The sequence below is a fragment of the Panicum virgatum genome, chromosome 9K (assembly GCF_016808335.1).
Source record: "Panicum virgatum strain AP13 chromosome 9K, P.virgatum_v5, whole genome shotgun sequence".
NCBI classification, from domain to species: domain Eukaryota; kingdom Viridiplantae; phylum Streptophyta; class Magnoliopsida; order Poales; family Poaceae; genus Panicum; species Panicum virgatum.
In genome coordinates, this window is record NC_053144.1 from 11862550 (window position 1) to 11981995 (window position 119446).

General features: G+C 51.1%; 5 protein-coding genes and 2 pseudogenes across 13 annotated transcripts; 5 read left to right on the top strand and 2 right to left on the bottom strand.

The window, feature by feature from the left end:
- Positions 1-34805: 34805 nt before the first annotated feature.
- Positions 34806-35571, bottom strand: LOC120648328 (annotated as a pseudogene).
- A 5313-nt stretch (positions 35572-40884) lies between these two features.
- Positions 40885-66704, top strand: LOC120648329 (protein argonaute 12-like). Of its 3 annotated transcripts, XR_005664902.1 has the most exons (24): positions 40891-41619; positions 42016-42060; positions 42397-42551; positions 42635-42781; positions 42913-43046; positions 44009-44118; positions 44202-44308; positions 44400-44532; positions 44648-44764; positions 44873-44980; positions 45072-45143; positions 62207-62329; positions 62410-62587; positions 62700-62821; positions 62906-63043; positions 63130-63272; positions 63355-63420; positions 65153-65216; positions 65316-65451; positions 65540-65613; positions 65696-65790; positions 65888-65919; positions 66026-66272; positions 66453-66704. XR_005664902.1 is itself a non-coding variant. In XM_039925065.1 (23 exons), exons 1-23 carry the CDS (start codon positions 40984-40986, stop codon positions 66202-66204), a joined length of 3114 nt encoding a protein of 1037 aa, XP_039780999.1. In that variant the 5' UTR covers positions 40891-40983; the 3' UTR covers positions 66205-66552. The 3 variants fall into 3 exon arrangements, 2 of the variants coding, with proteins under 2 accessions (XP_039781001.1, XP_039780999.1); XM_039925065.1 differs by having other exon boundaries at positions 66026-66552; XM_039925067.1 differs by lacking the exons at positions 65696-65790; positions 66453-66704 and having other exon boundaries at positions 40885-41619; positions 65837-65919; positions 66026-66374.
- Positions 66705-70986: 4282 nt separating this feature from the next.
- On the top strand, positions 70987-73065 carry LOC120648330 (protein NUCLEAR FUSION DEFECTIVE 4-like). The gene has a single exon (XM_039925068.1). The coding sequence runs from the start codon at positions 71105-71107 to the stop codon at positions 72950-72952; it is 1848 nt and encodes a 615-aa protein (XP_039781002.1). The 5' UTR covers positions 70987-71104; the 3' UTR covers positions 72953-73065.
- Positions 73066-74543: 1478 nt separating this feature from the next.
- Positions 74544-75807, top strand: LOC120648331 (annotated as a pseudogene).
- A 6348-nt stretch (positions 75808-82155) lies between these two features.
- LOC120648332 (glycine-rich RNA-binding protein RZ1C-like) lies at positions 82156-86690 on the top strand. Of its 5 annotated transcripts, XM_039925071.1 has the most exons (4): positions 82156-82391; positions 84995-85416; positions 85456-85643; positions 85677-86690. In XM_039925071.1, exons 1-4 carry the CDS (start codon positions 82281-82283, stop codon positions 85835-85837), a joined length of 882 nt encoding a protein of 293 aa, XP_039781005.1. In that variant the 5' UTR covers positions 82156-82280; the 3' UTR covers positions 85838-86690. The 5 variants fall into 5 exon arrangements, with proteins under 5 accessions (XP_039781005.1, XP_039781004.1, XP_039781003.1 ...); XM_039925070.1 differs by having other exon boundaries at positions 82158-82391; positions 84995-85643; XM_039925072.1 differs by lacking the exon at positions 82156-82391 and adding exons at positions 84153-84360; positions 84432-84497 and having other exon boundaries at positions 84995-86690.
- An 800-nt stretch (positions 86691-87490) lies between these two features.
- LOC120648333 (serine/threonine protein phosphatase 2A 57 kDa regulatory subunit B' alpha isoform-like) lies at positions 87491-91009 on the top strand. Its single transcript, XM_039925075.1, has 3 exons — positions 87491-88998; positions 89882-90208; positions 90537-91009. The coding sequence occupies exons 1-2, from the start codon at positions 87757-87759 to the stop codon at positions 90206-90208; spliced, it is 1569 nt and encodes a 522-aa protein (XP_039781009.1). The 5' UTR covers positions 87491-87756; the 3' UTR covers positions 90537-91009.
- A 587-nt stretch (positions 91010-91596) lies between these two features.
- On the bottom strand, positions 91597-116911 carry LOC120648334 (target of rapamycin complex subunit LST8-like). 3 transcript variants are annotated; one of them, XR_005664905.1, is made up of 13 exons: positions 116646-116911; positions 116504-116548; positions 116292-116413; positions 115463-115564; positions 115273-115385; positions 114748-114817; positions 108911-108988; positions 108709-108825; positions 108531-108625; positions 108306-108385; positions 108153-108212; positions 107800-108075; positions 91597-91624 (listed from the first exon to the last, which is right to left on the bottom strand). XR_005664905.1 is itself a non-coding variant. In XM_039925076.1 (11 exons), the coding sequence occupies exons 2-11, from the start codon at positions 116397-116399 to the stop codon at positions 107948-107950; spliced, it is 951 nt and encodes a 316-aa protein (XP_039781010.1). In that variant the 5' UTR covers positions 116400-116413; positions 116646-116911; the 3' UTR covers positions 107796-107947. The 3 variants fall into 3 exon arrangements, 1 of the variants encoding a protein (XP_039781010.1); XR_005664904.1 differs by lacking the exon at positions 116504-116548; XM_039925076.1 differs by lacking the exons at positions 91597-91624; positions 116504-116548 and having other exon boundaries at positions 107796-108075.
- Positions 116912-119446: the final 2535 nt, after the last annotated feature.

Here is a 119446-nt window from a genome sequence, read left to right on the forward strand (position 1 = left end):
TTTAGTTTACTGTAAAAATTTCAGAACCAGAAGATATGTGCATGTTTGTAAATCTATTTTTGTTCTGTTTGTCTTGCTAGGGCTAAATTAAATATTTTCTGTTGTCAATAAATGTTGGCAAAATATTGTTGCATGCTTTATCAATAACTCATCATGCTGGTAAATTTTGGTTACAAGTTTAAGGCTGCAATTCATGTATCTGCTTTTGTTTAGTTGCTAGCCATAGCTTTTCTGTTATAATGGTTGCTAGGCAATTCTTTTCTGCAGGTTTAATTTCAGTAACTCTTGTTTATCTGGTATAAGTTTTGTGAACTCTTTTACATACTAGAATGTAGGTTACTTTTATATCGTTTGGTTTCATATATCTTGCTAGTTAAATAAATCATTCTAATTGCTCCTGATTGCCTTATATCTTTGCTTAATCTTTTCCTAAGTAAGTTTAACGCTTATGTTGGAAACACTTCAGGCTAAATTTAAGTTGAATTATCTATCATATGGCAACACTGAACCATTTCCCTTTTAAACCTATTGTGGTGTTGTTCAGTAAATGGTTGCCAGTTCTGTCTCTCTTTTTAATCGCATTGCATTGCATCATGCTCGTACCCATGCAATTGTGACATTGTGCCTACCTTGCTTGTTCTTTTTGCTGTATCGTCTACTGCACTTTCATGCATTCAGACATCTGCATTGGTGCATCTCATTTAGGTACTGTCGGGTGCCACAATTAGGGACACCCTAATTGAGGTACTAAAACCACTTTCAAAAACACAAACATATGTTAAGGCAACTGGGCCCACGAAGGCCCACGGCCTATTTCTCCCTCAGAGGAAAGGAAAGGACTCAAAGAAGTTCAGCATGTGGCCCAGCCACATCCCCCTCGGGCAGGTGGCCAATCTCCGCCTCGCTCGAGGGCCCCTCTCAGGCCCACCGAACAAACTCCGCCCCGCTCGAGGGTAGCGGATCTACCCTCAGGCGGGTCACTCATCTCCGCCTCGCTCGAGGGCTCCCCTCGGGACCCTCGACCGCGCAATCGCATTTCCGCCTCGCTCGAGGGCAGCGGACCTGCCCTCGAGCGGGTGGCCAATCTCCGCCTCGCTCGAGGACAGCGGACCTGCCCTCGAGCAGGTGGCCAATCTCCGCCTCGCTCGAGGACAGCGGACCTGCCCTCGAGCAGGTGGCCAATCTCCGCCTCGCTCGAGGACAGCGGACCTGCCCTCGAGCGGGTGGCCAATCTCCGCCTCGCTCGAGGCCATCTCTCGGTACAAGAGACAAATGGCCCCGCCGCCCAACCGACCGTCGTACGAAGGCATTAAAAGCCAGCCACTCCACCACGGCTCAAAGGGCAGGCGGCGTCAGACTGCCACTCCCGCAGTGGATGTGACCGGCGTCCCGTCCACCGACCCCGGTCACCGCTCTGCCACCCCAGTCGCTGTAGCAGTACTGTGGGCATTCAATGCGGCACAAGGCAAGTTGGCGCCGCCCCCGTTACTGTTCTGCCGACATCCATCGCCGGACCCATCTCCCGCTGGGGAAGGGGTCCGACGATGTCACGTGTCCTGCCGAGAGGGGCACTCAGCACGCACGGGCGCGACCCCGGACCTCCCCCTCGTGGGGTCCGGGACTTCCACGCGCCCCCGGACCTTCTAGTGCGCACGCTCGCACCCCGACCAGGGGTCCGGGACCGTCCCACGCCATTACTACCACTGGTACACTGCAGGACGGCCGCCGCCATCTCCACGGGACCAAGGACGAAAATCCAGGACGACAGCGACACGCGCCGCCTTCCCACAGTACACTTTCTACAGTGTTCAACCACTGTACCCCACGATTCAAGGAAGAACGACGACTTCCGCGCCCCTACACTCATGTACACCGCCTCTCCTTACAACTATAAAAGGAGAGGGTGGGCTTCCTTTTGGAGGGGCTGATCGACTCTCTCCAATCAAAGGGTGGAAGCAGGCTCCCTGAACTTCCCCTTTCAGAACTTTCAGCACGATTGAATACTCCTCTCAACTAACTCCACTTCTAGCAGAGACTTGGGAGCTTTCCTCCCACTCTCGCCCCGCTTGTATCCCCTACTGCAAGCACCTCGGGTGCAAGATAATACAGTGCCCTCGCACACCCCCTCTGCTGGACGTACGACCCCACGGCCGGAACCAGGATAAACTGTGCGTTATTGTGATTGCCTCTTGCACCATCATCTGGGACGAGGAAACACGCAGCATTTACTAGTTGGGATCCAGGCCCCCGGGTCGGGACACCGACAGTTGGCGCGCTAGGTAGGGGGGCTGCGTGACATTTTCTCTCTTTCTCCCATTTGATCTCCCGGAATGGCGAGCAGATCCAACCCATACCCTATGGGCGTTTCGGATCCGTTTCCAGCGGGACGCGCGGTCTCGTTCGGGAGTCTTGAGTTCAGAGCAACCGGCAACGGTTACCTCATGCAGCTCCTCTCCTCCGAACGCAACCTCATCGCTCCGACTCCGCCAGCCCGACGCAACAGGCGCTCGGGTCAGCGTTCACGACAAGCACGCACGGAGCGGCGTCGTGCGGCCCGCCACAGCTCCCCCACGTGGGTCGAGGCTGGCGTGTCGCAACTCAACATCGCGGCCAGTGGGGCAACCGTCTCATCATCGCGTGCCTCGGCGTCATCCGCGCCGGCACCATCGCCTGCGGCAGCACTAGTGCCTCCCAGGGGGGACCCGACTTCGGTGTCTTCTTTCCCCTTCGGGATGCGCAACGCCGCCACCCGTGCCTTGTCAACCGTCGCTGACCTCATCGAGCATGAGGATACGCCGGGTCATCATCTTCTGCCGATCCGCAGCCTCAGCGCGTCGTCCCCTGACGAACCCTACCCCGAGACGGCGAGCTCGATCGCCGACGACGTCGACTTCTTCATGAACAACTTCACGGCCGAGGAGGCCGAGGACTACTCCGGGGTCCGCGACCCCGACGCTCTCCGCGCGTTCCAGCTGGCGACGGCCTACTGCCTCACCTGCTCCGAAGACTCCAGCGAGGGGGATTTCGATCCTTCCAGGGAATGCTTCATGGCGGACCTCACGAACGAGCAAGACGACAATACTCCAGCCAACGACGAGGACGGCGGGGCGGACGTACGGGCAAAGCAACTGGTGGTCCCGCCCGCAGCCCCTTCCTCGTCAAGTTCAGCGGCGCGTCAAGCCCAGCTGGCGCAGCTCAACGAGCTTCAAGCCAAGCTCGACGAGCAGCGTCGGCAAACCCAGGAGCTACGCGTCGCACTCGAGCAGCAGCGTACCGTGCCTGGTGCGCACGCCCGGACGGCGGGACGTGTGGCCCGGGAGCGCATCCTGGCTGACGACAACGTCGACAAATCTCCGGAACTGCAAACGGCCGGCGAGAAACTCGTCGCTGCGGCTTATCTACTTCAAGCTATGCCTGAGCCATCGACACCTTCGGGCCGCAACCTGCGCCGCGAGGCACAGGAACTCATCGAGCAAGCTGCCGTGCAGCAGGCCGAGAGTTCTGCGTCTCGCATGCGCTCGAAGGCCCCGGAGCAGTGCGCTGGGACTGCGCACCAGGACCGTGAGGTTTCTGTGCACACACCCCCAGCAGGGAAGGGCAAGGCAGCCATAGCACCCGGTGCGAGGGCACCCCCGGTACACGAGCGCATCGGAAGAGTTCCCGTAAGGGAGCGAATCCGCGACACTCGCGGGCACGCTGGCGACGGCGACGCCCGCAACGTCATCAACGGCAGGAGGTACACCCCTCGACGGGGTGGACGCTTCGACCCTGAGCACGACAGGGATGAGTCACCGGAGCCTCCGGGCACCCGGGTGTTCAGTCGGGAGATCCGGACCGCGCCTTTTCCCCCGCGCTTCCGACAACCCAACACCCTCGTCAAGTACTCGGGCGAGACTGATCCTGCAGTCTGGCTCAACGACTACCGCCTAGCGTGCCAGCTAGGCGGCGCGACGGAAGACGCGGTCATCATCCGCAACCTCCCCCTTCATCTTGCTGACGCCACACGAACGTGGCTCGAGCACTTGCCTGCGGATCAGATCTACTCCTGGGCCGACTTGGTCCATGTCTTCGTAGGCAATTTCCAGGGCACGTACGTGCGCCCTGGGAACTCCTGGGACCTCAAAGGGTGTCGCCAGAAGCCCCGCGAATCCTTGCGTGACTACGTGCGGCGCTTCTCCAAGCAGTGCACCGAGCTCCCCAGCGTCACCCACGTCGAGGTCATTAACGCTTTCCTCGAGGGTACGACGTGCAGGAATCTGGTGCATGAGCTCGCGAGAAGCCGACCCGTTAATACCAACGAGTTGTTCGACGCTGCCACCAACTTCGCCGCCGGCGAGGAGGCTGTTGGTGCCATCTTCGACGACAAATCAAGCAAGCGCAAGGACGATGCGCCCGCGGAGGGCAGCAACGTCAAGCCCAACGCCCCCGCCAAGAAACAAAAGCGGGGGAGGAAGGGAAGGAAGCCGGTCCCGCCAAACCAGCGCGAGACGGGGCAGGCAGAAGACTCCGAGGAGGCCTTCGCAGCCGCCCCGGACCGCAAAGGGCCTCGAGGGCCCCCTCGAGGCGGTGGTGGCCAGTTCGACGACATGCTTAAGAAGCCGTGCCCTTACCACAAGGGCCCGGTCAACCATACTCTCGAGCAGTGCGAGATGCTCAAGAAATACTACAACCGCGTCGCGCATCGCGATGAGGACAAGAAGAAGGATGCTGGCGACAAAGGTGGAGATGACGAGTTCCCCCCAGTGGAGAACGCCTTCTTCATCTTTGGAGGAACGACGACGAATATGACTTCTCGGCAGCGCAAGCGTGAGCGCCGCGAAGTCTTTTCCGTCACCAAGGCCACGCCATCCTACCTCGACTGGTCGAAGGACACCATTGCCTTTGGCCGCGAGGACCACCCCGACTACGTCCCTAATCCGGGACGTTACCCGCTCGTTGTCGACCCCATCATCGGCAACACTCGCTTCTCCAAGGTGCTCATGGACGGAGGCAGCAGCCTCAACATCATGTACGCCCCCACCTTGGAGCTCATGGGGATCGGATTGGACAAGCTACGCCCCAGCAAGTCGCCATTCCACGGCGTCGCGCCGGGGAAGCGGGTCCAACCCCTCGGCCAGATCGATCTGCCGGTCTGCTTCGGCACGGCAGCCAACTTCCGCAAGGAGGTACTCACCTTCGAGGTGGTGGGGTTTCGAGGATCCTACCATGCCATCCTCGGTCGTCCTTGCTACGCCAAGTTCATGGCCGTCCCCAACTACACCTACCTCAAGCTCAAAATGCCGGGACCAAAGGGCGTCATCACCATCGGCTCTTCGTTCGAGCACGCCTACGAGTGCGACGTCGAGTGCGTTGAGCGCGCGGAAGCTCAAGCGGAAGACGAGGCCCTCGCAGCCACCCTCGACAAAATGGCAAGCGAGGCCTTGGATTCCACACACCGACATGCCGGGAGCTTCGAACCCACCGAGGGTATCAAGAAGGTGCCCCTCGACCCGAGCCACTCCGACAACAAGGCGTTGCAGATCAGCGCCACCCTCGACGACAAATAGGAAGTGGTGCTCGTCGATTTCCTCCGCGCCAACGCTGATATCTTTGCGTGGAGCCCCTCGGACATGCCTGGCATACCGAGGGAGGTCGCCGAGCACTCTCTTGATGTCCGACCCAACTCCAAGCCGGTGAAGCAACGCCTGCGACGCTTCGACGAGCTCAAGCGCCGGGCGATCGGCGAGGAGTTGCAGAAACTTCTGGCGGCCGGGTTCATCAAAGAGGTATTCCATCCCGAGTGGCTCGCTAATCCAGTATTAGTAAAGAAAAAGAGTGGAAATTGGAGGATGTGCGTAGATTACACTAGTCTAAATAAGGCATGTCCGAAGGTTCCCTTTCCTTTGCCACGAATCGATCAGATTGTAGATACTACTGCGGGATGTGAGCTCTTATCCTTTCTTGATGCTTACTCCGGTTACCATCAAATCAAGATGAAAGAGTCCGACCAGCTCGCGACTTCTTTTATCACACCTTTCGGCATGTACTGCTACGTTACGATGCCCTTTGGCCTCAGAAACGCCGGAGCCACCTATCAACGGTGTATGCTCCACGTTTTCGGAGACCAGCTCGGGCGGAGCGTAGAGGCATATGTCGACGACATCGTTGTCAAAACCAGGAAGGCGGACGACCTGGTTGCTGATCTCAGGATCGCATTCGATTGCCTACGAGCCAAAGGGGTAAAACTTAACCCCGAGAAGTGCGTGTTCGGGGTCCCTCGAGGCATGTTCTTGGGCTTCATTGTCTCCCAGCGGGGCATCGAACCCAACCCTGACAAAGTCTCGGCCATCACTCGGATGGGACCGATCCGAGACCTAAAGGGGGTACAGAGGGTCATGGGATGCCTAGCGTCCCTTAGCCGTTTTATCTCGCGTCTCGGCGAGAAAGGCTTGCCCCTGTATCGACTCTTGAGGAAAACCGAGCGCTTCACGTGGACCCCCGAAGCTCAAGAGGCCCTCGAAAGGCTGAAGGCATCGCTCACCCGTGCTCCCATTCTTACACCACCTACGGACGGCGAGCCCCTCTATCTATACGTGGCCGCGACGACCCAAGTGGTCAGCGCGGTGATCGTTGTGGAAAGACAAGAGGAGGGTCAAGCTCTGCCCGTCCAGCGGCCGGTGTACTATATCAGCGAGGTGTTGTCTGAGATCAAGACGCGCTATCCTCAGATTCAGAAGCTGCTCTACGCAGTAGTGCTAGCTCGACGCAAGCTGCGCCACTACTTCGAGGCTCACCCCGTCACCGTGGTCTCGTCTTTCCCCTTGGGAGAGATAGCCCGCAACCGGGAAGCCGAGGGCAGAATCGCCAAATGGTCTGTGGAGCTAATGGGAGAGACACTCACTTACGCCCCCCGCAAGGCAATTAAGTCCCAAATCTTGGCTGACTTCGTGGCTGAATGGACGGACATTCAGCTACCCCCATCACAAATCCGGGGCGAATGCTGGACTATGTACTTCGACGGGTCGGTGATGAAAACTGGAGCCGGAGCCGGCCTCCTCTTCATCTCACCTCTCGGAGAACACATGCGGTATGTAATCCGCTTGCATTTCCCTGCTTCGAACAATATGGCGGAGTATGAGGCCCTCCTCGGTGGCCTCCGCATCGCCATCGAGCTCGGCGTCAAACGCCTCGATGCGCGCGGTGACTCTCAGCTCGTCGTCGACCAAGTAATGAAGGAGTCCAGCTGTCACGACCCAAAGATGGAGGCGTATTGCAACGCAGTACGCCGCCTCGAGGACAAATTCGACGGCCTCGAGCTCAATCACGTCCCACGCAAGTACAATGAGGACGCGGACGAACTGGCCAAGATAGCTTCGGGGCGAACCACCGTCCCCCCGAACATCTTCGCTCACGACATCTCCAGGCCCACCGTCGAGTTCAAGCAACCGACGGAGGCAGGCCCCTCGTCCGCCGGACCCTCCGACGGGAACCCCCCGGCGGACGGGGTCGGGCCCATGGATACTAACTTCGGGACAACCTCCGCGGACGAGGCCGAAGCAATGGAAGTTGACGAGGCCCCCGCTTCGCGAGACTGGCGCGTTCAGTACCTCGAATGGATGGTTCGAGGGCTCCTACCCTCAGACCGCGCTCAGGCCCGACGCCTTGCCAGGCGGGCCAAGTCCTTCATTCTAATCGACAACGGGCTATACAAGCGTAGCCCCTCGGGTGTCCTGCAACGTTGCATCCCCATCCCCGAGGGCAAGGAGCTGATCCGCGACATCCATGCTGGCGTCTGCGGCCACCACGCCGCGCCACGCACCCTCGTGGGTAACGCGTTTCGGCAAGGCTTTTACTGGCCCACCGCGGTCGCTGACGCCACTGACGTCGTGCGGACTTGCGAGGGATGCCAGTTCTATGCCCGAAAAACACACCTCCCGGCCCATGCCCTGCAGACCATCCCCGTCACGTGGTCGTTCGCCGTGTGGGGACTGGACCTCGTTGGTCCGTTGAAGAGGGCGCCCGGGGGCTTCACCCACTTGCTGGTGGCGGTCGACAAGTTCTCCAAATGGATCGAGGCTCGACCCATCGGCAAGATCAAATCCGAGCAAGCAGTCCAATTCTTCACCGACATCGTCTTCAGGTTCGGGGTCCCGAACTCGATTATCACCGAGAACGGCACCCAGTTCACAGGCAAGAAATTCTTGGCGTTCTGCGACAGCTTCCACATACGTGTGGACTGGTCAGCTGTGGCTCACCCACAGACGAACGGGCAAGTGGAGCGTGCCAATGGCATGATCCTCCAAGGACTAAAGCCGAGGATCTTCATCAAGCTGAACAAGTTCGGCCGAAGGTGGCTCACAGAGCTACCCTCGGTCATCTGGAGTCTGAGGACGACCCCGAGCAGAGCTACGGGTTTCTCTCCGTTCTTCCTCGTCTATGGCGCCGAGGCCATCCTCCCCACCGACTTGGAATACGGATCGCCAAGGCTCATGGCATATCAAGAGCAACGAAACCAGCGAGCTCGCGAAGACTCGCTGGACCAAGTGGACGAGGTTCGAGACATGGCACTCCTGCATTCCGCGCGCTACCAACAGTCCCTACGAAGGTACCAAGCGCAGAAGGTCCGGCGCCGAGACCTCAACAAAGGGGACTTGGTGCTAAGGCTTCGGCAGGACAACAAGGGCCGCCACAAGCTCTCACCTCCATGGGAAGGACCGTACATAATCGCCGAGGTACTCAAGCCCGGCACGTACAAGCTGGCCAACGAAAAAGGCGAAGTCCTCACCAACGCTTGGAATATACAACAGCTACGTCGTTTCTATCCTTAAGCATTTCAAGCAATTTCTATATTGTTCGTAATCGCATTTTCGACTTCCCGAAATAATAAGGAAGCACCCTTCACTTATCGCTTTTTGGGAACCTTCCCGACCCTCGAGGGCTCGGGCGCACACGAACATAGAGGTACGCTCGGCTTTACCCTCGGCAAAGCCGAGCCTCCCTCGGGGGCTACTACGGGGGGAACCCCCGAACGTCCCCAAAAAGTCGCCAGTGTTTTTTCGAAATATTTCCGTCTCCATCCTGAGCTTCTCGTATCCTTGGAAAAAACGGACGTGAGGCGTAAGCAACCACGGTACGGGGCTGGCCGAGTCGCGGGGCCGCCTACGCCTCCGGGATACGGCACCCCCCTCACCACCCTACGCCTACGTTGCTTATGAACGCGAACTTCCTCGCAGATGTTTATCTAAGTCGCGTACGAAGAACACGGAAATAAAGTAAAGGAACACAGGCTCGATCACACAAGGCCTCGACGGGCCACACATTCAAATTACGAAACAAAATCCTTTATATTCATAAAGTGAGATTACAAGGCGCGACTATGATAAACACTAATCTATTTACATGGGCATCGAGGCCCAATTGTCCTACAGGCATCCATCCCCCCCTGCGGGTCTTCAGGGGCGTCGAATTCAGCGATGGGAGGGATGTCTGCCTCGAGCTTCTCGGCGAGGACGGTGGCGAATTCCTCTGCGGCTGCGTCAGCTTCATCCATGATGACCGACGCGGCGTCCGCATCCGCATCATCGGGAACGACGTACCCCGACGACACCCTCTGGAGATCCATGAGGTAATGCGTCGAGGCCACGGCGAGAGCCCGCAGGACACCGAGGCGGAAGGTACTCTTGGCGTGTTCGGCAATCCGGCCGCCTAGCGCGCGCAGGCGGCTGATCACCGAACTGCCCGAGACGGCACCCTCCCCCTCGAGCTCTTGACACACGCTCACGGCGGTCTGCTCCAGTTCAGCAAACTCCATTTGTGCCGCCGTGAGCGCGGTATGGACCGCTTCCTTCGCCGAGGTCTCGTCCGCCACCTTCTGCCTCAGCTCTGAGCAAAGGAAATCAACGTCAGTTACGAAAAGTAACAAATCAACGGAAAATCAAAGGTACTCACCCGCTATGTTCTTCTGCGCCTCCTCCCTCTGGGTACGGGCGGCCTCCTCGAGCGAGGAAATGGAGGCTTCCTTTTCCTTAAGGCTAGCCCCCATGTTCTGGAGGGCCACCTCCCTCTCTTCGAGGGCCACACCCTGTTCCTGGAGGGTCCCGGCGAGCGCAACCATGGCCACCTCTTTGTGGAGGAGCTCGGCCTTCTGTTGCTCGAGCGTGGCACCGAGGTGCTGCAGCTCAGCGCTCTGCCCCTCCGCCTCACGAGCCCTATCCTCGAGCGCCGTCCGAAGGCGCTGCAGCTCGGCAGCTTGTGCCTCGGCCTCTTGGGCCTTCTCCTCCGCTGCCGCCCTCTGGACGTCCCGCTCACCAGCAACCCGCGCCAGCTCCTCCTCCAGCGCCCGCTGACGCGCTCCCAGATCGGCCATTTTGGTGTTGGCGTCGATGTTTTTGAGCACCAGCTCGGCGTTGTGTTGCCCGAGCTGGCTCATCTGGGAGTACAGCCGGTTCATCTCGGCGCTCTTCTCGCGCGAGAATTCCCTCAGCTGCTGCAAAGGGGGACGGCGTGGGTGAAGACGCGCGAAAATTTAAAACCAATCCGAAGCAATTTCCAGGGGAAATACTTACCTGGCTGACCTGGTAATCTGCATCCTGATGAAGCTGATAGGCGCGGCCGAGGGCCTGCAAGATCTCGCGCCCAACGCCCATCTGCTTGTTCCAGGCCCCCTCCTCCCTGCGGAAGGGCGACGAGGGTCGTAACTAAAAGTCGAGGGTTCCCCCGAACGCCTTCACACGGGCCCGGGCTCGGGGGGCTCCTCGCACACCATGGTTCAAAACCACACCCTCGAATAAATCGACAACCATCACTTATGAAGCTCCACGCGTAAACCGAACCCACCGCTATTAGCGTACGTCCCCCTAACAGCTAAAGCTGAACGCCAGATCGCCGTGCCAGCACTAAGAGTGCCGGGGCCGGCTGAAAAAGTGCCGATGCCGGCTGAAAAAGACGCTGGACGGCCATCCCAGTAGAGCTACCCAACGGGACAACGTTTATAGCCCTTGGACGAGCACAAACTCTCCTCCAAGGCCTCGGGGGCTACACCCGCGGGTGCGCTGATGCGCCCCCGCGAAGGAGACTTCACATATATTCGAGGGTCGTAACTCTATGTACACCCCTATACCCTCGGTAATCCTCCCCGCAGAGGAGAAAGGGGACTTTATTGCTCAATGCAAGTAAAGATTACAAAGGGTCACCGGCGCGAAGCCATCGAAAGATACAAACACCTTGCCACCTATGTGGCAATTTTCCCTGTCTTGGGGAGGAGCGAGCGACGAAGAAAGGCACCAAGCCCCTAGTTGACGCAGCGGCGAGGCTGCTAGGGATGCGAGAAGCGGCCCCCAGACCTCACGGGTCCAGCGGGACGCTCTCCTCGCAAGCCTTCTTCTAGCGTCTCCTCCACCGAAGACCACGCGGGGGGTCAAGCTGGCGGACAGCGCCCTCCGCACCGTCTCCCCGAGAGCAACCTTGTCGCCGGGGGGGACGATGCGAAAAACGGCCGCCGGACCTAGCGCTGTCTCCATCCCCCTTCAGGCTAGGGGACATCGCAGGAGCAGGACCCCACGGGCCCAATGCTCTTCCGCTGATCCCACTGAAGCTGAGGGATGGTGCGCACGCCCACTCCGGTCTTCCCCAACCGCTCGCAAGCATTCTTCTAGCACCAAAAGCCTAAAAAAGCCATGCCACCCCATCTGGGGGGCGGTCACAAAAAGGCAAAGGAAACATTACAAGAATTGGGCAATGCTGGAAGAAAGAGCTGGGAGGTTGGAGAGGAAAGGGAACCCCACGATCCCTATTTATAGCTGCGCCGGGCGTAAAGCTTCAAGCCTGTCGAAGAGCGGTGGCTTGTATCGCCCGTGACGACACAGCGCACCACGAGCAAAAGATATCCTCGGTCCCTGCACCGAGACACGACCGAACGAAATAAAGCAGAGCTGAGCCCCCGGATGCTAAGCGGTGCAGCATCGGCCCTGGCCGGATGCCCTCGAACGGCGCGCCGTAAAGCAACCAGGAACGCTGGGGCCAAGGCCCTACGTACGGGACAGCACGACGGAAGCACCAGCTGCCAAGCAGCGGGTGCCACCGTCGCCCTGGCCCCCCTCAGTGCGTGGACACGTCTTGTCCTTCAAACAAACAAACAAAGAGGCGCGCGCCTCGAAGCACACCCCCACGGGTGTACTATCCCGACCGACGTGTTGTCACACCTGCCGGGCCCGCGCTCAGGCACGCCCAGTGGGTGCACGACTTTGACTAGACACGTCAAGGGAGAAACTGCCGAATTACCCTTTGGACGAATCCCATGACTCGACCAAAGCCTCGGGGGCTACTGTCGGGTGCCACAATTAGGGACACCCTAATTGAGGTACTAAAACCACTTTCAAAAACACAAACATATGTTAAGGCAACTGGGCCCACGAAGGCCCACGGCCTATTTCTCCCTCAGAGGAAAGGAAATGACTCAAAGAAGTTCAGCATGTGGCCCAGCCACATCCCCCTCAGGCAGGTGGCCAATCTCCGCCTCGCTCGAGGGCCCCTCTCAGGCCCACCGAACAAACTCCGCCCCGCTCGAGGGTAGCGGATCTACCCTCAGGCGGGTCACTCATCTCCGCCTCGCTTGAGGGCTCCCCTCGGGACCCTCGACCGCGCAATCGCATTTCCGCCTCGCTCGAGGGCAGCGGACCTGCCCTCGAGCGGGTGGCCAATCTCCGCCTCGCTCGAGGACAGCGGACCTGCCCTCGAGCAGGTGGCCAATCTCCGCCTCGCTCGAGGACAGCGGACCTGCCCTCGAGCAGGTGGCCAATCTCCGCCTCGCTTGAGGACAGCGGACCTGCCCTCGAGCGGGTGGCCAATCTCCGCCTCGCTCGAGGCCATCTCTCGGCACAAGAGACAAATGGCCCCGCCGCCCAACCGACCGCCGTACGAAGGCATTAAAAGCCAGCCACTCCACCACGGCTCAAAGGGCAGGCGGCGTCAGACTGCCACTCCCGCAGTGGATGTGACCGGCGTCCCGTCCACCGACCCCGGTCACCGCTCTGCCACCCCAGTCGCTGTAGCAGTACTGTGGGCATTCAATGCGGCACAAGGCAAGTTGGCGCCGCCCCCGTTACTGTTCTGCCGACATCCATCGCCGGACCCATCTCCCGCTGGGGAAGGGGTCCGACGATGTCACGTGTCCTGCCGAGAGGGGCACTCAGCACGCACGGGCGCGACCCTGGACCTCCCCCTCGTGGGGTCCGGGACTTCCACGCGCCCCCGGACCTTCTAGTGCGCACGCTCGCACCCCGACCAGGGGTCCGGGACCGTCCCACGCCATTACTACCACTGGTACACTGCAGGACGGCCGCCGCCATCTCCACGGGACCAAGGACGAAAATCCAGGACGACAGCGACACGCGCCGCCTTCCCACAGTACACTTTCTACAGTGTTCAACCACTGTACCCCGCGATTCAAGGAAGAACGACGACTTCCGCGCCCCTACACTCATGTACACCGCCTCTCCTTACAACTATAAAAGGAGAGGGTGGGCTTCCTTTTGGAGGGGCTGATCGACTCTCTCCAATCAAAGGGTGGAAGCAGGCTCCCTGAACTTCCCCTTTCAGAACTTTCAGCACGATTGAATACTCCTCTCAACTAACTCCACTTCTAGCAGAGACTTGGGAGCTTTCCTCCCACTCTCGCCCCGCTTGTATCCCCTACTGCAAGCACCTCGGGTGCAAGATAATACAGTGCCCTCGCACACCCCCTCTGCTGGACGTACGGCCCCACGGCCGGAACCAGGATAAACTGTGCGTTATTGTGATTGCCTCTTGCACCATCATCTGGGACGAGGAAACACGCAGCATTTACTAGTTGGGATCCAGGCCCCCGGGTCGGGACACCGACAGGTACGCTAGAAGGACAACACATGGACATGAAACACATGATTTTGGAGCCGAACTAGAAGACGGTGAATGGTGGATACATCTAGAAGATGGATGGATGGATCCCGATGTGCATGACCGAAGGCAGATACTCGCCAAACGAGTATCATCTAACTAACACTGACTTAGTGTTAATCCCAGGCAAGCCCCGGAGCATAACCCATAATTTCAGTATTCAATGTTTATTATATAATTATTGTGCACTTACGTTTCTAGGAGTTGATTGGAACCGTAGATGCATGATCCCTAGGTTTCCTCAGTTACTCTACGAGTGTGCAGGTTGTTAGTATTGCAATGCTTAATTAGGGCTCGGTAGAAGTCGAGTGATTCCTGTCACTCGCGAGTTATAGGTCCTTGTTACTTCTGGCAAAGTACTTGAGAATGAATCATTGAGGAAAGAGAAATGGAGACCAGACGGAGATGATTTTGGTTATGGATATGGAATGGATGGAAAGTAAGGCTCCGCCTGTGTCGATTGAGGACCGTACCGTTGTTGGCAGTGTTGATCGAGTTTGAACAGTACTAACCACATGCCGGAAGTAGGAGGTAGTCGAAACCAGTAAGCTAATTACCTGATTTGCAACGATACTTTGAACTGCGATCTGCTACTCTGGGAGTGGTGTAGGATCAAGAACACCGACTAAAGGGGGGGTGAATAGGCAGTTTAAAATCTAAAACCAACAATACTAGAGAAATTTAATTAGTAACAAAGGAAAGCCCTATGTCATGCAACAATTTTTTCTAGATGGGTTTGCAACCTAGGGTGACAAGATACAAATCAAACTTGTCGGTACCCCAGGACTGGGGTACCCCCTCTTGCTGTGTCTAGGCAAGGGCCTTGTAGTTATCCTTGACTACATCCAAACAGCCGGACCCCTGTGGTCCGGAGTCCTGTTCTCTCGACAACGGTCCCGGACCTGTCTCACGGCTGGGAAAGGTCCAGGGACGCCGTGTGTCCCGGAAGAGGCAGGCGCTCAGCCCGAACAGCCGGGGCTCCGGACCTCCTGAGGAGTCCGGACCCCCGCGGAAGTCCCGGACCCCTCGTGGGGTCCCGGACCACCTGTATAGTAACCGGACCCCTCACCAAGGGAGGGAATCGACACCCCGCCTCGGGGTGGTACGGAGCCGCCACGTGTCTGCAAGCACAGACACGCATATAAGGCCGCTTGGTCTCCATATTAAAGCTCACCTACCACTGCATTCATTAGGGAGGACGTCCGCATTGGGGTAGCAAAAGCCGAGGCGATTCTTTGACCAGGGGGCACTGTTGAGCGCGTATTACCAAGATGCATAGTGGAGCTGCTGGCGCCGCCCACGCCGCGCCTGCCAGTCTGCCATAACAGATGGATACGACGGCTCGGCTTCACCCATTATGACGCCTACATAATAGCCTCAGCAGGTCACGCCGCAAGCTACGCTCCCCCAACGGGCACCTTGCTGATGAGACAAGAGAAGACCTCCCTTCGTCAGAGGGTCAGCAGGGCATGGAAGCATATCGGAAGAAAGATTCGTAACCACTGTAGCTATTCAAGTACTCTGCGCAGAGTGCTGCACAGTCACGTTGGGCCCACCTGTCGGGGCATCAACATCCTATGTATCTGCACCCCTTGGTCTATAAAAGGGGGGCGTCCGCTAGAAGAGAGCTCGGGCTGGGAAAAAGCCAAGAGCCGGCAGAGGATAGGTTCATACACAACCGAGAACAATACTACTCCCAGTGGATGTAGGGTATTACGTTCCGGCGGCCCGAACCACTCTAAATCGTGTGTTCTTGTGTGCTTGTCTCAGAGCTAGATCAGCCCAATCGCCTAGTACCTTCCCGAGTACTCCCTCTCTGGGAATAGGCGGGTGCGATCCGCCACCCGGCTGTGGGTACCCCAGAAGCCCCGCGACATTTGGCGCCGTCCGTGGGGAGGAGCTCAGGCGCGGGCTGGATCTTCAGGCTTCTGCGGGCTGTGTTCATCCTCTGCAACGGCGAACGAGAAGATGAAGGAAGGTAGGGCGTCACCCACGCCACATGCCGTGGCACTGGGGCGCCAACGCCCACAGTCCGGCGGTGCACGGTAGCGGCGTTTGTTGTGCGTCGCCACTGCGACACCTCAGAGCCGGCGCGGCAACGCACAGCGGAGGCGCCGCTGGGCGCTGCCGCCCCTACGTCGGCTCAAGGTTTTCTCTCAAGCATTGGCCACGCTTCCTCTGCAGCGGCATGACGTCGGCTCAAGGCTTTCTCTCAACATGGAGCCTGGAGCCGACGGCCATCCCAGAGGAAGTTGGCCGAGTCGTCGTATCGTCCCCGGCGCCACCCGAGGTGCTTGGTGCTGCTACAGACAGGACCCCGCCGCTAGGCGCGGGGGCCTCTGGCGCGAGCACCAAGGACAAGCCGGCGAACGACCGCCCTTCTCCACACTCCGTGCTCGTCCATACGAGCACACATTCTCCCGCTGCGTCAGGGCGGAAAGCCAGCTCCTGCCGCAGCAAGTGGCGGGCGGCTGGTTCCCGGTGGCGGACGGCGGCGGCAGGGGGCCTCTTCCATTCAAAGCCAAAGAATTTGTCTCATGCTACCTAAGCATATGACAGCTCTTAGGCAAGGAGAGGCTCCCCGAGCACCCGAGGTGATGCTAGATGATGCAATTCAGGCACATCTAGGGCGCCTTCGCCTCCGACGACTATGAAGAATTCAGGAGTGACCGTACCACTTCCAACCGGAGAAGAACACGCTGTATAGCATGCAGCCGTAGGTTACTCCTAAGAAAAGATTAAGAGAGTTACTCCTTTGTAATAACGTGGCACCTACGTGTGTGTCCAGAGCGGTCAAGGTCTGACCTTGTAAACCCGACCTCTGGCCCTATCACACAAACAGGCAAAAAGTGGTCCGGAGCGGTGGAGGTCCGACCTCTTAATCCCGACCTCTGATGTATACTATGATAACCACAATAATAAAGGAGATTTATTTTCTTAGTCTTATCTTGACTCCACCCTGATTACATTCATTCATTTTGGTTGGCTATTTCTTGGTTAACCATCTCCTTCCTCCAACAGAGTTTTTTCTTTTGTTGCTAGCAATCCAAGTTAAGTTGCTGGCTTGCAGTCAGGTGAGGACACCCCTTCTAGCTAGAATGCAGTCTGGACCCCTAAGGACCTGCTCAGGAGAAGTGGTACTCGTATCCTGGGGTAGAGAAGCTCCGCGTAGCTTAGCCTGGTAATGTACCCTAAGTTTACGTACTTCACTACCCTGTTACAAGTACTCTAGTATCCGAAGCAGCTGTCTTTAAGTGGTCCCGGGCCCCCTTCTAGTATAAGGCTTGGTTTCTTGCGCCTTACTGAGAGGTCCGGTGACATTTCTTTAAGTTCGTCAGCAATAACCAAAGTCCACTCCGGTGGCCCGCTCCGGCGGAGACCGCTCGCCACGGTCGATTCAAGTCCACTCCGGTGGCCCGCTCCGGCGGAGACCGCTCGCCACGGTCGACTCAAGTCCACTCCGGTGGCCCGCTCCGGCGGAGACCGCTCGCCACAGTCGACTCAAGTCCACTCCGGTGGCCCGCTCTGGCGGAGACCGCTCGCCACGGTCGAGTCAAGTCCACTCCGGTAGCCCGCTCCGGCGGAGACCGCTCGCCACGGTCGACTCAAGTCCACTCTGGTGGCCCGCTCCGGCAGTGACCGCTCGCCACGGTCGACTCAAGTCCACTCCCGAGGCCCGATCCGGCGGAGACCGCTCGCCACGGTCGACTCAAGTCCACTCCGGTGGCCTGCTCCGGCGGAGACCGCTCGCCACAGTCGACTCAAGTCCACTCAGGTGGCCCGCTCCGACGGAGACCGCTCGCTACGATCGATTCAAGTCCACTCCGGTGGCCCGCTCCGGCGGAGACCGCTCGCCACGGTCGACTCAAGTCCACTCCGGTGGCCCGCTCCGGTGGAGACCGCTCGCCACGGTCGGCAAGAGCCAGGTCCGGGAAGTAGTGCTTGCTCCCTGAGCGATCTGAAGTCTGTGTAGCCGCTTAGCTTGGTTCCGTATCCTAAGCCTACACCTTCGTCGCCCTGTGGAGAGCACTCTAGTGCCTAAACCTGGCAACAGGTGTACCGGCTTCAGGGGTCCGGGACGCCCGCTCTCTCTATGAGCACACCAACGCAATCAAGTTGCGTAGAAACACATCACGGTAGTGGCCCCACCCGCGGGTTCGTACCTCTTCCGAGGTGGACCCGGGGGCCACTGTCGGTACCCCAGGACTGGGGTACCCCCTTTTGCTGTGTCTAGGCAAGGGCCTTGTAGTTATCCTTGACTACGTCCAAACAGCCGGACCCCTGTGGTCCGGAGTCCTGTTCTCTCGACAACGGTCTCGGACCTGTCTCACGGCTGGGAAAGGTCTAGGGACGCCGTGTGTCCCGGAAGAGGCAGGCGCTCAGCCCGAACAGCCGGGGCTCCGGACCTCCTGGGGACCACCTCGTGGGGTCCCGGACCACCTGTATAGTCCCGGACCCCTCGTGGGGTCCCGGACCACCTTTATAGTAACCGGACCCCTCACCAAGGGAGGGAATCGACACCCCGCCTCGGGGTGGTCCGGAGCCGCCACGTGTCTGCAAGCACAGACACGCATATAAGGCCGCTTGATCTCCATATTAAAGCTCACGTACCACTGCATTCATTAGGGAGGACGTCCGCATTGGGGTAGCAGAAGCCGAGGCGATTCTTTGACCAGGGGGCACTGTTGAGCGCGTATTACCAAGATGCATAGTGGAGCTGCTGGCGCCGCCAACACCGCGCCTGCCAGTCTGCCATAACAGATGGATACGACGGCTCGGCTTCACCCATTATGATGCCTACATAATAGCCTCAGCAGGTCACGCCGCAAGCTACGCTCCCCCAACGGGCACCTTGCTGATGAGACAAGTGAAGACCTCCCTTCGTCAGAGGGTCAGCAGGGCATGGAAGCATATCGGAAGAAAGATTCGTAACCACTGTAGCTATTCAAGTACTCTGCGCAGAGTGCTGCACAGTCACGTTGGGCCCACCTGTCGGTGCATCAACATCCTATGTATCCGCACCCCTTGGTCTATAAAAGGGGGGCGTCCGCTAGAAGAGAGCTCGGGCTGGGAAAAAGCCAAGAGCCGGCAGAGGATAGGTTCATACACAACCGAGAACAATACTACTCCCAGTGGATGTAGGGTATTACGTTCCGGCGGCCCGAACCACTCTAAATCGTGTGTTCTTGTGTGCTTGTCTCAGAGCTAGATCAGCCCAATCGCCTAGTACCTTCCCGAGTACTCCCTCTCTGGGAATAGGCGGGTGCGATCCGCCACCCGGCTGTGGGTACCCCAGAAACCCCGCGACAAAACTCTAGTAAAGTAAATTGCTCAAAGTAAGAACAAGAAATAAAGTAAGCAAGAGATGTAACCAAACTTGACACACGAATTTATCCCGTGGTGTCGATGACTTGCCGGTCACCCGTAATCCACGTTGAGGTGGATTCCAAGAATCAACCGCTCCTCTATCAAGAACCTCTTGATCTTGAGCCGGCTTGAATCAAGGAACCGCTTCACACCTCGATTCCACTAGAGTTGCTCTTCACCACTTCAAACCTCTCACAACCGAAATCGGGGCTCCTCAACAATCTCCTTGGAGGAGCTCCACGAAATCCTCTTCTCCAAGCCGTCTAGGGAGCGGCAACTCCCAAAAGTAACAAGTCGATGACGCTTGCTTGAAGTTTCCCTAGTGCCCCAAAGCTCAAACTCTTGATGCAATGCACTAGGAGGCTCTCACACTCTCAAGAATGCAATCTCTAAGCAAGTGTGTGTGAGAGAGGGATGTCTTAGCTCTATAGTGTCAAGAATGCTGTCCAAATGGCCAAGCGAGAGACCCAATGGCCGGGCATTGGGTATATATAGACATCCCTTCAAAAACTAGCCGTTACACTCTTTCTGCGAAGTCGCGGACCGTCCGCGGTTCAAAAACCAGACTGTCCGCCGTTATAACCCAATGAGTCAGAGTGCATTTAATGCGTGTCAGAACTAGCCGTTACAGCCCTGGCGGACCGTCCGCGCCCCATGGGCGGACCGTCCGCAGTTATGTGTTCCACACCACCAGAGACAAACATCGTCTCTGGAACAACTTTGAAATTAGCCGGCGGACCGTCCGCTCCCTAGTGGCGGACCGTCCGCCGTTCATCCTTGAAAAAACACCAGAGACAACAATGTCTCTGGTACAAACTGTCAAAAAGCCTGCGGGCTGTCCGCACCCTCTTGATAGTACGGCTATCTATCCAATAAATCCGGTCACTTTTCATCCACTAAACGCCTTGCGACCGGTAAAATGCAAAAGCCCTATTTTATACCTTTGCCTTGGGCCCGAGCTTTGCTCATCATCTCCAAAACTCCACACGTTCACAACCAAATCTCTTTCATCCGTGGATCAACCTATTCTCATCATCTCAAATGAAATCGTTAATCCACAAATCGTTGTCATTAATTACCAAAACTCGAATTAGGGGCCTAGATGCTTTCAATCTCCCCCTTTTTGGTAATTTTTGACAACACTAAATTTTGGAGTGATAAAAGTGTTCAAGTCAACTTTATACTCTAGGCATAAGGTGGACTTGGAATTGAACTTTGGAAGAACTTACTCATTTCTCTTGAAAATTTCAAAATATGGTATGAATAAATTCACCAAGTTCGATGAGTAGAGAGAACTCCCCCTTGATATGCGCATATAGATTTGAATGAATACCAAGAGCACATATATATAGATTTGACAATTTTGACGGAGTTTCCCCTACAAGTGGAAATCGAGGCATACAAGATACAATATATATATATATGATATGAATTTTTAATTTGGTTAGCACAACCTCACAACCACAAAATGAACATAAATAGATAAGAGTAACACAAGCCAACATAGTTCATCACACATTACACACCAAATGTTCAAATCCAACCACAAATCACAAACCGAGTTCATGCAAGACACAAATCACAAACATGTAATGCAATAGAGTTCAACACGAATAAACATGAGTAGCAAGCGGAAGCCGAAAGCGAATGATTTCCATGTGATGTCCATGAGCTCCCGCTAGATCCAAGCACTCCAAAGCTCCTTCTCCTCCTTTGGCATCAATTGCCAAGAAGATCAATCCATCGGCGGTGGAGGAGGTGGCGGTGGGTAGAACGGCTGGTGCGGATAGAACTCTGGAGGCGGCACTGGAGCCGGAAACACTGAGTAGAAGTGGTCAGAAAACCCGGTGAAGGCTGTGCTGAATGTATCAAAGCGCTGCTCAAGCTGCTCCTGCCTCTGCTCAAGCTGCTCAAACTGCTCAGAAGAAGGCAAATCATCAAAGCGTGAGTCAAGAACTGCTATGTCTGAGTGTAAGTTCTCCTGAACCCCCTGCATCTGAGCCATCATGGGCTGGAACATCTGCTGCTGCAAGTTCTGAAAGTTGAGATTCATATGATTCTGCATCTGACTACTAACCCCGTAATCTGAGAGGACATGCTCTCCTGCATGGATGCAAAGGAAGGATCAAAGTAGCCAGCTGGAGGAGCTCACTGCTGCTGTACTGGAGGATGTGGTGGTGGCATGGCATGCTGAGCTGCAGCTCCTCCCATGTGAGCATCATCATCACTATCAGCAGCACCATCATGCCCTTGTGCTTCAGCATCCATATCATCTCCAGGAAAGCAGTCAAAGGCCTCAAAAGAAAAGCATTGTCATTCTTGAACGGCCTAAAAGGATTGTGTTTGCTCTCACATATCCCTCTGAAGCTAGATTTGACCTTGATGATGGACATGATATATGGAGCAAAATATAAGTTCATCTCCATATTAAGTCTTAAATCTGCAAGCTGATCCATGATAAGAGCAATGATATTTATTCTATTTCCATTCATGATATGAGATATCACATTCCAATATAGCCTTCTAATCTTGTCCTTGTTGACACTCTTAGGTATGAATGTGACTCTGGCAATTTTATTTATCACAGTAGGGTGATGCCTCAGACCCTGAGTTCCCCCAAAACTTCTAGCAATACCAACATGTGCAGGCTCATAATACATGGGGTAGTCATTCTCATCTAAAGGGTTTTCTAACACAATATTCATACTTTGCTCACTAGTAATGAAGTCATAATCCAACTGGTTAGCAGCAGCAAACTGAGCAAATGTAGCATAATAAGTTCTCTTCCCAGTTGTCCACCAAAAAGTTTCCTGATCCATATCAATCTCTAAGGTGGCATAGAACTGACGTATGACTGTTTCATTCCAATCACATCTATGTTGCAGAAAGTTTGCTAACCCCATTTGCTCAAATCTATTCACTAGATCAGACATGACTTGATGTGATCTCATATAGCCTAGGTCAATGGTCTGATGTTTGAATACATTTTTTCTAACTAGATGACCAAAGAAAGCATCCTTTTGTATCTTGGTTTTGAAGTAGAGGATGTTGGTGTCACGAGGCAAGTTGAACTGATTTACTGCTCTAGCATTAGCATAGCTCTCAGCAGTCCACTGTCGGCTAGGAAGATCTAGCCCCATCAGATCTGTAACATCATCCTCAAGTCCTTCAGTCTCTTCCTCTGACGAGTCATCACCAACACCACCAACTGAAGATGCTGCAGCCATCTCACTGGGATTTCGATCATAGTCCACATCATCAGAATCATCACTGCCTCTTTGCCTCTTTGATGCCCCAGCTTTCTTGATTTTGGAAGTAGTGGCCTTGAAAGTCTTCCGGGGTGGCCTGAGATCAATAATTAATCATAAAATTCATATATTCAAGTACAAGGTACAATCCAAGTAAGATCATCACAAGAGAACAAGAATCATCCATTCTGTGCACTGGCGGACCGTCCGCATGAATACTGCGGACTGTCCGCGTCCCTGTGCTGATTCTGCCTAACGGCGGACCGTCCGCCAGACAGGCGCGGACCGTCCGCGATGCATCTGTTCATGCGCAGAGAACCCAAAATCGCCCCAAACTTTGATTCACCCACAATTTGAGTTTTGATTCAAATCCACCAACCAAATTTTAACCATAGCATCTCCTCATCACTAGGAACAAGATCCCCCAAGTATTTTCAAGAATCCATGGCCCAAAAACAGATCGGAGCACCTAACCCTAACTCTTTCCAATGAAGAAATCCAAGAACAAGAGTTAGAGATTCGTCAAAATACCGAGAAGACATGATGTAGAATCTTGAGAAGAGTCCGGGGATGTGCTCGGACCGTCCGGGAACCACGCCAAAAATCCTTGACCTTGAAGTCTCCCCCACGTGTTTGAGAGAGAAAGAAAGAGAGATTTTGGAGGTTGTGGTGCGGTTTGGTGGGGAGAAGGAAAGGGACATCCATTATAAGTCAAGTCTGGCCGACCCCACCATTCTGTCCAGTCGCGGACTGTCCGCTATATTCCGGCGGACCGTCCGCCTGTGAACTTTTTGCACTGACACCCGACTGAAAAACTGCCTCTATTAAATTTTTCCCAACACATGCGGACCGTCCGCGGACCTATGACGGACCGTCCACTACTTGCTCAGTAGCATACCATCGGTGTATCCGCAGGTTGCCGGATGAACCGATGATAAGCGGACCGTCCGCGGTCCTATGGCGGACCGTCCGCAATGTAATCTTGCAGTTGAGAACTTTTCTGCAGAGCCTCTGATGGACAAGTTTCATGAATGGCGGACTGTCCGCCTCTTACCCGCGGACCGTCCGCGCTACCAAAAATCTGACAACCCAGAATTCTGCCAACTTTCTCAATTCCAACTACAATTAGCGATCATTCCTCATATAAAAATCTAAAAATTACAAATCTTGCATGAAAACCTTCTAAAGAGTCATATGAGCAAGGTACAACAAGAATTCAAAAATAAATTGACTAAAATCATGAAAACTCATAAATGGCTCAAAAATGCCTCAAAAATTCAGAAAAATGAAACAAAGAATGCATGAAAGAACCATATGCCACATGTGCTAGTGTTCAAGCCACATTTGAGAAGTCAATGATATTAAGCTCATTTCTCAACTTGCAAAACCGAGATTCATCCAAAGGCTTGGTAAAAATATCGGCTAATTGATCATGCGTGCCAATTCCATCAATCTTAATATCACCCTTATTTATATGATCTCTAAGAAAATGATGGCGGATATCAATATGCTTGGTTCTTGAATATTGAACCGGATTAGTAGCAATCTTCACGGCACTTTCATTATCACATAACAAGAGAATTTCATCAAATTTCACACCAAAGTCAAGAAGAGTTTGCTTCATCCATAACAATTGTGCACAACAACTTCCGGCCGAAATATATTCCGCTTCGGCGGTTGAAAGAGCCACGGAATTTTGTTTCTTTGAAGACCAAGAAACAAGAGACCTTCCAACAAATTGACAACCACCGGAAGTGCTCTTCCTATCAACCTTGCACCCCGCATAATCCGAATCCGAGAATCCAACCAAATCAAAATTAGCACCCTTGGGATACCATAAACCAATATTAGGAGTATATTTCAAGTATCTCAAGATCCTTTTGACGGCGGTCCAATGACATTATCTAGGTGCGGCTTGAAATCGTGCACACATGCAAACACTAAACATGATGTCGGGCCTAGATGCGGTCAAATAAAGCAAACTACCAATCATAGAACTGTAAAGCTTTTGATCAACCGGGTTACCTCCCTCATCTAGGTTGAGATGCCCATTGGTGGCCATAGGAGTCTTGATTGGTTTTGCATCTTCCATACCAAATTTTTTCAAAATATCCTTCACATATTTTGATTGACACACAAAGGTGCCTTCCTTGAGTTGCTTGATTTGAAGTCCAAGAAAGAAACTCAATTCACAAATCATGAACATCTCAAACTCCCTAGACATCATTTCACCGAATTCCTCACAAAAACTTGGGTTAGTTGAACCAAAGATAATATCATCAACATAAATTTGACAAACAAACAAATCTTTACCAATTGCTTTAGTGAACAAGATAGTATCAACCTTACCAATTTTGAAGCCCTTAGAAATAAGAAAGTCTCTCAATCTTTCATACCAAGCTCGTGGAGCTTGTTTAAGACCATAAAGAGCTTTAGAGAGTTTGTATACATGATTTGGCTTCTTAGGATCTTCAAAACTGGGAGGTTGCTCAACAAAAACAAGTTCACTAATCTTGCCATTCAAAAAAGCACTTTTCACATCCATTTGAAAAAGTTTTATGTTGTGAGAGCAAGCATAAGCTAATAAAATTCTAATAGCTTCTAATCTAGCAACGGGAGCAAAAGTTTCACCGAAATCCAAACCTTCGACTTGAGTGAAGCCTTGAGCTACCAATCTTGCCTTGTTTCTCACAACCATTCCATCTTCATTTTGCTTGTTTCTAAAGACTCATTTTGTGCCAATGACATTGTAGTTCTTGGGCCTCTCAACCAAATCCCAAACTTGATTCCGGGTGAAATTATTCAATTCTTCATGCATAGCATTCACCCAATTCGGATCTTTCAATGCTTCATCTACATGGTTAGGTTCAAGAAAAGATACAAAAGAATAGTGTTCACAAAATGAAGCAATGCGAGATCGAGTTTGGACACCCGTACTAATATCACCATTGATTTGATCCACCGGGTGATCCTTTTCAAGAACATGATGAATTCTTTGAGGAACAATAGGTTCTTGAGTTGATTGAGAAGGTGCACTAGATGAATCAACTTGATCTTGTACTTGAGAATCATCATTACTTGAATCTTGTACAATTTGTTGTGCTTGGTCATTTGAGATAGAAGTTGAAGGATTAACACTAATAGTGATAGAATGACCATCTTCATCTTCATCTTCTTCTCTTGGTCTAACATCACCAATTGACATTTTTCATTGCATTTCTCAAACCATCACTTCTCACATCATCAAGATTTTCTTGTTCATTTTGAGAACCATTGGTTTCATCAAACTCAACATCATATGCTTCTTCAACAATGCCATGTGTTTTGTTATAAACCCGATAAGCCTTGCTACAAGATGAATACCCAAGAAGAAAACCCTCATCATATTTTCTTTGAAACTTTGATAACCGAGTTCCCTTCTTGAGAATATAGCATTTGCAACCAAACACTCTAAAATATAAGATATTTGGCTTCCTTCCAATGAGCAACTCATATGGGGTCTTGTTATGAAATCTATGGCAATACAATCTATTAGAGGCATGACAAGCCGTGTTGATTGCTTCGGCCCAAAAACTATCCGAAACATTGTACTCGGAGAGCATTGATCTTGCCATATCAATCAAGGTTCTATTTTTCCTCTCAACAAGACCATTTTGTTCCGGAGTGTACTTGGTTGAGAATTCATGCTTGATTTCTTTTTCATCACACCATTCCTCAACTCTTGTGTTTCTAAACTCACTTCCATTGTCACTCCTCACTTTCTTCACCTTGAGCTCAAATTCATTTTCGGCCCTTATCAAGAATTTCTTGAATGTGTCATATGTATCGGCCTTGTCATGAAGAAAGAAGACCTATGTGTATCTTGAGTAATCATCCACTACCACAAGACAATAGCAATTTCCACCAATACTTCTATATGTTGTAGGACCAAATAAATTCATATGCAATAATTCCAATGGTCTCTCGGTTGACATGACACTCTTAGTGGGATGAGCATTTACAACTTGCTTTCCGGCTTGACATGCACTACATAACTTATCTTTTTCAAACTTCACATTCTTCAAGCCAACTACTAAATCATGCTTCAAAAGTCGGTTGAGTTGCTTCATGCCAACATGACCAAGTCTTCTATGTCATAACCAACCCAAGGATGATTGAGTGAACAAACAAGTGGACAAGTTTGCCTCTTTAGTAGCAAAATCCACAAGATGTACATCCTCATGTCTAAATCCCGTAAAGATGTTATCTTTTCCATCCAATCTAGTCACTACAACATCATCTTTAGTGAAACTACACTTATATCCAAAATCACAAAGTTGAGTGACCGCTAAGAGATTAAACTTGAGAGAATCAACCAATAATACATTTGAAAGAGAATGATCACTTGAGATAGGAATTGTACCAACTCCTTTGACTTTGCCCCGGCTATTGTCACCAAAGATGATGTCACTATAGCCAACCACATTCTCATCTAGAGAGGAAAACATCATTGAATCTCCGGTCATGTGTTGAGTGCATCCACTATCAAGCACCCAATGTCTTCCTCCGGACTTGTAATTCACCTACAAAAGAGAAGTAACCTTTTTAGGTACCCAAACTTTCTTGGGTCCTTGAACGTTAGTAACCAAGACTTTTGGCACCCAAATGACATTCTTTTTAGCACCATCTATGGGTATCCCAACAAATTTTGCACTAACATTGCCATTTGAATTTTTCATGAGAATGTAACTTGAATAAAAGGATATGACTTTCTTGTTGGCGCAATTCTTCTCAACATGACCAACCTTCTTGTATTTTTCACAATATGGTTTACCACTACTCTTCACAAAAGTAGTTTTGGTTTGCACAAAAGTCTTCTTTCCTTTCTTAGGAATGTATCCAAACCCTTGCTTGTTCAAGGTGAACTTTTGGCTTGCCCAACAATGATTAAACTTGGCTCTACTATCATAGCACTTTCTCAAATCATTAGCCAAGCAAGTAATCTCTTTCTTTAACAAATCATTTTTCATAATGAGAGAATCATTGCAAGATGGGTTATCAATTTTGGTGCAAGAAGAACTAGTAGAGCTAGAGCAACAAGGTTTATCATCAATTAAATCACAACTAACACCAATGCTCAATGTTGCTTTTCTTTCATGATTAAGCAAGGTATTGTGAGTTTCCTCAAGCTTCTCATGAGTTTCTTTGAGATTCTCATGAGAAGTCTTTAGCTCCTCATAGGAATCTTGAAGAGAAGTAAACTTCAACTTCAAATCCTTTAACTTAGCCTTTTCCTTAGTCATAAATTCATCGGCATCCTTGAGCATTTCAACAAGATCATCAAATGAAAGTTTATCAAGTTCATCATCTTGTTGTACCTTTGCACCACCCTTTTCCATAAGACAATGTGGTGTAGAGAAGAGTGATGGAGCCTCCTTGATGGCGATCCCGGCAACTCCCTTGGATGGCTTGTCATCATCATCATCACCATCATCATCATCATCATCATCATCATCATCATCATCATCATCGGAGCTTGCATCGGAATCTCATTCAACAAAATAAGCTTGGCCATTCTTTTTCTTCTTGATGAATTTCTTCTTCTTTTCATCATTTTTCTTGTTCTTCTTTTTCTTGTCATCTTTCTTGTTTGGACAATTGATAATGATATGACCTACTTCACCACATTGGAAGCAAGTCTTGTCCACAAATGGATTTTTTCTTGATGATTGACCTCTCTTGCCAAAGTTCTTCTTGCTCATCATTCTATTGAATCTCTTGACAAAGAGAGCCATCTCCTCATCCGATTTTTCTTCTTGGCACCCACTTTCTTCTTTATTTTTGCTATCTTGAGCTTTGAATGCCACACTTTTCTTTTTCATATCATTTTCTCCCCCATGAGCTTCATCTTGAGATTTCTTGAACATGTCATGGGTAAGAACTTCTCTCAATATTTGTGTGGGAGTTGCGGCCGTCACATTTGACCTTACAAGCAAGGTCACAATTGTGTCATATCTTTCCGGAAGACATCTAAGAAACTTGTGGTTGAAATCCGCATCCGGTACCTCAAATCCAAGTCCCTTGAGGTCATTCACAATATCATTTAGCCGGTTGAACATCTCGGCTATACTCTCATCCTTCTTCATAGTAAATTCACTAAAATTGCCCTTAAGCAAATATAACTTAGCCTCCTTCACACTTGATGTGCCCTCATGAATTTCCATGAGCTTCTCCCATATGTCATGTGCATTTGTGAGGCTCTTGACTCTATTAAATTCAGTCACATCAAGAGCACTAAAGAGCACATTATCCCCTTGATCATTTAGTAACTCATTTTCCTCATCTAGGGGTGTCAAATTCTTTGAGTCCAAAATGACATATCCATCACTTACTACTCTCCATAGCTTTCTACTCATGGCTTTGAGATGAGCTGACATCCTAGTCTTCCAATAATCATAATTGTTCCCATCAAAGAACGGTGGCTTCCCAACATGAATCCCATTATCACTAGTCATTGTTCTACTCTAAGATGGTTAAATCCGCAATTAAAGGAGTACTTAGCTCTGGTACCACTTGTAGGATCAAGAACACCGACTAGAGGGGGGGTGAATAGGCGGTTTAAAATCTAAAGCCAACAACACTAGAGAAATTTAATTAGTAACAAAGGAAAGCCCTATGTCATGCTACAATTATTTCTAGATGGGTTTGCAACCTAGGGTGACAAGATACAAATCAAGCTCTAGTAAAGTAAATTGCTCAAAGTAAGAACAAGAAATAAAGTGAGCAAGAGATGTAACCAAACTTGACACACGAATTTATCCTGTGGTGTCGATGACGTGCCGGTCACCCCTAATCCACGTTGAGGTGGATTCCAAGAATCAACCACTCCTCTATCAAGAACCTCTTGATCTTGAGCTGGCTTGAATCAAGGAACCGCTCCACACCTCAATTCCACTAGAGTTGCTCTTCACCACTCCGGTGAGGTGAGTACAAAACCTCTCACAACCGAAATCGGGGCTCCTCAACAATCTCCTTGGAGGAGCTCCACGAAATCCTCTTCTCCAAGCCATCTAGGAAGCGGCAACTCCCAAGAGTAACAAGTCGATGACGCTTGCTTGAAGTTTCCCTAGTGCCCCAAAGCTCAAACTCTTGATGCAATGCACTAGGAGACTCTCACATTCTCACAAATGCAATCTCTAACCAAGTGTGTGTGAGAGAGGGATGTCTTAGCTCTATAGTGTCAAGAATGATGTCCAAATGGCCAAGCGAGAGACCCAATGGCCGGGCATTGGGTATATATAGACATCCCTTCAAAAACTAGTCGTTACACTCTTTCTGCGAAGTCGCGGACCGTCCGCGGTTCAAAAACCAGACTATCCGCCGTTATAACCCAGTAAGTCAGAGTGCATTTAATGCCCGTCCGCAGTTAAGTGTTCCACACCACCAGAGACAAACATCGTCTCTGGAACAACTTTGAAATTAGCCGGCGGACCGTCCGCTCCCTAGTGGCGGACCGTCCGCCGTTCATCCTTGAAAAACCACCAGAGACAACAATGTCTCTGGTACAAACTATCAAAAAGCCTGCGGACTGTCCGCACCCTGAGGGCGGACCGTCCGTCGTTCATCCTTGAAAAACCACCAGAGACAACAATGTCTCTGGTACAAACTATCAAAAAGCCTGCGGACTGTCCGCACCCTAAGGGCGGACCGTCCGCCTCACAGATTATTGACTCAACCAGATAAATGTCCTTTCTGGTACAAATTTGAGTTAGAGTGGCGGACCGTCCGCCCACCCGGGCCGGACTGTCCACCAGTCACATCTAATTCCCACCAGAGCCAAACATGCTCTCTGGAACGGGATCGGACCGTCCGCTCCCCAGGGTGCGGATTGTCCGCCCCCCAGGGTGCGGACTGTCCGCCCTTGTGCAGTCAGCCCTCAAACTTGTCCTTTTTCAAATCTTTTCAAAATGTCGTTAGCCCTCATGCATGCATCTAGACATTTTGAGCAAAATGGCACTAAAGACCCATCAAGCACGAGTACACAACCCCTCTTGATAGTATGGCTATCTATCCAACAAATCCGGTCACTTTTCATCCACTAAACGTCTTGTGACCAGTAAAATGCAAAAGCACTATTTTATACCTTTGCCTTGAGCCCGAGCTTTGCTCATCATCTCCAAAACTCCACACGTTCACAACCAAATCTCTTTCATCCGTGGATCAACCTATTCTCATCATCTCAAATGAAATCGTTAATCCACAAACCGTTGTCATTAATTACCAAAACTCGAATTAGGGGCCTAGATGCTTTCAAGTGGGATGATGGCGGGTGATGGAATGTATGTCGCCTTCGGGTTCTCTGGGAGTTCGCCGTGAGGGACCCATTCACCCGGGTTTTGGCAGGCGTGGTTCAGACGTCGGGGTAATGATGGGAACAGTTGACATATGTGGTCCGGCGTGGCTGCACGTGTCGTGTGAGTTAGGTCCATCTTGCAAGGTTAAATCGGATCGATTCGCCGTCTCTCTCGGTTAAGAGAACCTTGGTCACTTTGTCACATCGTAGTAAAGGTATGAGATAAGAATGGAAAGGTGAGCATATGAGATGTCTGTGGTTTTTCTGAAAAGATAATGTGATGAATCATGCGTGCTCTAGATGTTCAGGCAAATCTAGTTGGTACTTGATAAATTTAAATTGAGCTAAAATATTGAAAGTATGGATTCTATTTTTAGTAGCCTTTCAGCAAAAGAACTCCAGAGCCAAAAAACTTTGCATGTCTAGATAATGGACTAAGTATACCCTTAGTCGGGTAAGCCTTGCTGAGTATTAGTATACTCAGGGTTTGTTGTCACCCTGTTTTCAGGTAACTGCTGCTGGTTGGAGATAACCAGGATTCACATCGGTGGGCTCGATGTGACGTCCTCACGTCATAGTAGTTATCGTTGTTTTCTAAACTAAACTTCTATTTATTTTCCGCTACATTTTGAACTTTGATATTTTACATAAACTTGTTTGTAAAACTCCACATTGTAAATTAACTTTGAGGACCTTTGTCTGCTTGTAATCATCTGTGCTCGTCTTTGTGCAGACTTCCAGTGTTTTTCGATCCTTAACCCGACAGATGACCGGATTATACCATTTTAAGTGCGTGGTAACTTGATTAAGCATTAAGATGATAATTAGCGCACTTAAGCCGGTTTAATTTGGGCGGTTCTATCACACAAGTGGGACCCATAGTTGGGTAGTTGATATACAGGATGAGTATAGAGTATGAACGAGTGCAGAAAAACTAGATGTAGAGAAGAGAATATTGATGACTAGGACAGAATATTTCTTTTAGAAGATGAATTTAGAGTATGACGAGTGCAGATAGTCTGAGAAAAAGCTCAAGCCTCTACCGGGCAGTACCATGTCTGGAGCTCGACACGTCGACACGTGGGTGCTACTAGCGAGTCTGCGACGAAAGCCAGTGCCGGCCCTAGGGGTAGGGCAGCATGTGCGACAGCCGAGGGCCCAAGTCAGGTGGGGGCCCAAGGCCGGGTATGTATATGTACTCCCTTTGTATTGGTAAAGGAAATCGTTTTAAGTTCGTTTTAAGTTGAACATTTTAAATTTTGACTATAAATAATTTTTCTGGATTGAGTTTGAAAATATAAAAGTGATATATATAAGTACCTTCATCTTGAAATGCAATTTCGTAAAAGTATATATTTACTATATTTTATAATTTTTTATAACAAAAAGATAGTGGTCAATATTATTTTTGAGACCGTGTTTATGTCCAAAATGACTTCCTTTACCAGGAAGTATCTCTATAAGACGAAAGCCAGACCCTACAAACAGGCCAAAATTGACAGTTCGCAATGCCACGTCGCTCTTATTTCTCCACCGTTCGATTCTAATCTGGCGGTTAGAATGGGCTATCGCGAAGTGTCTCGAGCCCGCATGATCCCCACGCCGTCGCTCCGGCGCCGCCACTATCATCCTGACGGCTGGCGGCGTGCTACCCAGTAACCACGGCTGCTCTCAGAGGATGCGCAAACGAGATCTCCTCCTACCGGCGCGCTACCCACCATTGCTCCCGGAGGTTGCGCAAACGGATGCGTTCGCGAGCTCCAAGAGGGGCGAGGCTGCTCTGTCTGCCCGCCGGCCGGGAACAAATAGCGATCAGGGATCCCGCCGTTGTCCGCCTGACGGGCAACCCACCGATGTCGTCCTCCTAGCCCCGACTCCCTTCCCCTTGCGGCCTTGCCACAGCCGCCACGTCGCCCCCCATCTCACGCCACCTCCAATTCGGCGGCACCGGGGCTATCGTCGCAAGTCACCTGCCTCTTCTCTCCCCTCCCAGACATCCCCCTCTACTTTGACGTGGGTAGTGCCAGGAGCCCAGGACATAGCAGTCCAGGCGTTGGAGCTGCGAGGCCCACGAATGGCATATTCGTACGCCGCCGCCCGTCCCGAAGCTCCTCTGCCCCTCCACTGTTGCCACGGAGCCGTCGTCCATCTACAGCTCGCGCGAGCTGCAAAACGATGCCACGGTGCTGCGATTAACAGCTCCCCCTAGATGTACATCGACGCAATGCCAGCGTGAGCAGCAGCTTCAGCCATGGCTTCCAGCATTCGTGCTGGTCAAGCCATTACCTCCACTGTCTGCAAGGTGTTCGACAAAATGTGCGTGAAGCTTCCCGTTTGTCGCAGTCCTATTCTATGACACCAAAATTAGTGTTCAGATTGGTTTACATGATTGAAAGCTTACCAATTCTTAGCCCATGCATTCTTATCCGTTGGTGCTCTACTCCGGTGCCACCAGCGAGTTTGGGAGCTGTTGTACAGGAGTCCAGGCTTGGATCTTCGTCGCCCTTCTGGTGATGTTGCTCCTGCCCTTTTGCTTCAAGGATGCGGGAGGTGCTGTGGGTGCTGTGGAAGGTGGCTGGCTGGATCTGCCTCGGTCTTCCCTCGGCGGCGGGGTCCGTCGATGGCGAGCTCAGATCCTGGAGCAGGATGGGTCGAGGCGCGGCCTCGGTCGATGGGCGACCGCCGATGGCTTCATCCCGCCGTTCGCAACGGGTGTCTTCTTCGACTCCTTTCAAAGCCTGTGGGCGATGGGACTTTTCCTGCTCAAGGTGTTGCCCGGCGTCTTCTTCGGTGGCGGCGGCCGGCGACGAGGACGACGAGTGCCTTCGGCTTGCTCTGGATCCAGGGACTTCAGTGTAATTTTTATTTTCTGTCGGGTCCTTAGTGCAGTTCGGCTGGGGCAGCTGTTCCTGTATCCCCCCGTACGTCTCTATATTTGTATGCGTACTTGTATGCTTTCCTTATCTAAAAATACAGATACGTATCACTAACGCTGCATTTGATAAAATAAGAAGCTGCAGTATAACAACTTCAATTTAAGGCTACCACATTATTCATCACTATTGATACCACTACCATGAGATTCTAGCATCTGTCTTCTTATATATCTGTTCTGCAAATGATGTCCACAAAAGTCTACTTTTTGCAACCATTTTTGGAGTTTAGGATCATTATCCTCATTTGCGCCATTTTTCGGTTTATTGTGCAAATCTTCCCTCCTGAACAGAAAGTACCTATTGGACCTCTTATTATGGGATGCAAGAGTTGGAGTTCTATACCTCATTGATGGTAGTATGTTGAAAGAGCAAAAGATGTTTCTTAATGCACAATGAATGGCTGCGGAAGTTGCCCAAAAAAGTTACATTAACATGCTATGAATCAAGCTTATTGGCATGTAATCTTTGATGAACTGCGGGTTCTTCTTTTAATTTGTAGCAGCACCATTAAGACATCATTCAGCAGGCAAAAGTTTTTACTATCTAAGCACCATAAGGCGTTCAAAGCATTGATGTTCCAAGCTACCTTACAAAATAATCTTGTAAACCCGTAAGGCCCAGAAGCCCGTTCAGGCGCAGAGCTCCTCTACTTCTAGAGAGATGCCTGCTCACAGTTTCTGGCGCCTACACAGCATGCGCTCGGCCTCCCGCACGTGCTCTTCGTGCCTACCTCCACTGTTGTTCCGTCTAGCTGAGCTCTCCTATTAATGGTGCTGGAGGACGACGTTCAGAAGTACAGAGTACGCAGGCAATGCAAGAAATGCAACTGCCTATGTTATTGCAGCACGCTGAGGATATGGCCCTGTGCTCCTGCTTCAGCTGGTGTATGTCCTTCTGAATCTGGTGTTTCCTAGGAAATGGCCATGGAGAGCAGCTAGCCCCACATACTCCTCTATATCTCTATCACTGCTTGTCAGACGTGCACATCTTCTTAATATCCAACACAAATAATTCAGCATTTGCTATTCCACCAGAGCATGTGTTCATTGGTTTCAGGAATTACGTGATAGATACCACTGCTATCTTTGGGATGTTTTTCTGGAAGTTGTTTCCAAGTTTTTCTTTGCCAACCCAACTGCCATATATAGGTTTAGCCATGATGAATAATATAATACCACGAATAGGATCTTCAGTTGAACAAGAGTTCAACAAACTTACTGTATCTTTGGTTGGACCGCACCATCCAAGATCATCCACACATGATGCATGCAACCAAACACATCCTGGTAGTCTCAAACCAACATTGGGGTTGGGGTCATAAGGCGCGGCACCTCAGGCGCCACGACCACGGCGTCGAAGTCGAACAGCTCCTGCGGCCGATGACGGGCCGGCGCGTCCCGCACGGCCGGGTAGTGCCCCGGCACGGCGTCAAGCCGCAGCAACACGGCTATGAACACCTCCGAGAACTGGTCCTGCTCACGCTCATCGCCGTGGACGGCATCCACAGTCCCCTGCTGCCGGAGCAGCCGCTTCAGCCGCGTCGCCTCGGCGTCAGCTGCGCGCACGGCCGTGACGTGCCGTCGGACCTGGTGCCCGCGGAAGGCCGCCTGTATCTTGGCGGCGGCGGCCCCTCCTCTCGAGCCCCCTCCTCCGGTAGGGACGTGATGGGGATTTGTTCGGTGGCCTTGGGCACGGCAGGTTTGTGGACCAGCTTGGGGTTGGAATCGACGACGGTGAAGACTGATTGGGAGGTGGAGCCGTAGTGTTAGGATCCCATGGGGACGTGGAACTGGGAGTGAGCGCAGCTTTAGATTAGGCGAGCAAGGAGAGTGCGCTCTCTCTGCAGCTTGTGCTGTTTACTTTGGCCGCCGATATCTGGAATCGTTGTTGAGTCCATGGCGCCCCACCTGTTTCCTCTGCGTGCTGAGGTCAGGATGTGCTTTCCGCACCTGCATTTTCCTCTTTCGCTGGCTGCTGTAAACGCTCATTGCTGCTATGCGCACAGCCGCACACCACTTTTGGCTACGGAACAGGCATTTCAATGGTGCATCCGTTCCGTTCAATGGCTGGAACAGAGTTTACCGAAAAAGATAGGAAAAGCTATATCTCACTTGAGTGATTTGTGGTACTCTCTCACTCGATTTTTGTGTCCGTTGGATTTGCTATGGAGTGGATTTGCTATGGAGTGGCTCAAATCTATTCCTTTCCCCACTTCATTTTATCTGACATGCGGCCCCTCCTGAACGAGTTTTTTTTTTTTGGAATCGCGCCTTCTTCCTCTGGAAGTTTCAGTTCATTCTCTTTCCCCTTCGTCTTCATTTCTCCCCTTCCGCTTTCTCCAGATAGGCAATTCTAGGGTTCCCCTTCCTGGTCTCTTCTTTCCCTTTATTCATCTGTATTATCTATTCTGCATGTCAATTTGCTTGTGTTTGAGATTCAATTAGGTTGCTTTCATCTGTTGTTTGCAATTTTCTCGATGATTTTGACTGTGATCCTGGTGTGGCCGCCGCTTTGCATCTGACTGAATTTTGCTCCTTCGCAGACGCCGCCGTTTCCTTCCGACCCGGCATCCTGGTGCGGCACTGCTCTCTCTCTCTCTCTCTCTCTCTCTCTCTCTCTCTCTCTCTCTCTCTCTCTCTCTGCTGGAGCGCGCATAGCCACAACGACCACAGGCGGCGCGCGTCGGAGGCCCTGCATCTGGCCACCGAGTCGGAGGCCGAGAACGAGGCGGCGCTGAGGAGGGAGCGGTGCCGGGGCGTGGTGCTGCTGCCGCTCGTGCTCTACGGGGGCTCCCCCATCTCGGACGCGCACCTCCCAGACTCCAGCCGTGTGCTTCCATTCTCTCTCTCTCTCTCTCTCTCTGGGTATGTGGCACGGATAGAGCTTGGTCATCAGATAGTATGCCGTGACCGCTGCCTGATCTCCCAGACCACTACCATTTCCACCACTGATCTATCTTCAATTATGTAGTCCATATGAGCTTTGTTTCTTCAGAGATTCCATCGAGCAGGATAGTACTTTTTTTTTTGAATTAGAGCAGGATAGTACTTGAGGACAGACACAATACACACACACTGCCTTACATGCTGGCATGTTGTGACATAGCTTTTCGTCTTTGTTATTGCTCTGATTGCATTATTTTACTTGTTCTAGCGTAGTGATTCTTTTTGCTTGTTGATTTATGTTAATTTTCTTTCATTTTATATTTACTGCCAGGTGTTAGTATATCCAGCAATTCCATGAATGATCCATCCTGTTTTTCGTCTCATACAGTTAGTTTTAATTAATTTTACATCTGAGCTCATGTTGTCACTTTAATTAATTGGGACTGTCATTATTATATCATGTACCTGTGATTACGGTTGTAATTCCATCTTATTCTTGAGAACTTCTTATCTTCTCCATTAGTACTGTCAGTTACACATGTAGTGAATGTAGTTATCTGGATTGACAGAGTATTTCTCTAAAGTGGTATACATAAATTTCTGATTTTTTGTAACCCAAAGTCATGTTCATAGTACTGTCATGTTCATAACTGTCAGTAATGTAGTCTCTTTTTTTTAAACTATTATGTAGTCTCATTTAGCAGCAATAAAATTTTGCATATTTGCAATGAATTAGATATATTCTGTGATTTTTTTGCCTCTTATGATGTCTTTGTGGGATCTGTTTAGTTTTCTAGCTTGTTAAGTCAATGATATTGTAGCGCGATCATTTTTTATTTTATTGACAGTGCATTTCATTGTAAATTACAGTGTTCATAGTACTGTAACCTTAATATATTTGGGGTGTAAGTAGATGTAATATTTTTCTTTAGCAAGAGTGCCCATAATTTTTAATTTTGATTTGTTAGTATATCTTTGTCATTTGACGGGTTACTCACTGTTTATTTTGATTTTGATTTGTTAATTTGTCTTTGGCATCTGACGGGTTACTCACTATCCCCATTTTTTTTTGAAATTTTGGAATCCATAGAATTATTTTGATTTTGATTTGTTAATTTGTCTTTGGCATTTGACGGGTTACTCATTGTCCCCAATTTTTTTTTGAAATTTTGGAATCTATAGAAATATTTTGATTTTGATTTGTTATTTTCTCTTTGGCATTTGATAGGTTACTCACTGCCCCCAATTTGTTTTTGAAAATTTGGAACCCATAGAAATATTTTGATTTTGATTTGTTATTTTCTCTTTGGCATTTGATGGGTTACTCACTGTTCCAAATTTTTTTGAAATTTTGGAATGCATAGAAATATTTTGATTCTGATTTGTTAATTTGTCTTTTGCATTAGATGGGTTAGTAACTGTGCCCACAAAAAAATTGATGGGTTCATTCTCTGAATTTTCTATTTTCTCTTCATATTTGTTGCTTGAACAATGCAGTCTTAGTTTAATGATAGTTCATTTCATTATAAATTACAGTACTCTTAGCACTGTCATTTATGTTGATTTTGGGTGTAATTTCTCCTTTTTTGTTATTATGATTTTGGCATTTGTGGGTTTACATATTGGTCCCAAAAAAATTTGAGTATTTGTAATCCATAGAAATATTTTGAGAATTTTGCTTGCTTTTTGTATTTTTATTCTTCATTTTCTTGTTTTCATTAATTAGTTTATTTTTTGTTATGTTTTTGTTGCCGTTTATTTCAGATCTGATGGTTGCAAAATTTAGGTGAGAAAGTCTCTTGTTTCACTCGGTTTCTTATTTTGACCTCATCTAGGTGAAAGAAAGGAATAAATCACCTGAGTGTTGGAGTGCCTCAAATCACTCGAGTTAGACATAGACGAACCCAAAAAGATGGCAGGGCTAAAAGCAATAACCAAAATAGTCCAGTTAGTAATATATGGCTAATAGAGAATAATATATTTTGTACCCAAACAACTTTGTACATTTGGAAACCAGCGGCCAGCTCCCCAACACGCGTTCCAGGACTTAGGCTAAAAAATTTAGAGAAGGAGGGGTGATATTTAGAGCTATGCTTTAGAGTCCCATTCAACGACGTAAATAATTTTCAACTGCTCGTTCGATAATTGTTCTTAAAAGACGTTTCAACAGCTCGTTCGAAAATTGTTCTTAAAAGAAGATAAGCATTGTGTCGCTCTTGTTTTTCTTCTCTTCGTAGCAGATGACATAGTGATATGAACCGAACTTTAGAGAAAGAGCTAGTAGGAAACACAACATTCATATATCATTGGGATACATAATATTGTAATAGATCCACATAGGATTTCTCAATTGCAGTTTGCTGTTATAAATGTAATGCTTCTATCTACTTAAACTATAACCACAAAATGAAATGTAATTTAACCAACACATTGTCAATGTTGATGACAAGCTGGCTAACTGGATCATGAGATAGCCTGGGTGGGCGCGGCAATGCCGCGCCTATGTAAATTAATAGCCCACCCTGGATCAGGCCTCTCATAGGGCCACGTCGCATGTAAATTAATAGCCGTCAGATCTGATTTGGATGGCTCGAATTTATGAAATGTGTAGCGTTTATCAGTAGTAACTATCAGCCGCATACCGACGAAAATACTAGAGTCATCGAGAACCTCACGCCGCTTTGACTCCCGCGCCAAAATAACGAATAAATTCTCCACTAGCAGCACGCTTCATCTTCTCTGCCCTTTATTCCCAACTCTTTGGCTCCTTGCATCACACTATCGACTAACTAGAAATCAGAAGAATCAACAAGATAATCCTTTCTATTTTGATCGTTCTTCTTTGTTTCCGTGATTAGCGATAGAGAATTAGATCCGGCGTGGCAGCGAGTGCAGGATGAGCCACGTCGACCCGCCGGAACAGTCTAAAGATCTTCCATCGGTCAGAGAATTTTTTTCTTTTCCTACACAGTCCTGAAGCTTCGCCACATTAATGTCTAGACTTCTGGTGACCCCAAGCTTCGTCACATAAAAACTCGATTCCATAAAGACTCGATTCCTTACCAAAATGCACCATGCTACCCAAGTTGGCGCATCGGACGCGCATCAGGCACGAAGCCCTCGACGTAGGGTAGGCATGGGAGGAGGCGGAAGAGGTCAGTGCTGCAAGTGGCGCTGTTGCCGCTGCCGCCCTGCGCGTCCACACCGGCGACACAAACCACCAGCAGCACCGCGACGCTTAACGCAGGAACCGGCGCCATTGGTGCTCGCTAGCTGATCCTTAAAGAAAAAATAACTATGGATTATGGTGGACGGCTCAAACCTACAGCAACACAAGGTGCAATTCACTTTCTTCAACAGTTTAAAGCCAGACTCATGATCTTCAACCAACATCCGTAGATGAATATGACAACAGATTGGTCATGGGATTTCGTTGCTACCTTACTCACTACCTCTAATATACTTTGCTTCCTCTTTTATGAGCACAAATAATAACCTTTGAAGATTCAATTTATATTTACCACAATTTTCTACTAAATATGTAACTTCATCAAGGTATCATGTACTATTTGCACACACTAAGGCCTCCTCCAACAAGGGGAGATATCGCTGGCTTGAGCTGAGCTGGAGGAGAGAGGAATCATAAAAATTGTTGCATCAGCTCTTATCTCACCGCTAACTTATAGCATGTTTGCCAAAGGTATGTGAGAGTAGAAACACAAAACGAGGACAGAGAAGAACGTCTTTTTAGTTTTTTATTGTTTAACGGCTCCTGCTCGATTGGCGATTTCGTCTACACCGATGGAGGTGGCCTAAAAATCCATCAATCATATAAATATAATTTGCCACTAATATGTTAAATATGTATAACTCTCAACTCGCTGGAGGGCGTGGCCGCGCCAGGTTTCTAATTATGTACGAGGCAGCTTGCCGTGGAAGCAGGAACTTTCTGGAACACGGCGGTTCCGATCAAAGAGGCGAAAGAGACAGCACATAGAGTCGCGCGGCCCCACCACGGTCCCCCATCCCGTTTCCCGGCTCTGCCCCTGCCTCCGTTGCGAGGGTATAGGACGGGGCCGCCCTTGCCTTCGCGCTGAAGGACCAGGGGCAGAACCGGGCATGGCAGCCGGCCCAGATTCGTTGCTTCGCCGGCCTCTGGACGCGATCGCGATCCGCCTTTCTTCTCATCATCGTACTCCAGTAGTGTCGTTAGCAGCCTTCGCCATGGTCGTTATATATGCTCCGCCCGCCGCTCTGCGCACAAGTTGAGCTTCACTACGAGCGAGAGCTTAGGGTTCGGCCTTATGTCTTCGCGCGGTGGTGGCGGGGGCGGCCGGCGGGGCGGCCGAGGCGAGCACGGAGGAGGCCGTGGAGGTGGGGGTGGCGGCCCAGGGCGAGGCCGAGGCCGAATCGCCGGGGAGCTCGGCGGCGGCCGAGATGGCGTTCCGGCGCGAGGCGGGCGTGGGGGCGGCGCCGGTGAGAGAGGGGGCCACCCCTTCCACGGGGCCCAGGTGGTCGGCGGGCGAGGTGGGCAGCACTATGGCGCCGCCGCCGCCGCTGCTCAGGGGCGCTGGCAGGTGGCCGCGCCGTCGGCGTCGACGTCGCTGCCAGCCGCCGAGGTAGAGGCGCTGAGTGGCGAGGTCGAGAGGAGGGTGGTGGTCGCGGAGGGCGCCGTGGGGGCGCCGGCGTCGGCACCGACGCAGGAGCCTGCGGCTGCCGCGGCGCAGGTTGAGACGGAAGGGATGTCGTCGATGCAGCAGGCTGCTGGCCAGGCGGCTCAGGTGGTGGAGGCTGCGCCTGCTGGGAGGCTGCCTCCGGCGTCGAGCAAGGCGCTAGTGTTCCCCGCGCGGCCGGGGTACGGGACGGTCGGCCGGAGGTGCCGCGTGCGCGCCAACCATTTCCTCGTGCGCGTCGCCGACACGGAGATCTACCATTACGATGTAGGCGCACGGGCTCTCTCTCTCTCTGTGTGTGTGTGTGTGTGTGTGTGGGTGTGGGGGGTGGGGGTGGGGGTGGGGGGGGGGGGGGGGGGGGTTACACTGTCGGACCAGCAGCTAATATGTTTCATCAGTGTGCCGTTTTCTGGCAGTGTTATTACTGAATGAATGATCCTATCGATCGTGTACACATAGAGCTGTGTTATTTTTGTTCTTATAAATGATCGACCAGCTCCATATATATATACACACTCCTACTTTTGTATGTAAAATGAGTTTCAAATTGGGTTCATGACAAACCTGGGTCAAAAGCCTGCCATATTTCGGCGCTTGCGTCAAGTTTATTCCTACGTTATCTTGACTCAAGTGCATTAATCTCTATACTTTTTACTTGTGCAGGTGGTGATTACTCCAGAATCAAAGTCGCGGGAAAGAAACCGATGGATTAGCCTTGTTTGGTTTCAAAGCGCTACCTAGCGCTACAAAAGAATCTCGCATGCATGGTGTACTAAATGAAGTCTATTTACAAAACCTTTTCAGAGATGGATGTAACTTTTCGCGATGAATCTAATGATGGTAATTAATTGATGATTTGCTACAGTGATGCTACAGTAATCATCCTCTAATCGCGCGGTCAAAGGCCTCATTAGATTCTTTAGGGTCACTAGCGCGGGGTTCTGGAATTGGTTTTGTAAACTGACTTTATTTGACACCGTAATTAATGGTCAAAGTGGCACTATTCACTAGCGCTAGAATCCTAGCGCGCATCCAAACAAGGCCATTGTTAATGAACTCGTTGAATTGCACAAGCAGTACTTGGATGGGCGACTGCCTGTTTATGATGGTAAAAAGGGCCTTTTCACTGCTGGTCCACTCCCATTCAAAACCAAAGAATTTGTTCTGAAACTAACAAATCCCGAGAGAGCAAACCAGGGGTATATTTTTTTGCTTCTCATACAAGAACATGTTTTCTTTTCATTTGTTTTTGTTGTGTTGATCCTTGTCTTCCTGCCTACAGTGAGAAAGAGTACAAGGTAACCATAAAAGATGCGGCAAAAATAGATATGTACAGCCTTAATGAGTTCTTGGCTGGTAGGCAGAGGGAACTGCCACAGGATACTATCCAAGCCCTTGATATTGCTCTGAGGCATTGTCCGAGTGCAAGGTAATTATAACACATTCATGCACATTTCATGAGTGCCAGTCATCAGCTTAAGCTGTGCCAGATGGGCAGGTGTATATGATCCTTTTTCAACAAGTTCTGGGTCTTTTCTTTTCTTTTCAAAACCGTGATAGGTATGTTTCCATCTCAAGCTCATTTTTCTCACAAGCCTTTGGACATGGAGGTGAGATTGGGAGTGGTGTGGAATGCTGGAGGGGCTACTATCAAAGTTTACGCGCTACACAGATGGGGTTGTCCCTAAATATTGGTATAGTTGTGTGGTTAACTCTTTGCGTCTTAAATACACGTATTCTCATCATTTACTTGGAAGTCATAGATGTACTATCTATATGTGCACTATTAAAGTGTAACAATCTCAATATAAAGCTTTCAAATTGTTTTCTTCTGGATTATATTGGGAATAATGTATTATACCTACATTCATGGTGCCCTTTGTAACTTAGTCATCAAAAGGTATAAGTTAGGGCGGCCTGTTACAGGACTATACTTTTTTTTTGTACCAGGCAAGTGTGCTCTATACCATGTTTAAAATTTTTGTGCATGTTTCAAGGATTTCCAGGTACCAAATGTCTGGTACTTTAAATAACATTATATAGATAGATTGTATATCTTCTTTTATTATTAGCCAATTACACAGATGCACAAGTTATTAGTTTAGAGATTGTACTCATATGCTGCATATGAGTACAAGTTAGGACTATACTCATATGCAGCATGCTCATGATTTATTGTTTAATATGCACTTAGTAGTTTCTTGTTAATTTAATTGGATGAACAAGTTACTAAATGTGAATTTAAATGTGTAATTAATTTAATTTGATGGCACAATAGTTAGCATTATTTTTCCTAATTAAAATTCAGATACAATAATAATCTTACAATGGAGTAAAGCTAGAATAGGATTACTTGCAAAAAAGGAAAGGCTTATTTTGTTTTAGTTTGGATTTTATTTGATTTCTTAATTTTTCAAGTTAGTAACTTTAGCTCTTAATAATAGTAAGGGTCTACTCAGTTGAGTATAAATATTTCCCCCTGATAATCAGAAAATATAATATAGGTAACCACAACATTTTTTTAATCTTGATACTTCATAGAAATCTTATTTTGTAAGATGAGATTTGAATTACATCATCTTGCTTTACTGTATAAAAAGTGAGTTTCAATGTTAACCGGTAGCTGCGTGATGAAATTCACCTATTTTTCTTTCAGATATTTCTGCAACTGCATTTTACAAGGCTCAACCAATTATAGACTTTGCATTGGAGTATCTCAACATCTGTGATGCTTCAAGGCAGTTGACTGACCAGGATCGCCTAAAAGTATGGACCATGATGCCTTTACTTTGGACTCATTTAACTCTTTTGTTATATGGTTTGGTTGCATCATTGCTGTTTCTCTTTAGCTGAAGAAAGCGCTCAAAGGAGTCCGGGTTGTGGCAACACACCGCCGTGATAAATCTGTCCGCTACAGGATTACAGGACTAACCGCAATTCCCTTGAATGATTTAACGTATGTATTCAATTCTAGTTGATCTTACTTTCCTTACATTATGCTTTGTTCTCTTTTTAATCACACTGTATATTTATGTTTGCTTATACAGGTTTGATCAAGATGGGACAAGGGTTTCAGTTGTCCAGTACTTTAAATGCCAGTATAATCACTGTTTGAAATGCATTCACTGGCCATGCCTTCAAGCTGGAAGTGATAGCAGGCCAATATATTTACCCATGGAGGTCATGATTATGTCCTCATCTTTCTTGTTACTTTCATAGTACTATGATACAGGACATCTGTTTTGATTCAATATTTTTGTCAGAAATCTTCAAGATACATATGTTATGTATGCAGGTTTGCAATATACTTGAAGGGCAACGCTATTCTAGAAAGCTAAATGAGCGCCAAGTCACGAGCATCCTGAGGATGGCATGCGAGCGACCTACTCAAAGGCAGAATAGCATTTTAGAGGTGAATCTCATAACTATCCGATCTTTGACCCTGTCCCCCTTTTACATGCATTGTGGCATTCACTATTTGTGCATTTAAAGAAGTTCCTACTCTCTTTTATCTTTTCAGGTAGTTAGTAGGAACAACTACGGTAATGATTACTGCGCCAAAGAATTTGGCATTAAGGTGACAAATCAACTTGCCTTGGTTGATGCTCGTGTGCTGCCAGCTCCAAGGGTAAATTTGTTCGTTTTATGGGCTGCACTATTTATATTTTGATCTGTTGTTTCGGCTATCCTATACCGATGGTCATTTATTTCCATTTAAGCTTAAATACCATGATTCTGGGCGAGAAAAGGTGTGTAATCCATTGATTGGTCAATGGAATATGAACAACAAGGTATTGGGCGTTCTATTTCTTTCTGAGCTCCACTTTTATTCAACCGCACCATCATTTTCGTTTTGTTTTGGTGAGATTTTAATTCCATGCCTACTTGCAAATTTTGTTGGTGACAACTTCTATTACCTACTGATGGAGGGAATAATTGCTGTATTCCTCCAACCCTAAAAGGGTGGGTATATATAATACCTACACATGGGCCTCTATACACATGGGCTCAATATACTCCAACACCCTCCCCCCGCAGTCTGAACTATCGGCGCAGCGGTGTTCAAGACTGGACAACAAGAAAGCTAACACCCCCCGCAGTCTGAACAACCGACGCAGCGGTATTCAAGACTGGACAAGATGAGAGTCAAGTAGAGTACAAAGGGCTAATACCCCCTGCAGCCACAACTAGCCACCGGCTACGTTGAGGCTGGATCGAAACTCCGAGAAGGTCGACGAGGGCAGCCCCTTAGTGAAGATGTCAGCAAACTGGGAGGTAGTCGTGGCATGGAGTACCCGAACATCGCCGATGGCGACTCTGTCGCGCACGAAGTGTAGGTCGATCTCCACGTGCTTCGTCCGCTGATGATGGATGGGGTTGGTGGAGAGATACACGGCGCTGATGTTGTCGCAGTAGACAAGCGTGCTCTTGGCGAGCGGGCTGTGGAGCTCCGCCAAGAGCTGTCGTAGCTAGGACGCCTCAGCCACGCCGTTAGCGACAGCCCGGTACTCCGCCTCGGCACTGGAGCGGGAGACAACCGGCTGCCGCTTGGACGACCAGGAGACCAGGTTGCCGCCCAGGAAGACGGCGTAGCCGGAAGTGGAGCGACGAGTGTCCGGGCAGCCAGCCCAGTCAGCGTCGGTGTAGACCACCAGCTCAGCAGAGGACGAGCGGTGAAGCACCAGACCGAGGTCCACAGTGCCACGGACGTACCGGAGTAGACGCTTCAGCGCAGCAAGGTGTGACTCCCGGGGATCATGCATATGGAGACAGACCTGCTGAATAGCGTTGGTGAGGTCTGGCCTGGTGAAGGTGAGGTACTGCAAAGCGCCGGCCAGACTCCGGTAGGCAGTAGGATCAGCCACCGGATCACCCAGATCAGCAGACAGCTTCACCTGAGTGTCGACAGGAGTGGAGCAGGGCTTTCAATCAGTCATCCCAGTCCGCTCCAGGATATCGAGGGCGTACTGCCGCTGGTGAAGGAGAAGACCAGATGGGCGAGGCTCAACAGTGACGCCCAATAAGTGGTGGAGCTGACCAAGATCCTTCATAGCGAACTCCTGCTGTAGAGAGGAGATGACACTCTGAAGTAACTGGTGACTGGAGGCTGTGAGCACAATATCATCGACGTATAGCAGCAGATAGCCAGTCTCATCCCCATGGCGGTAGACGAAGAGAGACGTGTCAGACTTGGCCTCGGTGAACCTCAATGTCAGCAAGAATGTGGCGAACCGAGAGTACCAAGCCCGAGGAGCCTGCTTCAGTCCATAGAGAGACTTGTTGAGCCGGCAGACCATATCCGGACGACTCGAGTCCACAAATCCCGCTGGCTGAGAGCAGTAGACAGTCTCTGACAAGGTGCCGTGAAGAAACGCATTCTTCACGTCCAGCTGGTGCACAGGCCAAGAGCGCGAGAGCGCAAGCGACGCCGGTGTCGACGCCGAACGATGCCGGTACATCTGCACCGGCTCAGCGTACCGCTGCGGCGCCGTGGGAGACACCGGGTCCGCGCGCGGCACGACCGGAGGTCCGGGGCCGCGCGTGGCGCGACCGCGGGCACCGGGACCGCGCTCGGCTGTTGGCGCTCCTTAAGTATCCATTTTATCCCCTGTTTAACCTTGATAATGGCATGAATTTAATATCAAAATCACTAACCATCCTAACCTCGGCCCAATTATTGGTCGTTTTCGCGTTTGCACATATATTTTGGAGGTACTTCATTTTTGCAGGTTTTTGACCAATTTTGGAGCATGAAATGGCGAGGTCCACGATTACGCGATGACACGAAGAATGACGAAGGCCAAAGCCCGAACAAAGAATCGAAGGCCATGATGATTAGAGGCACGTTCATGCACATCCACCCTCCAATGAAGCCCAAAAGACAAAGCCCACAAGATAAGATCGAGATACTTCGGGGCTAAGCAAAGCAAAGAGATATTTAAGGAAGAATTTTCCATCCTATCCTTCTCCTCGAAGAAATCTCGATGATAACGACGTCTAAAGGGGTGCAATCGTGAAAAACATAAACTCTAGAAGATTCCAGGAGACTGGGGAGAAAGTTTTTTTTTTGATAACAACTGGGGAGAAAGTTGAGCACAATCCGGCGAAGGAAAGTCGCAGGCCGGCCGGCCTAGGCTCATTGGGCCGGCCGGCCCAGACCTTTTTTAGGTCGGTTTGACCTCCCCTTTGACCGAGGGTTCCCTGAGGCTATTTAAAGACCCCTCCCCAAGGTTCACACAGAGACCAATTCGGGAGACGACGCCAAGGAGCTGAGAAGATAGAGGGACACCTCTCGGAGAGCCGAGGGTCGTGCTAGTTGTCTAGGGTTTGCCCTAGCCGACGTGGGAACCTTGCAAGGAAGACCACGTCGGAGTTCTGGAGCTAGGATCATCAAGATCAAGGTAGGGCCCCGGTTGTGATCTTGTGATGTACTATCATTCATGGTGAAGTTATTTGTGTTTCCGAATGTTTAGCGACCATGTTCTCCTCTTTCGATTTCGTTCTTTTCTTTGGGTTCGCTTGATCTTAGATCTATTATCGAGATAGATCACTTAGCATGATCTTATAGTCATGGTGGCTAGAGGTTTATGACGGAACTACCAAAGGGGGTTCGACTTGCTTCAGGGTATCTCGTTGAAAGGGGTGGCGTCGTGACAGGCCGTTGCCACTTAGTAGGTTGAGTATCGAGGGATCGGATTGGAGATTTTGGGTTTAAAAGGCTTTTCATTGAGATTCACATCTACCTTACTTCACTTTATCTAGCTGGAACTACAACATATGCATGATCTAGGTGATCTAGATTGGTTATCTCTAGTTTTCTCTTGCTACCTTCGGTGTTTGTCGTGTTTTTAGTAGATTAGATTTGTTTTCACCATCTCACACAAAGGAATCTCTATGCTAGTAGATTGTTTCTTGTCTCTTTGGTTCTGTGGATTGATAAACCTTGGGGGAATACTCTAACGGAAAAGCTACACGAAACCGTGCGTTTGCGGTATATAAATCAGGGGCGCTAAGGAGCGTCAACAAGCTTTTCTGGCGCCGTTACCGGGGAACCATCGATTTAAGATCCAATCTTACTTGCATTCGTAAATATTTCTTGATTTTCCTTTTTGACCTTTTTAGATCTCTTATTTTTCTGAGCTAACTAAAAAAACGGATCTATTCCACGAAAATCAATCTAATCTAGAGTTTTCTTTATTTTTCTTTATTTTTCTTTTATATTTTAGATCTTGTATATTCATCTTTTAGATCTCGTATATATTTTTTCTTTTTCACTAACCCCTAACAGGAGATGGACGGGAGCCTCTCCAATAAACCCGAAAATTTTGTGGATGATCCAGAAAAAATTTACAGGCAAAGGAGACGAGAAGCACGATCAAGGAAGCCGGAACTAGTAGATCTAAAAGTTGAAGCCGACGATTCATCGTCTTCACCTCAAGCAACTCCACCAACAAGTCCAAAGGAGGCGCCACTTCACCAAGGGATGGCGCTACCGGAGCCAGAGCGTACGATCGGAGAGCTATGCACTCCGGACGTTCGGGACTTGCCGATCCAAAATCTCGACAACATCAGAGTTCCGTTCGAGATCAAGACTTCAATCATAAGGATGGTGCAAAGCTCGCCCTTCACTGGAAAAGAAGACGCTAATCTACATCTTCAAGCGTTCCTCCAACTATGCCGCACCTTCGACGTGCAAGGGATGGCTCAATATCAAATAAGAGCGAGGCTCTTTCCGTTCTCTCTACTTGGGAGAGCGCTGCAATGGTTTTATTCTCTACCACCGCACACGGTGCAAAATTGGGAGTCCTTGATGAAAGAGTTCATGACGGAGTTCTACTCGCCGGGTAAGACCCAGATTCTGCGCAACAAGATTGCAACATTCGCGCAAGCCCCGACGGAGACTATTGCGGAAGCCTATGAGCGCTTCAACGACTACATCAGCGCCATACCTCATCACAAGTTCTCAAGGGAGGATGTGGTCCAAAAGTTCTATCAAGGCCTCACTACTGCATCAAGGGGATCATTGACGCATCGGCCGGAGGTTCTATCATTGAGCTCACGCTTACTCAAGTTTTCAAGCTATTCAAGAAGGTGGTGGACAATGACGCATGGGCATCATCGGGGCGCCTACAACCACTCCAAGCCGTGGGCGCCGCGAAGAGTGTATTACAAGTGGAACGCGAAGAAGTGCTAGAAGGGAAGATCGACTTGCTCATGAGAAGGTTGGAGAAGATGGAAGTGGAAAAAAGAGAAGCCCAAGCTATTGATTTAAAGGCGGCCGAAGCAAGGTCTACATGTGAAGAATGTGGAGAGTACGGCCATGTGCAAAAGAATTGCCCGGAGGAAGCCAAGATGCTCGACTACATGAAGAAGGGAGAATGGATTCCGCCGACCAATTTCCGCTACGGGCAAGGTAGACCCCAATTTAATGCAAGCTCTTCCATTCAAAACTTGGTGCCTCTTCGTATACAATTGAAGGAGTTCATGGAGGAGCAAGGCAAGATCAACAAGGACACCATCACCAAGTTCAAGGCTATGGACAAGATCTTGGAGAACATTGATGGCATGGTGACGGAGGTCGGGAGCTCTAACCTTCAAGTACTCAACATGATGAAGATGCTAGAAACGCAAGTAGCCCAGCTTGCCGGATGCTTATCTAGCAACGAAGGAAAATTACCCGGGCAACCTCAAAGTCCGGAGACGGCAAAGACAATTCAAACTCGCTCGGGAAAGGAGACCGAAGAACCCGAACATGCAGCGGGAGCAAGGAAGCCTAAGCCAAGAGTTGAAGTGGAGACCATCATCAAGGAGAAGGCACCTACTCCTATGCCAGAGATAGTCACCGAAGAGGCGGAGTTTGAGCTAGATGATATAGACACCAAGATTCTACCGCCAAGGCCATCATCACATGAAGATGAGCAGTTTAACAAATTTGTTGACATGGTACGCAGGTTGAGCATCAATATGCCGCTCTTGGACGCTCTACAAGTTCCGATGTATTCTTGCTACTTCAAAGACATGGGAAACAAGCCCGAGATACCGCCAAGCACTATCAAGCTAACCGAGGAATGTAGCGCGGCAATCGCTAATGAAGCTCCTGAAAAGAAGAGGGACCCCGGATGTCCTACCATCCCGTGTTCCATTGGATCTCTTATGTTCGAAAGAGCACTTTGTGATCTCGGTGCAAGTGTGAGCGTCATGCCAAAGAATGTGTTCGAGAAGCTACGCTTACCGGAGCCGGAACCCACCGCCATGTGCCTAGAGTTAGCGGACAATTCCGTTCGCTATCCTTTGGGAATCGCCGAAGACGTGCCCGTGAAGATTGGAGAACACTTAGTCCCCGTTGACTTTGTGATTCTCGATATGGGAGAAGGGAGCAAGGCGCCTCTCATACCTGGGAGGCCTTTCCTCAAGACCGCAAGGGCGAACATCGACGTTGGCAAGGGGGAGATAAAGTTCGACATCAATGGCACCACAAGCGAATTCAAGTTTCGTCCACGCCTCGAGATATGCAACATGATCAATGTAAAATATGTTCCGCCTCACCGCCGTGTCACAAAGGAGAAGCCAAAGAAAGAAGAGGAGCCGAACAAGAAGGAAGCGAAGAAGGAGATAGAAGTCGTCGCGTCCATCGCGACAAAGAAGATCGTTGCACCCGTCAAGAAGAAAGCTAAAAGCCCGCGTGTGAAGACCAAAAAGAAGACTAACGTAGAAGACAAATCCGCACCAAGGATTGTGCGGAAGTGGGTACCCAAGACTGCAGCGCCATCACCGAGCGTTGGTCCGAAGTGAAGAAGAAGAAAGTCTCGCTATAGACTATAAACGAAGCGCCTTGCCGGGAGTTCAACCCGTTTGTCGAGTCAAGAATAAAGCTGCCGGGAGGACAACCCGCGAAAAGTTTAGGTAAGTGAGTCGAGAATTTTGCTACGCAAGAACATGATATACTTTTGAACAATTGGTAGTTCGGTCAAACAATTCGATTTGGATTTTATTCGCTCGGTCATTCCAATGTTATTTCTTATTTTAAACCAATGACATGAGCCATCCTATGATTTATTTGCCTCTTCTTGAGAAAGCCACATCCAAAATTCCATACCTATTTTTGGCGACCGTCCTGTCCATGATGGCCGGACCAAGTTGAGATAAAACACACGAGTAGAGCCGCGCTATGTTTATATTACTTAAATTCTTGATGCGTAGGTTCGCACAAACATAGAGAGAATTTTCAGTTTCATTACCATAGGACTAGAATTTTCCTAACCTTAATTATTCTCTTTTTCAAAATTCTCTCTCATTTTGGCAAAAATTAGAACCTAAACCCAAGACCCACGGTTGAATTCGAGATTGTTTGCTATCAATTCATGAAAGTGAACGGTTCCGGTGCAACCAAAATTAATGTAGTCGGGAAATATTTTTCGACTTACAAATGTAAAGATGTTTCAATTCCCCTCTAATTATTCATTTAAACTCATTGCATGCTTTGAGTCAATTCTGAAATTTCGAAGTTAGAGGAGGATTAAACATCTAAGCATGATTTGGAAAGGGTTTATGTGCTTGATTAACACCCATTGATCAAAGTGAGTTCACGGGAAAGAGTTGTGCTCTCTACCTACCACCACATGCAAATAATTCAAAGGAGGGAGCAGCCATGCATGGGAAGGACATGTGATTTTCAGCAAAGATGGCACCATGTGATGAATGATTAAGCATGGGACAAGGTGAATGGCACAAAGTGGAGGAATAATGTTGCAAGTGGATATCAAAGGCAAAGAAGGAGTGGTTCACATGATTGGGGCGGTGTAAAGCATACAAGATGTACTGGACAGAAGCAAATAATTGCACTAGGAAGCCACCAGAGAAAATTGAAGTGGAGAGGAACCAGAAATGCCCTAGGCCGGCCGGCCCCAAGGCCCTAGGCCGGCCGGCCTGTCCCCTATTTAAGCCCTCTGGTGCTCCCCTTTGGAAGGTATACTCCTCACTCATTTCCTTATGTTCACTCATTTCCTTATGTTCTTCAAGTTCTTTGCCCAGAAACATCAGTTAGAGCCCTGAAAAATTCGTCCACCAAAATCTACTCCAAAAATCTCAGAAAATTCACCACAATTCCTAGTTTGTTCCACTCTTCGATATATTGATTCTCCCGCCGGCAAGAAATCCCCGATGTGTTTGTTTTTGAGTGTATGCAGTAAGGAGTCACCATGAGTGGCCTCATGAAGTTCATCGCCGGGAGGAGAAGGATGCGTTCATCAACATCCGACGCATCGGCAAGTTCTTCGCGGAGGCACTCGGTCTCCGAGTCTCCGCGGAGCATGGAGGAAAACCCCGCACCGAGGAGCGACATGTTGCTCCTTGGTGGGATGAGAGACCCGAGAAGCTCCTCCATGAGATTCACCGAAGGGATGCCACCTCCTCCACGGCGTTCGACAAGGTCATCCGCACCACCACCATACAAGCCTAAGAATTCAGAATATGGGTTTATTATCTTGTCGAAAGAAGAAGAAGAAAGGCTCAAGTTCATGAAGGGAAGACTACGAGCAAATTATGATTTTGATGATGAAGCATTGGTGAAGCTGGGATTTGATCATGGCATCTATGAGCTATTGGAGAACATCGGTTGGAAGTTATTTTTCGACGGTGTCACAGTTGATATGCAAGAAGAAGTGGCTCTTGAGATGTTCATGACATTAGAAAAATCAACAAAAGTGGTGGATGATGAAGAAGTTCCATGTCTGAAATTTAGGCTCAAGAATAAAGAGAAAGTAATCACCTATGGAGAAATAGGAAGCTTGCTCGGATTCAAAAGTAATGCATATGAAATGGTCCAAGTTGAAGATGGAGAGCTTGATGAATTTTGGACAAAAATAACAAAAGATGTCAACCGCCAAAGGAAAAATATAAGTAATGTGACCCTCCAAATATTCCACTCTTGGTTGAGCAAGAGAATTCTCGGGAGGATGAGAGAATCGAAGGTCACCGACCAAGAATTAAATTGGATGTATGTAGCATTGATGAAGAAGCAAGTAATTGATCCCACCAACATCATGGTTGAAAAGTGGCTTTGTGAAGCATCATCCGGCACGGGAGAAGTTGGTTCGGGATGTTATCTCACAATGATAGCCCGAGCCATGAATCCGAGTTTACGAGGGATCCAAAAATTTTATGTCCCGGGAAGAGATATTGGGATTGATCATTTGAGGCAAGGCCATTATATCGGAGGGGATGAAAAGAAGGGATTTACTATTTCTGAGATGGATATTTCTCTCCCCGATCAAAGGCTAAAATTATTTGCAAGTGGGAGGACTGATTGGCGATTTGAAAATATTGGGAAAAAGGTGAAGAAATCAAAAAGAGGAAGGTTAATTGAAGGGACATCGGCATCGGCACAACAAGAAGACTTGGAAGTAAACCTTCCACCGCCAAGTTCTGCTTATTGGAGGAATGAATTTCAAGGTGCATCAAGTGGACAGGGATACCCGCAAGGATGGACGAGTCAATGGGAATGAGGCCAAGAACAAGCATGGGGGCACGCTGCGGCGGCACCCCCACCATTTAGCAACTACGACTACCCACCCTCGTCATATCAAGGAGAGATGCCCGACCCGTCATTTGGAGCACAATATTTTGACCTCCCTCAACCAGAACAAGGAATGAGAATTATGGGTGCTTATGCGAGAAGAAACATGGAAGATATAGATGACATCCGGATGCATACAACCCAACTAGAAGATGGAACTGCAAGAATTGCATATCAAATAGGACTTCTACGCCTGGCGCCACCGGAACAATTTAATGGAGGAGCATTTCAGCAGTATTATGATCAAGGATACAACGCAAGAGCCAATCAAGGAGATTGATCGACGGCATGACCATGAATAAAATGCTCGCACGTGTGGTTTGGATTTTCTATTTCTTTTCATTTATTTTCAGCATGTGTGCAAGTTTGTGTGTGCGTAGCAATTTTCTGTTTTATTTATTTCAGCATGTGTGCAATTTGTTTTCTTTTGTCTTCATCACCATGATAAATAAATGCACCACCTACGCTTTAATGTTATGGTTAGTAATGATGATAGAAAGTTTGTGCCATGTTAAAATATGATGATCGTTGCCGCTTTGTCTACTTTCTTGTGCTTGGTTTATGCATGATTAAACTAATGCTCTCTCTAACATGATCTGAAAATTAATTAAATGCCGGCTAATTCAATTGTGGAGGTTATGATAAATTAAGACACATATTTTTTATTTTATTCTTGCTCTCTTACTTAAGCTTGTCAAGGAAAATTTAATTTGGATTTAATTTTGAGCTAACCTTGTCAATGATATCTTTTGCAATTGCTCTACCCTTCTACAGGCCTAAATGATATATCATAACAAACCATAGCGCAAGAATTATTTTCAGGTGAATTAATTCAGGATTTATCTTCTTTGGTACGAGACTAAGAAGCTGACCATTCCGTATTTTTGCGTACCTCTCTTTTGCTAGCCATTCTATCCATGCATTGTGAGTTTCTATACCGGGAACATCGCAAACCTCGCTGGATATCCACTCCTAACCAAAAACATCTTTTTGTGAAACACCTCCTTGACCACAACCTATATATTGAGTATATATATTTATTTCGACGGCAAAACAGTGGAATCAAAAACAAAATTCAGTAAAACATAAGCTTGGGAAGCATCAAAGAGTTCGCAGAAGAAAAATTCGAAGAGGTGGAGGCCTACAGGCAGTAGGCCGGCCGGCTCAACACCCCTAGGCTAGCCGGCCTGCCCCTTTTCCTCCTCTGTTGGCTTCAATCTTTCACGAGGAGATGCTCCCTTGAATTCCAAAGTTATGTCCAGAGAATTGATAAAGGTTTTGTGCACTCACTCCATCAAGTTATCATCACTTCATTGCTTGAGGACAAGCAAAAGTTCAAGCATGGGGGGAGGTGGAGTAAGTGCATTGTGTTGCCAATGGTTCTGAGGAGCAAAAAGAAAGAAAGAAAAGAAAAAAAGAAAGAGATAAAAGAAAAAAATGAATGATGATGAAAAGCTCCTCAGTCTCGTTTGCTTCATTAAACTCTAGATACTTTGAAGATTATTCTATAATTAATTATTCCAACCATGTGCAATCCGATAACAAGGACTTCAGTCGTGCCTTGGGATCAACCGTTGCCATTTGCACATGTCCACCATCTAAAGTGTGTGTTCCATTCTCTCCCTCTCCATAAAGAAATTATTTTCCAATGGTCTTTTTGACGAGTCTCGTTAAATCCATAAGAAGTATTTCTCGTTTTGATAATATCTTGATTATAATAGCTTTTGTTAGGACTAAATTTTCCAGAGCTCCAGATAAAGCCTCACACATACATATGAGAGAAAGAAAGGAGAGAGTTTTAGCAAGATTGAGAGACAAGATGAGCCGAGAGTTTCCATGAGCAAATTGCAATGAGGTTTGAATTATTGATCTTGGTTTAGCATTACTTATGGAACTTACTTTCTTAATTCTGAGACTTGTTTAATTTTGAGAGCATGTGCTTAATAATTGTGGGGAAGCATTTAACTTGTATCTACCTTCCACATTGAAAAAGCTGGTTACAACTTGAATTATTAATTGCAAAATATTTTTTGGGAGCATTGTGTTTTCTCGTGTACGATCAAGTGCAGGGATTGGACACTGAAAGGCAGCGCTGATTTTTATCAAAGACTTACTTGAGGACGAGCAAGGTTTAAGCATGGGGGGAATGTTGGCGCTCCTTAAGTATTCATTTTATCCCCTGTTTAACTTTGATAATGGCATGAATTTAATATCAAAATCACTAACCATCCTAACCTCGGCCCAATTATTGGTCGTTTTCGCGTTTGCACATATATTTTGGAGGTACTTCGTTTTTGCAAGTTTTTGACCAATTTTGGAGCATGAAATGGTGAGGCCCACGATCACGCGATGACACGAAGAATGACGAAGGCCAAAGCCCGAGCAAAGGATCGAAGGCCATGATGATTAGAGGCCCGTTCATGCACATCCACCCTCCAATGAAGCCCAAAAGACAAAGCCCACAAGATAAGATCGAGATACTTCGGGGCTAAGCAAAGTAAAGAGATATTTAAGAAAGGATTTTCCATCCTATCCTTCTCCTCGAAGAAATCTCGAAGATAACGACGTCTAAAGGGGTGCAATCGTGAAAGACATAAACTCTAGAAGATTTCAGGAGACTTGGGGAGAAAGTTGAGCACAATCCGGCGAAGGAAAGTCCCAGGCCGGCCGGCCTAGGCTCATTGGGCCGGCCGGCCCAGACCTTTTTTTAGGTCGGTTCGACCTCCCCTTTGACCGAGGGTTCCCTGAGGCTATTTAAAGACCCTCCCCAAGGTTCACGCAGAGATCAATTCGGGAGACGACGCCAAGGAGCAGAGAAGATAGAGGGACACCTCTCGGAGAGCCGAGGGTCGTGCTAGTTGTCTAGGGTTTGCCCTAGCCGACGTGGGAACCTTGCAAGGAAGACCACGTCAGAGTTCTGGAGCTAGGATCATCAAGATCAAGGTAGGGCCCTGGTTGTGATCTTGTGATGTACTATCATTCATGGTGAAGTTATTTGTGTTTCCGAATGTTTAGCGACCATGTTCTCTTTCGATATCGTTTTTTTCTTTGGGTTCGCTTCATCTTAGATCTATTATCGAGATAGATAACTTAGCATGATCTTGTAGTCATGGTGGCTAGAGGTTCATGGCGGAACTACCAAAGGGGATTCGACTTGCTTCAGGGTATCTCGTTGAAAGGGGTGGCGTCGTGACAGGCCGTTGCCACTTAGTAGGTTGGGTATCGAGGAATCGGATTGGAGATTTTGAGTTTAAAGAGGCTTTTCATTGAGATTCACATCTACCTTACTTCGCTTTATCTAGCTGGAACTACAACATATGCATGATCTAGGTGATCTAGATTGGTTATCTCTAGCTTTCTCTTGCTACCTTCGGTGTTTGTCCTGTTTTTAGAAGATTAGATTTGTTTTCACCATCAAACACAAAGAAATCTCTATGCTAGTAGATTGTTTCTTGTCTCTTTGGTTCCGTGGATTGATAAACCTTGGGGGAATACTCTAAGGGAAAAGCTACACGAAACCGTGCGCTTGCGGTATATAAATCGGGGGCGCTAAGGAGCGTCAACAAGCTTTTCTGGCGTCGTTGCCGGGGAACCATCGATTTAAGATCCAATCTTACTTGCATTCGTAAATATTTCTTGATTTTCCTTTTTGACCTTTTTAGATCTCTTATTTTTCTGAGCTAACTAAAAAAACGGATCTATTCCACAAAAATCAATCTAATCTAGAGTTTTCTTTATTTTGCTTTATTTTTCTTTTATATTTTAGATCTTGTATATTCATCTTTTAGATCTCGTATATATTTTTTCTTTTTCACTAACCCCTAATAGGAGATGGACGGGAGCCTCTCCAACAAACCCGAAAATTTTGTGGATGATCCAGAAAAAATTTACAGGCAAAGGAGACGAGAAGCACGATCAAGGAAGCCGGAACTAGTAGATCCAAAAGTTGAAGCCGACGATTCATCGTCTTCACCTCAAGCAACTCCACCAACAAGTCCAAAGGAGGCGCCACTTCACCAGGGATGGCGCTACCGGAGCCAGAGCGTACGATCGGAGAGCTATGCACTCCGGACGTTCGGGACTTGCCGATCCAAAATCTCGACAACATCGGAGTTCCTTTCGAGATCAAGACTTCAATCATAAGGATGGTGCAAAGCTCGCCCTTCACTGGAAAAGAAGACGCTAATCTACATCTTCAAGCGTTCCTCCAACTATGCCGCACCTTCGACATGCAAGGGATGACTCAAGATCAAACAAGAGCGAGGCTCTTTCCGTTCTCTCTACTTGGGAGAGCGCTGCAATGGTTTTATTCTCTACCACCGCACACGGTGCAAAATTGGAAGTCTTTGATGAAAGAGTTCATGACGGAGTTCTACTCGCCGGGCAAGACCCAAATTCTGCGCAACAAGATTGCAACATCGGAAGTGGTGCCGGTGCGCCGGGAAAACCTGCAGGAAAAGGACAGACAGGTAACGGTGGCTGAACCACCGGGTCAGCCTTTAACAGAGACGCCAGCTCGGGATCAGAAGAAGGTGTGGAGGAGGTGGAGTATGGGAAATCCGACTCGTCGAAGATGACATGTCGGGAGATCAGAACGCGGCGAGATGTGAGGTCAAAGCGTTGGTACCCCTTGTGGTTAGGGGAGTACCCGAGGAACACACAACGAGTCGAGCGGGGTGCCAGCTTGTGAGAAGCGGTGGCGGAGATGTTAGGGTAACACGCACACCCGAAGACCCGAAGGTGGTCGTAGCGAGGAGGGGTACCGAAAAGAGCGTGGTGTCGAGTGGGAGCAGGAGAAGCAGTGGACGGAAGGCGGTTGAGCAGGTAGGTGGCGGTGTGGAGGCTCTCAGCCCAGAAGCGCGGGGGGAGATAAGCCTGGATCAGAAGGGTGCGCACGACGTCGTTCGTCGTGCGAATCATCCGCTCAGTCTTGCCATTCTGAGAAGAGGTATACGAACAAGACATACGCCGCTGAACACTCCGAGACAGAAAGAAAGACCCGGAGGTGTAGTTATCGAACTCCCGCCCGTTGTCACACTGGACGGCCTTAACGGTGAGGCCGAACTGAGTAGACACCCAGGCAAAGAACTGAAGGAGGGTGGGGAAGGTCTCAGACTTGGCGCGCAAAGGGAAAGTCCAAGAGTAATGAGAAAAATCATCAACAATGACCAGATAATATTTATAGCCAAACATGCTGAGTACAGGAGATGTCCACAGGTCACAGTGAATGAGATCAAAAGCATGCGTAGCATGCGAAGAAGAAAAAGAAAACGGAAGTCTAACATGACGACCTAACTGGCACGCATGACAGAGGTGCTCAGCAGGAGCCCTAGTACATGGAACATCGGTACTACGGCTGAGCTGAGCCAAAATGTCGCGGCCGGGGTGACCAAGCCGGCGGTGCCAGGTGGTGGAAGAAGGCGCCACGGCAAAAGCAGTAGACGAAGAAGCCGAAGGCAAGGCAGCGGAAGAAGGAAGCCGAAGAGTGTAAAGGGGCCCCGGGCTGTCACATCGGAGGAGCGGACGCCGGGAAGCCGAATCCTTCACAGTAAGACCAGAGGAGTCAAATTCGATAGAACAGGAGTTGTCAGCAGTAAACTGGCGAATAGAAAGAAGGTTGTGAACCATTTGAGGAGCAACAAAAACATTAGAAAGACGAGGAGCAGAACCCACGGCGGTGACAGGAAGGCAAGACCCATCACCAACCATGATAGAAGAAGGACAAGCGGGGTGTGGGGGTCGGACAGAAGAGAATACCAGCATCTGGAGTGGTGTGGAACGAGACACCCGAGTCGGCGATCCACTCGGTGCTGGCCGGCGGCGTCAGTCCCATGGTATTGAAGGACTGCGCCAGTGCGGCTTGGTCCGACACCCCAGGCCAGGTCGGCTGCTGGCTGGGCTGAGCGGGCGGAGTCCAGGATGGCGCGAAGAGAGGAGTAGCGCCAGTGAACATGGCCGTCGGCTGGAGCTGAGGACGAGGCCCCCCTCCCGGACCCTGGAACGGCCACATCGAGATGCGCCCTGACCATGGGTTGCTGAAGGATGGCTAGGGCGTACCTCCAGGGGCAGGGGCAGGGTCAGGAGCGGGAGCTGGAGCCGGTGTCGGTGCGCCCCGACGGCCCCCACCGGTACTGGTACCCCAGAAACAGGGCCACCGGATCCGCCACCGCCACCACTTCTCCCTCGGCGGCGACGTCCACGGCCAACCCCTCCTCCGGTCTGCCCGGCGGGAGCAGCACCGAGCAGGGAGGTGGCAGGAGCAGTGGAGGAGGTCGGTGGAGCAGCAACGAACACGGAGGGGGTGGGCGAGGACGATCCGGGCGCGAGACCCCTGGTGATCTCCTCGAGGGCGAGGTCGTCCCGGACCTGCAGGAAGGTGGGGAAGGGCCTCTGACGGGCGATCCAGCCCTTCAGGTGGTCGTAGGTGCTGCTCAGGCCCCACAGGACATTGAGCACCAAGACCCGATCGGACACTAGATCTCCTCGAGGGCGAGGTCGTCCCGGACCTGCAGGAAGGTGGGGAAGGGCCTCTGACGGGCGATCCAGCCCTTCAGGTGGTCGTAGGTGCTGCTCAGGCCCCGCAGGACATTAAGCACCAAGACCCGATCGGACACTGGATCCCCGAGGTCGTGAAGAGCATCGGCCATGCTCTTCATCCGCCGGCAGTACTCACCGACAGAGAGGTCTCCCTACACGAAGGTGCGGAAGGTGGCGTCGAGCTGGAGGGTGCGGTACTCGGCGTTGCCGAGGAACTGGCCCTCGAGCGCCACCCAGGCCTGCCGCGCGGTGCCGCCGTGGACCCTGACGAGGTCCTGAAGATCCAGGGAGATGGTCCCGAAGATCCAGGACATGGCGATGCTGTCGAGGCGCAGCCACGCCACGTCCCGCGCCTCGATCGGCAAGTCGACGAGGACGTGGTCGTCGAGGGCGTAGCGGCGGAGGGCGAGCAGAACCTGGTCCCACCAACGGCCGTAGGAGGAGGACGCGGTGTCGAGGAGGACGGAGACCAGGTCCCTGATGTTCTGGACCCCGGCGGCCTGGAGGTGGAGCTGGGCGACCATGGGGTCGGTCGGGTCGTACCGGGCTCCAGATCCAGCGGGCGGCGCCTGGCGTGAGGAATAGGCGCCTGGCTCGGTGTCGACGGACAGCTGGCCGGAGGATGCGCGGAGGAAGCGCTCCGACTCGGCGACCCGGAAAGCGGAGGCGTCGGCCGCGGCGCGCTCGCGCTCCTAGGTGAGGGCTGTCACGCGGACCCGCTCCTGGGCCGCCGAAGCCTCCGACTTGGCGGCGAGGAGGGCCGCGGCAAGAGCGGCGTCGGCCTGCTGCCCGCGGAGAGCGGCGGCGGAGAGCGGCGCATCCGCAGGCGACATCCCGAGCCGGGTCCACGCGGCATCAGGCACGGCATCGGTGGCGGGCCGCTTGCCCGCGGCGACAGCGGCGCGGTGGGCCACAGCGGCGGCGGCGGGATCCTGCAGCAGCTGTGCCGCTGCCCGCATGACGGCCGGATCGACGGCGGCGCGGTGGGCGGCGGCGGCCTGCTCAGCTTCGGCGCTCCCTCCAGCAGCAGCAACCGCGGCGCGCTCGGCATCCGCGGTGCTCCCGGCGAACACAGGATGGGGCAGTGGCGGCCCAGGGGGCACCGACCCATGGGGAGGAAACCCAGGGGGCGGCCCAGGAAGGGGCGGCTCATCACCCGTGCGGGGCAGGGGAGTCGTAGAGTCGACGTCCGCCGCGCCCCCAGTAGGCGGATCGAGCGCCTCCAGGGCGACGGCCGCTCCCCCAGCAGGAGATCCGCACCCCCCACCCCGCCGCGCCCGCGCGCGCACCAGCGGCGGCGGCGGCAGGAGCAGGCAGGGGACCCCGATGGATGCAGGCGTTCCAGGCGGCGGCGGACCAGGCGGGGCTCGGAGCAGAGGAAGGGAGGGGTGGGAAGGAGGAGAGGGAAAGGGAGGAGGAGGAGGCCGGCGGCCAGCCGGCCATGAGCCGGCGGCGGCGGGCAACAGAGGAGCCGGCGGCGGCTGGCCACAGAGGAGAGAGGAGAGGTAAAAACCTAAGCTAATGATACCATGATGGAGGGAATAATTGTTATATTTCTCCAACCCTAGAAGGATGGGTATATATAATACCTACACATGGGCCTCTAGATAGGCCTCTATACACATGGGCTCAATATACTCCAACACCTACTTAGGCATAAGTACCCATTGGTTAAGAAGTGTAGTCATTGTTAGCTTTACATATCTTTGTTGGTCAAGCATCTTTTTTGGGTGTATTTCACAGATATTGATCAATGGAGGATTCATTAAGTACTGGACTTGTGTGACTTTTGCTTCTCGCTTGCATCTGAATGATGTCAGGATGTTTTGCAACAACCTGGTCGGTGTGTGCAATAATATGGGCATGGTAAACATGTAACATTTCATTGTTTACTCCATTCAAGTTATCTATGCTGGTTTGTCATTTCTTTTCGTTTTGTGTGGTAGCAAATGAATGGGAGGCCATGTGTTGACATTGTGCAAGTACGCCCAGATAACTTAGAAGCTGCACTAAGAAATATACATGGTCAATCTGCAGAAGTGATTTCTCAACAAGGCGTGACTGGGCAGCAGCTTGAGTTGGTAATCATAGTATTACCAGATGCAAATGCAAGTGTTTTCTATGGTAATTAGCACGCCAAATGCCGTTCAAAATTTATAGAATTTGTTATTGGCTAAATATTTTTTTATATCTTCTTGTCATCCTAAATTCCAGTTTGCATTTCTTTCATGTGCAGGAAGGGCAAAACGGCTTTGTGAAACTGAGCTCGGTGCAATAACTCAGTGTTATGTGCCTAAGAATGTTCAGAAAGGTGGCCAACAGTATCTCCAAAACCTGGCCCTTAAAATTAATGTCAAGGTAAGGTGAACCTAGTCAGTCTGATATGGCCTTATATGCAATGCATCTTCGAGTTTCCTTACACTGCTCAAAATTTGCACATAGGTTGGTGGCCGCAATACAGTTCTTGAAGATGCATTGCATAGGAGGATGCATTTGTTAACAGATTTGCCTACAATAATCTTTGGAGCTGATGTTACCCACCCAGCTCCAGGGGAGGATGCATCTCCTTCTATTGCAGCGGTTTGTATTTTAGTTTGCCTCCCTTTACTTTATTTGATCTTAGCTTGATCTGTGTTATGATATTAACTTGATTTGTTATGTGATAGGTTGTTGCATCAATGGATTGGCCGGAAGTTTCGAAGTACATATGCTTGGTGTCTTCTCAAGGTCATAGAGAAGAGATCATAACTGATCTCTTCACGCAAGTGAAGGATCCACAAAAGGGACTTATCCATGGTGGAATGATCAGGCATGTTGGTTGTCTAATAACTCTGCTATTCTTTCAGTGAACCATCTATGTTTTCCTTCTTAAAGGAAAAATGTTCCTGCAGGGAACTGCTGGTGTCGTTCTATAGGGCAAATGGGAAACGCAAACCTGGAAGGATAATTTTTTATCGGTCCGTACAGGCAATTATATCTGCTATTTTTAATTATGTTTGTTCTTAACTTAAAACTCATTTACTTCTTGAATGGAAAGGCAGAGCACCTGCCAAATTCCCTGAAATTCTAGACATCTTCGCAGGAACGTCGGGGCTTAGGACAAACTTGGCAAAGTGCTTGATCTCCCCAATCTGGTGTGATCTAGAGAGCACGGTGACGCTCCTCACCAATTTCCCTGCAACAGTTGAACCCTTTCCCATTCGTTACCTTGGTATACCTCTGGGTATAACAAGCCTCACGAAGAATGATTTGCAACCTCTGGTGGATCGTGTGGCAAATCGTCTGTCGTCCTGGAAGGCAGGGTTTCTTACCAAGGCCGGCAGAGTCGTGCTGATCAAGAGCACACTTTCGGCCATCCCCACACACACGGCCCTTGCTATTAACCTCTCTCCGTGGGTGATCAAATGCATCGATAATTGTAGACGAAATTTTCTGTGGAAAGGATCCAAGGAGGCCAAAGGTGGACACTGCTTGCTGGCTTGGCCCCGCGTATGTAGGCCGACTGAGCTTGGTGGACTTGGGATTGTTGATCTACAGAAGTTTGGGTATGCTCTACGTATGAGATGGCTCTGGCTGAGGAGAACTGACCACCTAAGGCCATGGCTGGAGCTTCCTGCTGAGGGTGAGCGCCTTGTGGAGGCGATGTTTCAGGCTTCAATTTATGTGGAGTTGGGTGACGGCAAGAAGGCGCTTTTTTGGACAGATCGTTGGTTGCAAGGTCAATCCTTGCTAGACCTGGCGCCCTGCTTATGTAACGCTGTTGGTTCTCGTTGCAAGCAGCAACGAACAGTCGCAGACGCTTTGCTCGATGACAAATGGATCAGTGATATCTCTGGGGCTCTCACCGTTCAGGTTTTATTGGAATATCTGCAAACTTGGGATCACGTGAGGCAGATCAATCTCACTGCGGATCAGCCGGATACGATTTGCTGGAGGTGGACTTCGGATAGGGTCTTCTCCACCTCCTCGGCTTATTCGACGTTCTTCATTGGACAGCACCCAGTTGAGGGAGCCAAGCTGCTCCGCAGGGCGCGAGCTCCGGCAAAGTGCAAGTTCTTCATTTGGCTCGTCATCCATGACAGGTGCTGGACCGCCGCTCGTAGGAAAAGACGGGGGCTGCAGGATGATGACATTTGCGTGCTCTGTGACCAATCCTCTGAAACTATCTATCATCTTTTGCTTTCATGCACTTTCTCTCGTGAAGTATGGTTTCAGGTTTTGCGCCGGTTGGGATATGAGCGACTTTTGCATCAGGCTCAGTCTGATTACATCCTGGATTGGTGGGCACATGCACGGAAGCTGCTTCCCAAAATTTGGCGTCGGGGATTTGACTCTCTAGCGGTGCTCATTTGTTGGCTTCTGTGGAAGGAAAGAAATGATAGAACTTTTAATCGCCGAAGTCACACGGTCGATGATGTAGTGAGAAGGGTCTTTGATGAGATCATCACTTGGTCACAAGCTGGGTTTAGACAGTTAGAATCGTTTGCAGTTTTAGGTGTGCCAGGTCGCGAAAATTTGGCCTTGTAATAGGGACCGAGGAGAACGCTTAGGACCGGTCCCAACTGTGACTGGTTCCTTTTGTAGCTACTTTCTTTCTTCCTCTTAATGAAAAACGTGCTCAGGCACGGTCGCGAAAAAAAAATTCCCTGAAAAATTAAGAAAACAACTCATTGTTTCCTTGACTTGCAGAGATGGTGTTAGTGAAGGTCAGTTTAGCCAGGTCTTGCTTTATGAAGTGGATGCGATTCGCAAGGTGCTTTTTGTCTGTCTTATTCGTTTCTTATGTATTTACGTTTGAGGTTTTCCTGCCTTTTTTATGTGATTCTGCTTATATTTGTATTGCTGCACTCAGGCATGTGCTAGCTTGGAAGAGGGCTACCTGCCTCCAGTTACATTCATTGTGGTGCAAAAGCGGCATCACACACGGCTTTTTCCTGAAGATCATCATGCACGGGATCAGACAGATCGAAGTGGAAATATTCTGCCAGGTAAAATAAATTTTCTGTGGCGCAATTGATCTTGATTCTGATGAAGCCTAATTATTAGTTGTGGCTAATAATTGCATTGTGTTCTCAGGAACTGTTGTTGACACAAAGATATGCCATCCAAGCGGATTCGACTTCTACCTATGTAGTCATGCTGGCATTCAGGTAAACGGATGCTCGATCATGTCACTTGTGTAGTGAAAACTCTGCTTAGTATTTCTGTATTTGTCCTGTCATCCTGTGACAGGGAACGAGTCGCCCAACACACTACCATGTTTTGTTTGACGAGAATAATTTCACGGCTGATGCATTGCAGACGTTGACTTACAATCTGTGCTACACGTAAGCATTTTTTACCACTCGTCTTATATCCTTAACGTCCCTCTAGGTACATTGTTACCTTCCCAGCTGGCCACCAAATTTTATCCCATCTTTTCAGGTATGCGCGATGCACAAGATCGGTTTCTATAGGTAGGCAATTGGCCTGCAACTTTGTCTTCAGCCGCTGGTTCCCCACATCTCTGTATTGTGTCCTTTCAGTCTAACGAACCAATTCTGCTCTGTCTGTTGTGAACAGTTCCCCCAGCATATTATGCGCACCTAGCGGCTTTCCGTGCGCGCCACTACTTGGATGACGGCCTCTCTGACCAGGGATCGTCTTCAGCAGCGACCTCTCGGCCACACGATCATGCCGTCCCGGTGAAGCAGCTGCCCAAAGTGAAGGAGAACGTCAGGCAGTTCATGTTCTACTGCTGAAGTTTGGATGCCTGGTTCCCTGCAAGAACTGGCATCATGTCACCGCTTTTGTGGTCATGAAACTCCAGGTCGAGTACTTCTCCTGTGGTGTAAATGGCACTCAGTTCCAGATTATCTTGTGGACAACTCATCCATCGAATGGTTGCAAGTCGCCCAAGTGGCTGCCTTCCTCTTCTAGTCTTCAAATCTGTCTGCTGGATTTCCCAAATTCAGAATGATTTTGAGAGCTTCTAGTTGCAACCTTGTAGGTGCTGCATCTGGATTTGCTGGCTCTGGAACGCTTTGACTTCCTGGATAGTGTAAATATATGATGAATGAACCTGTTAAATCATCGGGCTCTTTGTTGCATATGGGGCACGCAATGTCCGAGTCATCGTCTCGTCACCGCCATCCACGCGGCATTAGCACTGATTCTCTAGATTTGAAATGAATGGAGGATCACCTGTCCTTGACGCAAATCCATCTTTCATTCAACAATATTTCTAAAAAGAACTCTCGGTTTGGTTGTGGCTTGTTGCCTTGCCATTGGCCAAGTGCGAACAGAGAGTTGGAGACTACCCCGAATGGCTGAGAAGCCGGTGCGCTTATCCGGCCATGAAACGCCCCGGAAACAACGCTGCTCCGGCTCAACAGGTCGCTGCCGGGAGTATTCTAGCGCCATTATTGGCGGGAACCGGCTGACTCGAGAGTTTAGATCGGCGTCGTCCTTTGAAGATTCTCACACGGCTTGGTCAGAGAAAGAGACGCTGGTGCCTGCTGACGGGCTGACAGAGAGATTCAGTTTTTTTTTTATAAAAAAAAGGAGATAACTCTGTTTCCTTGAAAGCAAATCAAGGTCCGGTACGACAGAGATATTCAGTTGAATATTCATGTGTGATTGCTCGGGTATTTTCGTTGGCAACTTATCGGCAGCCAGCATCGTTGACTGCTTGTGGCAAGGCTGAACTCTGAAGAAGGTCTGGGCGTCTAAACCCGGTAGTTGGGGAAATCATCAGTTCCCTCGTAGATAGGTCGTGAGTAATTAGATCCACAACGCCATGACTCGAGAGTTTCTCCGTGCGGGGCAGACTGCAGGAGAGTGGCACATCAAGTGTGAACCCTGAACCTGAAGCGCTGAAGTGTAACATGGACGGCCTGAGTCTTTCCTAGAAGCATGTTGCGCGTATCTTTTTTTAGATAAAAGAATTTTTCAATATTCCAGCCTCTACAACACAATGTGAAATATCCGGCCATTATTACAATAGAGAACCAAGTATATGGAGAGAAAAAAGCTAAATTTAGCAAACAGCTTATTATAAACGAAGTCTATTACTAAACCGCCACCCATTTCTTGCGAAGATCTCCATAACTATGGGCTCCAAAACTCGACAATTCTCTGATATAGTAATCTTGTCCTCCTCTTTCTGAAGCAAAGTCCAAAATCTTATCCAGTATGTCGCCCTGAAAAGGATCTGCAAACAAAGTTGTGGGTTCACTTTATCAAAAACAATATCGTTTCTACTTAGCCACATGGCCCAACAAATAGCACTTACACCTGTAAGTATTAAACTATTTTCCTTCCACCTAATCCCTTAGCCAAGTCCCAAACATATGAATAACATTGTTAGGTTTTTTAAGGCCAAAGGTGGTATGAATTATTCTCCAAATTAATCTAGCCATATGACACTAAAAAAGAGATGTTGTATAGTTTCATTATTACTACAATAACAACATTTCTCATTCTCGTGCCAATTCATCTAACTAGATTATCTTTAGTTAGAATAACCCCCCGGTGAAGGAACCATAAAAAGACTTTTACTTTTAAGGGGAGCTTTAATTTCCACAAAGATTTATTAATTAATTGGAGTGACCCCCATTTATGATTTCTCTATATATTGATTGTACAGAGAAGATTCCACTTTTTTTTCAACGACAAAATGAACTTTGTCTGGTTGGTCCACAAGTTGAACACCTACTACCTTTGTTACCAACTCATGCCAATTCACAAGACTGTTTCCCCTTAAAGCCCTCCTAAAAGAAACATTCAAAGGAGTTGAAGACATAATTTTGCTTACTGTGTCATGCTTCCTAATTACCAGATTGTAAAGTGCTGGGTAATAATTTTTGAGAATAGTGCTTCCTAGCCATTTGTCTTCCCAAAATCTGATTTGTTCCCCATTTTGAAGTTTAAATGTTCCGCAGTTAAGGAAATCACTTTTGGCATCCATTAACCCAGACCAGAAATATGAATCTCCTGGCTTTTTTTTTACATGTGCAAACGTTTTGGAGCCTAAATATTTCCTTTTAAGGATTTGTTGCCGGATTCTGTCTTCATTAATAAGCTTGAAAAGCCATTTACTTAAGAGACTTTTATTCTGAACTTCTAAATCTAAAATACCTAGACCCCCTTGATCTCTCGGTCTACACATAATATTCCATTTTGTCAATCTGTATTTTCTTTTGTTGCGCGTATCTGACTGAGAGGATTAAAGAAACAAATGGGATTTTACGATGGCATCAAGAACTAATTAACAAGGAGTCGCCGGACCAATGCAAGCTAATTGTTAACTAGGAAGCTACTTAACCGTAGTCGAAGTTTTAGACTGGCGAAAGATAAAGGACGCAGCAGCAACACAAGCCATGGGGATCGGGAAATTCCAAATATTACGGTGTATTGTCTGCTTTATTTGATCTGCTGCTGCAACCCGACGACCTAGAAGTGCGGTTCTGGAAGACTGTTAATTGTATCATGCTTAAAAACAGACTGTTGTGCTTGCACACGAGTGCATCTAGAACTCTGCTTCCAGTGTTGTTTTTTTTTTCCGAAAGAAACTCGTCCAGAGTCGTTCCTGCTGCTGACGTGGTAGAAAAACTCTTTGATCTTGGAGAGCCACAACTGACAATTTTTTTGCGAGAGGAGGTCGTGGTGCTTCCGTCAGAGTGTGCTCTGAACACGGCTATGTGCAGAACGGAGGTTGTGCCAGGATTTTTCTACACGACGGGGATTGCAAATGAAAGAGACCAGCACGCCTGCTCACTTTTTTGGGGTAAGAGTTTAGTCAATAGACTCGCGTTCCCATGGGCTGATTTTTCTCCGATCCTCTCATTTTGCATAGCATCGCGTTCCTACTTCCTACATAGGAGATATACTGTACATCAGCCGTACTTCGATATGTATGTTCTTTCCATAACCAAGAACATTGGCAAATGTTATAAGTCATACATGTAACTGGCAGTCAAATCATTATATAAGGCATAATAATTTTTTTCAAAACATTTTTTTTGCTAGAACAATTGAAAAATTGTTCCGTAATAAAAAATTATCCCGGAACAAATTTGACTGGATTTACACATGTGAGCCGGTTTAGGCCCAAAACACAAAATCTGAAGGGAGGGCTGCTCGGGGGTCGCATGGGTGACTCCAAGAGCGCCCAAAACATTTGCCTACTAGTTTCTTCTGTTTAGTCTTGTCCTTTTTAAGTAGTATACAATGTACAACAGTAAGTTCCGGACCAATAATTTCTTTAAAACCATGACATCCAGCACAAATTCAAAGGAATTAAATTGTTTCCTCTGAGATTCACGCGGCTGTGACTGTGATGCATCCAGCGTGAGTACCAGCAGATGTATAAGCATTTTGGAACGATCCACATCATAGATCCTTGAAAGAAAGACAATGATCACGTCACACACCGGTAGATTTTTTTTATTTTGCAAGTGGTAAGAAAGATGTTGGCTGTTGACTCGTCGTTGCGCAGTTTCAACCCTTCTCGTCTGTTGTAGGAATCAATTGACTATTGTAGCAGGCCTAATATCTAGAACGTTTTACAATTTGGGGCGAGTGAGAAAATGACGGCCTGTGCCTTGACCAGTCGACTGCTCCGTCTTTGGGCCAGCAAGCAGCAGTGCTTCAGTGAGCAGCAGAGAGACCGAGACTTTTCTATAGACACTTGCTTTCGACTCAGGAATAGGATTCCTTTGATGATAAATAGTTCCAAGTCAAGGAAAAAAATTGAACAATGCTCTACACCTATCATACAACTACAAGTACTGAATAATCAGGACTTCACTTAATATCGAAGTCTATTTGAAAATTAGTATTCCAAAAAAAATTGTACTAGAAATATAATTGAGCAAATCCAGAGAGAGAGAGAGAGAGAGAGAGAGAGGTTGATAGACTAGTATATAGCAAATCCATGCATAATAATAATCCATAATTCCATATACACTAAGCGCACGTGCAAGTGACAAAGAACTTTGGAGGAAGAAAAATGGCAAGAGAGTTCTTAGTTGCACACCTAGTGCAACGTGTAGATCGAATCAAATGGAAGTTTTGCTTATGTGCCGCCACTTCTTGTATAACCACTTGAAGTATAGTACGAGTACACGGGCACAACATGTGGTAGAAGCTATCTTGGGTTAGCGAAGCAGCGTATCACTTACGAGTACGCCAAAATGACCCAAGTGTGATACGCTTACACGGTGCTCCAAGCAGATTCGGTTTGGGACCGTCCACGATGAGCTATCTTTCGAGCGAAAATTCAAACCATACCATTCAAACTTGTGGCATCACATATCTATTCTCGTGTCCCTGCTTCTAGACCCCTAACCAAAAAAATCGATAAATTTTAAAGTACCTTAAACAAAAAGAGTCGTTGAACTATCAATGGTCAATCCTAACAAATCCTAAATGAAAGCTCCTCTTTGAGGGATCGGAATTCCTTTTGATTATCCGGTCGAATAGGAAGCTCACACACTCCACAGCCCTTGCTGTCTCACCACATATATAGGAGTATAAGTTAGCCACCACACACTTACAGGATCGGAGCTCACACGAGTGGCGCGCAGCTACCTCAAGCGAAACCCGGCCCCCTGTGCAATTGCGCGTCGTCGTCGTCTCACCAGCGCAAACGCGACGACGATGGTGTTCGGCGAGCGCGCCGCGGGCGGCCCGGGCGCCGACGCGGCGGGCACGATGCGGTTCGCGCGGCACGTGGTGCGCGGGCGGTGGTTCATGTTCTTCGCGTCCATCCTGATCATGGCAGCGGCCGGCGGCACCTACATCTTCGGCATCTACTCCAAGGCCGTCAAGACGTCGCTCGGGTACGACCAGCAGACGCTCAACACGCTGAGCTTCTTCAAGGACGTGGGCGCCAACGTCGGCATCCTCCCGGGCCTCATCAACGAGGTCACCCCGCCGTGGGTGGTGCTGGCCTGCGGCGCCGGCATGAACCTGGCTGGCTACCTCATGATCTACCTCGCCGTCTCGGGGCGCACGGCGCGGCCGCCCGTGTGGCTCATGTGCGTGTACATCGCCGTCGGCGCCAACTCGCAGTCGTTCGCCAACACCGGCGCGCTCGTCACCGCCGTCAAGAACTTCCCCGAGGACCGCGGCGTCGTGCTCGGCCTGCTCAAGGGCTTCGTCGGCCTCAGCGGCGCCATCTTCACCCAGATCTACCGCGCCGTCTACGGCACCGACAACGACGGCGCGGAGCTGGTGCTGCTCATGGCGTGGCTCCCCGCCGCCATCTCGCTGCTCTTCATCCCCACCATCCGCATCATGCCGCGGCCGATCGCCGCGGCCGGGCGGGCGAGCGGGGAGCGCAGGGCCTTCTTCCTCTTCCTCTACGCCTCCATCGTGCTCGCCGTCTACCTCCTCGTCATGAACGTGGTGGAGCTGGAGGTGACCCGCTTCCCCAAGCCGGCCTACTACGTCACGGTCGCCGTGCTCCTCCTCCTCATCTTCTTCCCGATCGTCATCGTGGTCAAGCAAGAGCTCAAGACCTACCTGCTTCAGCCGGCGCCGGCGCCAGCTGCAGCCATCGTGACGATCACCGTCGAGGACGAGAAGACACGCGAGGCGGCGCCTGCAGCTGATCAGGATCAGGCCGCCGCCGACAGAGACAGCTCGTCGCCTTCGTGCTTCCAGGACGTGTTCCGGCCGCCGGCGCGGGGCCAGGACTACACCATCCTGCAGGCCCTGTTCAGCGTGGACATGCTGGTCCTGTTCGTGGCCACCATCTGCGGCATCGGCGGCACGCTGACGGCGGTGGACAACATGGGCCAGATCGGGCAGTCGCTGGGCTACCCGCAGCGCTCCGTCACCACCTTCGTCTCCCTGGTGAGCATCTGGAACTACGCCGGCCGCGTGGTCTCCGGCTTCGCCTCCGAGTACGTCCTCGCCCGCTACAAAGTGCCCCGCCCGCTGGCGCTCACCGCCGTGCTCCTCCTCGCCTGCGTCGGCCACGCGCTCATCGCCTTTGGCGTGAGCCACGGGCTCTACGCGGCGTCCGTGATCCTGGGCTTCTGCTTCGGCGCGCAGTGGCCGCTGCTGTTCGCCATCATCTCCGAGGTGTTCGGGCTCAAGTACTACTCGACGCTCTACAACTTCGGCGCCGTGGCGAGCCCCGTGGGGTCCTACGTGCTCAACGTGCGGATCGCCGGCCGGATGTACGACCGGGAGGCGCTCCGGCAGGGCGGGCGCAGGGGGCGGGACCTCACCTGCGCCGGGGTGCGCTGCTTCAGGGAGTCGTTCCTCATCATCACCGGCGTCACGCTGCTGGGCGCGCTCGTGTCGCTGCTGCTGGCGTGGAGGACCAGGGAGTTTTACCGCGGGGACCTGTACGGCCGCTTCAGGGAGGTCGGCATGGCCGCTGCCGGAGGAGGAGAGGATAAGAAGGTCGCCGGCGGCGGTGTCAGTAGTGACACGGACGCCAAGCAGGACACTAGTAGCAGTAGCGAGAGCAGCAATGGCAACACCAAGGTTTGAAAGAATGAATTGCTAATGATCGAGGTGAAGAAAGATTAATTGCTCCTTGAGCAAATTAAATGTACCACCACAGAGTCCATTCTCCATTGGTGTACCGTGTCAGGTTCCATTGATCGATCTGTAGGGTGCGTGCATGTTTCAGCGAGCGCTGCGCATCGTGTTGGGCGGACTGCGCTACATTCTACTTGCATGTGCCGCGTGACGATCTCACGGTGACTTCGCGTGTGCCCGCGCAGCACGGACCGTCGGGCGCGGAAACGCGCCGTGCGCGTGTAGCCACTTCCGTCGCCGTCGCGCACGGCAGGGGCCGGCGGCGGTGCGTGGTAACGGGTAACCAACGGCGTGCGCGCCTCTGAGAGTTGAGAGACGTTTCGGCGCAACAAAACGCAGGGCATCATCCTTGGGCTCGGCCCATAAGCCTGCTAAAAACAGGCGGTTTTTTTATTTTGATATTTTTTATTTTTGTTTTTTACAAAAATATTTTTTCGTTTACGAAATTTACAAGAATATACCCCGGCCGCCCCGCTGCGGGGTGGCAGAGACTTTTATGCAAAAAATTTTGTGAAAATATTTGCGCACAGGTCCCTGGGGGCCGGTCGCCCCTTTATATAAATGAGGGGTGGGGGGACCAGCCAACCCTTTATATAAGGGTGGGAGAGCCGGTCGACCTACAGCCGGGCGGCCAGGGCCGGCCGCCCCGCTGCCGGGCGACCGGCCCCCAGGGACCTATATGCAAATATTTTCGTAAAAATTTTTGCACAAAAGCCCCTGCCGCCCCGCAGCGAGGCGGCCGGGGTATATTCCTGTAAATTTAACGAAAATATATTTTTGTAAAAAATGAAAATAAAAAGTATAAAAATAAAAAACCGCCTAAAAACAGAGGTCGAACCTGCTCGGCCCGCCTATTTTCGCCGGCGCTTGTGTACAGCCGAATTTTGAAACGAACGCAACAAAAGGCCCACTGTGCCTGTCTCCTTCGATCGCTTTGCCATAGGAAATTTTGTTGGCGATGGTCCCCTAAAAAAAATCTTGTTGGCGATGGCCGGGAAGCGGGAATGAGGAACTGCAGATCACGGTGCGCAAGGGAGTCTTCCGGCGCCGCAAATGCAAGGTCATCGGCACCAAGGCACGTACGGCAGCAACTCTCGACCGACCGTAGCCATCTCTCTGTTTTCAGGTCCGTGTTGCTGAAATTCGTTTTTCCTTCGTTTGTCCCACTCCACCCACGAGTGTTTGTCTTTGTGTCCGCAGGTACTCAGTGACCAAATGCGTGGTGAATCCGGATCTCTCATCTTGAAATTAATGGTGAGATGAATTATGGGTACGTAAGGGAATCATTTAACAGCTGGAGTGGAGAGGAATATCAAGTGAGATGAGTGAATAATTGAGATACACTATGTCTTGCGAACTGCCGGCCGACTGGCTAGGAGCGCTAGGTAGCGCCTCTTGGCTGCCGGCCGGGGTTTGATGCTTTTCAGCGGTCGGAGAAGTCGTGGTCGTTTTCTTTTAATGAAATACCCACCCGTCCCGACCGCCTTTTTTAGATACACTATATTTTTTCGCACAAACAGGGCCTATGTCTTTGTGTCCCGCTTTCTCCTGTCCTAGTTTCAACTTTCTGCCCACTCCTCTCATTGCCTATTTGCCTCGTAATTTCCTACCAATCCAATCATATCGGCCATCATTTCCCCCAGCCACAACCATGGCGGCGCAGGCCCCTTCTGAATCCAGCAAGAGCGACACCAAGTCCTGGGGTGATGATGATGAAACTCCACCCGGAAGCTACAGCGATCTCGTCTCCACGCTTCCTAGGCGAGGAGGGTGGGCGAAGCCGCTCGTCCTGTACCGGAATTACTGGCTGAACCCCGAGAGGCTCAAGCAATCATCCCCGTCAGAGAGCACTTCAAGCCTCGCCGCGACGACATCATCCTCGCCACCTACCCCAAGTGCGGAACCACCTGGCTGAAAGCGCTCGCCTTCACCGTCACGACCCGCGGCCGCAACGCGCTCGCCGCCGGCCACCCTCTGCTCACCGGCCGGCACCCTCAGGAGGTCGTGGTGCACCTTGCGGTGCCCACTCCGGCGGGAGACCTGGCTGGTATCGACAAGATGCCCTCCCCGCGGCTCCTCGCGACCCACCTGCCCTCTCCCTGCTCCCGCCGGCCGTGCCCGCCTCCGGCTGCCGCGTCGTGTACCTGTGCCGGCAGCCCAAGGACGTGTTCGTCTCGTGGTGGCACTTTGCGAACCAGATGCGCAAGGGGTCCTCTGCCTCTCCCATAAGATTTGACGATGCGCTGAGCATGTTCTGCGAGGGAATCTCGCCTTTCGGGCCCTTCTGGGAGCACCACCTCGAGTACTGGAAGGAGAGGTTGGCGAGGCCCGAGCAGGTCCTCTTCCTCAAGTACGAAGAGATCGCGTCAGACCCGGTGGAGGTTGTGAGGACGCTTGCCGGCTTCTTCGCCGTCCCGTTCACCCAAGAGGAAGAGAGGAGAGGTGTCCCTGAGGAGGTGGTGAGGCTGTGCAGCTTCGACATGCTCAGCGGCTTGGAGCACAACCAGGCTGGAGATGTTGCTCGTGGAGACAGCATAGTCATTGGCAAGTCGATGTTCTTCAGGAAAGGCAAGGTGGGGGACCGGGAGAACCACATGAGCAAAGAGATGGGTAACAAGTTAGATGATGTTATACAAGACAAGCTCAAGGGATCTGGTCTCGAATTTTGATCCATCCTTTTACTAGTATTTGGTTAAGTTGTGTGATGTTGTCTCGTCTGTCTAGACTTCATTTACACCTTTAGTCTTTGTGTATTGTGATAGGGCAGCAATTTTTATCTACGTTTTATCATGCATGTGTACCTGTGGCTCAGTCTGCAAGGGGTCCGGTTCGACCCTTCCGCGGACTCGCTCCGACCCTCAAATCAAGTGGTGGATAGGAGCGAATCGACTCTGAATGAAAGATGTGCGATTGGGTTTGTGACCCATCGACCCTGGGTTCGATCCGAACCTCTCGCTGTTCTGTCGACATCGAGCCCGCTAGAGCAATACAGCCGCTGCGCAGCAAATCAGCTCGCTTGCTCGAATTCTCGTTGGCCTTCCCAACGATCGGAGTTGTACGTGTCTCTAGCAGCAGGAATCATATGGGTGGTGGGCATCATGACGTCAAAAGCTTATTTGACGTGGCTAGGCAGCAGCTCACCAACGACGAGCAGCGGTGCAGCTCTGCAAGTGGGTCGCCCCCCGGCTACCCACGGGTTTGACGAGGCAGATGTACTTACGGGGCGGTTCGACCCCCGAACCTCCTTGGACATCGGAGGTGCGCTCCGAGCCGCACTGTTTGCAGGCTGACCTGTGGCTATGGTCTTTATGTATTTGGGTGTCACCAAATGAAATAAATTGAAATAATGCAGAATCAGCACGGATATGATGTTCTTTTATGATGCATATTTATCCAAGTGAGTACTACTCCCTCCGTTCCAAATTATAAGTCATTCCAAGAATCTTGGAGAGTTAAACCATCTCAAAGTTTGATCAAAATTATAGAGAAAAATATAAATATTTATGACATCAAATAGGTGCACTATGAAAATATAGCTAACAAAGAATCTAATGATACTTAATTTGTATCATAAATATTATTATCTTATCATATACATTTGGTCAAACTTAAAAAATTTTGACTCTCCAAAATTCTTGAAATGACTTATAATTTGGAACGGAGGGAGTAGCTATGAGGATTCCTCTGTTCGTGGATGCAGCAAATTGAAGTATATGCTGCCAAAATTATATGAGGATGCACAGCTAAATTTGATGATCCGAGACCTGAACAGAGTTTAGCATTCAAGACTACACCAAAATCTAACCATGCTCTTCAGAATGATATACCCATGGCATGCATATGTTGATTTGAGTAAACAACTGTTGATAGCTAATATTTAAGTAGGTCACTCATCGTCTTGATCTTGACTTGCCATTGTTTGTTGGATAAATTTCTACTGAAACAATAAGTTGGAAAAATAATTACTAGAGGTACAATGAGATTTAATCTTTCATTTTGAAAGAGCAACTAGGAGTGAAAGTATACGACTAATAGTTTCTCTTAAGGTTCTACAATGAAAAAAGGACCAGTCCCGTCGGTAATTCCTTAATTTGGATTTTTTAGATAATTTAGGTAATGTATCATAAATTAACAAACAAATAAATAAAATAGTTGATGATTCAAAAGGTGAGGTGTTCATATAATTGAAAGTAAAATGTCTAAATTAATTTCTTCAAGTATTGTCCAAGTCCGGATAATCCTCTAAACTATCTCTTTGGTGGCATACATTGAAATATTTTGAAGCACTAAAACAAGTATAAATCTTTCAAATGTAGTAATTAATAACATGAGTTATTTATACAAGTAAGAATTCCATTGGTGTTGAGAGCATAATTGGCATTCCATTTGCCGAAATTCCGCAGTTAAATGTTTCAGTTGAAATTGGTCACGGCCCTCACTGTTTGTAACCTACATCAAAATCACATTACACAGAGGAAGCTGATGGGTTCTTTGAACGTTGGATCCTGTCCACCTCTGTATGGTAGAGTTAGGGCCTGTTTGGGACTGCGACTGCGTCGCTTTTCCACGGAAAAAGCAAATTAAACCGGTCAAACGCTTTGCGTTTGACGCGCGTTGGCTGCCCGCTCGCGACAGCAAATCGCGGGAGTTGAACTGGGCGACCGAAAATCGCAAAAGCGACCTCCCAGCCGCGTTACTACCTCTGTTTTCAAATAATCGACACTATTGACTACACTGTTCTAACATATGATCGATATATTTGATATTGATACCACTTTATTAGTATTTATATTCATAATAAGGTTTATATATGTATTAAATAGTAAAATATACGTGCGGCACGCACGTATTTTAAAAAACCTTCAAAACTATTGGATCCATCACATCGGTCATTTTTTTCATTAAATAACACTATAATCATCTCTAAAAATCTTAGAAATGATCTTCTAAAAAAATCACTTGTTTGCAGCCTTGTAATATATTTTATCTTCTCTAAAGCTAATTGTTGGAATAATAAAAGTCAAAATTATTAAATATACAATTTGATAGGACATTTTATTGAAAGTGCTTTGAATCCCACCATCATTCGATGCAATTTGCTTTACACCTTCCCCAAAGATTGATTGGGGCCCAACGAATTTCTGTAGGTCTATCCTCCATCCTACCTCTCTCTCTCCTAGAGTTTTTAATTCCGATAGGAAAAAAATTGGACCCGTCAATAAAACAGAAATATCAGATTTTTTTTATCCTTGTTGTTTTAAATTTATTTTTAATAAAAAAATTTTAAAAAATCAATCTCGGCAGAATCGGACCCCACCATCTGCACACGCCATGGCCGCATCTTCCTCCTCGACGCGCTCGTTGGGCGGAACACCCTCGACGCAGCCCTCGTTGCTGAATCGACCCAGCTCTGCTCTGCTCGGCCTGTAGCTTCGTTCGGCCATCGCGATGCGCGCCGCGCATCGGCCATCCCGTTTTCCCCAACAAGCATCCTCTGCCACACGACCACTCTCCATCGACATACGTGCCACCCGAAGTTTCGCCAATGGCCGAAGGCCATCGCAGCACGCTCGACCACGCCATGCCCATACCGCGACCGAGAATGTATCCTTTCATCTCCTGACGCGGCAACATTCAAGAAGTTCAGCAGGTGCCGGTCGCGGCGATCTTTCTCCACAGGAGAGGAGCATGGCACAGCAAACACATGTGCTTTTCTTCGGTTTTTCTCTCCTCTTGATGAGGTTGTGCCGTTGCTGCTGCTAGAGAGGAAGCCGATGAAGCATCCGAGGATCAAGAACTTCTGAAACCTGCAAGCAAGAAGCAGCGTGCCAAGACAGAGACACAAACGGCACATGTGCCCAGGCTTCGGGGCAACAAACCACCAAAGCAAAGCCATAAGCTTGGTTGGTTGCAGGGCCCATCAAAGGTAGCCAGGAAACGCGAGCAAGCACGCAGCAGCCAAATCCACCTGCCCTCCTTCCTCTCATCTCTGGCCGCTCGCCCTCTCTTCTTCCTCCTCTGGTCGGGTGCAACCGAGCTCGAGCAAGCCATGCGCCGGTCAGATTCGCCTAACTCCGGCCGCCAAAATCAAATCGCCGCTATCCGCACCTCCACCACCTTCCTACCTCCGCTTCCCCCACTTTTCCCCCTTGAGCTGCGACCTCCATGGCCGGGAATCGAAGTTCCAGACCATCAGACCCGCTTGTGAACAGTACCTCCACCCCTCATTGTCGAGCTCCCACCTTTGGCCCTTCTCCATCCGACCTAGGTAAAAAAATCGGCTCCTCTAGACTCATTGATGCTCATGCTTCCATCATTCTTGCGTGTTGGCGTCGTTTCCACGCTCGTCGGGACCCGGCCGCCGACGAGCGGAGGGAGTTCCCCAAGCTAGCCCCAACGAGCAACAGGAGGAGCGGGGAGACGGCGGGAGGGTGGAAGGCAATCGCGGGCGGATGAGGGTTCGGTGCAGTAACTGCACATGCAGTTGTGCCGCTGACGTGTGGACCCATGCGCCGTGGGGCCCACGTGTCAGCGGCACAACTGCACGTGCAGTTACTGCACCGGATCTCCGTCGATCTCGGGCAGGTATAGCGGGCGGGTAGAAGGATGTCGCAGTGAAAAAAGTAATCGTTATTTGGCAGAAACACTCTATCGTGGGCTTTTGGGGTACCCACAGCCAGGTGGCGGAACGCACCCGCCTATTCCCTGAGGTGAGTACTCGGGGAAGTGCTAAGCGATTAGGCCGATCTAGCTCGGGGGCAAGAACACAAGAACTCCAAAGATTTAGAGTGGTTCGGGCCGCCGGAGCGTAATACCCTACATCCACTGTGTGGTGTATTGCTCTTAGTATGAATGAGTCTATCCTCTGCCCCGCCCGGGCTTCTTTCGGGCATCCCCTTTTCTAACGGGCATTTCCCTTTTATAGAGCAAGGGAGGACGCGTACACAGGCGTTGGACCCTGACAGGTGGGCCCAACAAAGATGTATACTATACTGGAAAAATACTAATGGAGCTACAGTGATAGAGAATCTCTTCCCGGATACGCTTCCTCGTCCTGTAGACTCTCTGATCGAGGGGGGCCTTTATTTGTCCCATCGGCGAGGCGCCCGTTGGGCAATGTAGCTTGCGGCGTAGTCTGCCGAGGCTACCGTGTAGGCGTCATAATGGGCGAAAACCGAGCCGTCGTGTCCAACTGGCATCGTAGACTGTCATACAAGGCGTGGGCGGCGCCAGCGACTGCACTGTGCGCCTTGGTAGCGCGCGGTCAACAGTAAAGCCTGGCAAAAGTCACCTCGGGCTCTACAGCAGAGCGCATCTTCGTCTACCGCATTGAATGCGGTTGGTGGGTGAGCCTTCCCGGGGAAGTGTCACGGCCGCGCGCGCGTGCCGCCACCTTCAGACACGTGGCGGCTCCGGACCCCCCGGGTGGGGTGTCTGTTTTCTCCCCGCTGAGGGGTCCGGATAGTATGTGGGGGTCCGGGACCCCGCGGGGGGTCCGAGGCCTGCGTCCGTTTTGCCCTGAGCGCTTTCTTCTCCGGGACACGTGGCGACACCGGACCTGCCCCAAGCGGGAAGCGGGTTCGGTGCGTTGGTCAGGTGAGATGGAGCCGGAGCCCAGGGTCCGGCTGCTCAGCTCTTTAGGGCGTAGTTACTGATAACTACACGAGTCTTGACATGGCAAGAGGGGGTACCCCAGTCCTGAGGTACCGACACACTCCCTGACCCTCTGTTTTTATGGGTCTCTACCTCCTTCCACCTTCCTCGATCTCGACACGGTCCAGCGTGAGGGATACAGTGGACCTAATTTAGAAGAGAATTTTTTTAATTGTTTTCGATTTTTATAGTATAATAAAAAACTAGATGTATAGCCCGCGTATTTGCGCGGCTAGTATTGAAAATTCAAAAATTTGCATGTCATTATATCCTTACTTAAAGGTTATACTATTTTGTTTACCATACATCATCCTGTTCATTATCGTAAATTATATCTTATTGTTGATTAAAAAATTCAACTATGATCTACCCATAATAACAATTTGATTGGTTGAGCTTTAATAATATTATGTAGATAATTATTCTTATTTTCATTTTATTTTGATTGATTGTTGGTAGCTTTAGTTTTTATTAATAGTATATATTTGTAACTGATACATAGCTAAATGGTATTTTATATTTAATTTGTCATAATGGCGTTGGTGGGTGATTTTTAATTAGGCACAGAGATATTTTAAGCTAATTTTATCATAATGGCAGTGGTGGGTAATTTTTATTTTTCTCCGATTAACGTGGAAAATTCTAGACCTTAAGAGCGAACGTGGAGGCTCTGTTTGTTGGTCAAATAATAAAATAATAGATATATATAGATATAGATAGATAGAGATAAATAACAACCCCCGGTTAAATTTGGAATCGCAATATTAAAAGTAGCAAATATTGAAAAATAGAGGTCGCATAAAGGCTATTTATTTATTTTTGATTGCTAAAGGCTACTTCCTCCATCCAAAAAAAATGTAAATCTCGTTTCTCGAGGAGTCAAATAATTTAAATTTGACCAAATTTATATAAAATAGTATTAATATTTGTGTTACAATATAAGTATCTTAGATTAATCGTGTAATATATTTCTATATTACATCTATTGGGAAATACAAATGTTAGTAGTTTTTTTATAAATTTGATCAAAATTAGAGTTGTTTGACTCCTCGGAAAACGAGATTTGAGTATTTATTAAACCAGTAAACCACCGAACCAGTTATCTATTTGGCACATAAGACCGACCTTTCTCTGTCAAGGCCCAATAGGCGCGAACCAAGTTCACGGCCCACCGTGCGCGCAGGCGCAGCAAGGTTACTGCTACTTTGATCAATAATTAGATGTATTAAATAAAAATAATTTGCAAAACTAACTCCACATCACTGTACTAATTCGCGAGACGAATATAATAAAATATGTGAACGCACGATTAGAGGTTGGTTACTGTAGCATCACTGTAGCCAATCATCGATTAATTACCGTCATTAGATTCGTCGCGAAAAATTACACTTACCTATAAAAAAATTTTACAAATAAATTTCATTTAGTGCTTCATGCAAGTAAATTTTTTTAGTTGCGCTAGTGTCATCCAAACGGAGCCTAAGCCTTCCGACTCTGTCGCTGTCCGGTCCGGCGCACCCCTATTCCCTTATTTCCCCTCGCAACCACCTCTCTGCTACCCAAACCCTAATCTCCCCTCTCCACCCCCACCCCCACATCGAACCCATCGGAGCGTTCGGCGGCGATGGACGGGAAGGAGGAGGGCCGGATCTTCGTGGGCGGCTTGTCGTGGCAGACGGACGAGCGCAAGCTCCAAGAAGCCTTTGACCGCTTCGGCAAGGTCGTCGACGCGCAGGTACCCGTAGTCCCCCGCCCGTATCTGTTGGCGCCTCATGCCCCGGCAAGTTTTGCTGGATCTGTTAGTTTGGTGTAGTCCGCGGCGCGATTTCGGGCGGTTTTATGCTTCGACGAAGGGCCGGTGCGTGTGGTGGTGCAGGGTGGAAAGGTGGATCTGTGGATTGCTCTTGTGTGTGGTCCAACGGGAATCTGCTTTGCGTATGAAGTATGTTTGTGTTTTCTAGTTTTTATGCTTCTCGCGCAAATAGGTGAAAGAATAATAAATTTCTTTAGTTAGAGATAACCAAATCCTTTGGCTTCCAGAACCAAATTAAAATGATGACTATCGGGCCTTCGTGCTATGACGGGCTAACGATTTCAGTGTCATATACGCCACAATAGGAATGCAGATACATGCATTTTAACTTCTCGAAGGATCCTTCGTTATTTTTCAATGTTGAATGCTTTCTCTTAGTAATTTAACTCACTGCTCTTGTTTTGTCTATCTTTCTTTGCATCTGGGGTCTGTTCTCCCTTCTTTGATTGCCGAGGCTGAATGAGCTGGCAGATATTCAGAGCTGGATTGCACAGTGATACATGTTGCTTTCCCAAGCTGAAATGTGATGATGTTCGTTACAGTTAGATGTCTGAAATGAGCACTTCTATCCCTGTTGACTAAGGGGGAACGGCCATTGGTCCTACTTTTGCTAGTCTTCTGCTATTCCTTAGTTCAGTTTGGTGGTCTAATGAAAAATGGGACAGTACTGCCAATTAATTGAAACAATTGGATGAGCATACCTGCCCTACCCTGGTTCTTTAGTTTGTTGTCTGCAGTCCTTGTGATTTTTGAAATTCTACTCCTCCAGCACAAGAGCTGTGCACACCTGTGGAGAACAAGCAGCAGCATGTCCAGGCCACAGGAGTGGCCCATTGCTCTACTATGAAAAGATTAAAACAAATTACAGCTGTATCGGGTTGAACCGAGTTGATTGGCTGATAAGAAGCTACAGAAATCATTGATTTGTTATAAGTGGATGGTTGTGCTTGTGCCCTATGGCCATGTTTTCAGTTGGGTTCATTGGTATGCTTGCAGACAGAGATCATGACCACAGTTGACTTGTTTTGTAATCTATATGTCCTGACCGCATAGTTCTTTACATCTTGTTACCTTTCTCAGCATTATGTGAACTAGCGACAAGCTTGATCTTTCCCCGTCCAATATTTTGTTAGAAGTAGATAAAGTATTTCTGCTATGATTTACAGCTGCAAGTCTTTATGGACATGCTTAGTTCATTGCATAGTTAAAAGTTCCAGCAAAATTTGGTTTGTTAAAAGCTCCAGCAAAATTTGGTTTTCTATTATTTATTTATTTATTAAAACTCAAGCATCTCCTTTCTTAAGGACACTTCGCTCCAATGTTCCTTCTTGTGTAATCCATTTTTTTATTAATACTATTGCTGCTTGCCTGCGTGACTCGGCAAATGCTTCCATTGATGGAAGTAAAAATTTGTTGAAAGTCCTGATTTGCATATCGGTGCATTGGACAGTATTCAGCGATCATGTATGGATATTTGAAAGACTACTGCTGGAGCAGAAAATTGATGCTAGCCTCACCAGTGCGGACCTTTGATTCATTGCCTCTGTGTGATACTACTTTCAGCCACCTCCATGCGTTGTATTGCAGTATTGGGAAGAAAACAGTTTATTTTACATACCAGCTAGCCAGCAGCTCAGAGTGTCACTGTTGTTTTCGTGGAAATGGAAGTTCCTTGCCTCTCTAGGTTTTCAGCATTGGTTTAGATGACCTGGTATGTAAACTAGAAGTATATATGGCTATGGCATATCTGCTAGATTTCTTGACACCAGAATGCTGAAATTATTGAGAGAAGTTAGTTCATGTGGCTAGCTGTAAAATCAGTGCCTGGTTGGAAATAGTTCACTTTGCCAGAACATGGTGCCAAGAGACTATGACTTTGCTCCTTGTCCTGGTAATGATCCTTGCTGTTTTGGGAATAGACTTTTTGATCAAGATAGTTACAGCTAGATGCATTTGTGTCAGGATTACAATTGTTCTTGAATCACAGAGATCCAGGAATAACCTAATCTCAGTGCTCTCTCTCCCAAGGTAATGTCTTAAAAGTTGTCCATCAACTATCTCTAAATTTACCCAGAAATGATTCTGGTTAGTGAAATCTATTTCACATTGTACTAATGTTAGTGTGCTATGTTTTAATGGTTCCTCTGTATAACTACGCTTTAAGGTAGCAGTCTCATAAGTGACAATCTTTTTTGAGCAATGTGTGCTTCTGTTTCGAATAAAGTTAGGAAGATACAATGCTGTTATGTAACATTATTAGTAAGATTATGTTAAAATGTTCGAGCAACATTTTTGTACCAAATGGAGAATTATTTTATGTAAATTAAATTATTTGTTGCCCTTGGGTTCATTTCAAAATTCAAGCACTTACTATGGATGGTTCAATGCTTGTGTATGTGCTGTATGTTGTTGAAACAATTGTTTCCAGGTCATTTGTTACTGACATCTATATTCTTTTCACTTGTTTTAGTATCTTTTTATATTCTCCACATTCCTTACATACTAATGAGTGTTTTTACTTGTAGATCATGCTGGAGAGACACACTAACCGCCACAGGGGCTTTGGCTTTGTGACATTCGAAGATCGGCGGGCAGTTGACAGCGCTATCAAAGAGATGCATGGCGCAGATTTAGATGGTCGGACCATTTCAGTGAACAAGGCTGAGCCTAAGATGAACACAGATGACACAAGATATGACAATGGTGGTGGACGAGGGGAGTATCGTGGTGGTAGAGGTGATGGTCCACCCCCTGGTAATTGCTTCGAGTGTGGTCGTCCTGGACATTGGGTTCGTGATTGCCCTAGTGCTGGTGGTGGTCGTTCTGGCAGATTCTCGTCTAAGTTTGGTGGTAGCAGTGGTGGTGGCAGGGGAGACCGTTTCTCTGGGTCAGATAGGTTTGGTGATCGCTACGTGGATGATCGTTATGATGGTGGTCGTTATGGGTACCGTGATCAAGTTGACACAAGAGACAGGTATGCTGGGGGCCGTGATCGTTATGCCAATGATCGCTACCCCTCTGGTGGTGATCACTTTGGTGCAGACAGGTATGGAGGTGGTCCAGATCGTTATGCACCAAGTGGTTATGGTAGGGAGCGAGAAAGAAGCTATGAGAGGGATGGAGTTCGTGGCGGCGGCGGTGGTGGCGGCTATGATAGGAGTGGCCCAAGGGGTGGTGGAAGCTATGATAGGGATGGCCCAAGGGGTGGCATGGGTGGCGGCTATGACAGGGATGGTCCACGTGGTGGTGTCGCTGATCGTTACGGCGGTGGAGGACCTGCACGCTATAATGGAGGAAGTTACAGGGAGAGGCCTGGGCCTTATGATCGTCCCAGCAGGGGAGGAGGACGTTTTGATGATCGCTACTGATGAACCGATTGCAGACTCAAGCTATTGATGTTGCAGTTAATGTTTGCAGTTTCGTTTACCTGAATGCTTAATGTACCCCTTGGCACTTTTATGTCTAATTCTGTACTTCAACCAGTACTGGCTGATGTTGCCTTCTTTGATAAGTTTATCTGGCAGACTGTTTTTGCTTGTTGAGATCATAAATCTTGCCCTGAGCTGTTACCTTGTGTGTCAGTTGTGCATGTGGTGCATCCTGCAGTTCAAGGGAGTTGAGGTTCTCAGTGATTGTTTTCATTGCTGACCTGAGTATCTGGTATGGAAGGATTATATTTTCAGAGATTGCTTGGCACTGTTGGTCTGAACAGCCGGTTTGCATGGATTGTATGTTAAGTGATGCTTACTTGTCACTGTTGTTCATACATGGTTGTTTGCAAGGATATATTTGCAGTGGTCTCTTGTCATTGTTAGTCTGAAACTCTGAATATCTGCAATGCAAGGATTACTGAACACCTGTCAACAGGAGTCTCTTGTCATTGTTGGTCAGAATATATGCAAGGTTTATAAACGGGACGGTTGTCAAGTATCCCTACGGTGGAAATAGCTGAAAGCAATGCAAAGTGCCAAAGTTTGCTGTTACTTTTGTTATCAGTTCTGAAAACCGCTGTCTAGAAAAGCACCGAGCCAGGCCATGTTGAGTGGGTATCTTCTATTTGCACAGGTAGAGCGGTGTTCTGTGATGTCTCTGTATAGCAAACCAATAGGTAGCGTCGTTCCTTTGTTTCGTTTTCATGTCATGGTCTGCCCGTGATGGCTTTTGTACATAACCTTAATATCTGTAAAATATCAATCCGAAGATCTTGTAAATCTGAGCAAATGCATTGCTCGAGTCCGGCGATTATTTTCAGTTTCGTCTTAGCACGGGAAAGTATGGAGTGACACCAACGGCAGACCTCAAGCACAGATAAAACATGGGAAAAGCGAGCGAGAGAAAAATTTCAATTCGGAAGACCGCGGTCCAATCGTAGCCGCTGCCGCCTGTCGCCGTCTCCGCATCTCTACCGTCCAGCGTGACTTATCCAAAAGCTGCCCGTCTCTATCCTCCTCCGTCCTTGTAATTGGACTCGTCAAGAAAAATCACAATCTTTGGTTCCGTAATATACTTCAGTCCACCTCTTCAATTATATTAGTAACATGTTGTAATCTATATGAACGGCCCCGGTAACGCCAAATTTAATGGCCGTCGTTCTCAAGTGACACTTCTTTTACGTTGATCGAAGAGCTGCTAATATGGACGGTGATTGATGAGGGATATTGACATTACCTCTTTATGCTAATATATATATGAGGGATAATCTAACTTGTATACCGCGTTTCTACACAACCGGTGGAAGTGCTATTTCTGGTAAGTATATTAAGATGAATGTATAGCGGTAAATGTCATTACAGTTTTGCAACTGGGTTTTATCCGCTAACTGAAACAAATTTAGACGAGCATGCCTGTTTTGCTTCCAAGCAAAGCCCGGTCCAGCCACATCAACCCTACCATTCTACCAAGCGCCACTCTGTCCCATTTATCCGGCCGTGGAAATGAAAAACCGACCAAATAACCCCAAAATACAAAAGAAACGCCTTCCATAAATACAAAACAAAAAACGCCCGAAAAATAAATCCAAAAATCCCCATTCCTCCTCCTCAGCCTTCCCCTTCCTTCCTCCCTCATTGATCCCCCTTCCCCTGTCCTCTCGTCTCCCAAATCGCCAGCGAGCCATGCCGCCTCCTCCCCCCCTCACCTCGCCGCACCTGACCGGCTGACCCCACCTGGGACCCACCGCCTTCGCCTCGCCACCAAATCCCCAAATCCCCGAGGGAAGAGGAGGGGATTCGTTGGCTGATCGATCGCCGATCCGCCGCCGTCGGCCTCCCAATCCGCCGCTGCCGCCATGTTCAACAAGATCATCAAGCGGGGGAACCGCAAGAGCGCGCGCGGGGACAGCGCGGAGCCAGGGGCACGCCCCGCCGCGCCCTCGTCGTCCTCCGGGGGCGGCGGCGGCGGCGCGGGGGGAGCCGCACCCGTCACCGTTAACCACGCCTCCCGGGCCTCCGCCGCGACGCCGTCCTCGCCGACCTCGCCGCACGTGGCGCCGTCCGCGCTCGCGACCAACCCCGCGGCTGGGGCTGCATCGCCGCCGCTCCTCGAGCCGCTCCCGCTCCTCCGCGATGTCGCCGCCGCCGACCGCCCGGGGCTTCTCCTCCGCAAGCTCCGCCTCGTCGCCGCTATCTTCGACCTCTCGGACTCGCTCAAGCACCCGCGGGAGAAGGAGGCCAAGCGCCAGGCGCTCCTCGAGCTCGTCGATTACGTGCAGGCCCCTGCGCAGGCCGCGGGCGCCAACGCGCCCGCGCGCCTCCCCGACCACGTCCAGGAGGCGCTCGTCGCCGCCATCTCCGCCAACATCTTCCGCCCACTGCCGCCCGCACTGCACGAGTCCGCTGCAGCGATCGACCCCGGTGCTACGCCGGATGACGAGGAGGAGCCCTACCTCGATCCCGCCTGGCCGCACCTCCAGCTCGTCTATGAACTACTGCTCCGGTATGTTGTGTCTCCCGACACCGACACCAAGGTTGCCAAGCGGTACGTGGACCATGCCTTCGTGCTCCGCCTCCTCGACCTCTTTGACTCTGAGGATCCCCGTGAGCGTGAGTACCTCAAGACTGTGCTCCACCGCATCTATGGCAAGTTCATGGTACACCGCCCATTCATCCGCAAGGCCATCAACAATGTGTTCTACCGGTTCATCTTTGAGACGCAGCGCCACAATGGCATAGGGGAGCTCCTTGAGATCCTTGGAAGCATCATTAATGGCTTTGCCTTGCCAATGAAGGAGGAGCACAAGCTGTTCCTTGCCCGTGCTCTCATCCCCCTGCACAAGCCCAAGTCTGTGGCGATCTACCATCAGCAGCTATCCTATTGTATTGTTCAGTTCGTTGAGAAGGACTACAAATTAGCAGATACTGTGATCAGGGGACTGCTCAAATACTGGCCAGTCACAAATTGCCAGAAGGAGGTGTTGTTTCTGGGAGAGCTAGAAGAAGTGCTTGAGGCGACACAGCCTGCAGAGTTCCAGCGTTGCATGGTGCCACTGTTTAAGCAGATTGGCCGGTGCCTTAACAGTTCTCATTTCCAGGTACTGCTTTAATTTATTTGCTGGGTTCTGGTTCAGTATATTTTCATCAGCATGCTTGTATACATTAGCGATGGCATTTAGTCAAATGTACTAGTACTCTGCGGGTATTGAATACTGGATTGTGATGCTTGCTGGATACTAATTTACGACGGTTTCTATTCAGCTTGATCATTATGCAAGTATAATTCACTGTTTTCTTGAATAGTTCGTTAATGCCTCTTCATAGTGCAATACTGAGTGTTAGTTGATAAAGTGCTCTGAGTCATTCTAAACTCATGAAGTTTGGAGTTGGTTTCTAGCTAAACACTTACATTTTAGCAACTGTGGCGCAGTAATTTCTTTTTTCATTATAGTGGTTGATTATTGATTATACTATTGGAGACTAGATACATTATACGTTTTGGTTGTATATACCCAAGCTATATTGTTTGCACAAATGATTGAGATTCTGTTTCTTGGTTCTACACTCAAACCATCATACCTTATTGCAATATTGTGGCCTTGTGGGCACCAATACCAGGACCTAATGGAACAATTTGCTTAATGGTCCGTTCTCTGCTTAGTTTCATCTCATCATGTATCTCTGCGCCATGTCTCAATGATGGCTCTTCCACTCAATGATTTCTTTCTTGGTCTTCACCTATGAAAAGATTTTGTTTCCTACTCGTTTTATCTTTTTTTTTGTGTGGATATGTTGACCCTGCTAGGTATATTCTGCAATAAAGAAATAAAAAAAAACAGCTACCCTTGCCGAACAAAATCTGCTCCCTATTGTTAGCTCTGACAAGCATTTCACTATATTAAGCTGCTAGCTCCTGCTACTGTGATACATGACCTCTCCATGTTTGATTCTTTTGCTTGATTATTGATTTTCCTTTGTCAGGTTGCTGAGCGTGCATTGTTCTTGTGGAACAATGATCACATTGTAAGCTTGATAGCCCAAAATCGTGGTGCTATATTTCCAATCATATTTGAAGCACTTGAGAGGAATATACAGAGCCACTGGAATCTAGCCGTTCATGGTCTCACTGCAAATGTGCGCAAGATGTTTTTGGATATGGACAGTGAGCTATTTGAAGAGTGCCAACAGCAGTACATGGAAAAACAAGCAAAAGCTAAAGAGATCCGAGAGCAACGAGAATCTGCATGGAGACAATTGGAAGCTGTGGCTGCCAAGGCTGCTGGAGATGACATGGTTTTGGTCAACTAGGTAATATAACCTTCCTGCTTCATTTATTTGTTAGTGCTTGTGTTCGTAAGTTGTTTTTAATCTTGTAACCTAAAACTGTATTACTATGTTTATGTTCTCTTCTTGATGTTCTCCCTTTGTTTTAGCATTTCTATGAGATGTGTTGCCACTTTTTGTACTGCTTACCTTTTGTTTTGACTTGGTCTTGGCAGTTGACAAAAAGATGGAATATATCTGTATTGAACTTTCAGTTTATTATGGGCATTTATTTTTTTTAGTAATTTGTGTCAGCATCCATAACACCACAAGTATGCAAACATCGTTTGAAAGCATGTTTATGCTTCCTCAGATAACTGCTCACTTACCCCATGAGCATCCATATGCACCTGTTGAGATGACAAGTTATCAGTGCCAGTTGCTGTGCGCTCATATCAACATTGATGACTTGGGATTTTTACAAGCTTCAAGGAAAAAATGTCAGGCTGAGTTCAAACACAGTGGTGGTAGTGAAGGCCAATTCTTGCAGTTTCTTTGCCTAGTGAGGTCCTGCCATGATTCTGAGTCCGTCCTTTGTTCAGCCCCTCCTTTTCTGTTCCATTAATTTATGAATAATCAGACCCTTGTATTAATCCTTCATTGTTTGCCCTAGTTCCGTACCCACAATTGGGATAATTCAAGTAGAAAAAATTACTGAGCTAGATGTAAGTTTTTCTTTCTTTCTTTTTCCCTTTTTACCTGTTGTCTTTTTGGAGTTATTCAGTTCATGTTGTTGTATGGAAGTTACAGCACACATGGAGATAAAAGCTCTTTTAACTTAGTGTGTGTCGTGATAGCAAAATGGCTCGTATGTAGGAACTGCTTTGATGTTCTGTTGCTGAGGTTGTTTCATGCCTTCCGCTGGATTAAGTTTTGGATGCATGCTAATTCGTGGGGAACCTCAAAAGTTTAGGGTGTTTGGTGCTATATATAGACCTTTGTGTAGTCTGGATGTCACTCGTTTAATCAGTTCATCTCCAGTTCCTTCTTATGCCCGCTTCATTTATTTTTTGATGATCCAGATATTTTGCAGCTCCTGACCAATGACCAGAGCATGCCATCTTGGTCAGGCGTTCTTGGGTTGAAAGAAAGCATGTCGGCACTCGGCAGGGAAATATCGGAGCGCTTGTTCCCATCGCGTTCACGTGCATGGTACTGACACCTAAAAAAAAAAAAGGAGCGGCCGTGCTCGTGCACTCATACCGTTTTGTATTGAAGGTCGGCGAGATTTTCTACTGCGATGCATATGGACCATGGAAAAAAAAAAGTATGGTGTACTGTTATCACCAGCAGCCACTTGCAACTGGCCAGCCGAAAACCGAAAGCGACGCAGCCTATTTGCCGTCGTTCTACGCATACTCTGATAAACAAACTATTCCTAAAACAGTTTGACAAATACTACTAGTGTCGGGTACCACAATTAGGGACACCCTAATTGGGGTACTAAGATCGCTTTAAAAAACACAAACACCTGTTAAAGCAACTGGGCCCACGAAGGTCCACGGCCTGCTTCCCGTCCGGAGGAAAGGAAAGGACTCAAAGAAGCCCAGCGTACGGCCCATTCACATTCCCCTCGAACCCACTGAACAATCTCCGCCTCGTTCGAGGGTCCCTCTCGGTTCCGCTGGGCAATCTCCGTCTCGCTCGAGGGTAGCGAAACTACCCCCGAGCAGAAAACCAATCTCCGCCTCGCTCGAGGGTAGCGGATATACCCTCGAGCGGGTAACTTATTCTCTGCCTCGCTCGAAGGTCCCTCAATCACGCAACGCACCTCCGCCTCGCTCGAGGGTAGCGGATCTACCCTCGAGCGGTGTCTCATCTCCGCCTCGCTCGAGGCCGTCTGTCGGCACAAAGGACAAACGGCTCCGCCGCCCAACCGCTCGCCGTACGAAGGCATTCAAAGCTAGCCACTCCACCACGGCTTAAAGGACGGGCGGCGTCAGGCCGCCACTCCCACAGTAGATATGACCGGGGTCCCATCCGCTGACTCTGGTCACCACACCGCCATCCCGGACGCTGTGGCAGCGCCTTGGGACCTGCGACGCGGGACAAGACAGGCTCGGTACTGCTCCCGCCGACCTCCCGGACTCGCCTCCCTCTGGGGAAGGGGTCCGGCGCATCACACACGGGTGGGGTCCCGGACCTCCCCCCTCCTCTCAGAGGACCGGGACCTCCACGTGTCCCCCGGGCCTTCTAGTGTGCACGCCTGCGTCCCAACCAGGTGGTCCGGAGCCATCCCGCGCCATAACTACCGCCGGAACACTACAGGACGAAGGACGAAATCCAGGACGACAACAACGCACGCCGCCTTCCCACAGTGTACTTCCTACAGTATCCGACCACTGTAACTCCGCGATTCAAGGGAAAACGACGACTTCCATGCCCCCACTCGTGTACACCACCCCTCCTTATACCTATAAAAGGAGGAGGTGGGCTTCCTTCACCGGGGGCTGGCTGATCTCCCTGGTCTGGACTCTAGTCTGCTTGGTCTCTCTGGCCTCTCTCCTCAAGAGGACGCGCAAGGTCTACAGAGCACTCATCTCCACCGACTCCACTCTTAGCCGAGACTTGGGAGCTTCTCTCCCTCTCTCGCCTCGCTTGTACCCCCTACTACAAACACTCCGGGTGCAAGATAATACAGTGCCCTCGCACACCCCCTCTGCTGGACGTATGGCCCCGCGGCCGGAACCAGGGTAAACCGTGCGTTACTGTGATTGCCTCTTGCATCATCATCTGGGACGAGAAAACACGCAGCATTCACCAGTTGGGATCCGGGCCCCCGGGCCGGGACACCGACAGTTGGCGCGCCAGGTAGGGGACCGCGGCGTGTCATTTTTTCTCTATTTTTCCCATTTGATCTCCAGGGATGGCGAGCAGATCCAACCCATATCCCATGGGTGTCTCGGATCCGCTCCCCGCTGGGTTTGTGATCTGGTTCGGGAGTCTCGAGTTCAGAGCGACCGGCAACGGTTACCTCATGCGGCTCCTCTCGCCCAGACGCAACCCCATCGCTCCGACTACGCCAGCCCGGCGCGACAGGCGCTCGGGTCAGCGTTCGCGACAAGCGCGCGCGGAGCGTCGTCGCACGGCACGTCACAACTCCTCCACGTGGGTCGAGGCTGGCATGTCGCAACCCACCATCGAGGCGAACGGGGTCACCGTTTCGTCACCGCGTGCCTCGGCATCATCTGTGCCGGCACCGTCACCTGCAGCGGCGCTAATGCCTCCCAGGGGGGCTCGACTTCGCCCTCGCCCTTCCCCTTCGGGATGCGCAACACTGCCGCTCGCACTTACGCCTCTTCAATCAGCACTAACCTCACCGAGTATGAGGATCTGCCGGGTCATCATCTTCTATCGATCCGCAACCTCATTGCGTCGTCCCTCGACGAATCCTACCCCGAGACGGCGAGCTCGATCGCCGACGACGTCAACTTCTTCATGAACAACTTCGCGGCCGAGGAGGCCGAGGACTACTTCGGGGTCTACGACCCCGACGCTCTTCGCTCGTTCCAGCTGGCGACGGCCTACTGCCTCACCTGCTCCGAAGACTCCAGCGAGGGGGATTTTGATCCTTCCCGGGAGTGCTTCATGGTGGACCTTGCGGACGAGCAAAACGACAACGCCCCGGGCAACGACGGGGAAGCCGGGGCGGACGCGCGGGCAAAGCAGCCGGCGAACCCGCCTGCAGCACCTTCCTCGTCAAGCTCGGCGGCGCGACAGGCCCAGCTGGCGCAGCTCAAAGAGCTTCAAGCCAAGCTCGACGAGCAGCGTCGGCAAACCCAGGAGCTGCGCGCCGCACTTGAGCAGCAGCGTACCGCGCGCGGTACACATGCCCAGGCGGCGGGACGAGTCGCCCGGGAGCGCATCCTGGCCGACGCCGACGTCGACAAATCTCCGGAACTGCAAACGGCGGGCGAGAAGCTCGTCGCTGCGGCTTACCTACTCCAAGCTATGCCCGAGCCATCGACACCTTCGGGCCGCAACCTGCGCCGCGAGGCACAAGAGCTCATCGAGCAAGCTGCCGTCCAGCAGGCCGAGAGTTCTGCGTCTCGCATGCGCTCGAAGGCCCCGGAGCAGTGTGATGGGACGGCGCACCAGGACCGTGAGGTTTCTGTGCACACACCCCCAGCGGGGAGGGGCAAGACAGCCATAGTGCCCGCTGCGAGGGCACCCTCGGTGCACGAGCGCATCGGGAGAGTTCTCGTAAGGGAGCGAATCCGTGACACTCGCGGACACGCCGGCGACGGCGACGCCCGCAACGTCATCGACGGCAGGAGGTACACCCCTCGACGGGGTGGACGCTTCGACCCCGAGCACGACAGGGGTGAGTCACCAGAGCCTCCGGGCACCCGGGTGTTCAGCCGGGAGTTTCGAACCGCGCCTTTTCCCCCGCGCTTCCGACAACCCAACACCCTCGTCAAATACTCGGGCGAGACTGATCCTGCGGTCTGGCTTAACGACTACCGCCTAGCATGCCAGCTAGGCGGCGCGACGGAGGACGCGGCCATCATCCGCAACCTTCCTCTCCATCTTGCTGACGCCACACGAACGTGGCTCGAGCACCTGCCTGCGAGCCAGATCCACGACTGGGCCGACTTGGTCCACATCTTCGTGGGCAATTTCCAGGGCACGTACGTGCGCCCTGGGAACTCCTAGGACCTCAAAGGGTGTCGTCAGAAGCCCCGCGAATCCCTGCGTGACTACGTGCGGCGCTTCTCCAAGCAGTGCACCGAGCTCCCCAGCGTCACCCACATCGAGGTCATTAACGCTTTCCTCGAGGGTACGACGTGCAGGAATCTGGTGCATGAGCTCGCGAGAAGCCGACCCGTTAATACCAACGAGTTGTTCGACGCTGCCACCAACTTCGCCGCCGGCGAGGAGGCTGTTGGTGCCATCTTCGACGACAAATCGAGCAAGCGCAAGGACGATGCGCCCGTGGAGGGCGGCAGCGTCAAGCCCAACGCCCCCGCCAAGAAATTGAAGCGGGGGAGGAAGGGAAAGAAGCCGGTCCCACCAAACCAGCGTGAGTCGGGGCGGGCGGAGGACTCCGAGGAGGCCTTCGCTGCCGCCCCCAGACCGCAAAGGTCCTCGAGGCCCCCCTCGAGGTGGCGGTGGCCAGTTCGACGACATGCTTAAGAAATCGTGCCCTTACTACAAGGGGCCGGTCAACCATACCCTCGAGCAGTGCGAAATGCTCAAGAAGTACTATAACCGCGTCGCACATCGCGACGAAGACAAGAAGAAGGATGCGGGCGACAAAGGTGGAGATGACGAGTTCCCCCCAGTGGAGAACGCCTTCTTCATCTTTGGAGGAGCAATGACGAATATGACTTCTCGGCAGCGCGAGCGCGAGCGCCGCGAGGTCTTCTCCGTCACCAAAGCCACGCCATCCTACCTCGACTGGTCGAAGGATACCATTGCCTTTGGCCGCGAGGACCACCCCGACTACGTCCCGCATCCGGGACGGTACCCGCTCGTTGTCGACCCCATCATCGGCAACACCCGCTTCTCCAAGGTGCTCATGGACGGAGGCAGCGGCCTCAACATCATGTACACCCCAACCTTGGAGCTCATGGGGATCGGACTAGACAAGCTTCGCCCCAGCAAGTCGCCATTCCATGGCGTTGCGCCGGGGAAGCGAGTCCAACCCCTCGGCCTGATCGATCTGCCTGTGTGCTTCGGCACAGCAGCCAACTTCCTCAAGGAGGTACTCACTTTCGAGGTGGTGGGATTTCGAGGGTCCTATCATGCCATCCTTGGTCGTCCTTGCTACGCCAAGTTTATGGCCGTCCCCAACTACACCTACCTCAAACTCAAAATGCCGGGTCCAAAGGGCGTCATCACCATTGGCTCTTCGTTCGAGCACGCCTACGAGTGCGACGTTGAGTGCGTTGAGCGCGCGGAAGCTCAAGCGGAGGACGAGGCCCTCGCAGCCACCCTCGACAAAATGGCGAGCGAGGCCTTAGACTCCACGCACCGACACGCCGGGAGCTTCGAGCCCGCCGAGGGTATCAAGAAAGTACCCCTCGACCCAAGCCACTCCGACGACAAGGTGTTGCAGATCAGCGCCACCCTCGACGACAAATAGGAAGTGGTGCTCGTCGATTTCCTCCGCGCCAACGCAGATATCTTTGCGTGGAGCCCCGCGGACATGCCTGGCATACCGCGGGAGGTCGCCGAGCACTCTCTTGATGTCCGACCCAACTCCAAGCTGGTGAAGCAGCGCCTAAGACGCTTCGACGAGCTCAAGCGCCGGGCGATCGGCGAGGAGTTGCAGAAACTTCTGGCGGCCGGATTCATCAAAGAGGTATTCCATCCCGAGTGGCTAGCTAACCCAGTATTAGTGAAGAAAAAGAGTGGGAGCTGGAGGATGTGTGTAGACTACACTAGTTTGAATAAGACATGTCCGAAGGTCCCCTTTCCTTTGCCACGAATCGATCAGATTGTAGACACTACTGCGGGATGTGAGCTCTTGTCCTTTCTTGATGCTTACTCCGGTTACCACCAAATCAAGATGAAAGAGTCCGACCAGCTCGCGACTTCTTTTATCACACCTTTCGGCATGTACTGCTACGTTACGATGCCCTTTGGCCTCAGAAACGCCGGAGCCACCTATCAACGGTGTATGCTCCACGTTTTCGAAGACCATCTCGGGTGCAGCGTAGAAGCATATGTCGACGATATCGTTGTGAAATCCAGGAAGGCAGACGACCTGGTTGCTGATCTCAGGATCGCATTCGACTGCCTACGGGCCAAAGGGGTAAAACTAAATCCTGAGAAGTGCGTATTCGGGGTGCCTCGAGGCATGCTCTTGGGTTTCGTTGTCTCCCAGCGGGGCATCGAACCCAACCCTGACCCGACCCGAGACTTGAAGGGGGTACAGAGGGTCATGGGATGCCTAGCGTCCCTTAGCCGTTTTATCTCGCGTCTCGGCGAGAAAGGCTTACCCCTGTACCGACTCTTGAGGAAAACCGAGCACTTCACGTGGACCCCCAAAGCTCAAGAAGCCCTCGAAAGGCTGAAGGCATCTCTCACTCGAGCTCCCATTCTCACACCGCCTACGGACGGCGAGCCCCTCTATCTGTACGTAGCCGCGACGACCCAAGTGGTCAGCGCGGTGATCGTGGTCGAAAGACAAGAAGAGGGCCATGCTCAGCCCGTCCAACGACCAGTGTATTACATCAGCGAGGTGTTGTCTGAAACTAAGACGCGCTATCCACAGATTCAAAAACTGCTCTACGCAGTGGTTTTGGCTCGGCGCAAGCTGCGCCACTACTTCGAGGCTCACCCCGTCACCGTGGTCTCATCTTTCCCCTTGGGAGAGATAGCTCGCAACCGGGAAGCCGAGGGTAGAATTGCCAAATGGTCTGTGGAGCTGATGGGAGAAACACTCACTTACGCCCCTCGCAAGGCAATCAAGTCCCAAATCTTGGCTGACTTCGTGGCTGAGTGGACGGACACTCAGCTACCCCCATCGCAAATCCAGGGCGAATGCTGGACTATGTACTTTGACGGGTCGGTGATGAAAACCGGCGCCGGTGCCGGCCTCCTCTTCATCTCACCCCTCGGCGAACACATACGATACGTAATCCATTTGCATTTCCCTACTTCGAACAACATGGCGGAGTATGAGGCCCTCCTTGGTGGCCTCCGCATTGCCATCGAACTTAGCGTCAAACGCCTCGACATACGCGGGACTCTCAACTTGTCGTCGATCAAGTCATGTAGGAGTCTAGCTGTCACGACCCGAAGATGGAGGCGTACTGCAACGCAGTACGCCGCCTCGAGGACAAGTTCGACGGCCTTGAGCTCAATCATGTCCCGCGCAAGTATAACGAGGACGCCGACGAACTGGCCAAGATAGCTTCAGGGCGGACCACCGTCCCCCCGAACGTCTTCGCTCGCGACATCGCCAAGCCCTCCGTCGAGTTCAATCAACCGACGGAGCCAAGCCCCTCGTCCGCCCATGGACTTTGACCTCGGGACCACCTCCTCGGACGAGGCCGAAGCAATGGAAGTTGACGAGGCCCCCACTTCGCAAGACTGGCGCGTCCAGTACCTTGACTGGATAGTTCGAGGGATCTTACCCTCGGACCACGCTCAGGCGCGACGCCTCGCCAGGCGGGCCAAGTCCTTCGTCCTAATCGACAATGAGCTACACAAGCGTGGCCCCTCGGGTGTCCTGCAACGATGCATCCCCATCCCCGAGGGCAAGGAGCTGATCCGCGACATCCATGCTGGCGTCTGCGGCCACCACGCCGCGCCACGCACCCTCATGGGTAACGCGTTTCAGCAAGGCTTTTACTGGCCCACCGCGGTCGCCGACGCCACTGACGTCGTACGGACTTGCGAGGGTTGCCAATTCTACACTCGAAAAACACACCTCCCGGCTCATGCCCTGCAGACGATCCCCATCACATGGCCGTTTGCTGTGTGGGGACTGGACCTCGTCGGTCCGCTAAAAAAGGCGCCCGGGGGCTTCACCCACTTGCTGGTGGCGGTCGACAAATTCTCCAAGTGGATCGAGGCTCGACCCATCGGCAAGATCAAATCCGAGCAAGCAGTCCAATTCTTCACTGACATCGTCTTCAGGTTCGGGGTCCCGAACTCGATCATCACCGACAACGGCACCCAGTTCACAGGCAAGAAGTTCTTGGCGTTCTGCGACAGCTTCCACATACGTGTGGACTGGTCGGCTGTGGCACACCCGCGGACGAACAGGCAAGTAGAGCGTGCCAACGGCATGATCCTCCAAGGACTAAAACCAAGAATCTTCAACAAGCTGAACAAGTTTGGCCGGAGGTGGCTCACGGAGCTACCCTCGGTCATCTGGAGCCTGAGGACGACCCCGAGCAGAGCCACGGGCTTTTCTCCGTTCTTCCTGGTCTATGGTGCCGAGGCTATCCTCCCCACTGACTTGGAGTACGGATCGCCGAGGCTCAAGGCATATCAAGAGCAACGAAACCAGCGAGCTCGCGAAGACTCGCTGGACCAAGTGGACGAGGCTCGAGACATGGCGCTCCTCCACTCTGCGCGCTACCAACAGTCCTTGCGAAGGTATCAAGCGCAGAGGGTCCGGCGCCGAGACCTCAACGAAGGGGACTTGGTGCTAAGGCTTCGACAAGACAACAGGGGCCGCCACAAGCTCTCACCTCCATGGGAAGGACTGTACATAATCGCCAAGGTGCTCAAGCCCGGCACGTACAAGCTGGCCAACGAAAAAGGCGAAGTCCTCACCAACGCTTGGAATATACAACAGCTACGTCGTTTTTATCCCTAGAAATTTCAAGTTTTTGTGCATTTGCTCGTACTTGTATCTTCAATTTCCCAAAATAATAAAGTACGCTTTACTGGCTTGTTTTTGGGAACTGTCCGGGCCCTCGAAGGCTAGGATGCGCGTTAACACTGAGGTACGCCCGGCTTTACCTTCGGCAAAGCCGAGCCTCCCTCGGGGGCTATTACGGGGGGAACCCCCGAACGTCCCCAAAAAGTCGCCAATGTTTTTCGAAATATTTCCGTCTCGACCCTAAGTTTCTCGTATCCTTGGAAAAACGGACGCGAGGCGTAAGCAACTACGGTACGGGGCCGGCCGAGTCGAGGGGCCGCCTACGCCTCCGGGATACGGCACCCCCCCTCACCACCCTACGCCTACGTTGCTTATGAACGTGAACTTCCTCGCAGATGTTTATCTAAGTCGCATACGAAGAACACGGAAATAAAGTAAAGAAACACAGGCTCGAACACACAAGGTCTCGATGGGCCACACATTCAAATTATGAAATCTCTTATACTCATAGGATGCGATAACAAAGTGCGACTATGACATAAACACTAATCTATTTACATGGGCTTCGAGGCCCAACTGTTCTACAGGCTACCATCCCCCCTTGCGGGTCTTCAGGGGCGTCGAATTCGGCGATGGGAGGGATGTCCGCCTCGAGCTTCTCGGCAAGGACGGTGGCGAACTCCTCCGCGGCCGCGTCGGCTTCATCCATGATGGCCGATGCGGCGTCCGCGTCAGCATCATCGGGCACGACGTACCCCGACGACACCCTTTGGAGATCCATGAGGTAATGCGCCGAGGCCACGGCGAGAGCCCGCAGGACACCGAGGTGGAAGGTACTCTTGGCGTGTTCGGCAATCCGGCCGCCTAACGCGCGAAGGCGGCTGATCACCGAACTGCCCGAGACGGCACCATCCCCCTCAAGCTCTTGACACACACTCACGGCGGTCTGCTCCAGCTCAGCAAACTCCATCTGTGCCGCCGTGAGCGCGGTGTGAACCGCTTCCTTCGCCGCGGTCTCGTCCGCCACCTTTTGCCTCAGCTCTGAGTAAAGGAAATCAACATTAGCTACGAAAAGAAACAAATCAACGGAAAATCGAAGGTACTCGCCCGCCATGTTCTTCTGCGCCTCCTCCCTCTGGGTACGGGCGGCCTCCTCGAGCGAGGACAAGGAGGCTTCTTTTTCCTTAAGGCTAGCCCCCATGTTCTGGAGGGCCACCTCCCTCTCTTCGAGGGCCACACCCTGTTCCTGGAGGGTCCCGGCGAGCGCAACCATGGCCACCTCTTTGTGGAGGAGCTCGGCCTTCTGCTGCTCGAGAGTGGCGCTGAGGCGTTGCAGCTCGGCGCTCTGCGCCTCAGCCTCCCGAGCTCTATCCTCGAGCGCCGTCCGAAGGCGCTGCAGCTCGGCGGCTTGCGCCTCGGCCTCCCGGGCCTTCTGCTCTGTTGCCGCCCTCTGGGCGTCCCGCTCATCGGTGACCCGGGCCAGTTCCTCATCCAGCGCCTGCTGACGCGCCCTCAGATCGGCCATTTTTGTGTTGGCGTCGATATTTTTGAGCACCAGCTCGGCGTTGTGTTGCCCGAGCTGGCTCATCTGGGAGTACAGCCGGTTCATCTCGACGCTCTTCTCGCGCGAGATTTCCCTCAGCTGCTGCAAAGGGGAACGGCGTGGGTGAAGACACGTAAAACTAAAACCAAATCCGATCAATTTTCGGCGGGAAATATTTACCTGGCTGACCTGGTAATCCGCATTCTGATGAAGCTGATAAGCGCGGTCGAGGTCCTGCAAGATCTCGCGCCCAACGCCCATCTACTTGTTCCAGGCCTCCTCCTCCTCCTGCTCCTTGCGAAAGAACTCTCAGGGGACACCGGACGGGACGATAACCCCGAGGTGGCTCCCCTCCGACGCCCCCGCTTCAAGCACGCCCGCGCTGGCCGACGCGAACTCGGCAATATGTGCGGCGGCGCTCGCCGCAGCAGCGGGGTCGATATCCATCGAGTCCCCGTACTCCTCGCTGCTGTCTGGCAGCTCCACCACCGCCGTTGCGCCCTCCTGCGCCGTGGGCACGGGCACTATCGCGACGGTACCCTCGTCCCGGGCCTCGGTGGGCTCCGAGATGGGGGCTCCTTCTATCTCTGGCGCCTCTTGTGCCATGTCCTCTGCGAGGCCCTCGCCCTCGACCCTCGGGGGCTCATGGACGAGAGTATCCTCCTCTGCGCCACCGGCAGGGCACTCCTGCTCGCCCCCGCCAGCTTCTCCTTCCGTATCCAGTCGGGCGGCGCGGGCCGCGTCGCCCTGACCGGCCTCAATATCGATGGCCGCCTGGTCGGCGCCACCGGCACCGCCCCGGCCGGTCCCCTCGGCATCGTCGGCCTGAGCAGTCGCTTCGGCGCCACTCTGGCCGGCGTCGCCTTCCTCTTGTGCCCGAGCCTGCTGCGCCGCCCGGGCCCCTCGGGCCAGGGCCTCTCGTAGCCTCGCGGCCGCCGCCTCGAGATCCACAGCAGGCTGGGGTTGCGGTGCCGTGTGCGGCGTGCTGCGCGCCCCGGTCTTGAGAGCCTTGGCCGGGGCGAGCTGCACCGCATCTTTGGGAACGGCCCCGGGGCTGAAAATCAAGAGACGCGAGTTGAGCAGGATCGAGAAATCCACCAGATACGCAACAAAAACAAAATCCAAAATACTTACCCAGATCGAGCACTCATGCTCCGCTTCCTCGTGGCGCTCCTTCGAGCCCGGGGCATCGAGCCGTCCCTCGAAGACTGCCCCGAAGGCGCCCCCCTCGTGTCGGCCCGGCGGCTCGAGGCTGCCAGCACGGACGACTCCTCTCCCGCCGCAGCCTCGGCGCCACGGATCAGCACATGGGGCGCGGGCGTCTCCTCGGCTGCCGATGACGGGGATGACTCAAGCACCGCAGCCTCGAGGGAGGGATTCGCCGATGGCCCCCCTGCGGCCCTCGGCTCCACTGGTACCACGGTCGCTCCCTCTTCCTCGTCCCACAGGTAGAACGGTGGGGGGCTCGCGCCCTCTCCGTCCCTCCTCGGAACGTAGTCCTCGGGGTCCGAGGCCTCCTCCTCATCCTCCTTCGAGGACTCGGGTGTGGCGGGCCGCGCCTTCCCCTCCGAGCGAGCGAGCTTGCACGCCTTGTCGTGCTTCGCCTTCCTCTTCCTCTTCCTCTCGGCCTTTGTCTCCGCCGCGTCCTTCCGCCTCTTCATCTTCTCCGCGTGGAGGCGATTGATCAGGCGCTGTTCTGGGACCGGGGGCCTCGAGGTGCCGCACCTCAACCCCTGTAAAAACACACCGGAGAAAGGGTCAGGAAAGGGGAATTATACGACGCACGACGAGTTCGAAGCCAAAACCCACCAGGGAAATATACCCCGGCTCGGGGCGCATCTTGATCCTCCAAAGATCCGCGGGATCTTGGGGAAACTCTGCCACCGCGTACCTCGCCCTCCGGGCGGCGTTGGTGTGGGAGAGAAGCTTGCTCGACGTCCTCGAGCCTTCGACCTCGCTCCCGGGGGTGAGCTGGTAAATCGGCAGGGCCCTCTCCACGAGAGGGATCACCCTCTGCCGGTGAAAGTTCGCGATGACGGCCGCCGCTGTCAACCCCTTCCTCGCCAAACGCGCCAGCGCATCGGTGAGGCCCTCGAGCCTGGCTTGTTGCGCCGGGGGCGACACCCCCCAGTCCCACTTCGCCGGACGCTCCCGAAGAACCTTGTTGGTAAATGCCGGGAGCGTGCCACTGAAGTTTCGAAGGTAGAACCACCCTCGGCTCCACCCGGAGTTGTTCGTCGTCATCTTGCTTGTGATGTAAAGGTTCCTCCGGTTCGGGCGGACATGAAGCGTCAGGCCACCGGCGCGCGCAAACCGCCTCGGCTGGTTCCGCACGTTTTCGACGAAGAGCTCGCCGCGGAACAGGTGGATCCAGAGATCCCAGTGGACGTCGATGCCGAGGTACCCCTCGCAGACGGCGACGAAGACCGCCGCCTGCGAGATGGAGTTGGGGCTGAAGTTGTGCAGCTCCACTCCGTAGTACTCACACAGGGCCCTCATGAACTTGCTGACGGGGACGCCGAAGCCCCGTTCGTGGAGGCGCACGAAGCTTACGACGTAGCCCTGCGGGGGCTTCGGCTCGGTCTCGTCCGGGTGCGGGGAAATCCACGCCGGAGCCCCCAAGTCCGGGTTCCGCGGCAGCAGCCGCTCGGCGACCAGCTGCTCCAGCACCGCCTCGGTGGCGGAGGACTTCCCCCATGGCAAGGGCTCCTGGATGTCCGACATCTCCGAGAGTCGAGGGGGGATGCGAAAGGGAAGGCTCCGAAATGGCTAAGTCTCTCTCTCTCTTTCTCCTTTCTCCTTCTCGCTCTTGGCTATGGGTTCAGGAGGCGACGGAGGCAGAGAAGGCGAAACAGGATGAAGGCAAATGGCCAGGTGAACCCAAAACGCCCACTTTCTCTTCGTATTTATTCATCTAGTCGGGCGCATCCGTAGCCACGGCCTAAATCTACCGCATTGAATGCGGTAGATTTTGCTATCGCTGACGGATGGGCCCCACGACCGCGGAGTCCCCCACGCGCGCACGCCGCAATAAATGCGGCACGGTAACCGGCGGGCGCGGCGCGACTGTTGCGCTATCCCATCCGTCAGCCGCCTCCCACGCCGCTTCGTTTGCCCGAGGCTGTCGCCTGAAAAGGCGCGCCCACACCGTGCCGCACAAATCGGGCCACGTCGCCAGCTACCGGCGGAAGAACCGCGCGCGCGCGTGGCTCGCGGCTCTGCAACGTTTTCAGACCACGACGGAATATTCCTTCATAGGGGTCTCTCTACCCTCGAAGGAATCGCATTTCGAGGCCTTACTGATCAGGGGGTCGAAGCCTGGCCCTTCAGGGGGTTCGACAGGCGCCCCAGATCACCAGAGTCAGGGACTGCGGGGATGTGCCATACAAGCTACCCTCGAGCGCGGAGTTCGAGACATCCTACGCAGTGTTCAAGGCCAGTCGAGGGTGCCTAGAAGGGGGATCCCATTGAGGGAGAGCATCGAGCCCTCGAACCCTACCGAATGGGTTCGAGCCCCGCCTAGCGAACCCTCGCGAGCGCTTTATGAGACGTGTCTATGGACCACGAGCCGACCCCTATCGAACGGGGCACGGACGTCCGCTTGAACAACCCGCTAATAGCTCACAGAAGCAGCCATAGCTCGCGGCCCGGGCATGGGTAGCATGGTGTGCTTCACCCCTCCTCCCTGCGGAAGGGCGACGAGGGTCGTAATCAAAGTCGAGGGTTTCTCCGGAACGCCTTCACACGGGCCTGGGCTCGGGGGCTCCCCGCACGCCACGGTGCAAACCACACCCTCGAATAAGTCGACGACCGTCCATTGTGAAGCTCCATGTGTCTGATCAAACCCTCCGCTATTAACGTACGCTCCCCTAATAGCTAAGCGGAACGCCGGGTCGTTGTACCAGCACTAAGAATGCCGAGGCCGGCTGAAAAAGTGCCGATGCCGGCTGAAAAAGACGCTGGACGGCCATCCCAGTAAAGCTACCCAGTGGGACAACGTTTGCAACCCTTGGACGAGCACAAACGCTCCTCCAAGGCCTCGGGGGCTACACCCGTGGGTGCGCTGACGCGCCCCCGCGAAGGAGACTTCACACATATTCGAGGGTCGTAACTCTATGTACACCCCTATACCCTCGGTAATCCTCCCCGCAGAGGAGAAAGGGGACTTTATTGCTCAATACGAATAAAGATTACAAACGGTTACCGGCACGAAGCCATCGAAAGATACAAACATGTTGCCACCTACGTGGCAATTTTCCCTGTCTTGGGGAGGAGCGGGCGACGAAGAAAGGCACCGGGCCCCTAGCTGACGCAACAGCGAGGCTGCTAGGGATGCGAGGACCAGCCCCCAGACCACACGGGTCCAGCGGGATGCTTTCCTCGCAAGCCTTCTTCTAGCATCTCCTCCACCGAAGACCATGCGGGGGGTCGAGCTGGCGGACAGCGCCCTCCGCACCGTCTCCCCGAGAGCAACCTTGTCGCCTGGGGGGACGATGCAAAGAACAGCCGCCCAACCTGGCACGAACGCCATGGTCAGGCGTCTCCATCCCCTTCAGGCTAGGGGACATCGCAGAAGCAGGATCCCACGGGCCCAATGCTCTTCTGCTGATCCCACTGAACCTAAGGGATGGAGCGCACGCCCACTCCGGTCTTCCCCAACCGCTCGCAAGCATTCCTCTAGCGCCAAAAGCCTAAAAAAGCCAGGCCACCCCATCTGGGGGCTGGTCACAAAAAGACAAAGGAAACATTACAAGAGTTGGGCAACGCTGGAAGAAAGAGCTGGGAGGATGGAGAAGAAAGGGAACCCCACGACCCCTATTTATAGCTGCGCCGGGCACAAAGCTTCACGATTGGCGAAGAGCGGAGGCTTGTATCGTCCGTGACGACGCGCCACTCCACGAACAGAGGATGCCCTCGGTCACCGCGCCGAGAAGCGACCGAACGAAATAAAGCGGAGCTGATCCCCTGGACGCCAAGCGGTGCAGCGTTGGCTCTGGCCGGCTGCCCTCGAACGGCGCGCCGCAAGGCGACCAGGAACGCCGGGGCCAAGGCCCTGCGTGCGGGGCAGCGCGACGAAAGCGCCAGCTGCCAAGCATCGGGCGCCACCGTCGCCCTGGCCCCCCTCAGCACACGGACACGTTTCGTCCTTCAAACAAACAAACAAAAGGGCACGCGCCTCGAGCACCCTGCCCGCAGGCGCACTACCCCGTCTGACGAGTTGTCACATCCGCCGGGCCGGCGCCCAGGCGCGCCTGGCGGGGGCACGGCAGTCTCCGATCACATCAAGGGAGAAATCGCCGAAATACCCTTTGGCCGAATCCCTTGACTCGACCAAAGCCTCGGGGGCTACTGTCGGGTACCACAATTAGGGACACCCTAATTGGGGTACTAATATCGCTTTAAAAAACACAAACACCTGTTAAAGCAACTGGGCCCACGAAGGCCCACGGCCTGCTTCCCGTCCGGAGGAAAGGAAAGGACTCAAAGAAGCCCAGCGTACGGCCCATTCACATTCCCCTCGAACCCACTGAACAATCTCCGCCTCGTTCGAGGATCCCTCTCGGTTCCGCTGGGCAATCTCCGTCTCGCTCGAGGGTAGCGAAACTACCCCCGAGCAGAAAACCAATCTCCGCCTCGCTCGAGGGTAGCGGATATACCCTCGAGCGGGTAACTTATTCTCTGCCTCGCTCGAAGGTCCCTCAATCACGCAACGCACCTCCGCCTCGCTCGAGGGTAGCGGATCTACCCTCGAGCGGTGTCTCATCTCCGCCTCGCTCGAGGCCGTCTGTCGGCACAAAGGACAAACGGCTCCGCCGCCCAACCGCTCGCCGTACGAAGGCATTCAAAGCTAGCCACTCCACCACGGCTCAAAGGACGGGCGGCGTCAGGCCGCCACTCCCACAGTAGATATGACCGGGGTCCCATCCGCTGACTCTGGTCACCACACCGCCATCCCGGACACTGTGGCAGCGCCTTGGGACCTGCGACGCGGGACAAGACAGGCTCGGTACTGCTCCCGCCGACCTCCCGGACTCGCCTCCCTCTGGGGAAGGGGTCCGGCGCATCACACACGGGTGGGGTCCCGGACCTCCCCCCTCCTCTCAGAGGACCGGGACCTCCACGTGTCCCCCGGGCCTTCTAGTGTGCACGCCTGCGTCCCGACCAGGTGGTCCGGAGCCATCCCGCGCCATAACTACCGCCGGAACACTACAGGACGAAGGACGAAATCCAGGACGACAGCAACGCACGCCGCCTTCCCACAATGTACTTCCTACAGTATCCGACCACTGTAACCCCGCGATTCAAGGGAAAACGACGACTTCCATGCCCCCACTCGTGTACACCACCCCTACTTATACCTATAAAAGGAGGAGGTGGGCATCCTTCACCGGGGGCTGGCTGGCTGATCTCCCTGGTCTGGACTCTAGTCTGCTTGGTCTCTCTAGCTTCTCTCCTCAAGAGGACGCGCAAGGTCTACAGAGCACTCATCTCCACCGACTCCACTCTTAGCCGAGACTTGGGAGCTTCTCTCCCTCTCTCGCATCGCTTGTACCCCTACTACAAGCACTCCGGGTGCAAGATAATACAGTGCCCTCGCACACCCCCTCTGCTGGACGTACGGCCCCGCGGCCGGAACCAGGGTAAACCGTGCGTTACTGTGATTGCCTCTTGCATCATCATCTGGGACGAGAAAACACGCAGCATTCACCAGTTGAAATCCGGGCCCCCGGGCCGGGACACCGACAACTAGCATCCAAATTACTTCACACGAAACCCCAAATATGGCTGTGCACTGTTTCACTACGGTAGCCGCATGTTCTCAAGTTACAGCAATGCTGGAAACTAGGCAGTCAGAGTTATGTACAGAATCCAAGGTTATACGGTGCTTATGACTTTAAGAGGGAGCTGATTCAGCCCCGTCATGTAGAGCACAGCAGACGGTTGCCTTATGGTGTCCCTGGTACACCCTGATGGCCTCTCCGGTTGACATCGTCCACAATCTCGCAGTTGTATCAGATGAAGCTGCATGGCAGAAAAAAATCATCCGATTAACTCATGAATTATATGGAACATAGAGTGATGTAAGCTGTAGTTTGTACCGGTAATCAAATAAGCACCATCAACTGAGAACACGCAATCCCAAACCCAGCGTTGATGACCTGATAAATTGAGAGCCCACGATGTTTCAGGATCACATTTAGAAAATTTTACAAGTTTTGGTTAATTTGTTGAAAAACACTCAAACACATTACCTACTAAAGTTCTTTCTAACTTGAAGCCATCAACATTCCAAATTTTTACAGTGTTGTCAGATGATGCTGTCGCAAGATACCTACAAAAGTTCCCGAAAGAGCACGTGGTACTGAGTTAGTGAGTTAAGCGATTCTTGAGCTATGTTGAGCAGACGGCGCATTAGAATGGAATATTACTGTCAAATGCATTTTGATAAATGGACAGCTATGTAACGAGCACATTACCTGTTAGGATCGCAGAATTCTGGCGAAAGAAGGCACTTTAGAATGTAGCCATCATGAGCTTGCAATTTGTGAAGGGGTTCAAAGCAGGTAATTGTCTGCGTAAGACTTAAATCAGTTTGAAAAATCTATAGATCACAAGTGACCATGTACGGCTGTTTGGTCAGTACAACTGACTGACCTGTGTACCCTTAAGTAGGCGCCAAACATAACATGTCCCACGGTTATTTGCAGCAACCACCATACTCCCATCCCACATGACTGTCAGAGATCTTACAGCAGTATCCACCTCTGGTACCTGGATAAATGGAATCAACACATCAATTATGTTCTTGGGTATCACCTACCCCAGAAGAACCATAATAAGGATTTTTTTGACTCACCAACTCACAGCTGCATGAGTTAGCAGCCAAATCCCACACACGTATGTTTCCATTTTGATCACCAGATATTAGTTCTTTCTGAAAATTTGGGGATACAATGTTACCAAATTCAAACGGCAAGAAATCAATATAATAGCACATGGAGAAAAAATGGGAAACGAGAATTACCTCAAGTGCTGAGACATTCTAATAAATACTATTCAATTTATGTATAAGATGAAGTTACAAGGGACTCTGAAGATCAACAGAGGGAGACTTGGGATCTATTACACAATGGAGTTGCTTATAAAACTACCTAAACTTTTGCTTAAAGCAGTTAGCTGAAAGCATAACTTCCAGAGGCACAATAACATAAGCCTTGTAGCACAGCACCACAGGACACAGCACAGTTAGTATCAACTGAAATTTAATCTTTTAGAGCCACAAAAAAAAAACGCCGAGGAACTGAAAACTGAATTTTAGCAAGCCAATGGAAATAGTAGTAGAAACCCGTGTGTGTTATCATTAATATGCCTAGTCAAACTGTATCACCAACTCTTGTTTTTTTTTAAAAAAAAACTGTATCACTGGTTAATGCTAAGGAGAGAATAGTCACATGTATTCCTCCAAACCCTAGAAGGGTGGGATACATAGTTCCTAAACATGGGCCTCTGGATGGGCCTCTATACATGGGCTCAATATACTCCAACCCCCCCCCCCCACAGTCTGAACTACCGGCGCAGCGGTGTTCAAGACTGGACAACAAAAAAGCTAACACCCCCCCGCAGTCTGAACTACCGACGCAGCGGTGTTCAAGACTGGACAAGAAGAGAGTACAAATAGAGTACAAAGGGCAAATACCCCCCCGCAGCCACAACTAGCCACCGGCTACGTTGAGGCTGGATCAAAACTCCGAGAAGGTCGAGGAGGGCAGCCCCTTGGTGAAGATGTCAGCAAACTGGGAGATAGTCGGGACATGGAGTACCCGAACATCGCCGATGGCGACTCTGTCGCGCACGAAGTGTAGGTCGATCTCCACGTGCTTCGAGCGCTGATGCTGGACGGGGTTGGTGGAGAGGTACACAACGCTGACGTTGTCGCAGTAGACGAGCGTGCTCTTGGCGAGCGGGCTGTGAAGCTCCGCCAAGAGCTGTCGTAGCCAGGACGCCTCCGCCACGCCGTTGGCGACAGCCCGGTACTCCGCCTCGGCACTGGAGCGGGAGACAACCGGCTGCCGCTTGGACGACCAGGAGACCAGGTTGCCGCCCAGAAAGACGGCGTAGCCGGAGGTGGAGCGACGAGTGTCCGGGCAGCCAGCCCAGTCAGCGTCGGTGTAGACCACCAGCTCAGCAGAGGACGAGCGGTGCAGTACCAGGCCGAGGTCCACAATGCCACGGACGTACCGGAGGAGACGCTTCAGCGCAGAAAGGTGTGACTCCCGGGGATCATGCATATGGAGACAGACCTGCTGAACAGCGTAGGTGAGGTCCGGCCCGGTGAAGGTGAGGTACTGCAAAGCGCCGGCCAGACTCCTGTAGCCAGTAGGATCAGCCACCGGATCACCCAGATGAGCAGACAGCTTCGCCTGAGTGTCGACTGGAGTGGAGCAGGGCTTGCACTCAGTCATCCCAGCCCGCTCCAGAATATCGAGGGCGTACTGCCGCTGGTGAAGGAGAAGACCAGACGGGCGAGGCTCAACAGTGACGCCCAAGAAGTGGTGGAGCTGACCGAGATCTTTCATAGCGAACTCCTGCTGCAGAGAGGAGATGACACTCTGAAGCAACTGCTGACTGGAAGCTGTGAGCACAATGTCATCGACATATAGCAGCAGATAGGCAGTCTCATCCCCACGGCGGTAGATGAAGAGAGACGTGTCAGACTTGGCCTCGGTGAATCCCAGTGTCATCAAAAACGTGGCGAACCGAGAGTACCAAGCCCGAGGAGCCTGCTTCAGACCATAGAGAGACTTGTTGAGCCGGCAGACCATATCCGGACGACTCGAGTCCACAAATCCCGCTGGCTGATAGCAGTAGACAGTCTCGGACAAGGTGCCGTGAAGAAACGCATTCTTCACGTCCAGCTGGTGCACAGGCCAAGTGCGCGAGAGCGCAAGCGAGAGGACCGTGCGCACCGTAGCGGGCTTCACGACCGGGCTGAAGGTCTCATCATAGTCCACACCAGGTCGCTGAGTGTGCCAGTGTGCCGTCAGCCCGACGCTTGTGCGTCCAGATCCACTTGCCAGTCACCACATTGCAACCAGACGGACGCGGCACGAGGTCCCACGTCTGGTTGGCAAGAAGAGCCGCGTACTCCTCTTCCATCGCGCGACGCCAGTGAGGATCCGCCAAGGCGTCGCGGACAGAGGAGCGTACCGGAGAGACACGCGGCTCTCCCTCGGTGGCGGAGAGAGTCGCGGCCTGGGACGCCATCCGCCGAGTCACCATGGGATGTATATGCCGAGGATCCCGATGGATGACCGGCGGGTGGTACACCTCCGGCTCGGCTCGAGAGGGAGCCGGAGGTGGCGGCGGCGGCGGCGGCGGTGTCGGCGTCGCAGGTGCCTCTGGAGCAGGAGGCGGTGCCGGTGTCGACGCCGAACGACGCCGGGACACGTGCACCGGCTCAGCGTACCGCTGCGGTGTCGGGGTCGGCGCCGAGCGGCGCCGGTACACCTGCACCGGCTGAGCGTACCGCGCAGGTGCAGGGGAAGGCACCAGGGCCGCGCGTGGCGCAGCGGGTGACACCGGGTCCGCGCGCGGCATGACCGGAGGTCCGGGGACCGCGCGTGGCGCGACCGCGGGCACCGGGGCCGCGCTTGGCGCAGCAGGGATCACCGGAAACGGTGCCGGCGCGCCGAGAAAACCTGCAGGAAAAGGACAGACACGTAACGGTGGCTGAACCACCGGGTCAGACGGAAACTGAGACTCCAGCTCGGGGTCAGGAGAAGGTGTAGAGGAGGTGGAGCAGGGGAAATCCGACTCGTCGAAGACGACGTGTCGGGAGATCAGGACGCGGCGAGTGGTGAGGTCAAAGCATCGGTACCCCTTGTGGTCAGGGGAGTAACCGAGGAAAACACAACGAGTCGAGCGGGGCGCCAGCTTGTGAGGAGCGGTGGCGGAGGTGTTAGGGTAACACGCACACCCGAAGACCCGAAGGTGGTCGTAGCGAGGAGGGGTACCGAAGAGAGCGTGGTGTGGAGTGGGGGCAGGAGAAGCAGTGGACGGAAGGCGGTTGAGCAGGTAGATGGCGGTGTGAAGGCTCTCAGCCCAGAAGCGCGGGGCAGGGAAGCCTGGATCAGAAGGGTGCGCACGATGTCGTTCGTCGTGCGAATCATCCGCTCAGCCTTGCCGTTCTGAGGAGAGGTATACGGACAAGACATACGCAGCTGAACACCCCGAGACAGGAAGAAGGAACGGGAGGTGGAGTTGTCAAACTCCCGCCCGTTGTCACACTGGACGGCCTTAACGGTGAGGCCGAACTGAGTGGACACCCAGGCAAAGAAGTGGAGGAGGGTGGGGAAGGTCTCAGACTTGGCGCGCAAAGGAAACGTCCAAGAGTAGTGCGAGAAGTCGTCGACCACCACCAGATAGTACTTATAACCAGAAAGGCTAAGTACCGGAGAGGTCCACAGGTCACAGTGAACAAGATCGAATGCACGCGTCGCATGCGAAGAAGAAGAGGAAAAAGGGAGCCGAACGTGACGACCGAGCTGGCACGCATGGCAGAGGGGCTGAGCAGGAGCCCTAGTACCAGGAACATCGGTACTACGACCGAGCTGAGCCAGAACGTCGCGGCCAGGGTGACCAAGACGACGGTGCCAAGTGGTGGAAGACGGCGTCGCGGCAAAAGCGGCAGACCAAGACAGCCAGGGCGAAGAAGAAGACGAGAGTGGTGCAGCGGAAGAAGGAAGGCGAAGGGTGTAAAGGGGCCCCGTGCTGTCACACCGGAGTAGCGGACGCCGGGAGGCCGAATCCTTTACAGTGAGGCCAGAAGAATCAAACTCGATGGAACAAGAATTGTCAGCTGTAAACTGACGAATGGAAAGAAAGTTATGAACCATCTGAGGAGCAACAAGGACATTGGGAAGACGAAAGGAGCCAGGAGCAGAACCCACGGCAGTGACAGGAAGGCAAGGCCCGTCACCAACCATGATGGAAGAAGGACAAGAGGGGTGTGGGGGTCGGACAGAAGAGAGGATACCGACATGTGGGGTGGTGTGGAAGGAGGCACCCGAGTCGGCGATCCACTCGGTGCTGACCGGCGGCGTCCGTCCCATGGCGCTGAAGGACTGCGCCAGTGCGGCCTGGTCCCACCCCCTAGGCCAAGGCAGCTGCTGACTGGGTGGGGCGGGCGGTGTCCAGAACGGCGCGAACAGGGGAGCAGCAGCGGCGAGCATGGCCGCGGCGGGCGCGACAGCCTGAGCCTGCGCGGCGTGCACGGGCGCGACAGCTTGCGCAGCATGCGCGGCGGGCGCGACGGCCCGCGCGGCGGCGAGGGAGGCGGCGGCCCGCGCGGCCTGCGCGGCGTGCGCGGCGGGAGCGACGACGGCCACAAAGGCGGCGGCGGCGGCCAGGTCTGCGGGCGCGACGGCCGGAGCCTGCGCGGCGGCGAGGGAGGCGGCAGCCGCGGTGGTGTGGCCCGCGCCCTGGAGCAGAGGAGGGGTGCCCGCGCCGTGCGGACCGGCGGCGGGCGGGGCGCGCCAGGAGCCGGCGGCGGGCAGGACACACCAGGGGCCGGCGGCCGGAGCAAATCCGGCGGCGCCCACAGCCCCGGCAGCGCCCGCGGCGGCAACAGCGAGCAGGGGAGCAGCGGGAGTGGCGGCGGCAACGCACTGCAGGGCACCTGCGAGCCCGGCGGCGGCGCCCACGCCCGGCTGCAGGGGCGCCAGGGCGGGGGCCGGGGCGCGCCAGGGACCGACGGGCAGGGCAGCGGCCGCTGCAAGGCCAGAAGCAGGGGAGGGATGCACCTGCATCGCCTGCTGCAGGGGAGCTGCCTGCTGCAGGGTGGCGGAGCTCTGCTGCAAGGGAGCGAGATGCAGGGGAGCTGCCTGCTGCAAGGGAGCGGCCTGCTGCAGGGCGGCGGAGCTCTTGTGCAGGGGAGCTGCCAGCTGCAGTGGAGGAGGCTGCAGGGCGGCGGTGCTCTGCTGCAGTCGCTGCACGGCGGCGCTCGCCCACGCGCCTGCACCCGCGGCGGCGGCGGCAGCAGCTGCGGGATCTGCGGTGGGGCCATCCGGGGGCGGCAGGGTAGAGACCAAGGCGGCGGCCGGCCTGGACCCGGCACCCGCGCTCGTGCCAGCTGCTGCAGGCTGCATGGCGGCGGCGGGCTGGATCTGCGGCCAGGAGCCCGCCGCGTCCCAGGCAGAGGAGGGGGCGGCGCCAGGAGAGCTCAGCCCGGCAGCAGAGGAAGATGAGGGGAGGGGGGGAAGGAGGAAGGAGAGAAGAGGGACGGCGCCGGGAGGGGCGGCGCCGGCGGCCGGCCATGGCGGCCAGCGGCGGCGGCTGCTGGCTAGGGAGGAGGAGAGGAAAAGAATTAGTCTGATACCATGCTAAGGAGAGAATAGTCACATGTATTCCTCCAAACCCTAGAAGGGTGGGATATATAGTTCCTAAACATGGGCCTCTGGATGGGCCTCTATACATGGGCTCAATATACTCCAACAGTTAACATCAGGCACCACAACTAAATGTTGAAAGCTATGTGTACACAGGAAAAAAAAAGTTTCACATTTGCATGCATGCAGGCGCTATGTGTCAGCATATTGCAATACAGGTTTGTCAAGGGAACTGAAAATTCCAGTCATTACCTAAAGACAGTATTGAAGTATGCAGAAGACAACAACAGAATAAAATGATGCTAACCTGATTTGGGTGTAGGACTACTGTGTTGACAGCTGCTCGACTTTCATATTCTCGCTGACAAGTCGCGGTCCTGGAACCAAAGATGCACAAGAACAAAGACAAATATCAAAGGCATAAAATGAATTATGGTCGGAAGATTGGTAGCATAAGCATTGTACATAAATTAGAAGGGTAGTAGCAAATTCTCATATAAGAGGTTGTATGAAATGTGGATGGTTCAGATTTAGATATCACGTGGAGGTATTGTTCATAGATGATTTCTTAATTTTTTAGGGCCTATCATGCTCTTCCATGTGACATTTGTTTTTCCAAACATATAGTCCCTCCGAACCAACCTGATGGACTATATGGTGGATTGGTGGGTTTGCATGATAACACCTGGAGATGGATTTGCAATGAATTTTCCTCCTACTTATAACTTAGTATAGTCGTTGAAAATTACACAAGAATAGCAGGCCAAGAAAAAAAAGGTTTGCAACTCTAGAGATTGGAGCCAACCAAGACAAAAGGTTTTTGAAATCTCACCGTAAATCCCAGATTCGCACAGTACCATCCTCTGAACCTGAGTACATCCAGTTACCATCACAATGGAACCCCACAGCCATAACATTACTAGTATGTGAATCATAGCTAATTACCTGCCAGGTGCATTCTGATTAAATATGGAAAAGGAAATGATGGTCCACAATGGCTGCTGTTGTAAACAGATACATACCGGTTGAGGGCTATTTGAGTTAACGTCAAAAAGACGGATATGAGGGTTGCCAGCAGCAGCTAAGAAACGCTTGTCTGGGGTTATCTCAAGGCGATTAACTTGCTGCAAATGATAGGTTACAATACACATGAGGTACATAACATTGGTATAAAACTAGATTGCTCTAATCTTAAAGCGAATCATCATAGCCCAAGCTTTGGTCCATAAGTTACTATGGGTAAGTAGAACAATTTTTGTTTTGTTGCACAGCATGTCAATGAAGATAGGCTCAATTTAACCATCCAAATCAGCCTCATTGGTTTTGTAGCATAAAAAATGCAGACCAAGATCATATATTCATATTAAGCCAAGATTCTTATAAAGAGTACATCTACAAAAAACTTACTGCGGTTATCAAAATGAAAGAAGAAAATATAGGAAACGTGATTATAACAAACAGCAGTAACTTGGCATCTAATAATGATTTGTTTTCACCAGTCAAAAAAAAGGAATCAATAAAGAAAACATCTTATCTGCTACTCCCTCTATCTCATAATGAAGACGTATTTTGATTTGAAAATGACAAAGTTTATAAAAAAATTGAGCAATGGTTAGTCAAATTATATCTGGACTTTGTGTACAAAAATTGCATCATATACTCGTGTTTGAAGGGGTTTTATGAGAAAAAAATGATTTTCTAGCAACTGACAGTATATCGCAAGAGAAATTAAAGGTCAAATTTACCTTCTAAGACTCTCCTAAAAACACTAGCCTTACATTGATGGATAGACAGATGGAGTATATGCAAACAGAATGACAAGGGTTCTAATAACCCAGAGTCAATACTTACAGAGTCTGGGTACTGAATCGTGCGATAACAGCGGCCACTCTTGGCTTCCCAAAACCTGATTGTGTGATCATAGCTTGCAGTTGCAAGAATGACAGAAGGTTGCGCCATTTTGCACCTTTAGCCTGCCAATACATCAACACTACAAAATATGGGGGTGCTCCTTTGGGTATTCTTCTAGAGGAAAATTATGTTAAACACTTCATTTGTTGTACCTGTACCACTAAACCCTGCTAAATTCATAAACCCGTTGGCTCGAACTGATCCACACAACCAGTAGTTCAGATACACCCACCAGTGCATTCAAACTGACAAGGCCCAGGGAATAGGGCACGACGCCTGAGCAGTCACACTTACAGGGGCTAGCGGAGGCGAGGCGGCGAGGATGCTGGATGACCAGCGGCGGTTGCGAGCCCCCGCTGTCCTGCGGCGCTGGCGCAGCCCAGGCGCACCGCCGGGTGGCCCCGTGGAGGGCCTCGGGTTGACTGACGCTGACGTGCCGCCGGCCGTCTGGATCGGGAGGAGCAAGCGCCGGGCGTCGGCGGCGGCGGTGGCTGTGGGCCCACGTTCCCGTGGCGGAGTTGTTGGGACTGGGCTGGCATAAAGAACTAAAGAAATCGCACGCTAGTTTGCGTGCGGGCTGGAAAGCTGGACTGGTTCTCAAAAAAGGGGGAAAAAAGTAGGACTGGTGAGAGACTTCGTTGTGAATGAAAGCCAAAATAAGCGAATGATAGTTAATGATTATAAAAATGATTCTCTATTTTCTTCTATGTTTTATCTGTGGTTACGTTAATTTTCTTAGGCTTTACATCTGTGTATAGGATTGATGAACGACAAATGTACCATATAGGTCTTTCGGAAAAAAAAACAAATGTACTATACAAAATAATTCTATCATATACAGTTACAGGTTGTTCGGCTTATCTTGTCTTGACTTATCTCGGCTTGTTTCGGTTTATTTCCTCTCACAGAATACTATTCATTCTACCAACCCTACAATATTCATGCGGTCAGTCGAACAGGCTCTTACAGAATCAATACAGAGGTATTAGATATTATTTTCTACTCCTCTGTTCCCTCTATTCTTAAATATAAATTGTTTTAGCTTTTCTAAATTTCTAGAATTTTTCTCGTACATAGACATAACATACCTTATATCTAGATGCATAGCACCCACTACGAATTTAGAAAAGTTAACACGATACATATTGTAAAATGAAGGGAGTAGTACTATGGTGGCACGATTAAAAAATCACGTAATTAAATCAGGCATGAATTAATGATTAGCTCCTTTTAGAATTTAGCTACAATGACAGTGAAACCGAAAATAATAAATATAATTAAAAATATATTAATATGAATTTCAAAGATTTCGTGGTAGGATATGAATAATCTACAATCTTTTTTCTAACTCTTGCTAGTTAAAATTACTTCTTTTTTTCTCTTACTGCTTGTATGGGTCCGAAACAACTCTCTCACTCCGTCAGGATTGTCTGACGCTTCTTGATAAGCGATAGTCTCTGGTATCGGTAGCGTGTGATGTTTCTGTCATCTTATTATCTTGTCATTACACTCATCACTACTGCCATTTCAGACTCCTCACATACATATCATCTTGTCATTACACTCATCACTACTGCCATTTCAGACTCCTCACATACATATCGAAGACAGCTCGTGGAAAAAATCCTGCTCCTCAAATTCTTATTGAAGTACCTTCGGTAATCCTCAGTAGCAGTTAAATTATAGACGTTGCACATAAAAAGACCTTTTATATTTTCTTCCAGTAGTAAGTAAAATAGCACTGATGTTAACGGATCAACTGGATTTTAGTTGCAATACTCCAGTTATAGTTGGCCATGCAGCCCGCGACCCGGTGGCCCGCCCAGAAGCCCGTTTTTTGGCCCGGCCCGAACCCGGCCCGGCCCGGTCCATTTCGTGCCCGGGCTGGCACGGCCCGTGCCCGTGCCCGTGCCTGGGCCGGTACCCCCGCCCGTGGGCCGACCCGGCCCGGCACGGAGTTAGCAGGCCGGCCCGTTAGTGGCCCGCTAACTCCAATGCACGGGGCCTCGGGCGCGGTCGCCGGTCGGGCACGGCCCAGCCCAGCTGGCCAGGGGAGGGGGGCGGGGGAGTATATTACTCCGCCCACTCGCCCGCGGCTCCCCGCCTCCCCCGCCCGTAACCCTAGCCCCCAAATCCCCAATCCCATTCGCCCATTCCCTCGGTCCCTCCGCGTCCGCGGCTCCGCCTGGCCGCCGCCGCCTGGCCGCCTCCGCTATTTCGGACGGCGAGCGGCGACCCGCACGGCCGCACCCGCTTCCCCCGCCGGCTTCTCGTCTTCCCTTCCGTCTCCTGTGAGTAGATCTCTGGTTCCGTAGCTCCGGTGAGCAGATCTCGCGCTCCTACGCACCTAGCTGGCTCGCTCCAATACTGGCCGGAGTTCGCAGTAGTCTTTGCCGTCTAGCCGTCGTTGTCTCTACTCTCTACGGCTCCGGGCTCCGGCTGCGCAGGTACTCCGTAACCCTAACCCTAACCCTCGTCTTCCATCTCCATTGTTTTCCCTACCCCTAACCCTCGTCTTTCATCTTTGTCTTGTCTCTTGTGCAGGTCTCGTGCACTCGGGGCCGCCGGCCGTTGAGGAACGGAGCCGCCGAGGGTTGATGCGTAGGTGGGCTGCACCCTGAGGTCGTCGTGATGGACGACATGGAGGAGTACACCGTCAACGATGACCTCAGGGCGTGTGGCCTGCCCGCGGACGACGACGACGACCTGACTGCCGGCGCTGAGGCATTGTTCGGTAGCAGTGTTGCTCCGATCAATGTCGATGCCCCTGATGCCGGCGCTGGTGCTGGAGGTGATGGCGTCGGCGCGTCGGCGACTCAGGCGCCGTCCTCGACGCCTACTGCTTCTACTGCCAACAACATCGTGTTGAAGCGTGCCAGGTCTGGTGCCTGGAACGACTTCGAGCCGATCTTTGAGACCTTGCCCTCTGGCAAGCAGGTACGAATCGCTGCCAAGTGCCGCCACTGTAATCATGTTTTGTCTGCTCGATCTTCTTCTGGTACTGGACATCTGCTCCGTCACCAGACGCAATGCGTTAAGAAAGCTAAGCATACTGCTTTAGTGCAGTCCCGCATCCAGTTCAATGGTGATGGTTC

What these genes read in the sequence shown, in the direction of transcription:
- LOC120648332 (XM_039925069.1), top strand. Translation starts at nt 82,281, where the DNA reads ATGGACGGGAAGGAGGAGGGCCGGATCTTCGTGGGCGGCTTGTCGTGG. An exon ending in GCAAGGTCGTCGACGCGCAG is followed by an intron (nt 82,392 to 84,994) that starts GTACCCGTAGTC and finishes TTTTACTTGTAG; the next exon opens with ATCATGCTGGAGAGACACAC.
- LOC120648333 (XM_039925075.1), top strand. Translation starts at nt 87,757, where the DNA reads ATGTTCAACAAGATCATCAAGCGGGGGAACCGCAAGAGCGCGCGCGGG. An exon ending in TTAACAGTTCTCATTTCCAG is followed by an intron (nt 88,999 to 89,881) that starts GTACTGCTTTAA and finishes TTCCTTTGTCAG; the next exon opens with GTTGCTGAGCGTGCATTGTT.
- LOC120648329 (XM_039925065.1), top strand. Translation starts at nt 40,984, where the DNA reads ATGTCTTCGCGCGGTGGTGGCGGGGGCGGCCGGCGGGGCGGCCGAGGC. An exon ending in CGCGGGAAAGAAACCGATGG is followed by an intron (nt 42,061 to 42,396) that starts ATTAGCCTTGTT and finishes CCAAACAAGGCC; the next exon opens with ATTGTTAATGAACTCGTTGA. An exon ending in GGAAGGATAATTTTTTATCG is followed by an intron (nt 63,421 to 65,152) that starts GTCCGTACAGGC and finishes CTTGACTTGCAG; the next exon opens with AGATGGTGTTAGTGAAGGTC.
- LOC120648330 (XM_039925068.1), top strand. Translation starts at nt 71,105, where the DNA reads ATGGTGTTCGGCGAGCGCGCCGCGGGCGGCCCGGGCGCCGACGCGGCG.
- LOC120648334 (XM_039925076.1), bottom strand. Translation starts at nt 116,399, where the DNA reads ATGGCGCAACCTTCTGTCATTCTTGCAACTGCAAGCTATGATCACACA. An exon ending in CGATTCAGTACCCAGACTCT is followed by an intron (nt 115,565 to 116,291) that starts GTAAGTATTGAC and finishes TATCATTTGCAG; the next exon opens with CAAGTTAATCGCCTTGAGAT. An exon ending in ACTCAAATAGCCCTCAACCG is followed by an intron (nt 115,386 to 115,462) that starts GTATGTATCTGT and finishes TGCACCTGGCAG; the next exon opens with GTAATTAGCTATGATTCACA.